Here is a 144,179-nt window from a genome sequence, read left to right as displayed (position 1 = left end):
AAGTTTAGAACTTCAGTATAGGAAGGCAAAGAATGAGGAGTAATGAATAACAGTGGAACTTAATAGATTCTGAATACATGAAAAAATACACAAGATACACTGTTGGATAAATATTACTGAATATAAAATTACATATAGCATGCATCCAATTATGACTAATAGTTTATGTATATATATATACATATATGTATAAAAGGATGAGATGGTTAGATAGTATCAAACTCCAGGAGACAGTGAAGGAAGGGAACCTGGTGTATTTCAGTCCACGGGTTGCAAAGATTCAGACATGACATAGTGACTGAAGAAGAAGTTTACATATATGCATAGAGAATAGACTTGATGGAAATATACTAGGATTTTACTTATGGCTGTCTCTGATTGGGTGGGATTACAAAGTGACTTGTATTTTTAAAGATAAATTTTCTCTATTTTAAAAAATTTTCTGAAATTACTCTATTAATCTTTGAAAGTAAAGCACGTTATTTCATAAAAAGAGGAAATGAGAGGCTAAGTCTAGGAAAAACTGGCATCTGTAAAGAAATACTGGAATACCAGAATCAAGATCCTCCTCTTGCTCACATGATGGCCAAATAAATGGTTTAAAGACAGAAAGAAACCCACAGGAAATATCAACAAGTAGTCCTCCTAGTCAAGATAGTATATACAATTTGTGATAGAGAATGTGAATATATAGTCTATAAATAGATTTGAGAAGGAACTATAGAAAATTTCAAGATGATCAATTAATACTGGGTTATTAATGAAAGCTGAGGCCTAATATCCACTCTGATGAGGATGATGTCAGAGGAGGTAACTATATACTTTATCAAGTGTCTTGGTATCACTGCAAATCATGGAATACAGGAAATGCATGGTCATCAGCTGAAGTACTATGGCATTTCTAACCCAAAAGTATATACATGAAGAAATACGTTAAAAGCTTTTTTTTTTTTTAAGTTAAGGACCCAAGAAAAGTTATTACTAAAATTATCATAGTATAAAAATTATGTTTAGTTCTCAAAAAGACCTATGGTTTCTCTTTGGATATTGTGGCTTTTAACTTTTTGTTGAACTCAATAATACATTTTGGGGAAATAGTCTTTTTTTTTTTTTTGCTTTACAATATTGTATTGGATTTGCCATACATTGACATGAATCCGCCATGGATGTACATGTGTTCCACATCCTGAAACCCCCTCCCACATCCCTCCCCATCCCATCTCTCTGGGACATCCCAGTGCACCAGCCCCAAGTACCCTGTATCATGCATTGAACCTGGACTGGCGATTGGATTCACACGTGATAATTTACATGATTCAATAGCATTCTCCTGTATCATCATACCCTCGCCTTCTTCCACAGTGTCCAAAAGACTGTTTTATACATCATTTCTCTTTTGCTGTCTCACATACAGGGTTACCATTACCATCTTTCTAAATTTTATATATATGCATTAGCTATATTGATGTTTTTCTTTCTGGCTTACTTCATTCTGTATAATAGGCTCCAGTTTTATCCACCTCATTAGAAGTGATTCAAATGTATTCTTTTTAATGGCTGAGTAATACCCCTCGTCCAGGGTAAGGAGCAATGGCTGCACTTTGCTGGAGCAGCCGTGAAGAGATACCCCACGCCCAAGGTAAGAGAAACCCAAGTAAGACGGTAGGTGTTGCAAGAGGGCATCAGAGGGCAGACACACTGAAACCATACTCACAGAAAACTAGTCAATCTAATCACACTAGGACCACAGCCTTGTCAAACTCAATGAAACTAAGCCATGCCCGTGGGGCAACCCAAGATGGTCAGGTCATGGTGGAGAGATCTGACAGAATGTGGTCCACTGGAGAAGGGAATGGCAAACCACTTCAGTATTCTTGCCTTGAGAACCCCATGAACAGTATGAAAAGGCAAAATGATAGGATACTGAAAGAGAAATCCCCAGGTCAGTAGGTGCCCAATATGCTACTGGAGATCAGTGGAGAAATAACTCCAGGAAGAATGAAGGGATGGAGCCAAAGCAAAAAGAATATCCAGCTGTGGATGTGACTGATGATAGAAGGAAGTTCCAATGCTGTAAAGAGCAAAATTGCGTAGGAACCTGGAATGTCAGGCCCATGAATCAAGGCAAATTGGAAGTGGTCAAACAGGACATGGCAAGAGTGAATGTCGACATTCTAGGAATCAGCAAACTGAAATGGACTGGAATGGGTGAATTTAACTCAGATGACCATTATATCTACTACTGCAGGCAGGAATCCCTCAGAAGAAATGGAGTAGCCATTATGGTCAACAAAGGAGTCCAAAATGCAGTACTTGGATGCAATCTCAAAAACGACAGAATGATCTCTGTTCATTTCCAAGGCAAACCATTCAATATCACAGTAATCCAAGTCTATGCCCTAACCAGTAATGCTGAAGAAGCTGAAGTTGAATGGTCCTGTGAAGACCTACAAGACCTTTTAGAACTAACACCCAAAAAAGATGTCCTTTTCATTATAGGGGACTGGAATGCAAAAGTAGGAAGTCAAGAAACACCTGGAGTAACAGGCAAATTTGATCTTGGAATACAGAATGAAGGGCAAAGACTAATAGAGTTTTGCCAAGAAAATGCACTGGCCATAACAAACACCCTCTTCCAACAACACAAGAGAAGACTCTATACATGGACATCACCAGATGGTCAACACCGAAATCAGATTGATTATATTCTTTGCAGCCAAAGATGGAGAAGCTCTATAAAGTCAGCAAAAACAAGACCAGGAGCTGACTGTGGTTCAGATCATGAACTCCTTATTGCCAAATTCAGACTTAAATTGAAGAAAGTAGGGAAAACCACTAGACGATTCAGGTATGACCTAAACAAAATCCCTTATGATTATACAGTGGAAGTGAGAAATAGATTTAAGGGCCTAGATCTGATAGATAGAATGCCTTATGAACCATGGAATGAGGTTCGTGACATTGTACAGGAGACAGGGATCAAGACCATCCCCATGGAAAAGAAATGCAAAAAACCGAAATGGCTGTCTGGGGAGGCCTGACAAATAGCTGTGAAAAGAAGAGAAGCGAAAAGTAAAGGGGAAAAGGAAAGATATAAACATCTGAATGCCGAGTTCCAAAGAATAGCAAGAAGAGATAAGAAAGCCTTCTTCAGCGATCAATGCAAAGAAAAAGAGGAAACAACAGAATGGGAAAGACTAGAGATCTCTTCAAGAAAATCAGAGATACCAAAGGAACACTTCATGCAAAGATGGGCTCGATAAAGGACAGAAATGCTATGGACCTAACAGAAGCAGAAGATATTAAGAAGAGATGGCAAGAATACACAGAAGAACTGTACAAAAAACATCTTCATGACCCAGATAATCACGATGGTGTGATCACTGACCTAGAGCCAGACATCCTGCAATGTGAAGTCAAGTGGGCCTTAGAAAGCATCACTATGAACAAAGCTAGTGGAGGTGATGGAATTCCAGTTGAGCTATTTCAAATCCTGAAAGATGATGCTGTGAAAGTGCTGCACTCAATATGCCAGCAAATTTGGAAAACTCAGCAGTGGCCACAGGACTGGAAAAGGTCAGTTTTCATTCCAATTCCAAAGAAAGGCAATGCCAAAGAATGCTCAAACTACCGCACAATTGCACTCATCTCACATGCTAGTAAAGTAATGCTCAAAATTCTCCAAGCCAGGCTTCAGCAATATATGAACTGTGAACTTCCTGATGTTCAAACTGGTTTTAGAAAAGGCAGAGGAACCAGAGATCAAATTGCTAACATCTGCTGGATCATGGGAAAAGCAAGAGAGTTCCAGAAAAACATCTGTTTCTGCTTTATTGACTATGCCAAAGACTTTGACTTTGTGGATCACAATAAATTGTGGAAAATTCTGAAAGAGATGGGAATACCAGACCACCTGATCTGCCTCTTGAGAAATTTGTATGCAGGTCAGGAAGCAACAGTTAGAACTGGACATGGAACAATAGACTGGTTCCAAATAGGAAAAGGAGTACGTCCAGGCTGTATATTGTCACCCTGTTTATTCAACTTATATGCAGAGTACATCATGAGAAATGCTGGACTGGAAGAAACACAAGCTGGAATCAAGATTGCCGGTAGAAATATCAATAACCTCAGATATGCAGATGACACCACCCTTATGGCAGAAAGTGAAGAAGAACTAAAAAGCCTCTTGATGAAAGTGAAAGAGGAGAGTGAAAAAGGTGGCTTAAAGCTCAACATTCATAAAACTAAGATCATGGCATCTGGTCCCATCACTTCATGGGAAATAGATGGGGAAACAGTGGAAACAGTGTCAGACTTTATTTTTCTGGGCTCCAAAATCACTGCAGATGGTGACTGCAGCCATGAAATTAAAAGACGCTTACTCCTTGGAAGGAAAGTTATGACCAACCTAGATAGCATATTCAAAAGCAGAGACATTACTTTGCCAACAAAGGTTCGTCTAGTCAAGGCTATGGTTTTTCCTGTGGTCATGTATGGATGTAGAGTTGGACTGTGAAGAAGGCTGAGCACCGAAGAATTGATGCTTTTGAACTGTGGTGTTGGAGAAGACTCTTGAGAGTCCCTTGGACTGCAAGGAGATCCAACCAGTCTATTCTGAAGGAGATCAGCACTGGGATTTCTTTGTAAGGAATGATGCTAAAGCTGAAACTCCAGTACTTTGGCCACGTCATGCGAAGATTTGGCTCATTGGAAAAGACTCTGATGCTGGGAGGGATTGGGGGCAGGAGGAGAAGGGGACGACAGAGGATGAGATGGCTGGATGGCATCACTGACTCGATGGATGTGAGTGTCAGTGAACTCTGGGAGTTGGTGATGGACAAGGAGGCCTGGCGTGCTGTGATTCATGGGGTCACAAAGAGTCGGACACGACTGAGCGACTGATCTGATCTGATCTGATCTGAATACTTCATTGTGTATATGTATCACAGCTTTCTTATCCATTCATCTGCTGATGGACATCTAGGTTGCTTCCATGTCCTGGCTATTATAAACAGTGCTGCGATGAACATTGCAGTACATGCGTCTCTTTCAATTCTGGTTTCCTCGGTGTGTATGCCCAGCAGTGGGATTGCTGGGTCATATGGCAGTTGTATTTTCAGTTTTTAAAGGAATCTCCACACTGTTCTCCATAGTGGCTGTACTAGTTTACATTCCCACCAACAGTGTAAGAGGGTTCCCTTTTCTCCACACGCTCTCCAGCATTTATTGTTTGTAGACTTTTGGATCGCAGCCATTCTGACTGGCGTGAAATGGTACCTCACTGTGGTTTTGGTTTGCATTTCTCTGATAATGAGTGATGTTGAGCATGTTTTCATGTGTTTGTTAGCCATCTGTATGTCTTCTTTGGAGAAATGTCTGTTTAAATCTTAGGCCCATTTTTTGATTGGGTCATTTATTTTTCTGGAATTGAGCTGCAGGAGTTGCTTATATATTTTTGAGATTAATTCTTTGTCCGTTGCTTTGTTTGCTATTATTTTCTCCCATTCGGAAGGCTGTCTTTTCACCTTGCTTATAGTTTCCTTTGTTGTGCAGAAGGTTTTAATTTTAATTAGGTCCTATTTGTTTATTTTTGCTTTTATTTCCAATATTCTGGGAGGTGGGTCATAGAAGATCCAGCTGTGATTTATGCCGGAGAGTGTTTTGTCTATGTTCTCTTCTCGGAGTTTTATAGTTTCTGGTCTCATGTTTACATATTTAATCCATTTTGAGTTTATTTTTGTGTATGGTGTTAGAAAGTGTTCTAGTTTCATTCTTTTACAAGTGGTTGACCAGTTTTCCCAGCACCACTTGTTAAAGAGTTTGTCTTTTTTCCCTTGTATGTTCTTGCTTCCTTTGTCAAAGATAAGGTGTCCATAGGTGCGTGGATCTATCTTTGGGCTTTCTATTTTGTTCTATTGATCTATATTTCTGTCTTTGTGCCAGTACCATACTGTCTTGATGACTGTGGCTTTGTAATAGAGCCTGAAGTCAGGCAGGTTGATTCCTCCAGGTCCATTCTTCTTTCTCAAGATTGCTTTGGCTATTCGAGGTTTTTTGTATTTCTATACAAATTGTGAAATTACTTGTTCTAGGTCTGTGAAAGATACCATTGGTAGCTTGACAGGGATTGCATTGCATCTATAGATTGCTTTGGGTAGTATACTCATTTTCACTATATTCATTCTTCTGTTCCATGAACATGGTATAGTTCTCCATCTCTTAGTGTCTTCTTCAATTTCTTTCACCAGTGTTTTATAGTTTTCTATATATATATGTCTTTTGTTTCTTTAGGTAGGTATATTCCTAAGTATTTTATTCTTTTCATTGCAATGGTGAATGGAATTGTTTCCTTAATTTCTCTTTCTATTTTCTCATTATTAGTGTATAGGAATACAAGGGATTTCTGTGTGTTGATTTTATATCCTTCCACTTTACTCTATTCATTGATTAGCTCTAGTAATTTTCTTGTGGAATCTTTAGGATTTTCTATGTAGAGGATCATGTCATCTGCGAACAGTGAGAGTTTTAGTTCTTCTTTTCCAATTTGGATTCCTTTTATTTCTTTTTCTGCTCTGATTGCTGTGGCCAAACCTTCCAAAACTGTGTTGAATAGTCATGATGTAAGTGGGCACCCATGTCTTATTCCTGACTTTAGGGGAAATGCTTTTAATTTTTCACCATTGAGGGTAATGTTTGCTGAGAATTTGTCATATATAGCTTTTATTTATTTTATTTTATTTTTTTTGCCTTTTTTGTTGTGTGTATATATATATATATAAAAGCCAGATATACTTCCACATACAAAGGCAGGTTTTCCCAAGAGGGATTTACAGGAAGTAGTCTGGGGTGCGCCGGGTCACATGAGGCTCTCCACGATGAGGTGCTGGGTCAAACTGAAGGAAGGAATATTTCAAAGTGTCATTTAATTCCATGATAGCAGCCTGGTTCCCACAACGATAACAGTAATTGGGTGCACTGAAAATGGTAACCACGTTCCGATCATGACACCAATTGTATCCCTCCATTACAAGTTGGTGAGCACGAGAAACCAGTGTGAGACCATTAGCATGGTTAAACGTTTCAGAAATATCTTGTCCAAATGTGTAGCCAGCACCACGTGGTGAAATACCCCACCCACCACGATCATCTGGATCTGACCATAAGAGATCACACATGGGGCCCTCATGTGGAACTTCTTGTAAACGATCCAGGGCTCTTATATGATCCAGTGTATCTATGGATGGAGAGACGCCACCATGGAGGCAGAATATCTGTCCATCTACTAAAGCTGTAAGTGGCAGATAATCAAAGAGATCTGTAAAATATTTCCAAACATTGGCATTTCCATACTTTCACAGACATTCGTCATAAAAGCCATAAACTTGGGTAATTTGTCGGCTTTCGTGGTTTCCTCTCAGTATTGTAATGTGCTCTGGATAACGCACCTTTAATGCCACAAGAAGAGTTACCGTTTCCACAGAATAATAACCTCTGTCTACATAGTCGCCCATGAACAGATAGTTTGTGTCTGGCGACTTCCCGCCGATTCTGAAGAGTTCCATAAGGTCATGGAATTGGCCATGCACATTTCCACAGATGGTGACAGGACAACGGACCTCCTGTACATTTGATTCTTTTGTTAAAATTTCCTTAGCCTTTTCACAGAGCGTCCGGACTTGGTTCTCGTTGAGCTGTTTACACTCATTCAGCTGCTCGACCCACTGGTCCAGGTCCTTAGTGAACGCCTTGTCGTCCATGGCGGCCCCGGCCCCTCCGCCGCCACCTCCTCCAGCCCCCCGCGCGCCCCCGCCCCGGGCGCCGCTTTCCTAGCCCCCCCCAACCCCGCCGCCGCCGCCAGCTCCCGGCGGGGGACGGAGGAGCCCGGCACTGTGGACCCCGCGCCCCGCCCAAGCCCCTCGGGCGGCTCCGAGCGCGTGGCCTCCGGGAGACCCCCGCCCGCCCCGGCCCGCCCCGGCCCGCCGGCCCGCGCGCCCGGAGAGTCGGTGAAGGACGCGGGGACGTACAGGGCTTCCGTACAGGGCTTCCGCGCAGCTGCCGCCGGAGGATGGGCACCCGCCGCCTGCCGGCCGCCGGCCGCTCTCGCCTCCCTGGCTCCTTCTCTCTCGCTCTTTCTCGCCCCTCCCTCTGGCTTTCTGTCATCGCCCGGGCCTATAGCTTTTATTATGTTGACCTATGTTCCTTCTATTCTTGCTTTCTGGAGAGTTTTCATCATAAATGGATGTTGAACTTTGTCAAAGGCTTTCTCCGCATCTATTATCATCCAATAAAATTATGGCTTTAATTTTTCAATTTGTTACTGTGGTGTATTACATGAATTGATTTGCAGATATTGTAGAATCCTTGGATCCCTGGGATAAAGCCCACGTGGTGGTGATGTATGATCTTTTTAATGTGTTGTTGGATTCTGACTGCTAGAATTTTGTTAAAGACTTTTGATCTATGTCCATCAGTGATATTGGCCTGTAGTTTTCTTTTTTTTGTGGCACGTTTGTCAGGTTTTGGTATTAGGATGACAGGGGCCTCATAGAATGAGTTTGGAAGTTTACCTTCCTCTGCAATTTTCTGGAAGAGTTTGAGTAGGATAGGTGTTAGCTCTTCTCTATATTTTTGGTAGAATTCAGTTGTGAAGCTGTCTGAATCTGGGCTTTTGTTTGCTGGAAGATTTCTGATTACAGTTTCAGTTTCCATGCTTGTGATGGGTCTGTTAAGATTTTCTATTTCTCCCTGGCTCATTTTTGGAAAGTTATACTCTTCTAATAATTTGTCCATTTCTTTTTTTTTTTTTTGGTGGGTATTCTTTTTTTTTTTTTCTTTAAAAAAAAATTATTTTATTTTTAAACTTTACAAATTGTATTAGTTTTGCCAAATATCGAAATGAATCCGCCACAGGTATATATGTGTTCCCCATCCTGAACCCTCCACCCTCCTCCCTCCCCATACCATCCCTCTGGGTCGTCCCAGTGCACTAGCCCCAAGCATCCAGTATCGTGCATTGAACCTGGACTGGCGACTCGTTTCATACATGATATTATACATGCTTCAATGCCATTCTCCCAAATCTTCCCACCCTCTCCCTCTGCAACAGAATCCATAAGACTGTTCTATACATCAGTGTCTCTTTTGCTGTCTCGTACACAGGGTTATTGTTAGCATCTTTCTAAATTCCATATATATGCGTTAGTATACTGTATTGGTGTTTTTCTTTCTAGCTTACTTCACTCTGTATAATAGGCTCCAGTTTCATCCACCTCATTCGAACTGATTCAAATGTATTCTTTTTAATGGCTGAGTAATACTCCATTGTGTATATGTACAACAGCTTTCTTATCCATTCATCTGCTGATGGACATCTAGGTTGCTTCCATGTCCTGGCTATTATAAACAGTGCTGTGATGAACATTGGGGTACACGTGTCTCTTTCCCTTCTGGTTTCCTCAGTGTGTATGCCCAGCAGTGGGATTGCTGGATCATAAGGCAGTTCTATTTCCAGTTTTTTAAGGAATCTCCACACTGTTCTCCATAGTGGCTGTACTAGTTTGCATTCCCACCAACAGTGTAAGAGGGTTCCCTTTTCTCCACACCCTCTCCAGCATTTATTACTTGTAGACTTTTGGATAGCAGCCATTCTGACTGGTGTGAAATGGTACCTCATAGTGGTTTTGATTTGCATTTCTCTGATAATGAGTGATGTTGAGCATCTTTTCATGTGCTTGTTAGCCATCTGTATGTCTTCTTTGGAGAAATGTCTATTTAGTTCTTTGGCCCATTTTTTGATTGGGTCATTTATTTTTCTGGAGTTGAGCTGTAGGAGTTGCTTGTATATTTTTGAGATTAGTTGTTTGTCAGTTGCTTCATTTGCTATTATTTTCTCCCATTCTGAAGGCTGCCTTTTCACCTTGCTAATAGTTTCCTTTGATGTGCAAGAGCTTTTAAGTTTAATTAGGTCCCATTTGTTTATTTTTGTTTTTATTTCCAATATTCTGGGAGGTGGGTCATAGAGGATCCTGCTGTGATGTATGTCAGAGAGTGTTTTGCCTATGTTCTCCTCTAGGAGTTTTATAGTTTCTGGTCTTACATTTAGATCTTTAATCCATTTTGAGTTTATTTTTGTGTATGGTGTTAGAAAGTGTTCTAGTTTCATTCTTTTACAAGTGGTTGACCAGATTTCCCAGCACCACTTGTTAAAGAGATTTTCTTTAATCCATAGTATATTTATGCCTCCTTTGTCAAAGATAAGGTGTCCATAAGTGCGTGGATTTATCTCTGGGATTTCTATTTTGTTCCATTGATCTATATTTCTGTCTTTGTGCCAGTACCATACTCTCTTGATAACTGTGGCTTTGTAGTAGAGCCTGAAGTCAGTCAGGTTGATTCCTCTAGGTCCATTCTTCTTTCTCAAGATAGCTTTGGCTATTCGAGGTTTTTTGTATTTCCATACAAATTGTGAAATTATTTGTTCTAGCTCTGTGAAGAATACCTTTGGTAGCTTGATAGGGATTGCATTGAATCTATAAATTGCTTTGGGTAGTATACTCATTTTCAATATATTGATTCTTCCAATCCATGAACATGGTATATTTCTCCATCTATTAGTGTCGTCTTTGATTTCTTTCATCAGTGTTTTATAGTTTTCTATGTATAGGTCTTTAGTTTCTCTAGGTAGATATATTCCTAAGTATTTTATTCTTTCCGTTGCAATGGTGAATGGAATTGTTTCCTTAATTTCTCTTTCTGTTTTCTCCTTATTAGTGTATAGGAATGCAAGGGATTTCTGTGTGTTGATTTTATATCCTGCAACTTTACTATAATCATTGATTAGTTCTAGTAATTTTCTGGTGGAGTCTTTTTTCGGTTTTCTATGTAGAGGATCATGTCATCTGCAAACAGTGAGAGTTTTAGTTCTTCTTTTCCAATTTGGATTCCTTTTATTTCTTTTTCTGCTCTGATTGCTGTGGCCAAAACTTCCAAAACTATGTTGAATAGTAGTGTGAAAGTGGGCACCCTTGTCTTGTTCCTGACTTTAGAGGGAATGCTTTCAATTTTTCACCATTGAGGATAATGTTTGCTGTGGGTTTGTCATATATAGCTTTTATTATGTTGAGGTATGTTCCTTCTATTCCTGCTTTCTGGAGAGTTTTTATCATAAATGGATGTTGAATTTTGTCAAAGGCTTTCTCTGCATCTATTGAGATAATCATATGGTTTTTATTTTTCAATTTGTTAATGTGGTGTATTACATTGATTGATTTGCGGATATTGAAGAATCCTTGAATCCCTGGGATAAAGCCCACTTGGTCATGGTGTATGATCTTTTAAATGTGTTTTTGGATTCTGATTGCTAGAATTTTGTTAAGGATTTTTGCATCTATGTTCATCAGTGATATTGACCTGCAGTTTTCTTTTTTTGTGGGATCTTTGTCAGGTTTTGGTATTAGGGTGATGGTGGCCTCATAGAATGAGTTTGGAAATTTACCTTCCTCTGCAATTTTCTGGAAGAGTTTGAGCAGGATAGGTGTTAGCTCTTCTCTAAATTTTTGGTAGAATTCAGCTGTGAAGGCGTCTGGACCTGGGCTTTTGTTTGCTGGAAGATTTTTGATTACAGTTTCAATTTCCATGCTTGTGATAAGTCTGTTAAGATTTTCTATTTCTTCCTGGTCGAGTTTTGGAAAGTTGTACTTTTCTAAGAATTTGTCCATTTCTTCCACGTTGTCCATTTTATTGCCATATAATTGTTGATAGTAGTCTCTTATGATCCTTTGTATTTCTGTGTTGTCTGTTGTGATCTCTCCATTTTGATTTCTAATTTTATTGATTTGATTTTTCTCCCTTTGTTTCTTGATGAGTCTGGCTAATGGTTTGTCAATTTTATTTATCCTTTCAAAGAACCAGCTTTTGGTTTTGTTGATTTTTGCTATGGTTTCTTTTGTTTCTTTTGCATTTATTTCTGCCCTAATTTTTAAGATTTCTTTCCTTCTACTAACCCTGGGGTTCTTCATTTCTTCCTTTTCTAGTTGCTTTTGGTGTAGAGTTAGGTTATTTATTTGACTTTTTTTTGTTTCTTGAGGTATGCCTGTATTGCTATTAACTTTCCCCTTAGGACTGCTTTTACCGTGTCCCACAGGTTTTGGGTTGTTGTGTTTTCATTTTCATTCGTTTCTATGCAAATTTTGATTTCTTTTATTATTTCTTCTGTGATTTGTTGGTTATTCAGCAGCCTGTTGTTCAGCCTCCATATGTTGGAATTTTTAATAGGTTTTCTCCTGTAATTGAGATCTAATCTTACTGCATTGTGGTCAGAAAAGATGCTTGGAATGATTTAAATTTTTTTGAATTTACCAAGGCTAGATTTATGGCCCAGGATGTGATCTATCCTGGAGAAGGTTCCATGTGCACCTGAGACAAAGGTGAATTTCATTGTTTTGGGATGAAATGTCCTATAGATATCAATTAGGTCTAACTGGCCTATTGTATCATTTAAAGTTTGTGTTTCCTTGTTAATTTTCTGTTTAGTTGATCTATCCATAGGTGTGAGTGGGGTATTAAAGTCTCCCACTATTATTGTGTTATTGTTAATTTCCCCTTTCATACTTGTTAGCGTTTGTCTTACATACCGTGGTGCTCCCATGTTGGGTACATATATATTTATAATTGTTATATCTTCTTCTTGGATTGATCCTTTGATCATTATGTAGTGACCTTCTTTGTCTCTTTTCACAGCCTTTGTTTTAAAGTTTATTTTATCTGATATGAGTATTGCTACTCCTGCTTTCTTTTGGTCCCTATTTGCATGGAAAATCTTTTTCCAGCCCTTCACTTTCAGTCAGTATGTGTCCCCTGTTTTGAGGTGGGTCTCTTGTAAAGAACATACGTAGGGGTCTTGTTTTTGTATCCATTCAGCCAGTCTTTGTCTTTTGGTTGGGGCATTCAACCCATTTACGTTTAAGGTAATTACTGATAAGTATGATCCTATTGCCATTTACTTTATTGTTTTGGGCTCGAATTTATACACCATTTTTGTGTTTCCTGTCTAGAGAATATCCTTTAGTATTTGTTGGAGAGCTGGTATGTTGGTGCAGAATTCTCTCAGCTTTTGCTTGTCTGAAAAGCTTTTGATTTCTCCTTAATACTTGAAATACATCCTTGCTGGGTACAATAATCTGGGCTGTAGGTTATTTTCTTTCATCATTTTAAGTATGTCTTGCCATTCCCTCCTGGCTTGAAGAGTTTCTATTGAAAGATCAGCTGTTATCCTTATGGGAATTCCCTTGTGTGTTATTTGTTGTTTTTCCCTTGCTGCTTTTAGTATTTGTTCTTTGTGTTTGATCTTTGTTAATTTGATTAATATGTGTCTTGGGTTGTTTCGCCTTGGGTTTATCCTGTTTGGGACTCTCTGGGTTTCTTGGACTTGGGTGATTATTTCCTTCCCCATTTTAGGGAAGTTTTCACCTATTATCTCCTCAAGTATTTTCTCATGGTCTTTCTTTCTGTCTTCTTCTTCTGGGACCCCTATGATTCGAATGTTGTAGTGTTTAATATTGTCCTGGAGGTCTCTGAAATTGTCTTCATTTCTTTTAATTCGTTTTTTCTTTTTTCCTCTCTGATTCATTTATTTCTGCCATTCTATCTTTTAATTCACTAATCCTATCTTCTGCCTCTGTTATTCTACTATTTGTTGCCTCCAGAGTGTTTTTAATTTCATTTGTTGCATTATTCATTATATATTGACTCCTTTTTATTTCTTCTAGGTCCTTATTAAAGCTTTCTTGCATCTTCTCAATCCTTGTCTCCAGGCTATTTATCTGTGATTCCATTTTGATTTCAAGATTTTGAATCAATTTCACTATAATTATTCAGAATTCTTTATCAGGTAGGTTCCCTATCTCTTCCTCTTTTGTTTGGTTTGGTGGGCATTTATCCTTTTCCTTTATCTGCTGGGTATTCCTCTGTCTCTTCATCTTGTGTAAATTGCTGATTTTGGGGTGTCTTTTCTGTATTCTGACAGTTTGTGGAGTTCTCTTTTTTGTGGTGTTTCCTCACTGTGTGTGGGTTTGTACAGGTGGCTTGTCAAGGTTTCCTGGTTAAGGAAGCTTGTGTTCGTGTTCTGGTGGGTGGAGCTGTATTTCTTCTCTCTGGAGTGCAATGAAATGTCCAGTAATGAGTTATGAGATGTCTATGGTTTTGGGGTGACTTTGGACAGCCTGTATCTTGAAGCTCAGGGCTGTGTTCCTTTGTTGCTGGAGAATTTGCTTGGTATGTCTTGCCCTGGAACTTGTTGGCCCTTGTGTGGTACTTGGTTTCAGTGTCGGTGTGGAGGCATTTGATGAGCTCCTGTCAATTAATGTTCCTTGGAGTCAGGAGTTCCCTGGAGTCAGGGTTTGGATTTAAGCCTCCTGCTTCCAGTTATTGGTCTTATTTTTACAGTAGTTTCAAAACTTCTCCTTCTATACAGCACCACTGATAAAACATCTACATTAAAGATGAAAAGTTTCTCTACTGTGAGGGTCACCCAGAGAGGTTCACAGCGTTATATGGAGAAGAGACGAGGGAGGAGGGAGTTAGAGGTGACCCGAATGAGATGAGGTGGAATCAATAGTGGAGAGAGTGGGCTAGCCAATAATCACTTCCTTATGTGCAGTCCACAACTGAACCGCTCAGAGATGTTCACAGAGTTATACAGAGAAGAGAAGATGGAGGAAGGAGACAGAGGTGGCCAGGAGGATAAAAGTGGGGAAGAAAAGGAGGGAGACAGATCCAGCCAGTAATCAGTTCCCTAAGTGTTCTCCACCGTCTGGAACACACAGAAATTCAGAGAGTTGGGTAGAGTAGAGAGGGGTTAGGGAGGAGACACAGGCGACCTGGTGGAGAAAAAGGAGAGTCCAAAGGGAGAGAGAGCAGTTAAGCCAGTAATCTCGTTCCCTAGTGAAAAATGGGTACTGAAGATTGGGTTCTTAAAGGTACTAAATTGGTAACAAATACATAAAAGCAAAAATTAAAAATCTAGAGTAGAGTTTGGAATTTTAAAAGTACGATGTTGAAGAAAAGAAGAAGGAAAAGAAAGAGAGAAAAAATGAACAAACAAAAACAAACAAGGTTGCAAAAATTATAAAGAAAATATAGATACAAAATAGATAACTAATACCAAAAAGCAAAAGTTAAAACTCTAGAGTAGAGTTTGGAGTTTCAGATATACAATGTTATATAAAAGTAGAAGAGAAAGAAACAGAGAAAAAAAAGTCACAGAAATTATAAAAAAACTATAGGTACAAAATTGATAACAAATACCAAAAAGCTAAAATTAAAAATCTAGAGTAGAGTTTGGAATTTCAAAAATACAATGTTAAAGAAAAGAAGACACGTGTACCCCAATGTTCATCGCAGCACTGTTTATAATAGCCAGGACCTGGAAGCAACCTAGATATCCATCAGCAGATGAATGAATAAGAAAGATATGGTACATATACACAATGGAGTATTACTCAGCCATTAAAAAGAAAACATTTGAATCAGTTCTAATGAGGTGGATGAAACTGGAGCCTATTATACAGAGTGAAGTAAGCCAGAAGGAAAAACACCAATACAGTATAATAACACATATACATGGAATTTAGAAAGATGGTAACAATAACCCTGTGTATGAGACAGCAAAAGAGACACTGATGTATAGAACAGTCTTATGGACTCTATGGGAGAGGGAGAGGTGGGGAGATTTGGGAGAATGGCATTGAAACATGTAAAATATCATGTATGAAATGAGATGCCAGTCCAGGTTCAATGCACAATACTGGATGCTTGGGGCTAGTGCACTGGGACAACCCAGAGGGATGGTATGGGGAGGGAGGAGGGAGGAGGGTTCAGAATGGGGAACACATGTATACCTGTGGCGGATTCATTTTGATATTTGACAAAACTAATACAATTATGTAAAGTTTAAAAAATAAAAAAAAAAGATGAAGAAAAAAAAAGAAAAAAAAAGAAAAGAAGAAAAAACAAACAAAACCAAGGTCAAAAAATTATAAAAAAAATATATATGAAGTTTGCTGAAGAAAAAAAAATAGGGTCTTTTTTTTTTTTTGCAAAGTAATAGGTTATAAAAGTGAAAATTAAAGGAATAAAAGAGAACTTAAAATTTTTTTTAAAAAATTAAAAAATAAAAAAAAAGAAAGAATGATCGTAAAAATAGTAAAAATATATTGAGGACTTTCTCTGGTTTTGTTGTGAGTATTGTGGGGTCAGCTCATTTTTGGCTAGTTCCTTGGTCTGACTTTTATTTCTCAAGATCTATAGGCCTCTTCCTACATAGTTGGTAGTAACCACAGGGTTTTAATCTATTGCCTGTAGCTTCCAAGGCAGTTCCCTCTGTTATAGCTTGTTCTGTTTGCTGGACTCTTCAGTGTCTGGTTTCCGCCCTGACACAAAGGGGACGGTGGAGGACACTTTTTTTTTTTTTTTTCTTTTTAGGCTCACTTGTTCAGTCTTGCTGTGGGGAGGGAAGGAGGGATGCTGCAAACAAGTAACACTGGCGTGTGCTCGCAGTGCTTCAGGCACACTGGGTCTGCCCCCGATCACGGCGCGTGTAGCCTCTCTGCCCACACTGCTCAGGCTCTAGGTTGTTCCGCTGGGAACCATCCGAGGCCGGCCCTGGGCTGCCTGCTCCTCCCAGGTCCAAGCCGCTCAGGTTCAGGCACTCGGGTAGTCCTCAGAGGTGCAGACTCGGTTGGGCCTGCGTTTTGTGCCCTTCCCAGGTCCGAGGAGCTCAGGTGATGAGGTGTTTAGCGAGCGTGATTGCTGCGACTTATCGCCTCCCCGCCGCTCAGTTATCTAGGTGTACAACCGGCGCACCTTCTCAGGGAGATGTTGACCGTCCAGACCCCCCAAGAAGTTTTAGTTAGCAAAGAAGCCTGCTTACAGTTTTATAGATAATGTCTCTCTGGGGCTGCGATTGCCCCCTTCCGGCTCTGGCTGCGTGTCACTGGAGGGGGAAGGTCTGCCGCTGGCTATCTCTGTTCAGTCCTTTGTTCTGTGCACGGGCCTGGCGGTGTCTTAGGTTAGGGCTGGCTTTTCGCGTGGTAGATATCCCACAGTCTGGTTTGTTAGCCCAGATTATTTCGCTCAGATAGCGCTCAGGGTTTTCAGGCCAGGTCCTCACTCTAAGCAATGCAGCCCATGCCGTGCCTCCCTGCCTAGCCCCCGCTTGCGAATGGCGTGTGCAGGCGTCTGCACTGCTTCTCCACTGGGGGAGTTACTGTAGGGCTCGCAATCTGCGAGTTTTAATTGTTTATTTTTTCTCCCTGTTATGTTGCCCTCTGTGTTTCCAAAGCTCGGCACAGATTCAGCAGTGAGAAGGTTTCCTGATGTTTGGAAACTTCTCTCTTTTTAAGACTCCCTTCCTGGGACAGAACTCCGTCCCTCCCTCTTTTGTCTCTTTTTTTGTCTTTTATATTTTGTCCTACCTCCTTTCGAAGACTTGGATTGCTTTTCTGGGTGCCTGATGTCCTATGCCAGCATTCAGAAGTTGTTTTGTGGAATTTACTCAGCTTTTAAATGCTCTTTTGATGAATTTTGGGGGAGAAAGTGTTCTCCCTGTCCTACTCCTCTGCTATCTTCTGGGTGGGTCAGAATTTGTCCATTTCTTCCAAGTTGTCCATTTTATTGGCATATAATTGCTGATAGTAGTCTCCTATGTTCCTTTGTATTTCTGTGTTGTCTGTTGTGATCTCTCCATTTTCAACCCATTTACATTTAAGGTAATTATTGATAAGTATGATCCCATTGCCATTTATTTTATTGTTTTGGGTTCAACTTTATACACTTCTTTTGTGTTTCCTGTCTAGAGAAGATCCTTTAACATTTGTTGGAGAGCTGGTTTGGTGGAGCTGAATTCTCTCAGCTTTTGCTTGTCTGTAAAGCTTTTGATTTCTCCTTCATATATGAATGAGATCCTTGCTGGGTTCAGTAATCTGGGCTGTAGGTTATTTTCTTTCATCACTTTAAGTATGTCCTGCCATCCCCTCCTGGCCTGAAGAGTTTCTATTGAAAGATCAGCTGTTATCCTTATGGGAATCCCCTTGTGTGTTATTTGTTGCTTTTCTCTAGGTGCTTTTAATGTTTGTTCTTTGTGTTTGATCTTTGTTAATTTGATTAATATGTGCCTTGGGGTGTTTAGCCTTGGGTTTATCCTGTTTGGGACTCTCTGGGTTTCTTGGACTTGGGTGATAATTTCCTTCCCCATTTTAGGGAAGTTTTCAACTATTATCTCCTCAAGTATTTTCTCTAGGTCTTTCTTTTTGTCTTCTTCTGGGATTCCTATGATTCGAATGTTGGAGCATTTAACATTGTCCCAGAGGTCTATGAGATTGTCCTCATTTCTTTTAATTCGTTTTCCTTTTTCCTGTCTCCTTCATTTATCTCTACCATCTATCTTCTACCTCACTAATGCTATCTTCTGCCTCTGTTATTCTATTATTTGTTCCCTCCAGAGTGTTTTTTTATCTCATTTATTGCATTATTCATTATATATTGACTCATTTTTATTTCTTCTATGTCCTTGTTAAACCTTTATTGCATCTTCTCGTCCTTGTCTCCAGGCTATTTATCTGTGTTTCCATTTTGTTTTCAAGATTTTGGATCATTTTCACTATCATTATTCAGAATTCTTTATCAGGTAGATTCCCTGTCTCTTCCTCTTTTGTTTGGTTTAGTGGGCATTTATCCTGTTCCTTAACCTGCTAGGTATTCCCCTGTCTCTTCATCTTGTTTATATTGGTGTGTTTGAGGTGGCCCTTCTGTATTCTGGCAGTTTGTGGAGTTCTCTTTATTGTGGAGTTTCCTCGCTGTGGGTGGGGTTGTATGGGTGGCTTGTCAAGGTTTCCTAGTTAGGGAAGCTTGTGTCGGTGTTCTGGTGGGTGCAGCTAGGTTTCTTCTCTCTGGAGTGCAATGAAGTGTCCAGTAATGTGTTATGAGATGTCAGTGGGTTTGGAGTGACTTTGGGCAGCCTGTATTTTGAAGCTCAGGGCTGTGTTCCTGTGTTGCTGGAGAATTTGTGTGGTATGTCTTGCTCTGGAACTTCTTGGCCCTTGGGTGGTACTTGGTTTCAGTGTAGGTATGGAGGTGTTTGATGAGCTCCTGTCCATTAATGTTCCCTGGAGTCAGGAGTTCTCTGGTGTTCTCAGGATTTGGACTTAAGCCTCCTGCTTCTGGTTTTCAGTCTTGTTTTTACAGTAGCCTCAAGACTTCTCCATCTATACAGCACCTTTGATAAAACATCTAGGTTGAAGATGAAAAGTTTCTCCACATTCAGGGACCCCCAGAGAGGTTTATAGAGTTACATGGAGAAGAGAAGAGGGAGGAGGGAGATAGAGGTAACCAGGATGAGATGAGGTGGAATCAAAAGTGGAGAGAGCAAGCTAGCCAGTAATCACTTCCTTATGTGCTCTCCACAGTCTATACTTCTCAGAGATGTTCACGGAGTTATACAGAGAAAAGAAGAGGGAGGAAGGAGACAGAAGTGGCCAGGAAGATAAAGAGGGGAATCAAAAGGAGAGAGACAGATCCAGCCAGTAATCAGTTCCCTAAGTGTTCTCCACTGTCCAGAACACACACAGTTGGGTAAAGAAGAGAAGGGTGAGTGAGGAGACAGAGGCGACCTGGTGGATAAAAAGGAGAGTGCAAAGTGGGAGAGAGCAGTCAAGCCAGTAATCTCACTCCCAAGTAAATGTGAGTACTGAAGATTGGGTTCCTAAAGGTACAAAATTGATAGCAAATACCAAGAAGCAAAGATTAAAAATCTAGAATAGAGGTTGGATTTTCAAAAATACAATATTAAATAAAGTGAGAGAAAAAAAAAACCAAAGTCACAAAAATTATAAATAAATATATATATATATATATATATATATATATAAAATTTGCTTTAAAAAATAGGGTCTCTCTCTCTCTCTTTTTTCAAAATAATAGTAGGTCATAAAAATGAAAATTAAAGGAGCAATAGAGAACTTAAAATTAAAAAAAAATTAAAGAATGATAGTAAAAATAGTAAAAATATATCTATGACTTTCTCTGGTGGTGTTGTGGGCAGTATGAAGTCAGTTCATTTTCGTATAGTTCCTTGGTCTGGCTTATATTTCTCAAGATCTATAGGCCCCTTCCTATGTAGTTGGTACTATCTTCACGGTTTTAATCTTTTGCACCTGTCACTTCCAAGGAGGGTCCTTCTGTTTTACCTTCTGTTTGCTGGTCTCTTCAGTGTCTAATTTCCTCCCTGACACAATGGGGCGGTGGTGGACACTTTTTTAGGCTCACATGTTCAGTCGTGCTGTGGGGAGGGAGGAACACTGGAAACAAATAACACTGACATGTGCTTGCAGTGTCTTGGCCACACTGGGTTTGCCCTGCTCACGGCGTGTGTGCTTTCCCTGTCTACACTGCTTAGGCTCTAGGTTTCTCTGCTGGGAACGGTCTGAGGCCAGCCCTAGGTTGTATGCACTTCCCAGGTCTAAGCTGCACAGGTTCAGGTACTCGGGTAGTCCTCAGAGGTGCAGACTCGGTTGGGCCTGTGTTTTGTGCCCTTCCCAGATCCGAGCAGCTCAGGTGACCAGGTGTTTGGTGAGTGTGGTCTCTGCGACTTATCACCTCCCTCGTTCCTGCCGCTTGATTTTCTGGCTGTTACAACCCACACACCTTCTCAGGCGGATGTTGACCTTCCAGAATCCCAAGAAGTCTTGGTTAGCAACGAAGCCTGCTTGCAGTTTGGTAGATCATACCTTTCTGGGGCCGTGATTGCCCCCTTGAGGCTCTGGCTGGCCTCTCCTGCCTGTCTCTGGAGGGGTATGGACCGGCCTGCAGCCGACTAGCTCTGCTCAGTCCTTTGTTCTGTGAGCTGGCCTGACGGTGTCTTAGGTTAGGGCTTTTCACGTGGTAGTTATCCCACAGTCTGGTTTGCTATCGAAGTTAGTTCCCTCAGATTGCCCTCAGGGCATTCAGGCCCAGTCCTTACTCTAAGCAAAGCAACCCGCACCTCCCTGCCCAGGCCCCGCGTGCTAGTGGCGATGCAGGCTTCTGCGCTGCTACTCCGCTGGGGGAGTTACCATTGGGCTCATAATCTGTAGGTTTTCATTATTATTATTATTTTTTTTTATTTTTCCTCCCTGTTATGTTGCCCTCTGTGGTTCCAAAGCTCGCCACAGAATTGGCAGAGTGTTTCCTGGTGTTTGGAAACTTCTCTCTTTTTAAGATTCCCTTCCTGGGATGGAACTCCATCCCTACCTTTTTTGCCTCCCATTTTATCTTTTATATTGTTTCCTACCTCCTTTCGAAGACAATGGGCTGCTTTTCTGGGTGTCTGTTGTCCTCTGCTGGCATTCAGAAGTTGTTTTGTGGAATTTTCTCAGCGTCCAAATGTTCTTTTGATGAATTTGTGGGAGAGAAAGTGGTCACCCTGTCCTATTCCTCTGCCATCTTAGGACTGCCCCCCCTGCAATTTTAATTTTATAGCACAGTTGCAATTCAATTTTCTTTGTCAATTTAATTGTGCTGGAATAAAACATAAGGAATTTTGCCTAGATCTTAAAGTTGGATTTGGAGATCTAGAATGTCAGGTTCATATTTATGAGCATGGTGATTTATATTAAGAACTATAAGTAATTTTTCAATAAGTACTTCAAAGGTGTTATATATATTAAAAAAAGTCAAGACTGCAAATGTACTTAAAACTCTCCTGCTTAAATCTAGTGCTTAGCAGTGATGAACTGCGTGTAGTCACCTTGGCCTATAAAGATTTCACCATAGGCTTGCTCTGAGATAAACACAAAAACAGGTGGAAAAATAAAATTAAAAAAAAGCCCTGCTTTGCTAACTCTGCCATTCAGATTTTGATTTAGTGTCAAATGAAAAATTTTCAGAAACTTTTCAAAGAAGTCATCTATTTCTGAGCTTGAAAAGCAGTATAAAATAAAACATTTTAATTTTGTTAATGAGAGGTATTTCAAAATATTCTCAGTGTACAGTTAGCTGTATTTTTAATCTAGCATCATCCCTGAATACTTTATGCACTTTTATATGATTAAAAACAATTTATATTACCACTTACAGAGATAACTTTAAACAGAAGTTTCTAAGAGTTTAATTTTCTGTTCTTTGCATTTTTTTTTTTTTTAAGTAACAGAGTACTTTAAAAAATTGTAATGGTCATTTATAAAAATAAACTATGAACATTCCTTGGTATTTCTCTCACCCACTCTTTATGACACAGATACTGCATTAAGAATCAGGTTTCACTTATATTCACTATGCTTTCAACCAAGAAAGATGGCATGTCAAAGGAGCGGCAGCATGGGCAAGAGTGGAGCAGGGTGGGGAGGGGCAAGTGGTAGTGGTGCCATGACCTGAAGGAAGAAAGTGTTGATGTCTCCTTATAAAATCTCCCTGAAAGTTATGAATGAATACTTATGGTCCTTAATTTCTGAATACTTGTCGACATACTGATAAAATCATTGCTTTCCTGAATGAATTTGAAATCAAGACTCCATGAAAACAATTACTTTGTTCTATTTTCAAGGGATTGTTTATATAAGGACAAATTTGGGAAAGAAAAAACTTGCAAGTACCACTGAGAGAGACTGAAAAAACTTGATTCAAAGGGTTTCACAAGGTGCCCATTCAAGTAAGTTTTTAATAAAAATAAAAATATGCAACTATCCTTCAATTAGTTATTAAAAATGAAATATAAATAAAAAATAAACAATTAAACTTTGAAAAAAGTATAGACAAAAAAAACAAGGGCATTACCAGTTAGTTTTCTTTTAAGCTTTAGAAAAGTCAATGATTCACATTAAAAACAGATATCCTCAATGTGAGATGCAAAGATAAAGAAAAAAAAAAAACAACAACAATGATTCCCAAATAAATCAACTTAACCTTAAGCCACAAACACAGATCCTCAGTTAAACAAAACCTCAAACACCCAGCATTGAGCAATGCTCCTTTGTACATACACAAGAAATCTACATTTCTCTCTTCAATATAATAAGACCTGGTTTGCTTACCAGTCAACACATGGAAAAATTAAAAAAAAAAAAAAGACAAGATTAGAATCAACACTGGGCAAAAATGACAAGATTTACTGAAAACTGTCCTCCAACGCTAAGAGATCCAGATTGCAACTAATTGCAAAGAAAACTATAGTGACTGCGAAGTCCAGGAATGTAGAAAGTAGAAAAAAAAGATGACTACAGAAGCAGGTCTCTCTTCAGGTATTTCGTAGTCAGGATAGTGTATTCTGAATAGGAAGAGACCCAACTACAGTAACCCATCAGAAAATAAGAAATAAAAGGGAGGGCTGTAAAAGCAGTCACCAAATACAAAGACAAGCGGTGAAGTGAAGCTATGCGAAGAAAGGGGGAGTGTGCAGGAGAGACCTAAGTGGCCAGAGTGATGGTCGTGCAGCATTGGGGGAAGTGGAAGAAAGGTCTTACCACGCAGCACCCAATGACTGACGAGGGAATGAGGGACTAAGCCTTATATATGGTTCCCAATCTAAATGAGGCTCCAGATGTAAAAGGAGCCCTTGATCTCTCCTCACTCAGCAAACAACTACCCCCTTGCCCGCAACTCCTCCCAGCTGCTCAGCTACTCTTACTTCCAAAAATTTCCCCTTCACCTCTTTGAGCCAGTCCCAACATCAGTGTAACCCTATCCAATAGCATCCTAGCAACAGGCGAACTCAGCTCCAGGCCTGCCGGTCCTGTCCTACTCCTGTAACACCACCGTTCACGTCCCCCCCACCCCCGCTGCAGTTCCAGCCCCATGCTATTTGGTGTTTTCCATCCTGTCACTGCATTTTCCTTGTCCTCTCCCAATGCAGAAGTCCTCCCGGAGGCTGTTCATACCCCGTTGGCAACTGAACACAATAGCCATTAGGGAAATAAGAAAGGCACAAAGTTACGAACTACAGTAGCAGCTGTTCGTTGCCCAAGGACTAGGAGGGGAGAGGCAAGAAAGTAAAAAAAAAAAAAAAAAGACAGAGAGAGAAAAAGATGAGTGGCCACTGTCGACTCATCAGGGTCACTGACAGACAAATCATCTGATCAGCGGGCATGGGTGGAGGTGGCGGTGGCTCCTTAGCTGTTCCTCAGCTGATCAGGGTACTGAAAGAGACCCTATTCTTTCCCATTTTCCTGATCTCTGCACTTTAAGCACTAAAATGTCCCTGAATCCGAACCCCTGGATGTCACTTTTACAATGGACACACAAGTTACCTTGAAAAGAACTGGAGTGTTGGACAGAACTGCTTCCATACCTTAACGTCTGAGGTCAGCAGTGGGCAGAGGTCGAGCTCGACATGGCATGCCTCTGCTTCTGAGTGGTGGGCAGTGTAAACTAAGGCCTTGAGGGTGCAAGGTTGGACTACAAGACCTTTTTGAAAAGCATTGTCAGCCAGGGAGGGTTACTTTGGGGACCGAACATCTTCTGCAGGCCCTTCTGCAGCCCTTTCTAGTCACTTTAGACAAGGAATTAGGAGTTACCATGGAGGGGGTCCCCTTTCTTGTGGATAAGGGTTCTGAGCCTACTGAGAAGCAGCAGGTCCTCCCAGGGCCTTCCCAAATATGTCTGGCACAACTGCCAGTCAATGCAACCCTGTCCTTTGAAAGAGACATCAAAGGACATTAACTAAGTATTTGCCTGTCTAGACCCCAGAATAGATAGCCTCTGCTCTGGAGTTGTTTATCAGGAGAGCTGTTACCTCATTGTATACCAGGCTATTCACTGATTTGAGCAGTATGGGACATGCCAACCTTTTCTTCCGTTTTCTTGAGATTAGTGCTCCCAATTTGCAAACCTATCTCCTTGGCCATGTCATTCTGTTGATTTTTTCTTAAGGGTTTGCAGCAGCTGCGGCCCCAAATTAAAGAGGAAATTACTGAATAATAGGGTTGGACACAAGTGCTCACTAATGAAAGAATTTGTGAGGGGAAAGGGCAGGGACATTTATAAAATACTATTACTCACAATGTGACTAGGTTCCCTCTTTCCCATCAATCCCCCATCCTGCCCAATTAATTGATTTGAGACTCTCTGAAGCCTGACTGAGGCCAGAGTAAACAAATTGTCTAAGAGTTGTAGAGATGTTAATATTTGACAGAAGACAAATATCAGGATAGAGTCTGGGGATTGGTTGGTTTTAGAGGAGAGTTCAATCAATTCAATGAAATCAGTTGCCTATATTGGTGGTTTGCTGCTACTGGCATTACAAAGAGAGGGTGTCTATGGGAGGTGAGATGAACCAAACTCCTGAAAAAATTTGGGAAATTGTAGAGTGTCTGTGGGGTCAGCAAGGTCTGAGGACATCAGGCAAGCCAGGAATTACTCTACAGGATGGAGGTAGGTGCTGTCTGTCCCAAAAAGAATAAGGTGAGACCAGTATAAAGATAAACTGTCAGCAGAGCCAAGGACAAAGTGAACTCACAGATAGAATATTGGGCTGGAATTGTGAGAATTGGGAAGGAGGAGCTAACAAGAAAGTCAAGGGGACACAAAGACAGAATACTGAAAGGAGCCAATCAATATGATCTGAAGGAGGAACAGGAAGGAGAACACTGAAAAATGAAATTAAGAATAGTGACAAAGGAACCAGGGGCATCACATTTAAGGGGGGAAGTGAAGTCCAGTGGGGTGAAGGAACTTGTTATTTAGTGGCAAGATGAGTCTCCTGACTCCAAACCCTGTGTTCACTACCAGCCACATATCAAAGTGTAGGTGAAAGAGGTTTGCACTTTACTTTTCAGGACTGTAGTCTGCCTAATTTATGAGAGGTTCTAGGCTTCAGGGGGCTTCCCTGGTGGCTCAGCAGTAAAGAATGAAGACAATATGGTACTGGCACAAAGACAGAAATATAGATCAATGGAACAAAATAGAAAGCCCAGAGATAAATCCACATACCTATGGACACCTTATCTTTGACAAAGGAGGCATAAATATACTATGGATTAAAGAAAATCTCTTTAACAAGTGGTGCTGGGAAATCTGGTCAACCACTTGTAAAAGAATGAACCTAGAACACTTTCTAACACCATACACAAAAATAAACTCAAAATGGATTAAAGATCTAAACATAAGACCAGAAACTATAAAACTCCTAGAGGAAAACATAGGCAAAACACTCTCCGACATACATCACAGCAGGATCCTCTATAACCCACCTCCCAGAGTAATGGAAATAAAAGCAAAAATAAACACATGGGACCTAATTAAACTTAAAAGTTTCTGCACAACAGAAGAAACTATAAGCAAGGTGAAAAGACAGCCTTCAGAATGGGAGGACATAATAGCAAATGAAGCAACTGACAAAGAATTAATCTCAAAAATATACAAGCAGCTCATGCAGCTCAATCCCCCCCAAAATAAATGACCCAATCAAAAAATGGGCCAAAGAACTAAACAGACATTCCTCCAAAGAAGACATACAGATGGCTAACAAACACATAAAAAGATGCTCAACATCACTCATTTTCAGAGAAATGCAAATCAAAACCTTGATGAGGTACCATCTTACTCTGGTCAGAATGACTACTCTCAAAAAATCTACAAGCAATAAATGCTGGAGAGGGTGTGGAGAAAAGGGAACCCTCTTACACTGTTGGTAGGAATGCAAACTAGTACAGCCATTATGGAGAACAGTGTGGAGATTCCTTAAAAAACGAAATAGAACTGCCATACGACCCAGCAATCCCACTGCTGGGCATACACACTGAGGAAATCAGAACTTAAAGAGACACATGTACCGCAACGTGCATCACAGCACTGTTTACAATAGCTAGGACATAGAAGCAACCTAGATGTCCACCGGCAGACGAATGGATAAGAAACCTGTGGTACATATTCACAATGGAATATTACTCAGCTATGAAAAATAATGCTTTTGAATAAGTTCTAATGAGGTGGATGAAACTGCAACCTATTATACAGAGTGAAGTAAGCCAGAAAGAAAAAATAGAGTATATTATATACTATAGTATAGTATGATAATTAATTATAGTATATTATTATTATAATTAATATAGTATATTAACGCACATATATGGAATTTAGAAAGATGGTAACAATGACCCTATATGTGAGACAGCAAAAGAGACACAGATGTAAAGAACAGACTTTTGGACTCTGTGGGAGAAAGCTAGGGTGGGATGATTTGATAGACAGCATTGAAACATGTATATTACCATATGTGAAATAGATTTCCAGTCCAGGTTTGATGCATGAGACAGGGCACTCAGGGCTGGTGCACTGGGATGACCCAGAGGGATGGGATGGGGAAGGAGGTGGGAGGGGGGTTCAGGATGGGGGACACATGTACACCCATGGCTGATTCATGTGAATGTGTGACAAAAACCACTACAATATTGCAAAGTAATTAGCCTCCAATTAAAATAAACAAATTAATTTACAAAAAAAATTTATCTGCCTACAATGCAGGAGCTCCAGGAGACGTGTATTTGATCCCTGGTTCGGAAAGATCCCCTGGAGGAGAGCATGGCAACCCACTTCAGTATTCTTGCCTGGGAAATCCCATGGACAGAAAAGTCTGGCGTGCTACAGTCAATGGGGTTGCAAAGAGTTGGACATAATTAAAGAGACTTAGCACACACGCACTAGACTTGAGGAGGATTGTCATAGTTGAATGAAGGGAAAAGTTGTTGACTTTTCAAAGGGCAGGACCCAAATCTTACTGAGGTTTATACCTTTTTTTTTACATGATCTCCTGGGGTGGTAGCCTCCAAATGACCCAATAAATAGTAAGACCAAGCTGGGGAGCATGCTTAACTGTAAGCTGGTTTTGTCAGTGAGGGTATATTTATACAGAACCTTAAACAACACTTCTTTGTGGGTACATTTGAATGAGAACTCAGAGGCAGATAACTTATTTTCTAGATAAATGACAACTTAAAGGAATTTACTACCATAAGAATTTAGTTTAGCTTTGGGTAACATAAAAGCTGAGAGAAATTGGAAAAGTGAAATGTGAATATTTATACTGAAAACAGTCTCAATGAAGCTTAGTAGCCAAGTTGGACATGTGTAACTCAATGGCCAAGAACTCTTAAAAGTCAGAAGCATACTCCTAGCAAATCACGACATCATACAAACAGATGCACACACCTTGGTTTGATATGACTTGGGTTGGAATCTTGGAAATGTGAGTCTTATTCAAAACAATTTTATAAACGGTGACACTGTTCATAAGCGTTGTTATAGTTGGGGAGTAAATTCTAAAGGAGCCCCTTCCAAATAGCCTATCAAGTCACAAAGTGAAGACTAAGTAAAAATAATACATGGAAATAAACAAAGTGCATCAAAAACACAAACAAATGTTTATAAAATGAAGTATATTTGACTTACAATGATGTATTAGTTTCAAGTATAAGACATGGTGATTTGATATTTTTATAGCTTAAACACCATATAAATTAAGTATAATATTATTGACTATATTCCCTGTGTTGTACATTATATATCTGTTACAATTATTTTATAATTTTTTAAAAAAATTTAAATTTATTTATTTTAATTGGAGGTTAATTACTTTACAATATTGTATTGGTTTTGCCATTTATAATTTGTAGTTTGTTCCTCTTACTCCCCTTCACCTATTTCACTCATCCCCCTACCTCTCTTTTTTCTGGCAACTAGTAGTTCTCTGTATCTGTGAATCTGTCTCTGTTTTGTTATATTTGTTCATATTTTTTGTTTTATTGATTTCATATATAAATGAAAACGTGCAGTATTTGTCTTTCTCTGTCTGACATGTCAATAAGCATGATGCCATCCAGGTCCATCATATCACAAATAACAAGATTTAAAAAAAAAATTTGTTTAATTAATTTTGGCTGTGCTGGGTCTTTGTTGCTACATGCAGGCTTTCTCTAGTTGCAGTGAGTGGAGGCTACTCTTCATTGTGGTGTGTAGGCTTCTCATTGCAGTGGCTGTAGGTGTGTGGGTTTCAGTACTTGAAGCACACAGGCTCAGTAGTTGCAGCTAAAAGGTTCTGGAGCGTGGGCTCAGTAGTTGTGGCACACGGGCTCAGTTGCTCCACAGCAACTGGAATTTTCCCAGACCAGGGATCGGACCCATGTTCCCTGGGTTTTCAGGCAGATTCTTATCCACTGCACATCCAGGAAAGTCCTCACAAAGGGCAAGATTTCATTCTTTTTTAAGGCTGAGTAATATTCTGCTACATACATATACATATATGTGTATACTCACATATACCACATCTTCTTTATCCATTCATCTGTTCATGGGCACTTGGATTGATTCCATATATTGGATATTGTAAATAATGCTGCTCTGAACATTGGGTGCATATATCTTTTTGAATTAGTGTTTTTAATTTCTCAATTTCTTTGGGCAAAAACCAAGGAGTGGAATTACTGTAACATATATTAACTCTATTTTAATTTTTTGAGGAATCTCCATACACTTTTCCATAGTGACTGGATCAATTTACATTTCTACCAACAGTGCACAAGAGATGTCTTAGCTCTACATTCTCCCCAACATTTATTATTTCCTGTCTTTTTTTAAACTAGTCAATCATTTTATTCTTAACACTAGAAAGATATGAAGAAAATATACCAGATAACTTAAAGTTAAAAATAGATATTAGTGTTCTACATCTTCTTTTTCCATTCATCTGTCAATGGACATTTAGGTTGCTTCCATATCTTGGCTATTTGTTTAAATTAATTTATTTATATTAATTGGAGGCTAATTGCTTTAAAATATTGTAGTGGTTTTTGTATACAATAACATGAATCAGCCATGGGTGTACATGTGTTCTGTATCCTGAACCCCACTCCCACCTCTCTCCCCATCCCATCCCTCAGGGTCATCCCAGTGCACCAGCCCTGAGCATCCTGTCTCATGCATCAAGCCTGGACTGGCGATCTGTTTCACATATGATATAATACATGTTTCAATACTATTCTCTCAAATCATCCCATGCTAGCTTTCTCCCACAGAGTCCAAAAGACTGTTCTATACATCTATGTCTCTTTTGCTGTCTCACATATAGGGTCATCATCACCATCTTTCTAAATTCCATATATATGCGTTAGTATACTGTATTGGTGTTTTCCTTTCTGACTTACTTCACTAGGTATAATAGGCTCCAGTTTCATCCACCTTATTAGAACTGATTCAAATGCATTCCTTTTCATAGCTGAGTGATAGTCCATTGTGTATATGTACCAGGTTTCTTATCCATTTGTCTGCTAATGGACATCTAGGTTGCTTCCATGTCCTGGCCATTGTAAATAGTGCTGCGATGATTATTGGGGTACACGTGTCTCTTTTAGTTCTGGTTTCCTTGGTGTGTATGCCCAACAGTGGAATTGCTGGGTCGTATGGCAGTTCTATTTCCAGTTTTTAAAGGAATCTCCACACTGTTCTCCATAGTGGCTGTACTAGTTTGCATTCCCACCAACAGTATAAGAGGGTTCCCTTTTCTTTACATCCTCTCCAGCATTTATTGCTTGTAGACTTTTGGATTGCAGCTATTCTGACCTGCGTGAAATGGCACCTCATTGTGGTTTTGATTTGCATTTCTCTGATAATGAGTGATGCTGAGCATTTTCTCATGTGTTTGTTAGCCATCTGTATGTCTTTGGAGAAATGTCTATTTAGTTCTTTAGCCCATTTTTAGATTGGATGATTTATTTTTCTGAAATTGAGTTTCATGAGCTGCTTGTAAATTTTTGAGATTAATTGTTTGTCAGTTGCTTCATTTGATATTATGTTCTCCCATTCTGAAGGCTGTCTTTTCACCTTGCTTATAGTTTCTTTCATTGGGCAAAAGCTTTTAAGTTTAATTCAGTCCCATGTGTTTATTTTTGCTTTTATTTCCATTACTCTGAGAGGTGGGTCATAGAGGATCCTGCTGTGATTTATGTCTGAGAGTGTTTTGTCTATGTTCTCCTCTAGGAGTTTTATAGTTTCTGGTCTTACATTTAGATCTTTAATCCATTTTGAGTTTATTTTTGTGTATGGTGTTAGAAAGTGTTCTAGTTTCATTCTTTTACAAGTGGTTGACCAGTTTTCCCAGAACCACTTGTTAAAGAGATTGTCTTTAATCCATTGTATATTCTTGCCTCCTTTGTCAAAGATAAGGTGTCCATAGGTGTGTGGATTTATCTCTGGGCTTTCTATTTTGTTCCATTGATCTATCTTTCTATCTTTGTGCCAGTACCATACTGTCTTGATGACTGTAGCTTTGTAGTAGAGCCTAAAGTCAGGCAGGTTGATTCTTCCAGTTCCATTCTTCTTTCTCAAGATTGCTTTGGCTAGTGGAGGTTTTTTATGTTTCCATACAAATTGTGAAATTATTTTTTCTAGTTCTGTGAAAAATACCATTAGTAGCTTGATAGGGATTGTATTGAATCTATAGATTGCTTTGGGTAGTATACTCATTTTCACTATACTGATTCTTCCGATCCATGAAAATGGTATATTTCTCCATCAATTTGTGTCCTCTTTGATTTCTTTCATTAGCATTTTATAGTTTTCTGTATGTAGGTCTTTTGTTGCTTTAGGTAGATATATTCCTCAGTATTTTATTCTTTTCTTTGCAATGGTGAATGGAATTATTTCCATAATTTCTCTTTGTTTTCTCGTTGTTAGTGTATAAGAATGCAAGGGATTTCTGTGTGTTAATTTTATATCCCAACTTTATTGTATTCATTGATTAGCTCTAGTAATTTTCTGGTAGAGTCTTTAGGGTTTTCTATGTAGAGGATCATGTCGTCTGCGAACAGTGAGAGTTTTACTTCTTCTTTTCCAATCTGGATTCTTTTATTTCTCTTTCTTCTCTGATTACTGTGGCTGAAACTTCCAAAACTATGTTGAATAGTAGTGGTGAGAGTGGGCACCCTAGCCTTGTTCCTGAGTTTAGGGGAAAGGCTTTCAATTTTTCACATTGAGGATAGTGTTTGCTGTGGGTTTATCATATACGGCTTTTATTATGTCAAGGTATGTTCCTTCTATGCCTGTTTTCAGGAGGGTTTTTTTTTTTTAATCATAATTGGATGTTGAAATTTGTCAAAGGCTTTCTCTGCATCTATTGAGATAATCATAGTGTTTTTATCTTTCAATTTGTTAATGTGGTGTATCACATTGATTGATTTGCTGATACTAAAGAATCCTTGCATCCCTGGGATAAAGCCCACTTGTTCATGATGTACGAACTTTTTAATATGCTGTTGGATTCTGTTTGCTAGAATTTTGTTAACAATTTTTGCATCTATGTTCATCAGTGATATTGGCCTGTAGTTTTGTTTTTTTGTGGCATCTTTGTCAGGTTTTCGTATTAGGGTGATGGTGGCCTCATAGAATAAATTTGGAAGTTTGCCTTCCTCTGCAATTTTCTGGAAGAGTTTAAGTAGGATAGGTGTTAGCTCTTCTCTAAATTTTTGGTAGAATTCAGCTGTGAAGCCGTCTGGTCCTGGGCTTTTGTTTGCTGGAAGATTTCTGATTACAGTTTCGATTTCCATGCTTGTGATGGGTCTGTTAAGATTTTCTATTTCTCCCAGGTTCAGTTTTGGAAAGTTATACTTTTCTAAGAATTTGTCCATTTCTTCCAAGCTGTCCATTTTATTGGCATATAATTGTTGATAGTAGTCTCTTATGATCCTTTGTATCTCTGTGTTGTCTGTTGTGATCTCTCCATTTTCATTTGTAATTTGTTGATTTGATTCTTCTCCCTTTGTTTATTGATCAGTCTGGCCAATGGTTTGTCAATTTTATTTATCTTCTCAAAGGACCAGGCTATAGCTTTGTTGATTTTTGTTATGGTCTTTTTTGTTTCTTTTGCATTTATTTCTGCCCTAATTTTTAAGATTTATCTCCTTCAACTAACCCTGGGGTTCTTCAGTTTTTTCCTTTTCTGATTTCTCTAGGTGTAGAGTTAGATTATTTATTTGATTTTTCTCTTGTTTCTTGAGGTGAGCCTGTATTGATATGAACCTTCCCCTTAGCACTGCTTTTGCTGAGTCCCATAGGTTTTGGGTTGTTGTGTTTTCATTTTCATTCATTTCTATGCATATTTTGATTTCTTTTTTGATTTTTCTGTGATTTTTTGGTTATTCAGAAGTGTGTTGTTTAGCCTCCACATGTTGGAATTTTTAATAGTTTTTTTTTTCAGGTAATTGACATCCAATCTTACCTCATTGTAATCAGAAAAGATGCTTGAGATGATTTCAATTTTTTTTGAATTTACGAAGGCTAGATTTATGGCCCAGGATGTGATCTATCCTGGAGAAGGTTCCGTGTGCACTTGAGAAAAAGGTGAAATTCTTGGTTTTGGGGTGAAATGTCCTATAGATATCAATTAGGTGTATTTGGTCCATTGTGTCATTTAAAGTTTGTGTTTCCTTGTTACTTTTCTGTTTAGTTGATCTATCCATAGGTGTGAGTGGGGTGTTAAGTTCTCCCACTATTATGTTATTGTTAATTTCCCCTTTCATACTGGTTAACATTTCCCTTACATACTGTGGTTCTCCTATGTTGGGTTCATATATATTTACAATTGTTAGTTATACCTTCTTGGATTGGTCCTTTGATCATTATGTAGTGTCCTTCTTTGTATCTTTTCACAACATTTATTTCAAAGTCTATTTTATTTGATATGAGTATTGCTACTCTTGCTTTCTTTTAGTCTACATTTGCGTGAATATCTTTTTCTAGCCCTTCATTTTCAATCTGTATGTGTGCTTTACTTTGAGGTGAATCTCTTGTAGACAGCATATTTAGGGGTCTTATTTTTGTATCCGTTCAGCCAGTCTTTGTCTTTTGGTTGGGGCATTCAACCCATTTACATTTAAGGTAATTATTGATCAGTATGATCCCATTGCCATTTATTTTATTGTTTTGGGCTTGACTTTATACACCCTTTTTGTGTTTCCTGTCTAGAGAAAATCCTTTAGCATTTGTTGGAGAGCTGGTTTGGTGGTGCTGAATTCTCTCAGCTTTTGCTTGTCTGTAAATATTTTGATTTCTCTTTTATATTTGAATGAGATCCTTGTTGGGTACAGTAATCTGGGTTGCAGGTTTTTCTCTTTTATCATTCTTAGTATGTCCTGCCATTCCCTTCTGGCCTGAAGAGTTTCTATTGAAAGATCAGCTGTTATCCTTATGGGAATCTCCTCTGTGTTATTTCTTGTTTTTCCCTTGCTGCTTTTAATATTTGTTCTTTGTGTTTGATCTTTGTTAATTTCATTAATGTGTCTTGGCGTGTTTCACCTTGTGTTTATCCTGTTTGGGACTCTCTGGGTTTCTTGGACTTAGGTGCATATTTCCTCCCCCATCTTAGGGAAGTTTTCAACTATTGCCTCCTCAAGTATTTTCTCATGTCGTTTCTTTTTGTCTTCTTCTGGGACTCTTATGATTCAAACGTTGGGGGATTTCACATTGTTCCAGAGGTCTCTAAGGTTGTTCTCATTTCTTTTAATTCTTTTTTTCTTTTTTCCCTCTCTGCTTCATTTGTTTCCACCATTCTATCTTACACTTCACTTATCCTATCTTCTGCCTCAGTTATTCTACTGTTGTTTCCCTGCAGAATGTTTTTGATCTCAGTTATTGCATTATTCGGAGAAGGCAATGGCAACCCACTCCAGTACTCTTGCCTGGAAAATCCCATGGATGGAGGAGCCTCATAGGCTGCAGTCCATGGGGTTGCTAGGAGTCGGACATGACTGAGCGACTTCACTTTCATATTCACTTTCATGCGTTGGAGAAGGAAATGGCAACCCACTCCAGTGTTCTTGCCTGGAGAACCCCAGGGACAGCGGAGCATGGTGGGCTGCTACCTATGGGGTCTCACAGAGTCGGACACGACTGAAGTGACTCAGAAGCAGCAGCATTGCATTATTCATTATTGATTGACTCTTTTTTATTTCTTGTAGGTCCTTGTTAAACGTTTCTTGCATCTTCTCAATTCTTGTCTCCAAACTGTTTATCTGTAACTGCATTTTGTTTTCAAGATTTTGGATCATTTTTACTATCAGTATTCTGAATTGTTTTTCAGGTAGACTCCCTATCTCCTCCTCTTTCGTTTGGTTTGGTGGGCATTTATCATGTTCCTTTACCTGCTGAGTATTTCTCTGTCTTTAATCTTGTTTAGATTGCTGTGTTTGGGGTGGCCTTTCTGTATGCTGGAAATTTGTGGTTCCTCTTTATTTTGGAGGTTCCTCCTTGTGGGTGGGATTGGATGAGTGTCTTGTCAAGGTTTCCTGGTTAGGGAGGCTTGAGTCGGTGTTCTGGTTGGTGGAGCTGGATCTCTTCTCTCTGGAGTGCAATGAAGTGTCCAGTAGTGAGTTTTGAGGCATATGTGGGTTCAGTGTGACTTTGGACAGCCTGTATATTAATGCTTAAGGCTATGTTCCTGTGTTGCACGAGAATTAGTGTGGTATGTCTTGCTCTGGAACTTGTTGACTCTTGGCTGGAGCTGGATTTCAGTGTAGGTATGGAGGCCTTTGGATAAGCTCTTGTCAATTAATGTTCCCTGGAGTTAAGAGCTCTCTGGTCTTCTCAAGGTTTGGATTTTAGCCTCTTGCCTTTGGCTTTCAGTCTTATTCTTACAGTATCCTCAAGACTTCTCCATCCATACAGCACAGATGATAAAAGATCTAGGTTAATGGTGTAAATATTTTCCACAGTGAGGGACACCCAGAGAGGTTTGCAGAGTTACATGGAGAAGAGAAGAGGTAGGAGGGAGATGGAGGAGACCAGGAGGAGAAGAGGGGGAATCAACAGGGAAGAGAGCAATCTAGCCAGTAGTCAATTACCTATTGGCTCTCCACAGCCTGGAACACACAGAGAGTTCACAGAGTTTCACAGAGAACAGAAGAGGGAGGAAGGAGATAGAGGTGACCAGGAGGAGAAGAGGGGAGTCAAAAGGAGAGAGACAGATCTAGCCAATAATCAGTTGCCTAAGTGTTCTCCACAGCCCGGAATACCAAAAGAGATGTACAGAGTTGGGTAGAGGAGAGAAGGGGGATGAAGGAGATATAGGTGATCTCAGGGAGAAAACGGAGAGTTAAAAGGAGTAGGGGGCAATCAAGCCATTAATCACACTCTCAAGTAAAAATGGGTACTGAAGATTGGATTCTTATAGGTACAAAATTGGTAACGAATACCAAAAGGCAAAGATTGAAAATCTGTAGTAGAGGTTAGACTATCAAAAATACAATATTAAAAAAACTAAACAAAATCACAAAAATTATAAGGAATATATATGAAATTTGCTTTAAAATAGGATTTTTTTGCAATTTAGGTTATAAAAATGAAAATTAAAGGGGGTAATAAAGGCCTTAAAAATAAAAAAAAATTAGAGAAATGATAATAGTAAAATATATCTAGGAATTTCTCTGGAGTTGTTGAGGGCAGTGTGGGGTCAGTTCAATTTCAGATAGTTCCATGTTCCAGCTTATAGTTCTTCTCGAGGTCTATAGGCCCCTTCCAATGTAGTCAGTGCTAACTACAGGGTTTATTCTGTTGCACCTGTCCCTTCCAAAGTGGTTCCCTCTGTTTATTTTGGCCTCTTCTGTTTCCAAGTCTCTTCAGTGTCTAGTTTCTGCCCTGACACAAGGGGGCCAAGGTGGTCACTTATTTAGGCTCACTTGTTCAGTTGTGCTGTGGGGAGAGAGATACATTTCAGACAAATATCACTGGTGCTGCTCTCAGTGTCTGGGCCACAGTGGGTTTGTCCCTGCTCATGGTGTGTCTGCTTTCCTGGTCTACGCTGTTTAGGCTCCAGGTTGCTCTGCAGGGGAACTGTCTAAAGTGGGCCCTGGGTTGGGTGCACTTTCCAGATCTAAACCATTCAAGTTCAGGTTCTCGGGTACTCCACAAAGGCACAGACTCGGTTGGGTCTGCGTTTTGTGCCCTTCCCCGGTCTGAGCAACTCAGGTGACCAGGTGCTTGGCAAGCACACTCACCCCAGGTGGGCCGTGCATCTTATCCCCTCCCCAGTCCCAGATGCTTGGTTTCCTGGGCATGCTGTGGGAGCACTGTCTCACGTGTGCCATGTGCCTCTCTGAGGAGCTGATCTCTGGCTGTGACCCTTCTGGTGGATGTCAACCATCTAGGATCCCAGGAAGACTTCATTAGCAACTGGGAGCCTGCTCATAGTTTGGTGGAGGATGCCATCTCTGTTGCTGAGATTTCCCCTCACCTTCCAGCTCTGGCTTTTGCCCGCCTGCCTCACTGCCTCATGCAGGGAGTGGGCCAGTCCACAGCTGGCTTCCTCTCCTCTGGTATTCGCTCAGTCCTTTGTTCTGTGAGTGGGCTGGCAGTGCCTTAGGTTAGAGCTTTTCACGGGAAAGTTCTGTCTCTCTCTCTCTTTTCCCTTTTTTCCCCCCTCTCTCTGGCTATCCCACAGTTTTGGGTTGCTATCTCACGTTAGCTCCCTCAGATTGCCCTCAGGGCATTCAGGCCCAGTCCTTACCCTAAGCAATGCAGTCCGTGCCTCCCTGTTCAGCTCCCACTTGCTGGTGGCAAATGTGAGTGTCTGGGCTACTTCTCTGCTGGGAGTTGCCATTAGGTGTGTAATCTGTGTGTATTATTTATTTATTTTTTCCTCCCAGTTATGTTGCCCTCTGAGATTCCAAAACTCCCCACAGACCCACGGGTGAGAGGGTTTCCTGGTGTTTAGAAACTTCTCCTGTTTCACGACTCCCTCCCCAGGATGGGTCTTTGCCCCTAACTCTTGTCTCTCTTTTTATCTTTTATATTTTGTCCTACCTCCTTTTGAAGACAATGGGTGTCCTCCGCCAGGATTCAGAAGTTGTTCTGTGGAATTTTTTCAGCGTTCAAATGATCTTCCAATGAATTTATGGGGGAGAAAGTGTTCTCCCTGGCATATTCCTCTCCCATCCTAGGACCTCCCTCTTGTCTTGGCTATTGTAAATAGTTCTGCAGTGAATATTGGGGTGCATGTATCTTTTTGAATTATGGTTTTCTCTGGTTATATGCCCAGGAGTGGGATTGCTGGATCATATGGTAGTCCCCTATCTATTTTTTTATTGAAGGATAATTGCTTTACAGAATTTTGTTATTTTTCTGTCAAACCTCAACATGAATCAGCCATAGGTATACATATATTCCCTCCCTTCTGAAACTCCCTCCCATCTCCTCCCACATCCCATCCCTCTAGATTGATACAGAGCTCCTGTTTGAGTTTCCTGAGCCATACAGTAAATTCCTGTTGGCTATTTTACATATGGTAATGTGAGTTTCCATGTTACTCTTTTCATATATATCACCCTCTCCTCCCATCTCCCCATGTCCATAAGTTTATTCTCTATGTCTGCTTCTCCATCGCTGTCCTGTAAATAAATTCTTCAGTACCATTTTTCTAGATTCTGTATATATGCATTAGAATATGATATTTATCTTTCTCTTTCTGACTCGCTTTACTCTGTATAATAGATTCTAGGTTCACCCACCTCATCAGAACTGACTCAAATGCGTTCCTTTTTATGTCTGAGTAACATTCCATTGTGCACATGTATCACAACTTCTTTATCCATTCATCTGTCGATGGACATTTAGGTTGTTTTCACGTTCTCTATCTATTGTAAACAGGGCTGCAATGATCAATGGGATACATGTGTCTCTTTCAATTTTGGTTTTCTCAGGATATATGCCTAGGAGTGGGATTTCTGGGTCATAAGGCAGTTTTATTCCCAGTTATTTTAAGGAACTTCCATACCATCTTCCATAGTGGCTGTATCAATTTACATCCCCACCAATAGTGCAAGTTCAGTTCAGTTCAGTCACTCAGTCATGTCCGACACTTTGCGACCTTGTGAACTGCAGCATGCCAGGCCTCCCTGTCCATCACCAACTCCCGGAGTCCACCCAAACCCATGTCCATTGAGTCGGTGATGCCATCCAACCATCTCATGCTCGGTCGTCCCCTTCTCCTCCCATCCTCAATCTTTCCCAGCATCAGGGTCTTTCCCAATGAGTCAGCTCTTTGCATCAGGTGGCCAAAATATTGGAGTTTCAGCTTCAACATCAGTCCTTTCAATGAACACCCAGGACTGATCTCCTTTAGGATGGACTGGTTGGATCTCCTCGCAGTCCAAGGGACTCTCAAGAGTCTTCTCCAACACCAAAGTTGAAAAGCATCAATTCTTTGGTGCTCAGCTTTCTTCACAGTCCAACTCTCACATCCATACACGACCACTGGAAAAACCATAGCCTTGACTAGACGGACCTTTGTTGGCAAAGTAATGTCTCTGGTTTTGAATATGCTGTCTAGGTTGGTCATAACTTTCCTTCCGAGGAGTAAGCTACTTTTAATTTCATGGATGCCTTCACTATCTTCAGTGATTTTGGAGTCCTCCTAAAATAGAGTCAGCCACTGTTTCCACTGTTACCCATCTATTTACCATGAAGTGATTGGACCGGATGCCATGATCTTAGTTTTATGAATACTGAGCTTAAAGTGAACTTTTTCACTCTCCTCTTTCACTTTCTTCAAAGGCTCTTTAGTTCTTCTTCACTTTCTGCCATAAGGGTGGTGTCATCTGCATATCTGAAGTTATCAGTATTTCTCCCCACAGTCTTGATTCCAGCTTGTGCTTCATGCAGCCCAGCATTTCACATGATGTACTCTGCATAGAAGTTAAATAAGCAGGGTGACAATATGCAGCCTTGATGTACTTCTTTTCCTATTTGGAACCAGTCTGTTGTTCCATGTCCAGTTCTAACTGTTGCTTCCTGACCTTCATATATGTTTCTCACGAGACAGGTCATGTGGTCTGGTATTCCCATCTCTTTCAGAATTTTCCACAGTTTGTTGTGATTCAAACAGTCAAAGAGTTTGGCATAGTCAATAAAGCAGAAATAGACGTTTCTCTGGAACTCTCTTGCTTTTTCCATGATCCAGCAGATGCTGGTAACTTTATCTCTGGTTCCTCTGCCTTTTCTAAAACCAGCTTGAACATCTGGAAGTTCATGGTTCATGTATTGCTGAATCCTGGCTTGGAGAATTTTGAGCATTACTTTACTAGCGTGTGAGATGAGTGTAATTGTGCAGTAGTTTGAGCATTCTTTGGCATTGCCTTTCTTTGGGATTGGGATGAAAACTGACCTTTTCCAGTCCTGTGGCCACTGCTGAGTTTTCCAAATTTGCTGGCATATTGAGTGCAGCACTTTCATGGCGTCATCTTTCAGGATTTGCAATAGCTCAAGTGGCATTCCATCACCTCCACTAGCTTTGTTTGTAGTGATGCTTCCTGAGGCCCACTTGACTTCACATTCCAGGATATCTGGCTCTAGGTGAGTGATCACCCATTGTGATTATCTAGGTAGTGAAGAACTTTCTTGTACAGTTCTTCTGTTTATTCCTTCCACTTCTTAATATCTTCTGCTTCTGTCAGGTCCCTACCATTTCTGTCCTTTATTGAGCCCATCTTTGCATAAAATGTTGCCTTGGTATCTCTAATTTTCTTGAAGAGATTTCTAGTCTTTCCCATTCTATTGTTTTCCTCTATTTCTTTGCATTGATCACTGAGGAAGGCTTTCTTATCTCTTCTTGCTATTCTTTCAAACTTTGCACTCAAATGGGTATAGCTTTCCTTTTCTCCTTTGCTTTTCACTTTCCTTCTTTTTGCAACTATTTGTAAGGCCTCCTCAGACAGCCATTTTGATTTTTTGCATTTCTTTTTTGGAGGTGGTCTTGATTCCTGTCTCTTGTACAATGTCATGATCCTCCGTCCATAGTTCATCAGGCACTCTGTCTATCAGATCTAGTCGCTTAAATCTATTTCTCACTTGCACTGTATAGTCGTAAGGGAATTGATTTAGGTCATACCTGAGTGGTCAAGCTGGTTTTAGAAAAGACAGAGGAACCAGAGATCAAATTGCCAACGTCCGCTGGATCATCGAAAAAGCAAGAGAGTTTCAGAAAAACATCTACTTCTGCTTTATTGACTATGCCAAAGCCTTTGACTGTGTGGATCACAATAAACTGTGGAAAATTCTGAAAGAGATGGGAATACCAGACCACCTGACCAGCCTCTTGAGAAACCTGTATGCAGGTCAGGAAGCAACAGTTAGAACTGGACATGGAACAACAGACTGGTTCCAAATAGGAAAAGAAGTACGTCAAGGCTGCATATTGTCATCCTGCTTATTTAACTTATATGCAGAGTACATCATGAGAAACGCTGGGCTGGAAGAAGCACAAGCTGGAATCAAGATTGCTGGGAGAAATATCAATAACCTCAGATATGCAGATGACACCACCCTTATGGCAGAAAGTGAAGAGGAACTAAAAAGCCTCTTGATGAAAGTGAAAGAGGAGAGTGAAAAAGTTGGCTTAAAGCTCAACATTCAGAAAACTAAGATCATGGCATTTGGTCCCATCACTTCATGGGAAATAGATGGGGAAACAATGGAAACAGTGTCAGACTTTACATTTTTGGGCTCCAAAATCACTGCAGATGGTGACTGCAGCTATGAAATTAAAAAACGCTTACTCCTTGGAAGAAAAGTTATGACCCACCTAGATAGCATATTGAAAAGCAGAGACATTACTTTGTCAACAAAGGTCCATCTAGTCAAGGCTATGGTTTTTCCAGTAGTCATGTATGGATGTGAGAGTTGGACTGTGAAGAAAGCTGAGTGCTGAAGAATTGATGCTTTTGAACTGTGGTGTCGGAGAAGACTGCTGAGAGTCCCTTGGACTGCACGGAGATTCAACCAGTGCATTCTAAAGGAGATAGCCCTGGGTGTTCATTGGAAGGACTGATGCTGAAGCTGAAACTCCAGTACTTTGGCCACCTCATGTGAAGATTGATTCATTGGAAAGGACTCTGATGCTGGGAGGGATTGGGGGAAGGAGGAAAAGGGGACGACAGAGGATGAGATGGCTGGGTGGCATCACCGACTCGATGGACATGAGTCTGAGTGAACTCCGGGAGTTGGTGATGGACAGGGAGGCCTTGCGTGCTGCGATTCATGGGGTCGCAAAGAGTCGGACACGACTGAGCGACTTTACTTTCACTTTATGATTATACAGTGGAAGTGACAAATAGACTCAAGGGATTAGGTCTGATAGAGTGCTTGAAGAGCTATGGATGGAGGTTCTTAACATTGTACAGGAGACGGTGATCAAGATCATCCCCAAGAAAAGAAATGCAAAAAAGCAACGGAGGAGGAGGCCTGAGGAGGCCTTACAAATACCTGAGAAAGGAAGAGAAGGGAAAGGCAAAGGAGAAAAGGAAAGATATACCCATTTGAATGCAGAGTTCCAAAGAATAGCAAGGAAAGATAAGACAGCCTTCCTCAGCGATCAGTGCAAATAGAGGACAGTAAAATGGGAAAGCCTAGAGATCTCTTCAAGAAAACTAGTGATAACAAGGGAATACTTCATGCAAAGATGGGCACAATAAAGGACAGAAATGGTATGGACCTAACAGAAGCAGAAGATATTAAGAGGTGGCAAGAATATACAGAAGAACTGTACAAAAAAGATCTTAATGACCTGGATAACCAGAATAGTGTGATCACTTACCTAGAGCCAGAAATTCTGGAGTGTGTAGTCAAGTGGGCTTTAGGAAACAGCACTACAAAGCTAGTGGAGGTGATGGAATTGCAGCTCAGCTATTTCAAATCCTAAAAGATGATGCTGTGAAAGTGTTGCACTCAATATGCGAGCAAATTTGAAAACTGAGCAGTAACCACAGGACTGGAAAAGGTCAGTTTTCATTCCAATCCCAAAGAAAGGCAATGCCAAAGAATGTTCAAACTACCACACAATTGCACTCATTTCACATGGTAGCAAGGTAATACTCAAAATCTGTCAAGTTAGGCTTCAACATTACGTGAACTTAGAACTTCCAGATGTAAAAACTGGATTTAGACAAGGCAGAGGAATCAGAGATCAGAATGCCAACATCCTTTGGATCATAGAAAAATCAAGAAAATTCCAGAAAAAACATCTACTTCTGCTTCATTGCTTACTCTAAAACATTTGACTCTGTGGGTATCAACAAACTGTGGAGAATTTTTAAAGAGATAGGAATACCATACCACCTTACCTGCCTCCTGTGAAACCTGTATGCAGGTCAAGAAGCAACAGTTAGAACTGGACATGAAACAATGGCCTGGTTCAAAATTGGGAAAGAAATACATCAAGGCTGCTTATTGCAGAGTACATCATGCAAAATGCAAGTATGGGTGAAGCACAAGCTGGGATCAAGATTGTTGGAAGAAATATCAATAACCACAGATATGCAGATGACACAACCGTTATGGTAGAAAGTGAAGAGAAACTAAAGATGAACATAAAAGACTAGAGTGAAAAAGCTGGCTTAAGACTCAGCATTCAAAAAACGAAGATTATGCCATCCAGTCCCATCACTTCAAGGCAAGTAGATGGAGAAAAACTGGAAACACAGACAGACTTTATTTTCTTGGGCTCCAAAATCACTGTGGACCATTATTGCAGTCACGAAATTAAGACACTTGCTCCTTGGAAGAAAAAGTATGGCAAACCTAGACAGTGGATTAAAAAGCAGAGACATTTCTTTACCTACAAAGGTCCATATTGTCAAAGCTATGTTTTTTCCAGTAGTCATATGTGAGAATTGGACCATAAAGATGGCTGAGCCCCAAAGAATTGGTGCTTTGAAACTGTTGTAGAAGACTTTTGAGAGTCCCTTGGACAGCAAAGAGATCAAACCAGTGAATCCTAAAGGAAATCAGTCCTGAATATTCATTGAAAGTACTGATGTTGAAGCTGAAGCTCCAATACTTTGGCTACCTGATACAAAAGACTGACTCATTGGAAAAGACCCTGATGCTGGGAAAGATGAAGGCAGGAGGAGAAGGGGACGACAGAGGACCAGATAACTGGATGGCATGGCCAACTCAATGGACATGAATTTGAGGCAACTCTGTGAAATGGTGAACAACAGGAAACCTAGCATACTTGCAGTCCATGGTGTAACAAGAGTTGGACACGTTTGAGTGGCTGAACAACAACAATAATCCATTGTATATATGAATTACATTTCTTTTTATCCATTCCTCTGTCAATGGACATTTCCTCTGACCATTTTAAAATTGAATTGTTTGTTTTATTTTTTGATATTGAGTTGTATGAGATCTTTATATATTTTGGATATAACCCCTTATCAGACTAATCATTTATGACAATCATTTCTCTTTCAGTTGGTTGCATTTTCATTTTGATGATTTGTTTTTCTGTGCCAAAGCCTTTAGTATGATATGGTCCCATTTGTTTATTTTTGCTTTTATTGCCCTTATCTGAGGATGCAGATCAAAAAAATATTGCTAAGACCAATCCCAAAGAGTGTACTGCTGATATTTTCTTCTAGGGCTTTCATAGTTTCAGGTCTTACATTTAAGTTTAATACACTTTGAGATTTTTTTTTTTTTTTGGTACATGGTGTGAGAAAATGGTCTGGCTTTATTCTTTTACATGAAGGTGTCCAATTCCCCCAACATCACTTATAAAGACACTGTCTTTTCCTCAATGTATATTCTTGTCATTTTTGTTTTAAATTAATTGACCATATGTGCATGGGTTTATTTTGGGGCTCACTCTTCTGGATGTTGAATGGATATTGAATTTTTTCAAATGCTTTTTCTGTATTGATTGTGATGATCTTCTGATTTTTATTCTTTGTTTTGTAAATGTGGTATATCACACTGATTAATTTGCAGATGTTGAACCATCCTTGCATCCCTGGAGTAAATCCTATTTGATCATGATGTATGATCCTTTAAATGTATTGTTGAATTTAGGTTGTTAATATTTTTTGAGCATTTTTGTATATATATTTATCAGGGGTATTGGACTGTAATTTTTTTTTAGTCTTTTTGTGTAGTTTTGGTATCAGGGTAATGCTGCCCTCATGGAATAAGTTTGGAAGTGTTGCCCTTTTCAATGTTTTGAAACAGTTTGAGAAGCATAGGTATTAACTTTTTTTTTTATTTTTTAAAAATTTTAACCACAGTATACTGTTTTTTCCTTTATTTTTAAAAACATTTTTATTTTGTATTGGATATAGCTGATTAACAATGCTGTGACAGTTGCAGGTGAACAGTGAAGGGACTCAGCCATATATAAACAAGTATCCATTCTCCCCCAAACTCCTGTCCCATCCAGGCTGCTACATAACATAGAGCAGAGTTCCATGCACTATACAGTAGGTCCGTGTTGGTATTAATCATTCTTTAAAGTTTGGTAGAATTCCCCTGTGAATCTATCTTTTATTTTTGGGGAGTTTTTGGATTATTGATTCAATTTCATTATTAGTAATCATTTTGTACAGATTTTTTCTTTCTGATTAAGTCCTGGAAGATTGTCTATTTTTAAGAATTTATCCATTTCTTTCAGATTGTTCTCTTTGTTGGCATATAACTGTCCATAGAATTATCTTAGTATTATCTGTATTTCTGTGATAATCAAGTGTAATTTTTCCTCTTTCATTTCCAATTTTATTTGGATCATCTCTCTTATTTCTAAGGAAAAATCTCAAATAAACAACCTAACTTTACAATTAAGGAATTAGGAAGAAAAGGACAACCAAGGCCTAAAGTTAGAAGAAAAAAGAACACACTCACTGTTTTATCTTTTGATGAATCTGGATAAATGTTTATTAATTTTAACTTTTCAAGACCATCTGTTGGTTTCATTGATCTTTTCTATTGTTTGTTTTAGTCTGCATTATATTTATTTCCATTCTGATTTTTATTATTTTTTCTTCTTCTAACTAGTCCTTGCTTGTCCTTTTTTTTCTAATTCCCTTAGTTGTAAAGTTAGGTTGCTTATTTGAGATTTTTCTTTTTCTTCTTTTTAATGTAAGCCTATATTGCTATAAACTTTCTACTTAGAACAGCTTTTGCTTCATCTCATAGATTTTGGATAGTTGTGCTTCTATTTTCATTTGTCTCAAGTATTTTTGATGTACTTTTTCATTTCTTCACTCATCTATTGTTTTTTAGTATCATGTTTTTTACTCTCTATGTGTTTGTATATCATGTGATTTATCCTGGAGACTTTCTATGTTCATTTGAAAAGAATATATTCTACTGTTTTTATATGAAACACTATATGCTGCTGCTCCTGCTAAGTCGTTTCAGTCGTGTCCGACTCTGTGCGACCCCACAGATGGCAGCCCACCAGGCTTCCCCGTCCCTGGAATTCTCCAGGCAAGAACACTGGAGTGGGTTGCCATTTCCTTCTCCGATGCATGAAAGTGAAAAGTGAAAGTGAAGTCGCTCAGTCGTGTCGAAACACTGTATAGATATCTGTTAAGTCCATCTGGTCTAATGTGTCATTTAAGGTCACTTTTCCTTATTAATTTTCTGTCTTAATGATCTCTCCTTTTATGTAAGTGAGATATTAAAGTCTCTAAATATTATGTTTATTGTCAATTTCTTCCTTTATGTCTTTAAATATTTGCTTATATATTTATCAGCTTCCTTGTTAGGTGAATATATGTTTATGAATGTTATATCTTATTCTAGGATTATCTTCTTTATTATTATGTACAGCCCTTCATGGCAAATAGATGGGGAAACAACAGAAACAGTGACAGACTTTATTTTCTTGGGCTCCAAAATCACTGTGGATGGTGATTGCAGCCATGAAATGAAAAGACACTCCAACCTCGAAAGAAAAGCAATGACAACCTATGCAACATATTAAAAAGCAGAGACACTACTTTGCCTACAAAGATTAGTATAGTAAAAGCTATGGTTTTTCCAGTAGTCATGTACGGATGTGAGAGCTGGACAGTAAAAAAAGGCTGAGCGCCGAAGAACTGATGCCTTCAAACTGTGGTGTTGAAGAACACTCTTGAGAGTCCCTTGGACTGCAAGGAGATCCAACCAGTAAATCCTAAAGGAAATCAGTCCTGAATATTCATTGGAAGGACTGATGCTGAAGGTGAAACTCCAATACTTTGGCCAACTGATGTGAAGAACTGACTCATTGAAAAAGACCCTGATAATGGGAAAGATTGAAGGCAGGAGGAGAAGGGGACGATAGAGGTTGAGATGGTTGGATGGCATCACTGACTCAATGGACATGAGTTTGAGCAAACTCAGGGAGATGATGAAGGACAGGGAGGCCTGGAGTGCTGCAGTCCATTGGGGTTGCAAAGAGTCGGACATGACTGAGCAACTGAACTGAACTGAACTAACTTTAGGTTTTGTTTGTTCTTTCTCTAGTTGCTCTATAGGTGTAAGGTCAGGTTGTTTATTTGTGTTTTGTCTTGTTTCCTGAGGTAAGATTATATTGATATGTATGTGCTCAGTCACTTCAGTCATGTCTGACTCTTTGTGACCCTATGGACTGTACCCTGCCAGGCTTCTCTGCCTATGGGATTCTTCAGGCAAGAACACTGCAGACTGAGTTGTCAATCTGCAATTGGGTTGCCATGCCCTCCTCCAGAGCATCTTCCACCCAGGGATCAAACCAGCATCTCTTGTGTCTCCTGCATTGCAGACAGATTCTTTAGCACTGAGCCATCAGGGAAGCTGGCCTATATTACTTAAACTTCCCCTTTAGAACTACTTTTTCTGTGTCCCACTGATTTTGGATTGTCATGCTTTCATTTTCATTTGTCTGTAAGTATTTTTTAACTTCCTCTTTGGCTTCTTCAGTAATACACTGGTTGCTTAGTGGCATGTTGCTTAGCCTCCAAGGGTTTGTTTGTTTGTTTGTTTGTTTGTTTTTTTACAGTCTTTTTTCCTTCTGGTTGATTTCTAATCTCACAGCATTGTGGTGAGAAAAGATGCTTCATATGAGTTTAATTTTCTTAAGTTTACCTAGGGTTGCCTTGAGGCCCAGCATGTGATCAATCCTGGAGGATATTCCACGTGCACTTGAGAAGAATGTGTATTTTGCTGCTTCTGGATAGAATGCTGTATAAATATTGATTAAGGCTATCTGGTCTAATGTGTCATTTAAAGCTTGTGTTTTCTTACTGATATTCTGTCTGCATGATCTATTCACATATGAAGTTGAGGTGTTAAAATCCCCCACTATTACTGTGTTACTGTCAATTTTTTTGTTTACAGCTGTTAGTATTTGTCTTATATATTTTGGTGCTCTTATGTTGGGTGTGTATATATTTATAATTGTTATATCTTCTTCTTGAATTGATCCATTGATCATTATCTAGTTTCCTTCCTTGTCTCTTGTAACAGTCTTTAGTATAAAGTCTGTTTTCTTCAGATATGAGTATTGCTATTCCAGTTTTCTTTTGATTTCTATTTGCATGTTCTTGTTTAGTTGCTCAGTCATGTCCAACTCTTTGCAATCCCATGGACTGCAGTACACCAGGCTTCTCTGTCCTTCACCATCTCCCAGAGTTTGCTCAAACTCACAACCATTGAGTTGGTGATGCCATCCAACTATCTCGTCCTCTGTTGTCTCCTTTGTTTTCTGCCTTCAATCTTTCCCAGTATCAGGATCTTTTCCAATGAGTTGGCTCTTAGTATCTGGTGGCCAAAGAATTGGAGCATCAGTCCTTCCAATGATTATTCAGGACTGATTTCCTTTAGGATTGACTGGTTGGATCTCCTTGCAGTCCAAGGGACTCTCAAGAGTCTTCTCCAACACCACAGTTCAAAAGCATCCATTCTTTGATGCTCAACCTTCTTTACTTCCAGCTCTCACATCCATATGTGACTAATGGAAAAGCCATTGTCTCTGCTTTTTAATATGCTGTCTAGGTTTGTCACCGCTTTTCTTCCAAGGGGCAAGCATCTTTTAATTTGATGGCTGCAGCCACCATCTGCAGTGATTTTGGAGTCCAAGAAAACAAAGTCTGTTACTGTTTCCATATTTTCTCTCTCTGTTTGCCATGAAGTAATGGAACTGAGTGCCATGATTTTCATTTGTTGAATGTTGAGTTTCTTTTTTTAAATTTTATTATTATTATTATTATTTTACTGTACAATATTGTATTGGTTTTGCCATACATCAACATGCATCCGCCATGGGTGTACACGTGTTCCCCATCCTGAACCCCCCTCCCACCTCCCTCCTTATACCATCCCTCTGTGTCATCCCAGTGCACCAGCCCCAAGCTTCCTGTATCCTGCATCAAACCTGGACTGGCGATTCATTTCTTATATGATATTATACATGTTTTAATGCCATTCTCCCAAATCACCCCCCCCCGCCTTCTCCCACAGAGTTCAAAAGACTGTTCTATACATCTGTGTCTCTTTTGCTGTCTCGCATACAGGGTTATCATTACCATCTTTCTAAATTCCATATATATGCGTTAGTATACTGTATTGGTGTTTTTCTTTCTGGCTTACTTCACTTTGTATAATAGGCTCCAGTTTCATCCACCTCATTAGAACTGATTCAAATGTATTCTTTTTAGGCTGAGTAAGAATGTTGAGTTTTAAGCCAGCTTTTTCACTCTCTTCTTTCACCTTCATCAAGAGGCTCTTTAGTTCCTCTTTGCTTTCTGCCATACGAGTGGTGTCATTGGCATTTCTGGGGTTATTGATATTCTGCCTGCAATCTTGATTCCAGCTTGTGCTTCATCCAGCCCAGTATTTTGCATGATGTAATCTGCATATAATTTAAATAAACAGGGTGACAATATACAGCCTTGACGTACTCCTTTCCCAATTTGGAAGCAGTCCATTGTTTCATGCCTGGTTCTAACTGTTGCTTCTTGACCTGCATACAGGTTTCACAGGAGGCAGGTAAGGTGGTCTTGTATTCCAATCTCTTTCAGAATTTTCCATAGTTTGTTATGATTCACACAGTCAAAGACTTTAGCATAGTCAATGAAGCAGAAGCAGATGTTTTTCTGGAATTCTCTTGCTTTTTCTATGGTCCAGCAGGTATTGGCAATTTGATCTGTTTCCTCTGCTTTTTCTAAATCCAGCCTGTACATCTGAAAGTCCAAGGTTCATGTACTATTGAAGCTTAGCTTGAAGGATTTTGAGAATTACCTTGCTAACATGTGAAACGAGTGAAATTGTGTGGTAGTTTGAACATTCTCTACATTGTCCTTCTTTGGGATTGGAGTGAAAACTGACCTTTTCCAGTCCTGTGGCCACTGCTGTGTTTTCCAGATTTCTTGAATATTGATCTATTTGCATGGATTACCTTTTTTCATTCCCCTCACTTTCAGTTTGTATGTGTCCATAGATCTGGAGTTTTAAAAAATCTATTCAGCCAGTCTGTCTTTTGGTTTGAACATTTAATCCATTTACATTTAAGGTAATTATTGATATGTATGTTCTTATTGTCATTTTTTAAATTTGTGTTGAATTTGTTTTTTGGGTCTCTTGTTCTTTTCTCTTGTGATTTGATTACTAACTTTAATGTTGTGTTTGATTTCATTTTTTGTGTCTGTATCTATTGTAGATTTTCGGATTGTAGTTACCATGAAGATTTAATATAACAGTTTATACATAAACAAGATTATTTCAAGTTGCTGGTTTTTCATTTTAAATGCTTTTCCAATATCCTGCATTTGTACTCTCCTTATAATTTCTGTTTTTGATATTATAAATGTGTGCAGATGATTTTCTACCTTTACTGTGTGTTTGTCTTTACTGGTGAGTTTTTCCAATAGAAATTTTCTTGTTTCTAGTTTTGGTCTTTTCTTTCCTGTCTAGAAAAGTTCCTTTAGCATTTGTTACAAAACTAGTCTATTGATGGTAATTCTCTCAGGTCTTTTTTTTTTTTTTGTCAAACTTTTGATTTCTCCAGTGAATCTGAAAGACAGTCTTGCTGGGTAGAATATTCTTGGTTTTCGGTTCTTCTCTTTCATTGCTCTAAATATGTCATGCCACTCTCTTCTGACCTGCAGAGTTTCTGCTGAGAGATCTGATAAACTTATGGGCTTTTGTTTGTTTGTTTTTTGTCTCTTTTCCTTTGCTGTTACATATACTGTTTCTTTGTCTCTATCTTATGTCATTTTGATTACTATGTGTCTTGGCATGTTCCTCCTTGGGTTTATCCTGCCTGGGACTCTCTGCACTTTCTGGACTTGGGTGACTGTCTACTTTCCCATGTTAAGGAAGTCTTCATCTAATTATCTATTCCAACATTTTCTCAGGTACTTTCTCTCTTCTCCTTCTCAGACCCCTAGGATGTTGCTGCAATTGACATTGTCCCTGAAGTCTCTTGTTGTTCAGCCACTGCTGCAGCATGCCAGGTTTGCCTGTACTTCACTGACTCCGAGAGTTTGCCTTTCTGGTGTTAAAGAACTTGAAAGTTGACAAGTCCATCACCACACTTGAAAAAAAAAAAAAAACTGAACAAACTGAAAATCAACAATGCTTCTTAGATCCCTTAGAGAATAGAGGTCACAGGGCAAGCTCCTATGCCCAAAATTTGAGAGACAAATGAACACAGAGAATCACAGATTTTAAGGCTGTTATTTCAAATATTGAAAAAATTATTTGTAGACACAGTCAAGGTGATTATAATAGGTTTCTGCCTCCAAAGTGCCCCTTGTAGCATTGAGGAATAGTTTGATAAGCAAGACTTTGTGGTTATAGTTTTTCCCTTTTCCAGAGTTGGGACTTCCAAAGCTTTAGATCTAGAAACCTCCATAATTGTTCAACTTATTTTGTTCAAAGCTGAGTTCAGGCTGAGAGGAGAGGGTATGGAGATAAGACCCCAGGAAAGCTGGCTCATATTGCCAAAACTCACCAGAAAAGAATTTTTGCTAGAAAGTCAATTGACTACTTTACAGTGTAACTAGAATAGCCAAACAGATGGATATTCTTATTGGCCAGTCAATACCTTTTTATTTGATGAGTAAGCCAGGAAACCATATGGATACCTTAAGGTGGATTGATGAAGAATACAGTTGACTAAAGAGGAGACTGCACAAGCTATCCAGAATCTCCTGTCATACATCTGAAGCCTCCTTTAGTGTTCCTGGGTACATGCTGTCCCAGTATCACCTCCAGGTGCTTTTCTCAAGCATTCCAAGTTGCTTCTTGAGGTTTTCTAATGATATGAATACTCACTTTAAATGTCCCAAATTATTTCACCCCGAGGAAAGCCCATTTTTTTCTGTTGATAAGCTAGTTTCTAATTTTGTTGAATCAAGGAGTTTCAGGCTTCTTCCAGTATTATGACAAAATTTGAATATATATTGTTGATAGGATTCTTCTAAGCCAGAGGAAGAAAGCTTAGATGGTCAAGATCTTAGTTATGTGAGTACTTATTGTGGCATAGTGGGAATAGAGACAAAAATTAAATCCCACAGAGCTATAGGATCTGCTTTGGAATGCTCTTATAATTAGATTTAAATATATTATATTTAATAATTATGCTTTCCTGGGTTTTCTTTGGAAGGAATGATGCTAAAGCTGAAACTTCAGTACTTTGGCCCCCTCATGCGAAGAGTTGACTCATTGGAAAAAGACTCTGATGCTGGGAGGGACTGGGGGCAGGAGGAGAAGGGGATGACAGAGGATGAGATGGCAGGATGGCATCAGTGACTCGATGGATGTGAGTGTGAGTGAACTCCGGGAGTTGGTGATGGACAGGGAGGCCTGGCATACTGTGATTCATAGGGTCGCAAATAGTCGGACAAGTCTGAGCGACTGAACTGAACTGAAATAAAAATGGTATACACGAAAAGTTGTTATGGTGTTATTTTAAGTAATTAATTTTTTCTTATGGATGGATAAAAGAACCAAATCTTATGGTATCCATTATCTAGTAAAAATGAAAACCATGTGGAAGAGTGAAAGGGAATAAACTTTCTTGGTTTTCTTTGTCAGTTGTTTGATTATTTTTTTTTAAAGGAGACTAATAATAGGTAGTGATTTGAATTACTCTTTGCTAAAGGTATGGAAAGAAGAACCTGATTTTTATAAGCAGGTAGACATTATTTTTAAAATTTTAATTTTCATGTGTCTCTGTGTCTTCAAGTGACCATTAATCTTTTAAGTTAGCAAAGTCATAGAAAACCACCACACCAAAATAAAGTAGTTATGAGTGTTTAGGAAGAATGAAAATGGTCATTTTTGTCTACTTAGACTGAAGTGAAAACTTTTATTTTTGGTCACAGAAACTTTTATTTTTCACTTTGAATAATATAACTTTCTTTGCCAAAAAGGTAATTTTCCTATAAGGCTTATTTAGTTGTGCTTAATTTCCAAGATAGTTCTTGTGACATAGAAAATGTTTCCTAAATCAAATGACTAGCTATCAAGAGAAACTGTAAAGCTCAGGTGCTTGAGGATACAAATTTAAATGCCAATTGAGCAGGTGTCCTATAAAAAACTGTTTGATAAAATTTAAGTTATGTTTTTGTAATTTAGAATAGAAATATATTCTTGTGATTTTTGTAGAATTATTACAGAGGGAATTATATAAAGGGATTCTATATAGATCAGAGAAAAATGAAGCAATGAACAAATGAATGAGGAGTTAGAATTTGTCTTGTGTTTTATCTGGGATAACAGAGATCTAGGATAGGTCAAAGAAAATGTTCTGGATTTGGCCTCTCAGAAATATTGTGCTATTTTAGAGTTAAGGAAATACAATCTTACCTAGCTTGTGCACATAAGTAGAATAGAAAAAGTGAGTTTTTTTTTTTCACCTCCAGTGTAATGTTGCTACTGGAAAGGGTCTACAAATTTACATTGCTCTGAGATCTAATCTCAACTTTCAAGCTTCTGAATTTCCCATGGTTGGAATCACTAAAGTGTTAATAGGAGGTAGCTACTGAGAGATATATTTAATTCTCTCAGAAGGTCTTTATTTGTTTATTTAATTATTTTGTGAGTCAGGAATTAATTTTTTAAATTGGAGAATAATTACTTTACAATGTTGTGTGGCTTTCTGCCACACATATGAATCAACCATATATATACATATCTTCCCTCTTTAGCCTTCCTCCCATCCTCCCATCCCACCCCTCTAGGTCATCACAGGGCACCAGGCTAGATTTGAACTCTGATTCTGATGCTTACCAGCTATCTGACATTAGATAAATTACTTAACCTCTTTGTGCCTCTGTTTTTACATTAGTAAAACAAGGATAATAATGGTACCCACCTCACAGGGCAGTTGTAAACATTAAATTAACTGATACAGATAAAGTAATTAAAACAGAGCAAATGCTCATTAAATGTTAGGCACCATGATTTAAAGGGATAATTTTCAAGGAATTGATAATTACACAAAGCAATTATTTCACTTTGGGAGAAAATACTAATATATTTGGAAAAATTAGCAAAAAATTTGAGTGCAAAACAGTGTGGTGCAGGTTATAATACATACAGCACATGTATGAAGAATAAATCCATGGTGAGTTTGTAGGTGATTGAAGCATGGTGTGTTTCTGAGTGGGAGGAAGTTGGACTGTGGTTGGAAATGAGAACACAAGCAAAAACCTGAAAGTAGGAAAAAATAAACAAGATTATTTTATGTGCAATACATTTTAACTATGGCCATATTTTGTTCTAATTCTTTCAGAGTTGAGAATCTCTGTATTGGGTTGGCCAAAAAGTTCATTCGGATTTTGCATATGTGGTTGCAGGAAACCTGAATGAACTTTTTGGCCAACCCAATAGTAAATATGATTCGGTATGTTTAAGTAACAAAACCATCTCTAAATACCTTATATTTAGTGTGATAAATTGTACCACACTGTATGTTTTAAGGTAAAATTTTAACATATGTGTGTCAAAATATGTATGTATACTATGATTACATTTGAGTTTCAAATGTGCCTTGTAAGAAAAGCAGGACACGTATTATTATTCCCACTTTACAAGTGAGGAAGCTGAGAATCAGAGTTTGTATTACTTGCTTCAAGTTTCACTGCTAGTAAGTAATAGAGATCAGATTAGCATCCAGGTCTTCTGGCTTTCAGTGTAATGTTGTTCTACTACAATATACTCATTGAATAACAGAAAGCTTAGTAAATGAGAAATAAGGACTGATTTTATGACACATGTTACATTTGATCTTTGTCAAGTAAGAAAAAAATATAGGGTAAAAGTGCAGGTACTTTTACTTGTACAAACCTCAGGTATGTTAAAAATAAATGGGCATCAGTTATTACTATACCTTTGAGATCCTATGGGCTTCCCACGTGGTGCTAGTGCGAAAGAACCTGCCTGCCAATGCAGGAGACATATGAGATGCAGGTTCAATTCATGGATTGGGAAGATCCCCTGGAGGAGGGCATTGCAATCCACTCCAATATTCTTGCCTGGAGAATCCCATGGACAGATACAGTCCATAGGGTTGTAAAGAGTTGGACATGACTGAAGAGACTTATGCATGCAGAAATCTTTCAGGTTTTTGAAGGGATTGCAACATTAGAAGTGAAATAGAAATTACATACATGTGGCAGATTCAGATAGAACTTGTATCCTAGCTTTTCTTTTTTTCAACATTATCATTTCCTCTGAGATAATGCACTTTTTGAAACACAGAATTAAGGAACAGACTACACTTCAACAAAAACTTGCTCATAAGTATTATATTTCAGCCATAATCAAGCTGTTGCTATTTTAAGAAGAAAGCTTCCACTATAACATAAAAACCACTGTAAGTATATCTTTGGTATTCCTGTCAACATGCTAATAAAAGTAAAAAGCATAAAATATAACAAAGCTTATAACAAACTTCCACTCGTAAATGCATACAACAAAATTTCTTACATATAGTTTATACAATATGCATAAATGTAAGTACTTCTTAAAATTTGCAATATCAACATTCAAATTTTTATTCAGAGACTTATTGCAGTTCATTGTGGTTCCAATAATGTGTGTAGAAAATAGATTCCCTTTCCTCTTTTTTAGATAAATTTTAAATTATTTCTGTTATTATATGGTAGTGCCAGTCATCTGCTTTATTAAGGAAGGATGGCATCTTGTTTAGGGAGAGAGTACCCTAAAAGAATCTCAATGAGCAACAAAAACCCCACTATTCACTTTTGGAAGCCTAAGGCAGAAGCAGAAGAAAACTGGAGACAAACTAGCTTTTGATCAGGTTTACCTTCCTCAGTTTCCAGATTGTACATTGAATGGAGACTTTAGGGTCATTTGGCTGAAGACTAGGCTGTTCTAACATGTGATCATCTTCTTGAGGGAAAGAAATGGCCATACTTTCCTAGCCAATCAGTGCTACAAAGAAAGAGGGTGATAGTACATTTTATGTAGCTCCTGGCTCACTCCAGTTCTCATCTGTTAGCATGCATGCAAAGAAATATGTTAGGATCACTGAGAACTATTCGCTAAATTTGTATCTTAAAAAGCCAGTTCTTACCCTTGGTAAAACTTTTATTTGAGAGGGAAAACTTTAATCTCAGATCTATTTTTTACAGTACCAAGATACAAATTTTGTCCATCTTTAGGTGAAAGCTCAGAAAATCATTTATAATTTAGTTTATAGACTTGAATTGAATTTTAACACTAAAAATATCTTTAGGACTTCTAATAATGTGAATTCATAAATGAGATAAATTTATAGGTACACATTAAGTCAAATAAGTGTAAATTATTAATGGAAGTCCTTATTTTTATTGTGAATGATTTGAGAAAATAGTGATTTGGAAATCATCAAAAATGGGCTTAAACTATTCTTTATATATTTCTTCTCCTTTTTCTGGCAAGGAGGTCTTCTTCTTGGGTACATAAGTCATGCTGGACAACGAATGCTTTCTAAATGTAGACAGCCTTCTCCTAAAGTTCCCCCCTGAAAAGAAATATAGTAGAGGGTCAAAGCAACAATTTGATGCAGCCAGAGACAAGGTTATGACCACTGACTTTTGCATTCTAAGGACAGAATCACAGGGTTTTGTTTCATTGTGTAAAAAATGAAGGTGAATGGTACGTTGAATATGATACGGCATGAAGCTGATCAAAAAGGCAGCTGTCACAACTATGATCATTCCTATCGCTTTTTTACGACTTGACAGATTTTTCTTCATTGATTTTTTTAGTAAGGTCAAAATGATCATCGTGTAACAGACAATTATAATAATGAAAGGAATGATAAATCCAAAAAATAATGACACATAATGCAAGACCAAGACATAATATTTAGCTTGGTTGTCCTGTGGAGGCTCAAAGCACTTGGTATTATTTTTCGCATCTTTGTAAGATTTGGACATTAAAAATGGAGAACTAGTCAAAATCACAAAAATCCAAATACCAACACACACAAACCTGGCTTTTTTCTGTGTAACCAAATTAATATTTTGGACTGGGAAAACAATTGCAATGCACCGGAAGAAGCTCATGGCTGTCATAAAGAAGATGCTACAATAGAGGTTGACATACAAGGCATAGGTGCTGAGGCGACACAAAAAGTCACCAAAGAGCCAAATGCCTTTGTGAACATAATAGACCACACGGAGAGGTAGTGTGCACACACACAGTAGATCAGCTACTGCTAAATTAATCATGTATACTTGGTAGGCTGACTTCTCATGATATGTTTTTATGAGGATATAGAGCACAAAGCCATTGCCAAAGAAGCCCACAATGGAGATCATAGAGTACAAGGTGGAATACACTTGATTTCGGAAATCATCAATAGTGTCATTGCATGCATTACTACTGGAAGAAGATACTGTCAGATTTCCAACTCCATCCATGTTTCTCTAGGAGAGTCTTCTTGGTGCCTGCAATGTATAAAAAAGATCTTGTCAATTTTTGCTCTTCCATAAATTATAGGACGTACTAATGTTTCATTTTATAGTGTTGCTATGTATATATTTTTTGAAAACAGCAGGAAGCAAGAGTGGTGGGTGAATAAAAAGATATTCTTCTGGACTTTGCCCCCAGGAGAAGGGTTTGGGTCTTATGCTGCCAAGTCACTTCAGTCGTGTCTGACTCTGTGCGACCCCATAGATGGCAGCCCACCAGGCTCTCCTGTCCCTGGGATTCTCCAGGCAATAACACTGGAGTGGGTTGCCATTTCCTTCTCCAATGCATGAAAGTGAAAAATGAAAGGGAAGTCGCTCAGTCGTGTCTGACCCTCAGCGACCCCATGGACTGCAGCCTTCCAGGCTCCTCCATCCATGGGATTTTCCAGGCAAGAGTACGGGCACCCAGAAATCTCCTTTCCCCCATTTCCTATCCATGTTTGCCTGATGAACTTCTTAATCTTTAAGACCTAGCTAAAAGAGCTATGCCTTATTTTAAGCCTTATTACTCCAGTGCTCTCCTATAAATCTTCCTTTTAAAAGGGTTTGTTTTTTAGAGAAAAGTTTTAAAGACAGTAGTTTCATAAGTATGAGTATCTATCTTCTATCTATCTATCATCTCTTTCTTTATTAGAAGAGCTCTAGATTCTTTCTGAGAATAAAATCTGGATGAAAATGCTTAGTTTCCCCACAAAGAAGTCTTCCTAAGTAACAGCTTCTGGGTGATGCTTGTACCTAAGGAAAATAATTAAATTTGTTATCAGTGGAACTCACTCCTTGGGGGAGAATCTTAGTCTAGAACATGGTGGACTCTATTTAGAACCACAGAACACCAAGGCTGGGGAAACTTTATAAGCTATCTAGTTATTTTAATGAGGAAAAAAGGTGAAATACATTTCCAAAATCCGCACCTAAGTTAAGGCTCTGAGGAGAACTGCAGCATATACTTCCCTGGTGGCTCAGACGGTAAAGCGTCTGCCTATGATGCAGGAGACCCGGTTTGATTCCTGGGTGGGGAAGATCCCCTGGAGAAGGAAATGGCAACCTACTCCAGTACACTCACCTGGAAAATCCCATGGATGGAGGAGCTTGGTGGGCTACAGTCCATGGGGCTGCAAAGAGTCAGACACGACTGAGCGACTTCCCTTTCCCTTTCTGGGTGAGGAAATTGTTGTACTCGCTCATCCTTGTTCTCTTCTCAGAATCACATTCAAAGTCGTACTGTTCAACAACACATGGTCATTTCTCTTATAGCAAGAGATTGTTGCTTGGTCTGGCCTAGTTCAGCTTTATCAGGGCAATAAATAAGCTCTAATCAGAAAGATATAGGGATGAGATAGTGCAGAAGTAGTGATTTCCTATGTTCCTCCATAGTCTTCTCTTTTATTCTTTAAGGAGATGGGAACAACTCATCAATTTATAATATGGTAGATAATCTTTGGTTGAAATATGATTTGTTGGCCTGTTACACAGCTCTTTCTCTCTGGTAAGAGAAGGGTTAGGGTTTGTAAAGTGGGAAGATTGCTTCAGCATGCAAGAACTGCTGGCAATGAAAGAGACTGAATTAGTCTCTGTGTCAAGGATACGTATACAGGGAGCTATGGTTGTGGTTGTAGGTGGGATATAACTTTCCAGGTTTACTACTGCTAACAATTATACTTGCTGTGAGGGTATGTCATCTATTCATTTGTCCATCTATTTTTTCCTTTCATTAAAAATGTCATTTTTGGGAGTTCCCTGGTTTCCTAGTGGTTAGTATTCCAGGCTTTCACTGAGGTGGCCTGGGTGCAATCCCTGGTTGGAGAACTGAGATCCCACAAGCTTTGCAGTGTGGCCAAAAAAAGTCATTATTTTCCACCAAGCAATGTTGATATACAGTAAAAAAAATTGAAGGTGAATCATTCTGAGGGTATATAAATAAGATCACAGAGAAAAATTAGTTCATTATTCTCAACCTACGCATTATTTCTCAGTTTGCTTTCCACTTAACCTGCCTCTTTCACCATCAATTTTCTGAATTCAGGTGCAATTGTGGAAGAAAGAGAATCTCTGTAAACTTATTCTAGCTAGCCCTGTATTGGGTTTTCTCCAAATCAGGCAGTGTTAGCCTGTGAGGCACTAGATGGTGCTGTTGAGATTTTTGATATCAATTCAGTTCAGTTCAGTCACTCAGTCATGTCCTACTCTTTGTGACCCCATGAATCTCAGCACTCCAGGCCTCCCTGTCCATCACCAACTCCTGGAGTTCACACAGACTCATGTCCATTGAGTCAGTAATGCCATCCAGCCATCTCATCCTCTGTCGTCCCCTTCTCCTCCTGCCCCCAATCCCTCCCAGCATCAGAGTCTTTTCCAATGAGTCAACCCTTCGCATGAGGTGGCCAAAGTACTGGAGTTTCAGCTTTAGCATCATTCCTTCCAAAGAAATCCCAGGGCTGATCTCCTTCAGAATGGACTGGTTGGATCTCCTTGCAGTCCAAGGAACTCTCAAGAGTCTTCTCCAACACCACAGTTCAAAAGCATCAATTCTTCAGCGCTCAGCTTTCTTCACAGTCCAACTCTCACATCCATACATGACACTGGAAAAACCATAGCCTTGACTAGATGGACCTTTGTTGGCAAAGTAATGTCTCTGCTTTTCAACATGCTATCTAGGTTGGTCATAACTTTCCTTCCAAGGAGTAAGCGTCTTTTAATTACATGGCTGCAGTCACCATCTGCAGTGATTTTGGACCCCCCAAAATAAAGTCTGACACTGTTTCCACTGTTTCCCCATCTATTTCCCATGAAGTGATGGGACCAGATGCCATGATCTTTGTTTTCTGAATGTTGAGCTTTAAGCCAACTTTTTCACTCTCCTCTTTCACCTTCATCAAGAGGCTTTTTAGTTCCTCTTCACTTTCTGCCATAAGGGTGGTGTCATCTGCCTTTTAAAAAATAACCACATTTGAAAGGTATCAAATAATTACCATCTGTCCTTTCTACCACCACTAACACTCACTATATTCTACTACAAACTCTTTCCAAAATAATTCTCTATACATTATAGCTTTCAATTATTTCATATTACTTCTCTAAAAATCTTCAGTGGTCTTTCAGTGTCTTCAAATTAAAATCCAGACTTCTTGGCCTGATATTTAAGCCTCTTGGAAGAACCCCTGGAGGAGGGCATGGCAGCCCACGCCAGTATTCTTGCCTGTAGAATCTGATAGAGAGAGGAGCCTGGCGGGCTACAGTCCATATGGTCACAGAGTCAGATACGACTGAAATGACTTAGTGCGCGCGTGTGCGTGCGTGCGTGCACACACACACACAGAGTCTGGTTGCAATTGAACTTTCCTAGCTTCTTTCTACTTCTCCCTTTTTGTTCACCCTATATTTCAATAAACAACTACTTTACTATATCAGGGACATGAGCTATATGTTTTCCCGCCTATCTGTCTTTTTTCATGGTATTTCTTTTTCATGAAATGACCTTTTCTCCATCTATGTGTGTGCAAAAGCTACCCATCTTTCAGCTCTTCTTGACCTTCATGACAAAGCCTTCCTTTAGCCTCCTTCCAAGGTAATTTCTATCTTTCCTCTTCTAGGGAACTTAAAATCTGTCTTTCAGATCAGTAGTGCGTATGTGTTTGTTATCTTCCCTCATAGACTTTCTGATTGATATATAAAGGGCTCACACAGGGCCAAAACATATGTACTTTGCTCATAAATATTAATAAAATGAATGAGTAAATGAGTGACAGAGCAAGTTTATCATTTGAAAGTATTGTTTATCATTCTAAATCACTGAAAGTTATCTTTTCACTCCAATATTACTTAAAACTTTCCCAACCTCAGAGTGAATCTGTTAAGTTGCTTCCTAAAGTACTAAGAAAGGCACTAAATCATAAGGTTAACTATAATATTAAAACACACATATCTTTACAGAGATTAATTATTTGTTTTACTTGTCTGTTAAATATTATCTTTACAGAGATTAATCATTTGTTTTACTTGTCTGTTAAACATTATAAATAATTTTGAAATTCTCAGGTGTTTGAATGAAAAATGCCAAATAAAATGGATAAATTAATAAAAAAAAGAAATAGGTCACTCTAGTACCATTAATAAATTTATTGGTCATTACTAAAAAAGCTTTCCTTGTACTTTTGATATTTAGATTTGACTGCTTATTTATAACTAAGTCAAGCTATTGACTTATATTAGATCAAAAAAAGAAAATTTTAAAACTTTCAAACAAGTAATGAATCCTAGAGGGTTAGAGATAATTTAGTTCAAGCTACTCATTTTGAAGATGATGGTTTTACTTATCTTAAACAACATTTGATTCATTTTTATAGAATTTACTGTGATCTCCTAATAATGATATCCACACTATATGGAAACAGGGATGCTTAAGGATGCATCTCTGCATTTGAGCAGCTCATAGAATGCTGGGGGAGAGGAGTGATAGCTCAGAAGTATGAACAAGTTATAGTACAGTATGGTAAGAACTGTCTTAGCACAAAACGAATGGGCTATTAGTTGATTCATATATACAAACAATAGGGACTTCCCAAGTGCTTAGTGGTAAAGAATCTGCCTGCCAATACCAGAGATGCAGGTTTGATCCCTGAGCTGGGATGATCTCCTGGAGTAAGAAATAGTAACCCACTCCAGTATTCTTGCATGGAAAATCCATGGACAGAGGAGCCTGGTAGGCTACAGTTCATGGGGTTGCAAAGAGTCAGACATGACTGAGCACGTATGCAAACATATACAGGCAATAAACATAAATGAAATTAATATTTAGTGCAGATGATGAAGGAAGTTACTTTGTTAAGATAAGTAGTGAATTGAAAAACAAGATTTATTTAGAAAATAGAGCCATACCTCTTTCTGGCACTGCAGTACCCTTCACGAATGTTCTTGGCTAGTGGTCAGCACTTCTTATGATATAATATCAGATGAAGCCTAAGCTGAAATCATAAGATTGAAAAGGAAGTTAATGACTTTAGAAGCAGTCCAGAGGTTCATGGGAGCTTAGCAGCCTTAACCACAGGTGTGTGATGGGACATCATAGCTTTACTGACAGATTTAGAGCTAGTTATTGGATTCCATGTATCCTCGTTTCCACTCCACTCATTTTTACATCCTTAGGGGAAAATTTAAAATAAAGACCAGGGCTGATTACATATGTCTGCTGCTCTATTAATAGTTTCTGTATCTAGAGATGAACACAGTATTATAAAAATTCTCTTCTATGAAACCATGGTATTTTCCCTATTTTCTCTTCTAAATAGCTCTTTATAAAGTTCCAAGGAGAAATAACTTTGAACTTCATATCCAAGCATCTAGTCTGCTAGGAAGAGGAATTAGGACTTGAAAAATATCAAGTATGTCTGCCTGTGATGGCTTAGGGACAGTTTTCCTGGGAGGAATGATGATTTATAAGACTTTGGGCTGTTTTCCCTAAAAATTCATAATAATAGTTATGGACTTAATCATCAATTTGGCATATATTATATACCTTTGGATATCAACTGTTTTATAGTTTGTATAGTTAACTTTTCATGAGTGTATGTATCTTCAACTAAACTATCAGAAAATCTAAGAAAGTATAGAAAATCTCCAAGAAATGAACAAAGAAGGGCTTTCTTAAAACCGTAGCAGCCTGAATACTTGTTTCCTAAATTTGTGTTGCCCTATGGCAACTTTCATCCCTATATGCAAGGACCCCAGAGGCTGGCCATTTTTCTTTTATTTGTGGCCTGTCAACAAAATAAACATATTTCTCCAATTAATCCTTCAGTTCAGTTCAGTTGCTCAGTCATGTCCGACTCTCTGTGACCCCATGGACTGCAGCATGCCAGGCCTCCCTGTCCATCACCAACTCCCGGAGCCTACTCAAACTCATGTCTATCACGTTGGTGATGCCATCCAACTATCTCATTCTCTGTCATCTCCTTCTCCTCCCACCTTCAATCTTTACCAGCATCAGGGTCTTTTCCAGTGAGTCAGTTCTTCTTATCAGGTGGCTAAACTATTGGCTACAGCATCAGTCCTTCCAATGAATATTCAAGACTGATTTCCTTTAGAATTCACTGGTTGGATCTCCTTACAGTCCAAGGGACTCTCAAGAGTCTTTGCCAACACCACAGTTCAAAAGCATAAATTCTTTGGCTCTCAGCTTTCTTTATAGTCCAACCCTCACATTCATACGTGACTACTGGAAAAACCACAGCTTTGACTAGATGGACCTTAGCAAGTTTAAAATAGGTTGGAACTTTCCAAAGGAACTCTACTGAAAAAAAGGAAAATCAAAATGAAAATAAAGAAAATGCAAAATATGAAACAGTTTAAAAAGTAGGAATCTGAACCCACAGCTATGATATTGATGTTTGAGTCCACCGCATATTCAGATAATCATTTTTCAAATATTCTCCAATTTCTTCTCTCTCGCAGAATTTTCCTTTCATCCCCAGGCAAGGAGTTGACATAAGTAAGCTTCTACTAGCAGTCTGGAGGAAGTAAGCATTGCAGGTGGGAAATTACTCAAACAGAGTTGGCTTTTATATTTTGTTATTCAGGCATTAGAACTTCTTTGGGGATTTAGCTTATCCTGGGGCTCTTTAATCAATAAAGATACTGACTGACTATTTAATAAAAATAACCTTTCTAATCCAGGAATTATATGATTTCAGTCATTTTCTTTAGGTGAAAATTAACTTTGGCTCTGTCACAGTTTTGTGTTTAGACAAAGCTTATATTTCTCCCCAGTGTGGAAAGAGAAAGTTTTTGAATTTCTAAGACCCATCTATGAGAAGTGTACTTTTACTAGGCTAATGTACTAATTGTCCAAGTTTATGGTAGCTGTACAACTACAATTTAGCCTTCTCTCTGTACATGGACAAGTGAGTAAAGGTCACATTGCCTGGGCAACAATGTAATGTTTCCTGAAGTTTGGGATTTTGAAGTGTCTTCCATGGTTCCTTTAGAAATTTCCTTTAGAAATTCTGAGTTTGCATATAGTAGACATTCAATACTCTTACGCTTTGCCCCTCTTTTCTTTTTGTTTACTTGAGAACTCTTGTCTCTGACATCAGCTTCTGCCAAAATTGGATTCTACCATTCTTGTCTGGGTGATTGGGTGAGGGAAAATGAGGCAATAAAGTAAATGTGTGGATATATAACTTTTGGGTTCAATTATTTATTTCAGGAGGTACTCAAATTTTTATTTGGCTCCTCTAGTACATGTATATCTATCTATCTATCTGTCTATCAGTTTATCTATCTATCTTCATTATCATCATCATCTATCTACTCTCCTTGCATCAGCCCTTAGCCTCCATTGATCTGTAACCTGGTCAAGCTTCAGTGAACAAGTAAGTAGGAGTTCCCAAAGATAACCCGAGAATCAGTTCAGTTCAGTTCAGTCGCTCAGTCGTGTCCGATTCTTTGCGACCCCATGAATCGCAGCACTCCAGGCCTCCCTGTCCATCACCAACTCCTGGAGTTCACACAGACTCATGTCCATCGAGTCAGTGATGCCATCCAGCCATCTCATCCTCTGTCATCCCCTTCTCCTCCTGCCCCCAATCCCTCCCAGCATCAGAGTCTTTTCCAGTGAGTCAACTCTTCACATGAGGTGGCCAAAGTACTGGAGTTTCAGCTTTAGCATCATTCCTTCCAAAGAACACCCAGGACTGATCTCCTTCAGAATGGACTGGTTGGATCTCTTTGCAGTCCAAGGGACTGTCAAGAGCCTTCTCCAACACCACAGTTCAAAAGCATCAATTCTTCGGCGCTCAGCTTTCTTCACAGTCCAACTCTCACATCCATATATAACCACTGGAAAAACCTGAGAATATAAGGTCCCGATTCATATACCATACCCTTTATTTTTGCTGCAATAAAACTATTTATGAATGAGGATGACTTATATACTGTTGTGCCTTCTAAGTGTGGCCCAGGTAGAGCTAGTGATCTATAGCATCCTCAGATAGTCCCCAGGCTAGTATCTTCTATTAAATGAAAATAGTAACTGTGCCTCTTTTTTGCTTATATTAAAAAAAAAAAAGCCATTCCTGATCCAATTTAATATTTCTTTCCTTTGAAGTCCTACATTATTTTGTTTGTACTTTCCTTGATAATTTTTACTGATTGTTTCATGTCATACTCATCTCTGTGGTTATTCAATTTAAACTTCACTGTTCTTTCTACTGGGCAGTCCCACTAGCCTTAAAGGGCAAAAACCAAGTATTCTTTATTTTTCATCTTAGAAAAAAAGAGCACATAAGTTAAGAGATTTACAGCTTCAATAAAGAGGAACCAGACATAAGTTGTTTGTGAACTTGATTTAAGACTTCTAGGTGTTCCCTGAGTTTCTCTCAGGTGAACATCTGAGAGAAAGTATCACTTCATTCCTCTTTGAATATATCAGCTGTGCTCAGGATACAGGTTTCTTCAGGCCCTCTAAAGGTAGCACAACAGTTTTAACTTTGATAGTGGTTTCTAAACTAAGTGCTAATTTTGCAATGTAAAGTTACTGGACTTTCTAGGGCTCAAAGGTCTTTTTTTTTTTTTTCCTTGACCTTACCCGCTTTGTTTTCTAACAAATAACAATATATTCTGGCAGTATGGTCACCATTCTTCATAGCCTGCAAGGGAGAAACTGCTTAAGTCTTCTTTGTTGGTCCCTTTTATTTTATTTTTTTAAAAATACAAATGTATTCATTTTAATTGGAGGCTAATTACTTTACAATATTGTATTGGTTTTGCCACACACTAACATGAATCCTCCACTGGTGGACATATGTTCCCCATCCTGAACCCCCCTCCCACCTCCCTCCTCATACCATCCCTCTGGGACATCCCAGTGCACCAGCCCTGAGCATTCTGTATCATACATCAAACCTGGACTGGCGATTCGTTTCACATACGATATTATACATATTTCAGTGCCATTCTCCCAAATCATCCCACCTTCGCCCTCTCTCACAGAGTCCAAAAGACTGTTCTATACATCTGTGTCACTTGCTGTCTCGCATACAAGGTTATCGTTACCATCTTTCTAAATTCCATATATATGCATTAGAATACTGTATTGGCGGAGAAGGCAATGGCACCCAACTCCAGTACTCTTGCCTGGAGAATCCCACGGATGGAGGAGCCTGGTGGGCTGCAGTCCATGGGGTCACGAAGAGTGGGACACGACTGAACGACTTCACTTTCACTTTTCACTTCCATGCATTGGAGAAGGAAATGGCAACCCACTCCAGTGTTCTTGACTGGAGAATCCAAGGGGTGGTGGAGCCTGTTGGGCTGCCATCTATGGGGTTGCACAGAGTCGGACACGACTGAAGCGACTTAGCAGCAGCAGCAGCAGCAGCATACTGTATTGGTGTTTTTCTTTCTGGCTTACTTCACTCTGTATAATAGGCTCCAGTTTCATCCACCTCATTAAAGCTGATTCAAATGTATTCTTTTTAATGGCTGAGTAATACTCTATTGTGTATATGTACTACAGCTTTCTTATCCATTCATCTGCTGATGGACATCTAGGTTGCTTCCATGTCCTGGCTATTATAAACAGTGCTGCGATGAACATTGGGGTACACATGTGTCTTTCAATTCTGATTTCCTCAGTGTGTATGCCCAGCAGTGGGATTGCTGGATCATAAGGCAATTCTATTTCCAGTTTTTTAAGGAATCTCCACACTGTTCTCCATAGTGGCTGTACTAGTTTGCATCCCCACCAACAGTGTAAGAGGGTTCCCTTTTCTCCACCCCCTCTCCAGCATTTATTGCTTGTAGACTTTTGGATCACAGACATTCTGACTGGCGTGAAATGGTACCTCATTGTGGTTTTGATTTGCATTTCTCTGATAATGAGTGATATTGAGCATCTTTTCATGTGCTTGTTAGCCATCTGTATGTCTTCTTTGGAGAAATGTCTATTTAGTTCTTTGGCCCATTTTTTGATTGGGTCATTTATTTTTCTTGAGTTGAGCTGTAGGAGTTGCTTGTATATTTTTGAGATTAGTTGTTTGTCAGTTGCTTCATTTGCTATTATTTTCTCCCATTCTGAAGGCTGTCTTTTCACCTAGCTTAGAGTTTCCTTTGTTGTGCAGAAGCTTTTAAGTTTAATTAGGTCCCATTTGTTTATTTTTGCTTTTATTTCCAATATTCTTGGAGGTGGGTCATAGAGGATCCTGCTGTGATGTATGTCGGAGAGTGTTTTGCCTATGTTCTCCTCTAGGAGTTTTATAGTTTCTGGTCTTACTTTGAGATCTTTAATCCATTTTGAGTTTATTTTTGTGTATGGTGTTAGAAAGTGTTCTTGTTTCATTCTTTTACAAGTGGTTGACCAGTTTTCCCAGCACCACTTGTTAAAGAGATTGTCTTTAATCCATTGTATATTCTTGCCTCCTTTGTCAAAGATAAGGTGTCCATAGGTGCGTGGATTTATCTCTGGGCTTTCTATTTTGTTCCATTGATCTATATTTCTGTCTTTGTGCCAGTACCATACTGTCCTGATGACTGTGGCTTTGTAGTAGAGCCTGATGTCAGCAAGGTTGATTCCTCCAGGTCCATTCTTCTTTCTCAAGATTGCTTTGGCTATTCGAGGTTTTTTGTATTTCCATACAAATTGTGAAATTATTTGTTCTAGCTCTGTGACAAATACTGTTGGTAGCTTGATAGGGATTGCATTGAATCTATAGATTGCTTTGGATAGTATACTCATTTTCACTATATTGATTTTTCTGATCCATGAACATGGTATATTTCTCCATCTATTAGCGTCCTCTTTGATTTCTTTCACCAGTGTTTTATAGTTTTCTATATATAGGTCTTTAGTTTCTTTAGGTAGATATATTCTTAAGTATTTTATTCTTTTCATTGCATTGGTGAATGGAATTGTTTCCTTAATTTCTCTTTCTATTTTCTCATTATTAGTGTATAGGAATGCAAGGGATTTCTCTGTGTTGATTTTATATCCTGCAACTTTACTATATTCATTGATTAGCTCTAGTAATTTTCTTGTGGAGTCTTTAGGGTTTTCTATGTAGAGGATCATGTCATCTGCAAACAGTGAGAGTTTTGCTTCTTCTTTTCCAATCTGTATTCCTTTTATTTCTTTTTACGCTCTGATTGTTGTGGCCCAAACTTCCAAAACTATGTTGAATAGTAGTGGTGAAAGTGGGCACCCTTGTCTTGTTCCTGACTTTAGGGGAAATGCTTTCAATTTTTCACCATTGAAGATAATGTTTGCTGTGGGTTTGTCATATATAGCTTTTATTATCTTGAGGTATGTTCCATCTATTCCTGCTTTCTGGAGATTTTTTTTTTTTAATAAAAAATGGATGTTGAACTTTGTCAAAGGCTTTCTCTGAATCTATTGAGATAATCATATGGCTTTTAGTTTTCAATTTTTTAATGTGGTGTATTACACTGATTGATTTGCAGATATTGAAGAATCCTTGCATCCCTGGCATAAAGCCCACGTGGTCATGATGTATGATCTTTTTAATGTGTTGTTGGATTCTGAATTTTGTTAATGATATTTGCATCTATATTCATCAGTGATATTGGCCTGTAGTTTTCTTTTTTTGTGGCATGTTTGTCAGGTCTTGTTATTAGGGTGATGGTGGCCTCATAGAATGAGTTTGGAAGTTTACCTCCCTTTGCCATTTTCTGGAAGAGTTTGAGTGGGATAGGTTTTAGCTCTTCTCTAAATTTTTGGTAGAATTCAGCTGTGAAGCCATCTGGACCTGGGCTTTTGTTTGCTGGAAGATTTCTGATTTTAGTTTCAATTTCCATGCTTCTGATGGGTCTGTTAAGATTTCTATTTCTTCCTGGTTCAATTTTGGAAAGTTGTACTTTTTGAAGAATTTGTCCATTTCTTCCACGTTGTCCATTTTATTGGCATATAATTGTTGATAGTAGTCTCTTATGATCCTTTGAATTTCTGTGTTGTCTGTTGTGATCTTTCCATTTTCGTTTCCAATTTTATTGATTTGATTCTTCTCCCTTTGTTTACTGATGAGTCTGGCTAATGGTTTGTCAATTTTATTTATCCTCTCAAAGAACCAGATTTTGGCTTTGTTGATTTTTGCTGGTCTCTTTTGTTTCTTTTGCATTTATTTCTGCCCTAATTTTTACGATTTCTTTCCTTCTACTAACCCTGGGGTTCTTCATTTCTTCCTTTTCTAGTTGCTTTAGATGTAGAGTTAGGTTATTTCTTTGACTTTTTTCTCGTTTCTTTAGTATGCCTGTATTGCTATGAACCTTCCCCTTTGCACTGCTTTTACAGTGTCCCATAGGTTTTGGGTTGTTGTGTTTTCATTTTCATTAGTTTCTATGAAAATTTTGATTTCTTTTTTGGTTTCTTCTGTGATTTGTTCGTTATTCAGCAGTGTGTTGTTCAGCCTCCGTATGTTGGAATTTTTGTAGTTTTTCTCCTGTAATTGAGATTTAAGCTTACTGCATTGTGGTCAGAAAAGATGCTTGAAATGATGTCATTTTTTTTGAATTTACTAAGGCTAGATTTATGGCCCAGGATGTGATCTATCCTGGAGAAGTCTCCCACTATTATTGTGTTATTGTTAATTTCCCCTTTTATACATGTTAACATTTGTCTTACATATTGTGGTGCTCCTATGTTGGGTGCATATATATTTATAATTGTTATATCTTCTTCTTGGATTGATCCTTTGATCATTATGTAGTGTCCTTCTTTGTCTCTTTTCACAGCCTTTGTTTTAAAGTCTATTTTATCTGATATGAATATTGCTACTCCTGCTTTCTTTTAGTCTCTATTTGCTTGGAATATCTTTTTCCAACCCTTCACTTTCAGTCTGTATGTGTCCCTTGTTTTGAGGTGGGTCTCTTGTAGACAACATATTTATGGGTCTTGTTTTTTTTATCCATTCAGCCAGTCTTTGTCTTTTGCTTAGGGCATTCAACACATTTACGTTTAAGGTAATTATTGATAAGTATGACCCCATTGCCATTTACTTTATTGTTTTGGATTCGTGTTTATACACCCTTTTTGTGTTTCCTGTCTAGAGAAGATCCTTTAGCATATGTTGGAGAACTGGTTTGGTGGTGCTGAATTCTCTCAGCTTTTGCTAATCTGTAAAGCTTTTGATGTCTCCTTCATATTTGAAGGAGATCCTTGCTGGGTACAGTAATCTGGGCTGTAGGCTATTTTCTTTTGTCACTTTAAGTATGTCCTGCCATTCCCTCCTGGCCTGAAGAGTTTCTACTGAAAGACCAGCTGTTATCTTTACGGGAATCCTCTTGTGTGTTATTTGTTGTTTTTCCCTTGCTGCTTTTAATATTTGTTCTTTGTGTTTGATCTTTGTTAATTTCATTAGTATGTGTCTTGGGGTGTTTCGCCTTGGGTTTATCCTGTTTGGGACTCTCCGGGTTTCTTGGATTTGGGTGATTATTTCCTTCCCCATTTTAGGCAAGTTTTCAACTATTATCTCCTCAAGTATTTTCTCATGGTCTTTCTTTCTGTCTTCTTCTGGGACTCCTATGATTCGAATGTTGGGGCATTTAACATTGTTCCAGAGGTCTCTGAGATTGTCCTCATTTCTTTTAATTCGTTTTTCTTTTTTCCTCTCTGATTCATTTATTTCTTACCATTCTATCTTCTACCTCACTAATCCTATCTTCTGCCTCTGTTATTCTACTGTTGGTTCCCTCCAGAGTGTTTTTGATATCATTTATTTCATTATTCATTATATATTGACTCTTTTTTATTTCATCTAGGTCCTTGTTAGACTTTTCTTCTCAATCCTTGTCTCCAGGCTATTTATCTGTGACTCCATTTTGTTCAAGATTTTGGATAATTTTCACTATCATTGTTCAGAATTCTTTATCAGGTAGATTCCCTGTCTCTTCCTCTTTTGTTTGGTTTGGTGGGCATTTATGCTGTTCTTTTACCTGCTGGGTATTCGTCTGTCTCTTCGTCTTGTTTATATTGGTGTGCTTGGGGTGTCCTTTCTGTATTCTGGCAGTTTGTGGAGTTCTCTTTATTGTGGAGTTTCCTTACTGTGGGTGGGATCCTATGGGTGGCTTGACAAGGTTTCCTGGTTAGGGAAGCTTGTGTCGGTGTTCTGGTGAGTGGGGCTGGATTTCTTCTCTCTGGAGTACAATGAAGTGTCCAGTAATGAGTTGTGAGACGTCAACGGGTTTTGAGTGACTTTGGGCAATCTGCATATTGAAGTTCAGGGCTATGTTCCTGTGTTGCTGGAGAATTTGTGTGGTATGTCTTGCTCTGGAACTTGTTGGCCCTTGGGTGGTGCTTGGTTTCAGTGTAGGTATGGAGGCGATTGATGACCTCCTGTCGATTAATGTTCACTGGAGTCAGGAGTTCTCTGGTGTTCTCAGGATTTGGACTTAAGCCTCCTGCTTCTGGTTTTCAGTCTTATTTTTACCATAGTCTCAAGATTTCTCCATCTATACAGCACCTTTGATAAAACATCTAGGTTAAAGATGAAATTTTCTCCACAGTAAGGGACACCCGGAGAGGTACACAGAGTTACATGGAGAAGAGAAGAGGGAGTAGGGAGATAAAGGTGACCAGGATGAGATGAGTTGGAATCAAAAGAGGAGAGAGCAAGCTAGCCAGTAATCACTTCCCTATGTGCCCTCCACAGTCTGGACTACTCAGAGATGTTCACGCAATTATACAGAGAAGAGAAGAGAAGAGAAGAGGGAGGAAGGAGATAGAGATGGCCAGGAGGATAAAATGGGGGAATCAAAAGGATAGAGTCAGTAATCAGTTCCCTAAGTGTTCTCCACAGTCTGGAACACACAAAGTGATTCATAGAGTTGGGTAGAGAAGAGAAGAGGGAGGGAGGAGATAGAGGCTACCTGGTGGAGAAAAAAAAGAATCCAAAGGGGGAGTGAGCAATCAGGCCAGTGATCTCACTCCCAAGCAAAAATGAGTAATGAAGAATGGGTTCTTAAAAGTACAAAATTGATAACAAATACCAAAAAGCAAAGATTAAAAATCTAGAGTAGAGGTTGGATTTTCAAAAATACAATATTAAACAAACAAACAAAAAAACAACAAAGTCACAAGAATTATAATATATATATATATATATATAAAGTTTGCTTTAAAAAATAGGGTCTTTTTTTTTTTTGCAAAGTCATAGTAGGTTATAAAAATGAAAAGTAAAGGAGTAGTAGAGGACTTAAAAATAAAAAAAATTAAAAAAATTAAAGAATGATAGTAAAAATAGTAAAAATATATCTAGGACTTTCTCTGGTGTTGTTGTGGGCAGTGTGGGGTCGGTTTATTTTTGGATAGTTCCTTGATCTGGCTTATATTTCTCAATATCTATATGCCCCTTCCTATGTAGTCAGTACTAACTACAGGGTTTTAATCTATTGCACCTGTCACTTCCAGGGAGGTTCCCTCTGTTTTAGCTTCTTCTGTTTGCTGGTCTCTTCAGTGTCTAATTTCCGCCCTGACACAAGGGGGCGGTGGTGGACACTTTTTTAGGCTCACTTGTTCAGTCATTCTGTGGGGAGGGAGGGACACTGCAAACGAATAATACTGGCAGGTGCTCGCAGTGTCTCAGCCACACTAAGTTTGCCCCCTGCTCACAGCGTGTGTGCTTTCCCTGTCTATACTGCTTAGGCTCTAGACTGCTCTGCTGGGAACTGAGCCCAGCCCAAGTTGTATGCACTTCCCAGGTCTAAGCCGCTCAATTCAGGTACTCGGGTAGTCCCCAGAGGCACAGACTTGATTGGGCCTGTGTTTTATGCCCTTCCCAGGTCTGAGCAGCTGAGGTGACCAGGTGTTTAGCGAGCGCAATTGCTGCGACTTATCGCCTCCCCTGTCCCTGCTGCTTGGTTTTCTGGGTGTACAACCAGCACACCTTCTCAGGCAGATATTGACTGTCTAGAATCCCAAGAAGTCTTGGTTAGCAATGAAGCCTACTTGCAGTTTCATAGATAATCCCTCTCTGGGGCCGTGATTGCCCCCTTCTGGCTGTGGCTGCCCTTGCCTGCATGTCAACAGGAAGGGGGCTGGGCTGGGCTAACTCTGCTCAGTCCTTTGTTCTGTGAGCAGTCCTGACAGTGTCTTACGTTAGGGCTTTTTGCGTGGTGGCTATCCTACAGTCTGGTTTGGTATCCAAGGTAGTTCCCTCAGATTGCCCTTGGGGCATTCAGGCTTGGTCCTCACTCTAAGCAATGCAGCCCAGGCCTCCCTGCCCAACCCCCGCTTGCTAGTGGCGGATGCATGTGTCTGTGCTGCTTCTCTGCTGGGGGAATTACCGTTGGGCACGTAATCTGTGCATTTTAATTATTTATTTTTCCTCTCGGCTACGTTGCCCTCTGTGGTTCCAAGGCTCGCCACAGACTCAGCAGTGAGAGTGTTTCCTGGTGTTTGGAAACTTCTTTTTAAAAACTCCTTTCCCAGGTTGGAGCCCCATCTCTACCTCTTTTGTCTCTTTTTATCTTTTATATTTTTCCTACCTCCTTTTGAAGACAACGGAGAAAGCAATGGCACCCCACTCCAGTACTCTTGCCTGGAAAATCCCATGGATGGAGGAGCCTGGAAGGCTGCAGTCCATGGGGTCACTGAGGGTCGGACACAACTGAGCAACTTCACTTTCATTTTTCACTTTCATGCATTAGAGAAGGAAATGGCAACCCACTCCAGTGTTATTGTCTGGAGAATCCCAGGGACGGGGGAACCTGGTGGGCTGCCGTCTATGGGGTCGCACAGAGTCGGACATGACTGAAGTGACTTAGCAGTAGCAGTATGAAGATAATGGACTGCTTTTCTGGGTGCCTGATGTCCTCTGCCAGCATTCAGAAGTTGTTTTGTGGAATTTACTCAGCTTTCAAATGTTCTTTTGATTAATTTGTGGGGGAGAAAGTGGTCTCCCCATCCTATTCCTCTGCCATCTTAGGACCTCCTCCTGTTGGTCCCTTTAAAAAAAATCGTCTCATATGTGATGCTCATCCAGCTCGATCATATGGCTTTAGAGTTCCAGGACCAACAATTCATCTGTCCATATCTTAGCTGAGGGCCAGAATCTACTCTTCAGAATTTTTAAGAGGCTTTGATTTCTGTTAAAATGACAAATTTATCAGACCGTGTCATCTAGTTAGATGGTAGGAGTCTGGGAGGGTTTTGCTAAAACTCATGGGGAAAGAGAAAAAGAGAGGAAGGTAATAGAAATCTGAGATCTGATGACACTGAAGTTAAAATTAAATATAGGGAAAACAGCACAAATGTGGGAAGCTGGGGGTGAAGAGAGAAAGGATGTGGCTTTGCAATTTTGCTCCAGTTCCAGCTAACATTTATACAATCTGACACCAAGTCTTGGTCTTTTTCCACTCAATTCCTTTTCTTTCCTACTGCTGCTTCTTCTATCCTGACTCTAATTACCTCAGATGTAGATGACTTAACAATAATCTCCTACCTTTCACATGTACTTTGTATTTCAACCATGCTGAACTGTTTGTAATTCCTGGAGATGTCTTTCATGCGTCCTTAATTTCAGGCTCTTTCTTTTCAACATCATCTTACACACCACTGTCCAACCAGTCATTTTTAAAATTGAAATACAGTTGACTTACAATGTTATGTTAATTTCAGATGTATAGCACAGTGATTGTTTTATATATACATATACATATGTATATATATGGATATAATATATATTTATTTTCAGATTATTTTCCATTTTAGTTATTATAGGTAGAGAATATAATTCCCTGTGCTATACAGTAGGTCCTTATTGTTTATCTATTTGTATATAGTAGTGGGTATCTGTTAATCCCAAACTCATAATTTATTCCTCCCCTCCTTTCCTATTTGATAACCATAGGTTTGTTTTCTACATCTGTGAGTCTATTTCTGTTTTGTAAATAAGTTCATTTGTATCATTTTTTAAAGATCCCACATATAAGTGATAACATATGATATTTGTCTTTCTCTGTCTGACTTTACTTAGTATGATAATCTCTATGTCCATCCATGTTGCTGAAAATGACATTATTTCAAGATTTTTATGACTGAGTAACATTCCATTGTGTTTCTATGTGTGTGTGTACATGCATACCCCAGATTTTCTTTATCCATCATCTGTTGATGGACATTTAGGCTGCTTCTGTGCTTCTTGGTTATTGTAAATAGTGCTGCTATGACATTGGGGTGCATATATGTTTTTCAAATTAGTGTTTTTTCTGGATGTATGCTGAGGATTGGGATGGATTACACACCATACATATGGTAACTCTGGATGTATGCTGAGGATTGGTATGGATTACATACCATACATATGGTAACTCTATTTTTAGTTTTTAAAGGAACCTTCATACTGTTCTCCATAGTGGCTGTATCAATTTAAATTTCCATCAACAGTGTAGGAGTGTTCCCTTTTCTCTACATCCTCTCCAGCATTTATTGTTTGTAGATTTTTTGATGATGGCCATTCTGACTGGTGCAAGGTGATACCTCCTTGTAGTTTTGATTTTAATTTCTGTAATAATGAATGATGTTGAGTACCTTTTCATGTGCCTGTTGGTGATCTGTATTGAACTACTCATTTTAGACCTTGTTGTTTGATTTCTCAAGAGTCTGTAAGTAACTATAATCAAGACCCCACCCTAAATTCCAGGCAGTTCCATCCACAATCTAGCACTAGCCTCCTATCCAGTGAATCTTCTCTTTCACAGAGAAAGGTAATAATGGCAGAGGCCAAAGAAAGAATCTGGAGAAAGAATAAAGCCACCAGTAAGTACTAAGGAGAGCTTAGGGCTCTTAGAAAGAGAGCCTTGAAACAATCTGTGGCATATTTTTGGATATGCAGTTATCTCAAGCTAAGATATTCTGTAGAATTAAAATGACAGCTTAATTATTGAAACAGTGACTCTTGGGAAAATTAGGTTTAAGGACAAGGTTACCTTGATATGCCAGTTTAAAATTCTGATCTTGACAGGCATATCAATTTTGTATATTATAGTGAATCACCAAAATAGGTCAATAACTTGCTTAAGTTTAGCTTATTTTTAGGTTATCCAGTCATCATTTACAAGTATCCGTGGTTTCCACCCAACCTTTTCCTTGTTGGGCCCACCTCCAGCTGTACACCACTTGGATAATCTCTTGAGAAATGAAACATTTATTTTTACTTTGTTATTTGTCCTATCTGAACAAATCACAAACATTTTTATAAGTAATATCTTGGGGGGTAGTCAGGTATACTTAATATTTCTAACAATTCTAATCAAAGGAGATGCTAGGGTCAACTTTGATCAGCCGGGTGAGAAGTTAGAGTTTGTTTACTTTATGGCATTTGGAACTAAAATCATCTTAGGAGATGAACTTAATTCTGGAATTTGTTTCCCAGAAGAGTGTGAGAACATTTTTGAAGATATACAAAGAAGAGCATCTATGTTAATCTAAATTTGGGGACTTCACATTACTGATAGCATTTTGTTGGAGTAAACAAATTGCAAATCATTTTAATTGTGAAGAAGAACTCACTTATTTGGGTTGTTAAGGATCCAAGAAATCAAAATAGTCTGAATTAGGGGATAGATATGCTTTCTATAAGGACTAAGGATATAGGTGGAAATGTATAATGAGTCTATTTTGTTTTCCAAAACATAGGAAGTTAGGACTTGCCAGCAAGATGACAGAGTAGGATGGGAGCTCGCCCTTTCTCATAAAAACACCAAAATGACAACTAACTGCTGAACAACCATTGACAAAAAACTGTTGGTACCTGAAAAAAAAAATAAAAGATTTCCTTTATCCAAGACAAAGAAGAAGCCACAATAAGACAGTAGGAGAGGTGTGATCATGATAAAATAAAATCCCACACCTGTTAGGTGGGTGACTCACAAACTGGAAAATATTGATACCATAGAAGTTCTCCCATAGGAGTGAAAGTCCTGATCTCCATGTCAGGCTTCACAGACTTGGGGCCTATCAATGGGAGGAGGATCCCCCAGAGATTCTGATTTTGAAGGACAGCAGGGTTTGAGTGCAGGAATTCCACAGGACTGGAGAAACAGAAACTCCATTCTTGGAGGGCATCCACAAGGTCTAGCGTGCACCAAGAAAAAAGCAGTGACCTCATAAGAGATTGGGAAAGACCTACCTGCTAGTACTAGAGGGTCTTCTTTGGAGGTAAGGAGTGGATGTGGCTCACTGCAGGGAAAATGACACTGGCAGCAGCAGCTCTGGTGAGCACTCATTGGCATGAGCCCTCCTGGAGGCCTCCATTCTCCCACAAGAACTAGTCCTACCCAATAGCCAGTAGGCTTTAGTGCTGGGATGTTTCAGGCCAAACAACCAACAGAACAGGTACACAGCCCCATCCATCAGCAGACAGGCCACTTAAATAAAGTCTTCCTGAGCACAGCTCTGCTCAACAGAGGGACAAAACCCAGCTGCACTCATCACTGGGCAGAAACCACGTCCTCCCACAGGAAGCCTACACAAGCCTCTTACCAGCTTCATCCAGCAGAGGACAGACAGAAGAAGCAAGAAGAAATATAACCCTGCATCCTGCAGAAAAGAAACTGCTATCACAGAAAGTTAGATGAGATGGCAGAGGAGTATGTCCTAAAGAGAAGATCAAGAATAAACCTCAGAAGAAAAACTAAATGAAGCAAAGATAGGCAATCTACTGGAAAAGAAATTCAGAGTAATGGTAGTGAAGACGATCCAAGTTCTCAAAAAAATAATGGAGGCACAGACTGAGAAGATACAAGACATGTTTAACAAAGACTTGTAAGAACTAAGGGCTTCCCTGGTGGCTCAGACAGCAAAGAATCAACCTGCAAATGTGGGAGATCCAGGTTCAATCTCTGGATCGGGAACATACCCTGGAGAAGGGAATGGCTACCCACTCCAGTATTCTTGCCTGGGTAATTCAATGGACATAGGAGCCTGGCAGGCTACAGTCTATGGGATCACAGAGAGTCAGACACGACTGAGCAACTAACACTTTCACTTTTCCAGAAGTGCTAAAGAACAAACAGACAGAAATGAATAATATAATAACTGAAATGAGAAATATACTAGAAGGAATCAATAGCAGAAGAGCTGAAGCATAAGAATACAGAAGTGAATTGGAAGACAGACTGGTGGAAATCACTGCCATGGAATAGAATAAAGAAAAAAGAAGGAAAAGATATGAGGAAAGAAAGAGAGATCTCTGGTACAATGTCAAATGCACCAACATTTACATTATAGAGGTCCCAGAGGAGAATCGGAGAAGGCAATGGCATCCCACTCCAGTACTTTTGCCTAGAAAATCCCATGGACGGAGGAGCCTGGTAGGCTGCAGTCCATGGGGTCGCTAGAGTCGGACACGACTGAGTGACTTCACTTTCACTTTTCACCTAAATGCATTACAGAAGGAAATGGCAACCCACTCCAGTGTTCTTGCCTGGAGAATCCTGGGGACGGGGGAGCCTGGTGGGCTGCCGTCTCTGGGGTCACACAGAGTCAGACACGACTGATGTGACTTAGCAGCAGCAGCAGAGGAGAATATATATAGAAAAGACCTGAGAAAACAGTGAAAGAGATAATAGTTGAAAACTTCCCTAACATGGGAAAGAAAACAATCACCTAAGTCTAGAAAATGTAGAGAGTCCCAGGCAGGATAAACCCAAGGAGAAACACTATGAGACACATAGTGATTGAATTGATAAAAATTAAAGACAAAGAAACAATATTAGAGAGAACAAGGGGAAAGCAACAAATAACATACAAGGGAAGTGCCATAAGTTTATCAGCTCATTTCTTATCAGGAGGCAGTGCAAAATATATTTAAAATGATGACAGGAAAGAACCTATAACCAGGAATGCTTCATCTAGTAAGGCTCTCCTTCAGATGTAATGGAGAAATAAAAATGTTATGAACAAGCAAAAGCTAATCACTAGACCTGTTTTGCAACAAATGCTAAAGGAATTTCTCTAAGCAACAAAGAAAAGGCCATTATTAGAAACAAGAACATAACAAATTGAAGAGCTCACAGATAAAGGTAAACATATAGTAAGATTAAGAAATCATCCACACACAAGTATGATATCAAAACCAAAAACCATGAGAAGAGGAGAACACAAATGCAGGAAATAAGAATTGCATTGAATTTAAAGAAATTGAATTGAATTGAAATTGAATTGAAATTAAAATACCAGTAACTTAAAATAGTTTTGTTTATATATAGACTGCTATATAAAATTCTCATGGTAATCATAAACCAAAAATCTACAATTGATACACAAACAAAAAAGAAAAAGGAAAGCAAATGCTACACTAACGTTAGTCTTTAGAGGCGGTCCTAAGAGGGTGGAGGAATAGGACAGGGAGACCACTTTCTCTCCCACAAATTCGTCAAGAGAACATTTGAATGCTGAGTAAATTCCACAAAACAACTTCTGAATGCTGGCAGAGGTCATCAGGCACCAAGAAAAGCAGCCCATTGTCTTCGAAAGGAGGTAGGAAAAAATATAAAAGACAAAAAGAGAGACAAAAGAGGTAGGGACGGAGCTCTGTCCTGGGAAGGGATTATTAAAAGAGAGAGACGTTTCCAAACACCAGGAAACACTCTCACTGACCAGTCTGGGCGAGCCTTGGAACCACAGAGGGCAACAAAGCTGGGAGGAAAAATAAATAAATAATTAAACCCCACAGATTACAAGCCCAATGGTAACTCCCCCAGCGGAGAAGCAGCACAGACACCCGCATCCCCCACTAGCAAGTGGGGGTTGAGCAGGGAGGCGCCGGCTGCATTGCTTCGAGTAAGGACTGGGCCTGAATGCCCCGAGGGCAATCTGAGGGAACTAACTTGGGATAGCAAACTAGATTGTGGGATAGCTACCACGTGAAAAGCACTAACTTAAGACACCGCCAGGCCCACTCACAGAACAAAGGACTGACTAGAGCTATGCGAAAAGCCCTAACCTAAGACACTGTCAAGACTGCTCACAGAACAAAGGACTAAGCAGAGCTAGCTGGGTGCAGACAGGCCCACCCCCTACCTCCCCTCCCCCGTGACAGGCAGGTGAGGGCAGCCAGAGCCGGAAGGGGGCAATTGCGGCCCTACAGAGGCATTATCTATCAAATTGCAAGCAGGGTTCATTGCTAACCAAGACTTCTTGGCATTCTGAATGGTCAACATCCGCCTGAGAAGGTGTGCCAGTTGTACACCCAGAGAACCAAGTGGCAGGGACTGGGGAGGCAATAAGTCGCAGCAACTGTGCTCACCAAACACCTGGTCACCTGAGCTGCTTGGACCTGGGAAGGGCATAAAACGCAGGCCCAACTGAGTCTGCATCACTGAGGACTACCCGAGTACCTGAACCCGAGTGGCTTAGACCTGGGAAGTGCATACAACCCAGGGCTGGCCTCAGACAGTTCCTGGCAGAGCAACCTAGAGCCTAAGCAGTGTAGACAGGAAAAGCACACACACCGTGAGTCGGGGGCAAACCCAGTGCGGCCAAGACACTGCAAGCACATGCCAGTGTTATTTGTTTGCAGCGTCCCTCCCTCCCGACAGCACGACTGAACAAGCGAGCCTAAAAAAATTGTCCACCACCTCCCCCCTTTGTGTCAGGGCGGAAATTAGACACTGAAGAGACCAGCAAACAGAAGAAGATAAACCAGACTGAACCTCCGTAGAAGTGACAGGAGCAACAGATAAAAACCCTGCAGTTAGTACCGACTACATAGAAAGGGGTCTATAGATATGAGAAATATAAGCCAGATCAAGGAACTATCCAAAAATGAATTGACCCCACACTGCCCACAACACCAGAGAAAGTCCTAGATACATTTTTACTATCATTCTTTAATTTAAAAAAAAAAAAACATTTTTTTCAATTTTAAGTCTTCTATTACTCCTTTAATTTTCATTTTTAGAACCTACAAAATTTTTTTTTTGCAAAAAAGACCCTATTTTTAAAGCAAACTTCATAAATATATATTTCATAATTTTTGTGACTTTGTTATTTTTTTTTCTTTAATACTGCATTTTTGAAAATCCAACCTCTACTCTGGATATTTAATCTTTGCTTTTTGGTGCAGTTCAGTTCAGTCTCTCAGTAGTGCCCGACTCTTTGTGACCCCATGAATCACAGCACGTCAGGCCTCCCTGTCTTCTTTTTGGTATTTGTTATGAATTTTGTACCTTTAAGAACCCAGTCTTAAGTACCCATTTTAACTTGGAAGCAAGATTACTGGCTTGACTGCTCTCTCCCCCTTTACACTCTCCCTTGTTCTCCATCAGGTCGCCTCTATCTACTTCCTCCCCCTTCTCTTCTCTACCCAACTCTGTGAATCTCCTTATGTGTTCCAGATGGTGGAGAACACTTAGGAAACTGATTACTGGCTGGATCTGTCTCTCTCCTTTTGATTCCCCCCTTTATCCTCCCAGCCACCAATGTCTCCTTCCTTCCTCTTCTCTTCTCTATGTAACTCAGTAAACCTCTCTGAGTGTTCCCGACTGTGGAGAGTACATAGGGAATTGATTACTGGCTAGCTTGCTCTCTCCTCTTTTGATTCCAACTCATCTCATCCTGGTCACCTCTATCTCCCTACTCCCTCTTCTCTTCTCTAACTCTGTGAACCTCTCTGGGTGTTCCTCACTGTGGAGAAACTTTTCATTTTTAACCTAGATGTTTTATCAAAGGTGCTGTATAGATGGAGAAATCTTGAGACTATGGTAAAAATAAGACTGAAAACCAGAAGCAGGAGGCTTAAGTCCAAATCCTGAGAACACCAGAGAACTCCTGACTCCAGGGAACATTAATCGACAGGAGGTCATCAATTGCCTCCATACCTACACTGAAACCAAGCACCACCCAAGGGCCAACAAGTTCCAGAGCAAGACATACCACACAAATTCTCCAGCAACACAGGAACATAGCCCTGAGCTTCAATATGCAGGCTTCCCAAAGTCACTCAAAACACATTGGCATCTCACAACTCATTACTGGACACTTCATTGCACTCCAGAGAGAAGAAATCCAGCTCCACCCACCAGAACACCGACACAAGCTTCCCTAACCAGGAAACCTTGTCAAGCTACACGTAGGACCCCACCCACAGTGAGGAAAGTCCACAATAAAGAGAACTCCACAAACTGCCAGAATACAGAAAGGCCACCCCAAACACACCAATATAAACAAGACGAAGAGACAGAGGAATACCCAGCAGGTAAAGGAACAGGATAAATGCCCACCAAACCAAACAAAAGAGGAAGAGACAGGGAATCTACCTGATAAAGAATTCTGAACAATGATATTGAAAATTATCCAAAATCTTGAAAACAAAATGGAATCAGAGATAAATAGCCTGGAGACAAGGATTGAGAAGAAAGGTTTTAACAAGGACCTAGATGAAATAAAAAAGAGTCAATATATAATGAATAATGAAATAAATGATATCAAAAACACTCTGGAGGGAACCAACAGTAGAATAACAGAGGCAGAAGATAGGATTAGTGAGGTAGAAGATAGAATGGTAGAAATAAATGAATCAGAGAGGAAAAAAGAAAAAATGAATTAAAAGAAATGAGGGCAATCTCAGAGACCTCCAGGACAATGTTAAATGTCCCAACATTCGAATCATAGGAGTCCCAGAAGAAGACAGAAAGAAAGACCATGAGAAAATACTTGAGGAGATAATAGTTGAAAACTTGCCTAAAATGAGGAAGGAAATAATCACCCAAGTCCAAGAAACCCAGAGAGTCCCAAACAGGAAAAGCCCAAGGCGAAACACCCCACGACACATATTAATGAAATTAACAAAGATCAAACACAAAGAACAAATATTAAAAACAGCAAGGGAAAAACAACAAATAACAAACAAGGGGATTCCCATAAGGATAACAGCTGATCTTTCAATAGAAACTCTTCAGGCCAGGAGGGAATGGCAGGACATACTTAAAGTGACAAAAGAAAATAACCTACAGCCCAGATTACTGTACCCAGCAAGGATCTCATTCAAATATGAAGGAGACATCAAAAGCTTTACAGATAAGCAAAAGCTGAGAGAATTAAGCACCACCAAACCAGCTCTCCAACAAATGCTAAAGGATCTTCTCTAGACAGGAAACACAGAAAGGGTGTATAAACTCGAACCCAAAACAATAAAGTAAATTGCAATGGAATCATACTTATCAATAATTACCTTAAATATAAATGTGTTGAATGCCCCAACCAAAAGACAAAGACTGGCTGAATGGACAAAAAACAAGACCCCCTATATATGTTGTCTATAAGAGACCCACCTCAATGCAAGGGACACATACAGACTGAAACTGAAGGGATGGAAAAAGATATTCCATGCAAATAGAGACCAAAAGAAAGCAGGAGTAGCAATACTCATATCAGATAAAATAGACTTTAAAACAAAGGCTGTGAAAAGAGACAAAGAAGGACACTACATAATGATCAAAGGATCAATACAAGAAGAAGATATTTAACAATTATAAACATATATCCACACAAAATAGGAGCACCGCAATATGTAAGACAAATGGTAACATGTTTGAAAGGGGAAACTAACAATAACACAATAATAGTGGGAGACTTTAATACTCCACTCACACATATGGATAGATCAACTAAACAGAAAATTAACAAGGAAACACAAACTTTAAATGATACAATAGACCAGTAAGATGTAATGATATCTATAGGACATTTCATCCCAAAACAATGAATTTCATCTTTTTCTCAAGCACACACGGAGCCATCTCCAGGATATATCACATCCTGGGCCATAAATCTAGCCTTGGTAAATTCAAAAAAATTGAAATCATTCCAAGCATCTTTTCTGACTGCAATGCAGTAAGATTAGATCTTAATTACAGGAGAAAAAAAAAAACACTAAAAATTCCAACATATGGAGGCTGAACAACACGCTGCTGAATAACCAAAAAATGACAGAAGAAATAAAAAAAGAAATCAAAATATGCATAGAAGTGAATGAAAATGAAAACACAACAACCCAAAACCTGTGGGACACTGTAAAAGCAGTGCAAAGGGGAAGGTTCATAGCAATACAGGCATACCTCAAGAAACAAGAAAAAAGTCAAAAAAATAACCTAACTCTACACCTAAAGCAACTAGAAAGGAAGAAATGAAGGACCCCAGGGTTAGTAGAAGGAAAGAACTCTTAAAAATTAGGGCAGAAATAAATGCAAAAGAAACAAAAGAGACCAGCAAAAATCAACAAAGCCAAAAGCTGGTTCTTTGAGAGGATAAAAAAAAATTGACAAACCATTAGCCAGACTCATCAAGAATCAAAGGGAGAAAAATCACATCAATAAAATTGTAAATGAAAGTGGAGAGATCACAACAGACAACACAGAAATTCAAAGGATCATAAGAGACTACTATTAGTAATTATATGTCAACAAAATGGGCAACTGGGAAGAAATGGACAAATTCTTTGAAAAGTACAACTTTCCAAAACGGAAGCAGGAAGAAATAGAAAATCTAAACAGACCCATCACAAGCACGGAAATTGAAACTATAATTAAAAATCTTCAAACAAAAGCCCAGGTCCAGATGGCTTCACAGCTGAATTCTACCAAAAATTTAGAGAAGAGCTAACACCTATCCTACTCAAACTCTTCCAGAAAATGGCAGAGGAAGGTAAACTTCCAAACTCATTCTATGAGGCTACCATCACCCTAATACCAAAACCTGACAAAGATAACACAAAAAAGAAAACTACAGGCCAATATCACTGATGAACATAGATGCAAATATCATTAACAAAATTCTAGCAATCAGAATCTAACAACACGTTAAAAAGATCATACATCATGACCAAGTGGGCTTTATGCCAGGGATGCAAGGATTCTTCAATATCTGCAAATCAATCAGTGTAATACACCACATTAAAAAATTGAAAACTAAAAGCCATATGATTATCTCAATAGATGCAGAGAAAGCCTTTGACAAATTTCAACACCCATTTATGAAAAAAAACCCTCCAGAAAGAAGGAATAGATGGAACATACCTCAAGATAATAAAGGTATATATGACAAACCCACAGCAAACATTATCCTCAATGGTGAAAAATTGAAAGCATTTCCCCTAAAGTCAGGAAAAAGACAAGGGTGTCCACTTTCACCACTGCTATTCAACATAGTTTTGGAAGTTTGGGCCACAGCAATCAGAGCATAAAAAGAAATAAAAGGAATCCAAATTGGAAAAGAAGAAGTAAAACTCTCACTGTTTGCAGATGACATGATCCTCTACATAGAAAACCCTAAAGACTCCACAAGAAAATTACTAGAGCTAATCAATGAATATAGTAAAGTTGCAGGATATAAAATTAACACACAGAAATCCCTTGCATTCCTATACACTAATAATAAGAAAATAGAAAGAGAAATTAAGGAAACAATTCCATTCACCATTGCAATGAAAAGAATAAAATACTTAGGAATATATCTACCTAAAGAAACTAAAGACCTATATATAGAAAACTATAAAACACTGATGAAAGAAATCAAAGAGGACATTAATAGATGGAGAAGTATACTGTGTTCATGGATTGGAAGCATCAATATATTGAAAATGAGTATACTACCCAAAGCAATCTATAGATTCAATGCAACCCTATCAAGCTATCAACGGTACTTTTCAGAGAACTAGAACAAATAATTTCACAATTTGTATGGAAATACAAAAAACTTTGAATAGCCAAAGCAATCTTGAGAAAGGAGAATGGAACTGGAGGAATCAGCCTGCCTGACTTCAGGCTCTACTACAAAGCCACAGTCATCAAGACAGTATGGTACTGGCACAAAGATAGAAATATAGATAAATGGAACAAAATAAAAAGCCCAGAAATAAATCCATGCACCTATTGACACCTTATCTTTGACAAAGGAGGCAAGAATATACAATGGAGAAAGGACAATCTCTTTAACAAGTGGTTCTGGGAAAACTGGTCAACCACTTGTAAAGAATGAAACTAGAACACTTTCTAACACCATATACAAAAATAAACTCAAAATGAATTAAAGATCTAAACTTAAGACAAGAAACTATAAAACTGCTAGAGGAGAACATAAGCAAAACACTCACCGACATAAACCATAGAAGGACCCTTATGACCTACCTCACAGAATATTGGAAATAAAAGCAAATATAAACAAATGGGACCTAATTACAATTAAAAGCTTCTGCACAACAAAGGAAACTATAAGCAAGGTGAAAAGACAGCCTTCAGAATGAGAGAAAATAATAGCAAATGAAGCAACTGACAAAGAATTAATCTCAAAAATATATAAGCAAACCCTGTAGCTCAATTCCAGAAACTAAATGACCCAATCAAAAAATGGGTCAAAGAACTAAGCAGACATTTCTCCAAAGAAGACATACAGATGGCTAACAAACACATGAAAAGATGCTCAACATCACTCATTATCAGAGAAACGCAAATCAAAACCACAGTGAGGTATCGTCTCACGCCAGTCAGAATGGCTGCTATACTAAAGTCTACAAGCAATAAATGCTGGAGAGGGTGCGGAGAAAAGGGAACCCTCTTACACTGTTGGTGGGAATGCAAACTAGTACAGCCACTATGGAGAACAGTGTGGAGATTCCTTAAAAAACTGGAAATAGAACTGCCTTATGACCCAGCAATCCCACTGCTAGGCATACACACCGAGGAAACCAGAATTGAAAGAGACACGTGTACCCCAATGTTCATCGCAGCACTGTTTATAATAGCCAGGACATGGAAGCAACCTAGATGTCCATCAGCAGATGAATGGATAAGAAAGCTGTGGTACATACACACAATGGAGTATTACTCAGCCATTAAAAAGAATACCTTTGAATCTTGACTGGATGAAACTGGAGCCTATTATACAGAATGAAGTAAGCCAGAAAGAAGAACACCAATACAGAATCAGTTTAGTTCAGTTCAGTTGCTCAGTCGTGTCCGACTCTTTGCGACCCCATGAATTGCAGCATGCCAGGCCTCCCTGTCCATCACCAATTCCTGGAGTTCACTTAAATTCATGTCCATCGAGTTGGTGATGCCATCCAGCCATCTCATCCTCTGTTGTCCCCTTCTCCTCCTGCCCCCAATTCCTCCCAGCATCAGAGTCTTTTCCAATGAGTCAACTCTTCACATGAGGTGGCCAAAGTACTGGACTTTCAGTTTTAGCATCATTCCTTCCAAAGAACACCCAGGACTGATCTTTAGAATGGACTGGTTGGATCTCCTTGCAGTCCAAGAGACTCTCAAGAGTCTATTCCATCACCACAGTTCAAAAGCATCAATTCTTTGGCCCTCAGCTTTCTTCACAGCCCAACTCTCACATCCATACACGACCACTGGAAAAACCATAGCCTTGACTAGACAGACCTTTGTTGGCAAAGTAATGTCTCTGCTTTTCAATATGCTATCTAGGTTGGTCATAACTTTTCTTCCAAGGAGTAAGCATCTTTTAATTTCATGGCTGCAATCACCATCTGCAGTGATTTTTGAGCCCCCCCCAAATAAAGTCTGACACTGTTTTCACTGTTTCCCCATCTATTTCCCATGAAGTGGTGGGACCGGATGCCATGATCTTCATTTTCTGAATGTTGACTTTAAGCCAAAGTTTTCACTCTCCTCTTTCACTTTCATCAAGAGGCTTTTTAGTTCCTCTTCACTTTCTGCCATAAGGGTCGTGCCATCTGCATATCTGAGGCTATTGATATTTCTCCTGTCAATCTTGATTCCAGCTTGTGCTTCTTCCAGCCCAGCGTTTCTCATGATGTACTCTGCATAGAAGTTAAATAAGCAGGGTGACAATATACAGCCTTGACGTACTCCTTTTCCTGTTTGGAACCAGTCTGTTGTTCCATGTCCAGTTCTCACTGTTGCTTCCTGACCTGCATACAAATTTCTCAATAGGCAGATCAGGTGGTCTGGTTTTCCCATCTCTTTCAGAATTTTCCACAGTTTATTGTGATCCACACAGTCAAAGGCTTTGGCATAGTCAGTAAAGCAGAAATATATGTTTTTCTGGAACTCTCTTGCTTTTTCGATGATCCAGCAGATGTTGGCAATTTGATCTCTGGTTCCTCTGCCTTTTCTAAAACCAGCTTGAACATCTGGAAGTTCACAGTTCACGTATTGCTGAAACCTGGCTTGGAGAATTTTGAGCATTACTTTACTACCTTGTGAGATGAGTGCAATTGTGTGGTAGTTTGAGCAGTCTTTGGCAGTACCTTTTTTGGGATTGGAATGAAAACTGACCTTTTCCAGTCCTGTGGCCACTGTTGAATTTTCCAAATTTGCCTGCATATTGAGTGCAGCATTTTCACAGCATCATCTTTCAGGATTTGAAATAGCTCAACTGGAATTCCATCACCTCCAGTAGCTTTGTTCATAGTGATGCTTTCTAATACAGTATACTAACACATATATATGGAATTTACAAAGATGGTAATGATCACCCTGTATGCGAGACAGCAAAAAGACATAGATCTATAGAACAGTATTTTGGACTCTGTGTGAGAGGAGGAGGGTGAGATGATTTGGGAGAATGGCATTGAAACATGTATAATATCATATGTGAAATGAATCGCCTGTCCAGGTTCTCTGCATGATACAGGCTGCTCGGGGCTGGTGCACTGGGATGATCCAGAGGGATGGTATGGGGAGGGAAGTGGGAGGGGCGTTCAGAATGGGGAACACGTGTACACCAATGGTGGATTCATGTTGATGTATGGCAAAACCAATACAATATTGTAAAGTAAACAAAACAAAACAAAAAGAAACATGTATATTACCATATGTAAAATAGATGCTCAGTACAAGTTCCATGCATGGAGTAAGCACCCAAAGCCCATACTCTGGGGCAACCCAGAGGGATAGGGTGGGGAGGGAGCAGGGAGGGAGGTTCAAGATGGGGGAACACATGTATCCCTATGGCCGATTCATGTTGATGTATAACAAGACATCACAATATTGTAAAGTAATTATCTTCCAATTAAAATAAATTAATAAAAATGTGGTGACATAAAAAAAGTTAGTCTTTAAATCGCAAGAGAACAAAAGAGGAAGGGAAGAAAAAGGACCTACAAAAAAAAAATCCAAAAAAAAATTTAAGAAAATGGCAATAGGAACATACATATTGAGAATTTCCTTAAATGTAAATAGATTAAATGCTGCAACCAAAAGACATGGACTGAGGTGGGTTCAGGATGGGGAACGCGGGTATACCTGTGGCGGATTCATTTCGATATTTGGCAAAACTAGTACAATATTGTAAAGTTTAAAAATAAAATAAAATTAAAAAAAATAAGACTCATATATATCCTGTCTAATGTAGATCCAATTCAGATCTTGGGGAACATACAGACTGAAAGTGAGGAGATGCAATTAGGTATTTCAATCAAATGGATATCAAAAGAGCACTGCAGTAGCAATACTCATATCAGACAAAATAAACTTTAAAATAAAGACTGTTAAAAGAGAGAAGGAAGGACACTATATAAACATGAAGGGGATTGATCCAAGAGGAAGGTATAACAATTGTAAATATGTATGAACTCAATATAGCATCACCCCAATATATAAGGCAAATATTAACAGCCATGAAAGGAGAAATATACAGTGACTCAATAATACTGGGTAACTGTAATACTCCAATTTTATCAATGGACATATCATCCAGACAGAAGATCAATAAAAAACAGGCCTTAAATGACATATTAGACCAGATAGACTTAACTGATATTTATAGAGCATTCCTTCTGAAAGCAACAGAATACACAGTCTTCCCAAGTGGACTTGGAACATTCTCCAGGATTCACATGCTGGGCCACAAGGTGAGCCTTGGAAAATGCAAGAAAATTGAAATTGTATCAAGGATCTTTTCTGACAATAATGCTATGAGATTAGAAATAAACTACAAGAAAAGAACTGTTAAAAACACTTAGAGGCTAAACAATAGGTTAAAAAACAATGAATAGATCACTGAAGAAATCAAACAGGAGATAAAAAATACAGAAAATGAAAACTAAAACATGGTGTTCCAAAACCTGTGGGATGCAGCAAAAGCACTTCTATGAGGAAAGTTTATAGCAAGCAACCTTCCACAGGAAACAAGGGAAATATCTCATAAACAACTCAATCTTACACCTAAAAAAAAAAAAGAAAGAAGAACAAACAAACTCAAAGTCAATAGAAGGAAAGAAATCATAAAGATAAGAGCAGAAATAAATGAGATAGAAATGAAGTACACGATGAAAGAGATCAGTGAAAGTAAAAGCTGGTTCTTTGAAAAGATAAACAAAATTGGTAAACCATTATCCAGCCTCAAAAAGTAAAAGAGGATAAGGCTCAAATCAATAAAATTAGAAATGAAAAAGGATAAGTTACAACATAAAATGCCACAAAAATACAGTAGATCACAAGAGACTACTACAAGCAACTATATGCCAATAAAATGGACAACCTGGAAGAAAGGGATAAATTCTTAGGAAGCGACAATCTCCAAAGAATGGACAAGGAAGAAATAGACATTATAAATAGATCAATCACAAGGCCTAAAATTGAAAATGTGATTAAAGATCTCCCAACAAATAAACGTCCAGGACCAGATGACTCCACATGTGAATTTTACCTAATTTTTAGAGTTAACACCTATCCTTCTGAAACTCTTTCAAAAAATTGCAGAGAAAAGAATATTCCCAAACTCATTCTATGAGATGACCATCACCCTGATACCAAAACTAGTAAAGATACCACAAAAAAGAGAAAATTTCAGGCCAATATCACTGATGAACATAGAAGCAAACTTCCTCAACAAAATACAAGCAAATCAAATACAAAGATATTTTAAAAGGATCACACACCATGATCAAAAGGAACTTGAGGATTTGTGAATCAATCAGTGTGATACACCACATCAACAAGTTGAAGAATGAAAATAATTTGGTCTTCTGGTTCAAGATGGTGAAGCAGAAGAGCATGTGCTCATCTCCTCCTTTAAGAGCATGAAAACCACAACTAGCTGTTGAACAACCATCGACAAGAGGATGCTAGAACCCACACACACAAAAAAAGATGCTCCACATCCAACCACAGCAAGATGGTAGGAAGAGCACAATCATAATAAAATCAAATCCTATACCTGCTAGGTGGGTGACACATAAAGTGGAGAACAATAATACCAGGAAGTTCTCTCACTGTTGTGAAGGTTCTGAGCCCTACATCAGGCTTCCCAGCCTGGGAATCTGACAAAGGGACTGGGAATTCCCAGGGAATCTGACGTTGAAGGCCAGCAGGATTTACTTACAGGACTTCCACAGGACTGGGGGAAACAAAGACTCCACTCTTTGAGGGCACAAACAAAGTCTTGTGCATGCCAAGACCCAGGGGAAAGGAGCAGTGATCCCACAGGAGACCAAGACAGACCTAACTACTAGTGTTGGAGGGTCACCTGTGGAAGCATGAGTCAGCAGGGGATTGTCACAGGGACAGGGGCACTGGCAGCAGCAGTCCTAGAAGATGCCCCTTAGTTCTCTTGGAGGTTGCCATTAACCCTACCATAGAGTCTGTAGACCCCATGGCTGGGCCATCTCAGGCCAAACAACTAATACAGAGGGAGCACAGTCCCACCTATCAACAGCTAATCGGATTAAAGATTTACTGAACAAGGCCCTGCCTACCAGAGAAAGACCCAGTTTCCCCCACCATCAGTCCCTCTCATCAGGAAGCTTATACAAGCCTCTTAGCCTCATTCACCAGAGGACAGATAGAAGCAAGAAGAACTATAATCCCACAGCCTGGCTAGAACAAAAACCACATTACAGAAAGTTAATTAGGATGAAAAAGCAGAGAGTTATGTCCCGGATGAAGGGACAAGATAAAACCCAGAAACAACTAAAAGAAGTGGAGATAGACAACCTCCCACCTAAAGAATTCAGAATAATGATAGTGAAAATGATCCAGAATCTTGGGAAACAATGGAGAAGATGCAAGAAATGTTTACTAAAGGCCTAGAAGAACTAAAGAAAAAATAGAACAAACAATACACTAGAAGGAATCAGTAGCAGAATAACTGAGGCAGAATAGACAAGTGACCTGGGGGAAAGAATGGTGGAAAACACTGCTTCAGAACAGAATATAGAAAAAAGGATGAAAAAAGATGAATATAGCCCAAGAGTCCTCTGGGACAATATTAAACACACCAATATTTGCATTATAGGGGTCCCCTAAGTAGAAGATTGAGAGAAAGGACTTGAGAAAATACTTGAAGAGATAATAGCTGAAAACTTCCTTGACATGGGAAAAGACATAGTCAACCAAGTCCAGGAAGCACAGAGAGTCTCAGGCAGGTTAAACCCAAGGAGGAACACACCAAGACAAATAATAATCAAACTGAAAAAATTAAAGACAAAGATAAAATATTAAAAGCAACAAGGAAAAAATGAGAAATAAAATACAAGGGAATGCCCATAAGGCTGTCTGCTGATTTTTCAACAGAAACTCTACAAGCCAGAGGTGCCTGCAACCAAGAATACTCTACCCTGCAAGACTCTCATTCAGATTTGATGGAGAAATCAAAGCTTTCCAGACCAGCAAAGGAGAATTTAGCACCATCAGATTAGCTTTACAACAAATGCTAAAGGAACTTCTCTAGGCAGGAAACAAGAGAAGGAAAAGACTTACAGAAAATAAACCCAAAACAATTAGGGAAATGGTAATAGGATCATACATATCAATAATTACCTTAACTGTAAATGGATTAAATGCACCAACCAAAAGACATAGACCAGCTAGGTATATGAAAACATGTGCATGTACACTTCCACTTACCTCATCACTCTATTTAACCACCCAAATTGTATGCAATTATTTTATATTGTTAGGTTAATCATGTTTTCATTATAGCTTGCAATTGTAATTATCTTTTATTTTTTGTCTGGCTATTGATTGTGAAAACTGATAAACATCTTTTACTATTGTGATTATGTAACTAGTATTCATTTTAATACCGTTGTATCATGATTGGTCAACAGAAAATAATAGAATTTTATATCACCAAAGACTGGCGGGCTGCAGTCCATGGGGTTGCAAAGAATTGGACATGACTGAGCAACTGAACAACAACAACAATATCACCAAAACTATCATTTAATAGAAAAACCTGTAATCACTTTAAAAAATCTAGATGCATAATAGAATTATCTTGGAATTTTTTTTAAAAATACAAATGCTTAGGTATTTTTGTTTCTTCAAAGCTCCATATGTTTTTCTAATGAGCAGCCTTGTTTTATTTTATTTTTTAACTTTACAATATTGTATTGGTTTTGCCATATATTAACATGAATCCGCCACAGGTATACACGTGTTCCCCATCCTGAACCCTCCTCCCATCTCCCTCCCCGTACCATCCCTCTGGGTCATCCCTTGTTTTAAAACAACTGGGTTATATGATGATCTTTTACTTTTATCAAGTTTGCTTAATTTTTTCTATTTCATATTCAGCTCTCACATTTTATCTTGTTTATGTTTTCTAATTTCTCCATCTTTTTTTTTTTTTGATGCTCTTTTTCAAGTCTTCATCAAGTGTAGTAGAAAAGCTTTTGTGTGTGTGTGTGTGTGTGTGTGTATATATATATATATAGTGTGTGTATAATATATGTGATCCCTCTTCATAGATCACTGCCTTGTTGTGGTGAAGGGGCTTGCATAACTCAATGAAGCTATGAGCCATGCCATGCAGGGATATCCAAGCTGTGCAGGTCATAGTGGAAAGTTCTGACAATATGTGATCCACTGGAGGAGGGAATGGCAAACCGTTACCCCAGTATATTTGCTGTGAGAACTCCAAAAGCATGGAGTCACTAAGAGTCAGACACAACTTGATGACTGAACAGCAGCAATAATATACATATTTTAGAAACATGAATTTTTGCCTAACTAAAAAATTTATAACATTTTGATTCCATGTATTTGACTTAATATAAACAGAATGCTAGTTTTCTCATGAAACATATACATTGCCATATGTAAAATAGATGACCAATGTGAGTTTGATGCATGAAGCAGGGTACCCAAAGTCAGTGCTCTGGGACAACATAGAGAGATAGGGTGGGGAATGGGGTAGGAGGGGGATTCAGGATGGGGGCAACACATGTATACCTATGGCAGATTTGTATTGATGTATGGCAAAAACCATGACAATGTTGTAAAGTAATCATTCTCTAGTTAAAATAATTAATTTAAAAATAGATAGGCAATAGACAACAAAGGTTTTCTGTATAGCATAGGGAATTATAGTCGATATCTTGCAATAACCTATGATGGAAAATAATCTGAAAGATAATATATGTGTATATGTATAAGTGAATCACCTTGTAGTGCACCTGAAATATTGTAAGCCAACTATACTTTGGGGATCCCCTCATAGCTCAGTTTCTTCAATAAAATATATAAATAAAAACATGACCTTTTCAACAGATGTAAGAAAATAATTTTTGGCAAAATTCAACAATGATGTATGATAAAACTCTTCAGCAAGTGGGCATAGAGGGAACATACTTCAACATAAAACAGCAAGCGTCATTCTCAATGGTGAAAAAATTAAAGCATTTCCTCTACGATCAGGAACAAGATATGGATGTCCACTCTTGCCACTTTTATCTACATAGTTTTGGAAGTCCTAGGCATGACAATGATTGAAGAAAAAGAAAAAAAGGAATCCAAATTGGAAAAGAAGTGAAACTCTCACTGTTTGCAGGTTACATGATATTATACATAGAAAATACTAAAGAGGCCACCAGTAAATTACTAGAGCTAATCAGTGAATTTGGTAAAGTTCTGGATACAAAATTAATACACAGAAATCCCTTGAATTCCTATATACTAACAACAAAATATCAGAAAGAGAAATTAAGGAAACTCTCCCATTTACCATTGCAACAAAAAGAATAAAATACCTAGTAATCAACCTACTTAAGGAACCAAAATACCTATACTAGAAAACTATAAGGTACTGATGAAAGAAATAAAAGACAACTTTACAAAAAGATGGATAGATATACCATGTTCTTAGAATGGAAGAGTCAATATGGTGAAAATTGCTATAGTACCCAAAGCAATCTACAGATTCAATGCACTCTCTGTCAAATTACCAATCGCACTTTACAGAGAACTAGAACAAAATCTTAAAATTTGTCTGAAGACACAAAAGACCCTCAATAGGAAAGGGGTCTTGAGAAAGAGAAATGGCACTGGAGGAGTCAGGCTCCCTGAATTCAGACATACTGAGTGGTTACAGAGACAATTTAAAAATCACCTTATATGGAGTAGAAGGACTTGGTGATGGATGAAGCCAAATGACTCTGCCCTCCCTGATGGACCCATCACCCCTGTATTTCACTTTGAGATTAATTTTGGTTTTATTCTATGTCATATTTTACTTATAGTAAGTTCTCTGTTTTATCAATAAAGATTTTTTCATTATGCAAAAACACATCTTTTTTAAAAAAGGAGAAAAACTCAGCTTAATTTTCTACTGAGACAAGGTCAATGTGGATACAATGGGGAAAACATAAAGGCTTTTGAGCCAGTATAGATCTGAGTTTGAATCATAGTTTCTCCACTTACTGTTTGAACTTTGGAAATTTACTTAACCTCAGTAATACTCAGTTTTCTCATCTGTAAAGTGAAGATAGTAAAGGAGGGGAGAGATCCAAAGAATAAAACAAGTCAAAAGGGCAATTTTAAGAAATAATATGGTCATTTATTAAAAATATTTCCAAAAGACCAAAGAGAATGAAGTTCATAAAATAGCAATTGCATTTGGTACTTAGGAAGCCTTGCAGACCTTGGAGAAAATATTTTCAATACAGTGTTGAGTTTAGAACCAAAATAAAGGTTTTAATCAGACTTCTTGATCTCCACTTTGGTAGTCATCATCAATAAAAAGAGAAAAAGAATGAATAAAAGTATATTATTTTTCTATTGGTTTAACAAATTATCACAAACTTGAAACAGCACCAACTTATTTCCTCATTGTTTCTGTGGATCAGGAGCTCAGATACAAGTTAGCTGGGTCCTCTGCTTAGGGTATCATAGGGCTGCAATCAAGTTTTCAGCCAGAATTGAGATCTCATTTGAGGCTAAGCGTTCTCTTCCAAGATCACTGGTTATTGGCAGAATTCATTCCTTGCTATTGAGGTCCTGTTTTCTCACTGTCTTTCTTATTGGCCAGGAACCACTCTCAGTTCTTGAAGGGCATTCTTAGGCTCTTGAACCACTTCTCTCACAACATGGATGTTTGTTTTCTTCCAGGCCATCGGAAAAGAAATCTCTTTAAATCTTCTGACTTCTTTCTCGAACTTACCAACTTTTCACTTGATATAGGGCTCACCTAATTAAGTAGTCCAACCCAGGATAATCTCCAGTTTGGTTAACTGAAAACCAATGGATTGTACTCTAATACAGGAATAAAATATCCTATTCACAGGTCCTACATATATTAAAGAGGAGGAGATTATATCAAGTTTGTACACCAATGGGTAAGAATCCTGAGATCTATCTTTGAATTCTGCTTACCAAAGAAAAAATGTCTAGGGGAGATTTTCTAGGGAGAAAAATGTGGTTCAAAGCTACGCTAGGTAAATCTGAAAAGAGTGACAGCAATTGGAAGTATAGATTTGTATACAGAAACATGATGAAGATTGGTTAAAGTTCTTCAGAAGGATGTTCATTTCATGTAAAACATATCTTTTTTTCTGGTAAGGTGGGAGTGAATCACTGTAGTCTGCATATAAGTGCTCCAACAGAATGGCATTGTCAGAAATCTTTGCTATGAGTCCAGATGAGGTCTCCTGGATAAATTATAGCAAAATCTGGGAATTCAGATGAAAGTTTTGAGATGAAGTAAGGATTTTATAGTGTTGAAAGAAGCTGTTAAAGGCACATAATGCCGTTAAAGAAAGCATCATTATTTTGTGCAGATGTTTTCAACTAGTGGGTTGGGGTAAAATTGTTAATAACTCTGAAAAATCAAATGAGTTGGGAAATGTAACTAAGGTTAACACTCTGTAAGTTTGAGTAGTTTGTTAAATACCAGTTAGGAAATGTACTGTATTGTTGCAAGTAAAGCTAGAAAGAAAGAAAATAAGGAAGGAAGGGGAGGGAAGAAAGAAATAGAAAAAAGAAAAGAAAGCAAGATAAAAAAAGAGAATGAACTAGGCATAAGTGTGGAAAGCAAGCTTCAACTTGTTCATTAATCAGCAGTGAAGAGGTAATTCTGGGTGACCACCACCTTGATCATGCCTTCTATCTCCTTAGAATCTCCTGGTTGCTTACAGGAGAAAGCATAAATTTTATCCCACTAAATTGTACTAAATTACTTCTCAGAGTTCTTTCTCTTACTATAAATCTGCTAGCTTAATGTCAAATTTACTTCTTTAAGGTATATTCAATTATTTGAAAAATTCTACCAGTGCACACTTTGGCACTCTACAGCAAGAAATGGCAGAACAAAGAATAACCTAGTAGTGTCCTGGTGGTCAGGCTTTCATGAAGATTAAAGACTAGACATGATCACAGAGCAAGTTCTATGAGAAGGGATGAAGGCTATGTTCCCATATAACTGTTAGCTGAATCAGGTCACTGTGAACAAGGAGGTATGTGTCAGATAAATAAAAAGGAAGTATGTATCAGAATACTGAAAACAATTCTTATACAAAGCTATTCCTGAAGGAAACTTCCAGAAGTGGCTATACAGTCTCTCTTTGTTGAATGACCTATTTTGATGGAATATTAGATACAGAAGAGCACTTAGAAAACATCTAATCCATCCCACTTCATGACCCAGAAAGATAAAATGATTATTGAAAGTAACTCACAAAATTAGTGGCAGAACCACTGGCTCACAGTCCAAGGCTATTTTCATTACACCACACTATTAAGTTTCAAATTCCACAAGGCCTGTTACTAAACAATGACATAAGATAAACTTGTGTATTGGTATGAAAGTGAGAGTGCTAATCGCTAAGTCGTGTCTGACTCTTCATGACCCCATGGACTGGGGTCCACCAAGCTCCTCTGTCCGTGGAATTCTTGAGGCAAGAACACTGGGGTCAGTAGCCATTCCCTTCCCCAGGGGATCTTCCTGACCCAGGGATTGAACCCGGCTCTCCTGCATTCCAGGCAGATTCTTTACCATCTGAGCCACCAGGGAAGCCCCGTATACTGGTATAAATCATGACAATTTAACAAACTGTTGTGGAGAGGACTGCACAAAAGCCCAGGACTGATCCATTACTTTGCTCTCTCTTTGGTTATAATATGGGAGAACTGTTTACTGAATGCTAGAAATTACAACTTTCCTTTTAATTTTCTTATTTTCTTCTGTTTAGTTGGTCTTTATCACTTATAACAAATTATTCATCTTAAAGCACAGTTATAATCATTTCACATCCGTTTCAGAGTTCTCTGATGACTTATTAAGCTTGAAGCACCATTCAAGACTACAATAATATTCTATCTTAACTTTATAGAGTCATTTTATATGGTTTACTATATACATAATAGAACTGTGGTCTTATGAATAGCTCCATCCTTTACTTAGTCTTTTGCTCAGGCCATTTTGCCATCTGAAACGTTCTTTTCCTTCATTGTTATTTGATATAATTCTGACCACTTTTAAGACCATCTCTTACATCACTCCCTCTATAAAAAATTTCCTAATCTTCGGTACTACTGTGATATGTTTATTATATTAAAAGGGATGTATTAGCCTGGAAAATCCCATGGACGGAGGAGCCTGGTAGGCTGCAGTCCATGGGGTCGCTAAGAGTCAGACACGACTGAGCGACATCACTTTCACTTTTCACTTTCATGCATTGGAGAGGAAATGGCAACCCACTCCAGTGTTCTTGCCTGGAGAATCCCAGGGACGGGGGAGCCTGGTGGGCTGCCGTCTATGGAGTCACACAGAGTCGAACACGACTGAAGCGACTTAGCAACAGCAACAGCAATTAGCTACTTACTATGTGTCAATCCTTTGGAAAATAAGAAACAGACCCTGCCTGCCCATGAAGGCTTACACTCTACTAGAATAAGGCATAGATATGTTAAAAAATTCATTTACTGCACAATTACAGTTGCTGCAATAGAAGTATATAAAGAACACAAAGAATGGTTTGCATATGTTAGTAAAAGCTTTACAAAAGATAGAGGGGTATGATAGGTGGAGAAGAGCATTCTAGGCAAGGGTAGAAGGTAGAATGGGCTTCCCTGGTAGCTTAGCTGGTAAAGGTCTGCCTGCAATTCAGGAGACTCTGGTTCGATTCCTGGGTCAGGAAGATCCTCCAGTGAAGGGAAAGGCTACCCATTCCAGTATTCTTGGGCTTCCCTGGTGGCTCAGATGGTAAAGAATTCACCTGCAGTGAGGGAGACCTGGGTTTGATCCATAGGTTCGATCCATAGGGAAGATCCCTTGGAGGAGGGTATGGCAACCCAGACCAGTATTCTTATCTGGAGAATCCCCATGGACAGAGGACGCTGGAGGGCTACAGTCCATGGGGTCACAAAAAGTTGGACATAATTGAGTGACTAAGCACAGTAGAGCACAGAAGGTAGAATGAGCAAAGATTTGGAGATGTGAAATAGCATGGCATGTTTAGGGAATAGCTAGCAGTATGACAGGGATGAAATATAAGATGAAGGTTGTATATGTGTGCAGATGTGCCTATTTAGGTGTATGTATCTGTGTATGTTTGCACTATTGAGTTTAAACATAAGAAAATAGGTTGGCAAAAAATGCAGAAACTAGATCACAGTGGTCTAGTATACTGTTTTAGAGAATTAAAGTTTATCCTTTAGGGAATGGAAAACTACTAGAATGTGCAGGGGAAGAAAAAAATACTAACAGGTAATGGAAAGTGGAGGGAATCTCAGGTGGCTCGGTGGTAAAGAATCCATCTGCCAAGCAGGAGATGTGGGTTCAATCCCTGGGTTGGAAGATCCCCTGGATGTGGACCCACTCCAGTGCTCTTGCCTGGAGAATTCCATGGACAGAGGAGCCTGGTGGGCTACAGTATATGGGGTTACAAAGAGTTGAACACAGCCTAGCAACTAAAATAGCAACAGCAAGGGAAAGTGGAAGTGGAGAAACAAAGATAGAGATTGCTTATCCCTGAGAGGCTTAACTTTCTTGGTGAAATAAGAAACAATGTTGTCTGTTGAGAAAAAGAGGACTAAACTTGGGTTCAGGTCTTTTGAAAATTGGTGAAGGTTTGAATGGTGACTCTGGGGATTGGGAGGGAAATATGATCAAGAAGAAATTGAAGGCCCAGTTGAGGTTGGAGAGTATGAATTTTTAGTGGACCCAGCTGCAAAATTGTGCCATTTGTTTTAGGAGTGTTGAAAAACCTGTGTGTAAGAGAAAAAAAATGCAAATGCTTAAATTGATATAAGGTTGGGATCATAGAGCAAGTGCTGTGGAAGGACAATGGGATAAGAAAGTTGAAAATGCTACAAAAAGAGTAGTAAAAAGTGAAACAATGAAGAAGTTTAACAGATTAGGAAAAAAGGGAGGAACCAAGGGGTGCAAAGATTTAACTGAGATTTAAGGACTGGTATAGGGCTTCCTTGGTGGCTCAGTGGTAAAGAATCTGCCTGCCAATGCAGGAGATGTGGGTTTGAGATGCAGGTTTGACCTCTGGGTGGGGAAGATCCCTTACAGTAGGAAATAGCAACCCACTCCAGTATTCTTGCCTGGAAAATTCCATGGACAGAGGAACATGGTGGGCTACAGTCCATGGGATCACAAAGAATCAGACTTAGTGACTAAACAACAACAAGGAGAACTGGTATAGGAACAATGAGATATCCAGTTTCAATGGACTGATGACTTGCTCAACAGCACATAGCTAGGGACAGGGCTGGGACTAGAACCCAGGTATTGCAACCACCAGCCTAGTTCTGCTACCTCAGTGCTGCCCCAATAGCCACTCTTTATTTCTTTTTTTTTATTATTATTTTTTTTCCTCTGGAAATTCTTTTTTTTTATTATTTTATTTTATTTTTGTCTCACTTCATCAGTGACAGAGTTTTCAGATAGCCAATTGTGGCAATCGGTGTAGCCAAGATCTGTGAAACACAAATTTTGGTGCTTTGTTCTGTGCTTCTCTCTTTCCCTTGGAGAATCTACCAATTTACATGGCTCAAAAAGATCACTTATGTATTAATAGATGATTCAAATTTCTGTCTCAGCCACAAACCTGAACTTTAGTCTCTCATTTTCGTCTACCTATTATGTTATTCTTCTTGGACTTCATATGTTTACCTCAGTTTTGACATGTTTAAAGACAAATATCATCTTCCTTCCCAAGTCAAATTCTCCAACTAACTTTTCTGTTTTTGTCCCATTGACCTAATAGTCTTTCAGTCACTCAAGCACAGAATCTGGTAGTCATATTTGACCCCAACCAACCCTGACTTCTCCCCTCATATGTAAACTCTGAGTTTTGTTAATTCTTATTCTGCAGTATCCCCTGACCCTCTTTCTTCCACCAATGTAGTTCAGAATCCTGATAGCATCATGTCTGGGCTACTTGAAGATACCTGAACTATGCGTCTTTTACCCTTTACATAGTCAAAGAGGTGAACTTGGCAAATTTCTACTTATAGTTCAAGAGTAAAATAAGCGGTCATTCTCTACAAATACTCCTTTTCTCATGGCTTTATTATTCCATTTATTACAGTGATTTAATTACTCTTTTTGCTTACATGTCTGTCATACCCACCTAGACAGTAAGCCCATTAATGGCCATGAGTCTGTTTTATCCATTTTTTCTCTCTTCCTCTCCTAGTTGAGCAACTTTCGAAGAGTAACTGTGTGGTACAGGAGATTTTGAGTAATTTGACTCTCCAGGGTGAGTGTCCTGGGGGGAGCATGTTTTTAGTGTGGAAACATAGGTGCTATTGTGCAGGAATCTAGATAATGGTGTAAAGTGGAAGTGAAATGTATACTCTTTTAGAATGATAGAGTCTTTTAAAAAGAAATTTGAAAAATCAGAGTGTAGGGTATCACGACTCACCCACCCTCCCTCTCCCCAACCCACATCCATGTCCACGTGTATGAATTAGTAGAGAAGAAAGGAAAAGTGGTAGCACAGTTGTATCCACACATTTGGGAAGAGATAGAAGGCAGAGCTTAAAAAAAAAAAAAAAAAAAAAAAAACACAGCTAAAGTGGTGTGATGGGGCTGTAGGAGAGTTCAAAGTGGCTGAGGACAGAGATTGTTGAGAATCCAAAGATCCAAAGCTGTGTCTGACCATAAGTTCTGGGTAACACATAATTCAGTCAACAAGAGAGACTGAAAGATTAAATCAGCATTTGGACGTAGTTTTATGATTCTATTTAGTCGACTGCCTCCCCAAGACTTTCTTTACCTTTCTAGCAAAAGCATGCACCAGATTGTCTGAATATGTTGGAGGACTGCCAGCAGGGGTGGGGTGATGAGGCGAAAGCAGAAGGGGAAGTGGGGAGACTCAGGGCTCGGCTTCTAAGACAGATACTTCCTCGACTTCTGCTGAGTAGTGAAAACATGCAGGAAACTTAGTTTGCATGAAGGTACAGCTCAATGGTCCATGCTTTTATTTGGCCAGCTCCCCAATACCGTCTTTCCTATTCTCCATGTATCCTATTATTGACAAATGAAAAACTTTAGTTGTGCTATTCATCATTTTAAAGCTGAGCTCAGGAAGGTGAAGGACAATGCTTCCCCTTCAACTTTATTGAGGTATATTTGACAAATAAAATTACATATTTAAAGTGTACAATGTGATGATCTGATATATGTTTACATTGTGAAGGGATTCCCCCCAACAAGTTAATTATCAGGACAATGTTTTATTCACCTTTTGATATAGAAGGTGTTTGTTGAATAAATACATGAATGAATAATAGGATCAATAAATAAGAGTGTTTTGTAAACTGTAAAACACTATATGAATGTAAATTTTGATGATTTTCTTTCCTACTCACATCAGACTTAGCTCAGGTTTCACTTCCTGACACCTACTTTGACTGTTGCATCCTACACTCAAAGTTTCTCCTTTTTGAACTTGTATTATGTTTATTGTCTGTACCAATAGCATGACAACCAGTATTCTATTGCTTTGTATTGTATCTTTTAGTGTGTAGGAAACTTGTCTCCCTAGGTAGATTGTGAACTCCCCTAGAGCAGGAGAAAGTCCAGCCTTTTTTTCCCCTAAGCTCTGTGAACCCAAAGCCTAACCTGCTACAACATTTTGCACATAGAAAAATGTTTATTAAATGATTGGTTATTGATTAACTGGAGCAAAGCTACACATCCCCCATGGAGTTTTAATCTATAAATGACCAGGATTGTACTAATGATCCCAGTGGCTTTCCTCCATGAGAGTAAAAGATCTTGAGGAGGAAAGTAGAAAGACCCCCTCCCCCATCATTACTGTCACTTTATTATTACAATAAGTAGTATTTTCCTTGGCATTTCCAGGGATATGCTTAGTAGCATTCTCACTAGTATTAAAAATTACAGGAGGAATTGATACTACATTGCTGACAGTTCTATGACCTCTCTTCTCCAGTAAATTCATTCTTAAGAAGAGATCATCACGTTCATCAAATCAGGTCACTCTATTGTCAAACAGTTGGGTTCCAAATACAGGACACTGTCAAGTCCAAATGGAAGTCAGACTATGACATTTAAAGTTAATGTCACTATGTGTCCTCTGCATAGTGAAGTCACTCAGTTGTGTCCAACTCTTTGCAACCCCATGGACTGTAGCCTACCAGGCTCCTCTGTCCATGGAATTTTCCAGGCAAGAGTACTGGAGTGGGTCATCATTTCCTTCTCCAGGGGATCTTCCCAACCCAGGGATCGAACCCAGGTCTCCTGCATTGCAGGCAGATGCTTTACCAACTGAGCCACCAGGGAGGCATAGTACCATGATACAAATATTTTATCTTGTATGACCAGAATGAAGCAATGCATAAGAGCAGACCTCAGGGGAAATATGAGTCACAAAATGGCAATAGAAATCTTGAGGAGTGCATGAGTGTGTGTGAGAGAGGACAGTGGGAGGATATTTCTACTCTTAGTCTAGATGGTCAAAATATGTTACAGACAGCTTACATACTTTTGAACTTTTTGTAAAGCACTAACTAGAGGGCTGACCTTTCAGGGATACCTGTATGAGTCCCTATCTAATTACTAGCAATCTGAAATCCTCCTAAGTTCTGAGGTCATTCCTCAGACCTGGCTCCAAGGCCTGCCTCTAACTTCTTGGTATTTTAGATGCCTGGATTTTGGAAGCAAGATAATTGTTCTTTAAGAGATTGTTTTTTATGGAAGGACTTTGTCACAAACAAGAATTCAATTTCATAAACCAAATGTTTACCCGAACTGGGTAAACCGATTCAGAATGAAAAGAAGCTTTTAATATTTTGTAAGGCCTGAACTTCTTAGAAACTTTGGAATAAGTAAACAAGATGTGTCAGAGGTGTTTGAGTATTGTTACTGCTAACTTAATTCCACTTACCATGTAGAACCCATGACAACACAGACAGCCCTATGTAAAAATAAAGGCTATTAATCTGAAATAGATATGTCAGTCATCTCAAAATGTCATTCCAAACTGGATTTTCCGTTCCTTTTTAGAGTAAAGAGATTGATGAAAAGTAAATCAAAGCCTGATGTGCCAGAGAACTCTAAGTCTAGATCTCAGTCCCCTTTCCTCTTTCATTAGTGACACTTAAGTAGGAGCTCAAATGTCTGTGATATGATTCCACAAACACTCTAAATAAGATAATGGCATTTTATTCTTCAAAAAGAAAACCAACTCTGTATTTAAGTGCTAAAGGGTTTATGTTTACTCTTCTATTTTGCCTTGTTTCCCCTATTTCTTCCAAGGCCCCTCCTTAACCTATATTTTCCAAACATGTAAAGATTTTTCTTTCTCTTTTCTCTCAAATGTGTGCATGTGTGTGCTAAGTCGCTTCAGTCATGTCTGACTCTGTGCGACACCATGGACTGCAGCCTGCTGAACTCCTCTGTCTATGGGATACTCCAGGCAAGAATATTGGGATGGGTAGCTGTTCCCCCCTCCAGGGGATTTTCCCTATCCAGGGATCAAATCTGCATCTCTTACATCTAACCTGCATTGACAGGTGGGTTCTTTACCACCTAGGAAGCTCCTGTCTCATATGTACTACCCCCTAAATAAAGAAGAAAAGCTTGGAAGGCACAAAGAAAAGAGGGATCATGATGGGATGAAGTGGGATGGGCTGGAAAGAAGAAGTAGGATAGAAGAGTTTTGTGGTTTACAACTTATGTTTAAACGGTGGTCTTCCCTACCAGCCCATGAAGAATTCTCAGTCAAAGGCAAAAGTAATTGTCAGTTGACAGTGTTTTAGCACCAGTATTGTAACATGAATTAATTGACCTAAGATGTCTGGATTTATCTAATCAGGTTAATTGGCTTCCTTTGTTGCTTTTTCTATAAGAATGAAGACGTGCCACTACCAGCTATGAGTCTACCATACTTATTGACAGTTGTATTTCTTCAATACAAATAAACAAATTAACAATCTGATTCAAGAATCTCTTTTATAGGATTGATTAATAGGAATCTAACTTCCAGGAATTTTCTCACACCTGATTGAACAGGGGAAGCTGTTTCTTACTGGCTCTCAAATCATACCATGCTTGGTAACCATGTAGCCTGAAACATAAATATCATTGGTATGAGGGATAAAAATGACTTTAGGTCTTTGTATTTTAGGGAGAGATACATGCACTATACCTACTTATATTTTCTGGAACATCATTTGTATTATAACTAAATCTGTGTTTGGACAAATGGCTTGATAACAGAGTAGTAGAATATTGTGTTACATTCAGAAATCAGTGTGAAAAATTATTTTGATTCTCAGCATTTGATCCTAGGAATCAATGGACTTAATGGAAGTAATATGTAGAGAAAAGGTAAATAGCATTTTCACAGAAATATTTCTTAAATATTACTCTTAAATATTTTAATCCTTTCAACAGAAAATTAATAAGGAAACATTGGCCTTAAATGACACTTCAGATGACTTGGACTTAACTGATATTTATAGAGCATTCCATCCAAAAGCAGCAGACTACACACTCCTTTCAAGTGCCCACAAAACATTATCTAGGATTGCCTACATGCTGGGCCACAAAACTAGCCTTGATAAATTTAATAAAATTGAAATCATATCAAGCATCTTCTCTGATCACAACGCTATGAGTTTAGAAATGAACTACAAGAAAAAGAAACCCATAAAAACACAAACATGTGGTGGCTAAACACTAAACTACTAAACAACCAATGGATCACTGAAGAAATCAAAGAGGAAGTTAAACAAAACAAAACAAAACAAAACAAAAAAACAAACAAAAAAAACCTACTGACAAATGAACATGAAAGCACAAGTCCAAAACATATGGGGTGCAGCAAAAGCAGTTCTAAGAGGGAAGTTTATAACACTACAATCTTTCCTCAAGTAACAAAAAAAGAAAAACTCAAATAAACAACCTAACCTTATACCTAAAAGAACTAGAGAAAAAAGAACAAAACCCAAAGTTAACAGGAGAGAAGTCATAAAGATCCAGCAGAAACAAATGAAATAGAGGCAAAGCAAAAAACTGCAAAGATCAATGAAAATAAAGGCTGGTTCTTTGAAAAGATAAACAAAATACGTAAACCTTTAGCCAGACTCATCAAGAGAAAAAGGGAGAGGACCCAAATCAATAAAATCAGAAATGAAAAAGAAGTTGCAACTGACACTACAGAAATACCAAGATCACAGTACCAATACTATGAGCAAATGTAGACCAAAAAAAAAGGACAACCTGGAAGAAGTGGACAAATGCTTAGAAAGGTACAAGACTGAACCAAGAAGAAATAGAAAATATTAACAGATAAATCATAAGCACTGAAATTGAAAGTGTGATTGAAAACCTCCCAACAAATGAAAGTCCAGGACCTGACAGTGTCACAGGCAAATTTTATGATACATTTAGAGAAGAGTTAACATCTATTCTGTTGAATCTGTTCCAAAAATTGCAGAGGAAAAAAAACTTCTTAACTCATTTTATGAGGCCACCATCACCCTGATACCAAAACCAGACAAAGATATGACAAATGAAGAAAATTACAGTCCAATATCACTGATGAACATAGAGAGGCAAAAATCCTCAACAAAATACTTAGCAATCCATATACAACAATACATTAAAAAGATCATACACAATGATCAAGTGGGATTCATCCTAGGGATGGAAGGATTTTTCAGTATCCAAACATCAATCAATGTGATACACCACATCAACAAACTGAAGAATAAAAATCATATGATGATTTTTATGCAGATTTTTATGCAGATGCAGAAAAATCTTTTGACAAAATTCAGCACCTATTTATGATTAAAAAAAAAAAAAAAACTCTCCAGAAAGTGGGCAAAGAGCGAAAACACCTCAAAATAATAAAGGCCATATAAGATAAACTTGCAGCTAGCATCATACTCAATGGTGAAAATCTGAAAACATTCCCTCTAAGATCAGGAACAAGACAAGGATGTCCACTCTTGCCACTTTTGTTTAACATAGTTTTGAAAGTCATAGGTTATAGCAATCAGAGAAGAAAAAAAAGTAAAGGGAATCCATATTGGAAAAGAAGAAATAAAACCGTCACTGTTTGCAGATGACATGATACTTTAGGTGAAAGATCCTAAAGATGCTACCAGAAAATTACTAGAACTCATCAATGAACTTGGTTAAGCTGCAGGTTACAAAATTAATACACAGAAATCTATTGCATCTCTATGCACTAACAATGAAAGATCAGAAAGAGAAATTCAAGAAACAATTCCATTTACCATCACATCAAAACCAATAAGATATCTAGGAATAAACATAACTAAAGATACAAAAGACCTGTACTCTTAAAACTATAAGATGCTAATGAAAGAAATTGAAGAAGACATAAACCAGTGGGAAGATATACCATGTTTGTGGATTAGAAGAATCAATACTATCAAAATGACTACACTACCCAAGGCAATCTACAGATTCAATGCAATCCCTATCAAAATACCAATGGAATTTATCACAGAACTAGAACAAAAAATCTAAAATTGCATGGAGACACAAAAGATCACGAATAGTCGAAGCAATTTTGAGAAAGAAAAACAGAGCTGGAGAAATCAGGCTCCTTGACTTCAGACTACACTATATACGTTGGTGAAAAAGTAATTGCAGTTTTTGTATTGTTGAAGTTTGCTGTTTGATATTGGAATACATTCTTAAATAAATGTGGCTACGTTATACATCATTTTTAATGTGCACTTCTCAATTTACGGTTTTTTTTTTTTTTTTTTTGCTAATGACATTACCTTCTGCTTATTTTATCTTTATTTTAGACTATGGAAATGAAGTTAGAAAAAAATAAAATTTGAGTGATTCTCTTATTCCAGTTCAAAATGGGTTGTAAGCAGTGGAAACAACTTGGAACATCAACAATGCATTTGGCCCAGGAACTGCTAATGAACATATAGTTCAGTGGTTGTTAAAGAAGCTTTGGAAAGGAGATGAGATCCTTGAAGATGAGGAGCTTAGTGGCCGGCCATTAGAAGTTGAAAATGACCAACTTAAAGCAGTCACTGAAGCTGATCCTCTTACAACTATACCCTATGTTGCTGAAGAACTCAACATTGACCATTCTATGGTTACTCAGCATTTGAAGCAAATTGGAAAGGTGAAAAAGCTCAGTAAGTGGATGCCTCATGAACTGACTGAAAATAAAAAAATCTTCGTTATTAAGTTTCATCTTCTCTTATGCAACAAGGAGCCATTTCTTGATCAGATTGTGACATGTGATGAAAAGTGGATTTTATACAACTGGTGACAACCAGCTCAGTGGTTGGATCGAGAAGAAGCTCCAAAGCACTTCCCAAAGCCAAATGAAAAGTAGTGAAAGTGTTAGTTTTTAGGCTCCTCTGTCCATGGAATTCCCCAGCGAAGAATACTGGAGTAGGTAGCCATTTCCTTCTCCAGGGGTCTTCCCAACCCAGGGATAGAATCCAGGTATCCTGCATTGCAGGCAGATTCTGTATCATCTGAGCCACCAGGGAAGCCCCTTCCAAAGTCAAACTTGCACCAAAAAAGGTCATGGTCACTGTTTGGTGGTATGCTGCCAGTCTGACCCACTACAGCTTTCTGAATCCCAGAAAAACCATTACACCTGAGAAGTATGCTCAGCAAATTGATGAGATACAGCAAAAACTGCAGTGTCTTCAGTTGGCATTGGTTAACAGAAAGGGCCCAATTCTCCTCCATGACAATGCTCAACCACACTTTGCACAACCAACACTTCAAAAGTTGAATGAATTGGGCTACAAAGTTTTGCCTCATCGACCATATTCATCTGACCTCTTGCCAAACCACTACCACTTCTTCAACCATTTTGACAACTTTTTTCATGGAGTACACCTTCAGAACTAGCAGGAGACAGAAAATGCTTTCCAAGAGTTTGTCAAATCCTGAAGCACAGATTTTTATACTACAGGGATAAACAAACACTTCTTGTTGTCAAAAATGTGTTGATTGTAATTGATTAATAAAGATGTGTTTGAGCCTAGTTATAATGATTTAAAATTCCCTATCCAAAATCACAATTACTTCTGCATCAGAACAGTATGGTACTGATGCAAAAATAGAAATATAGATCAATGAATCAGGACAGAAAACCCATGAATAAGCCCACACACTTATGGCCAATTAATCTATGACAGAGAAGGCAAGACTATAAAATGTTGGAAAGATAGTCTCTTTAACAAATGCTGCTGGGAAAACCGGACTGCTATATATATAGTGGTCCATGCAGAGCTATCTGTGTTACTGGGGAGATTATGATAGATACGCTCCATGGCATCAAATCCACAAGGTTTAATACATATCTTAAGGATCAGTGCTGTTCCTTTAATCTCTTATTATTAATAAGTAGTACTGAAAAAGAAAATTTATAATTTTCAGCACTATGGGAGAATTTTGCTTTTATCCTAGACAAATAGTTCCTAAAAAATCAAAAGCTTGACTAAGGATAGGAGAGAAAAGATAGTAGAAAATGAAACTGATGATTCTGGGCTAGGAAGAAACATAAATGCTGAATTCGCACTGGACTCAACCTGCAAACTTTCTTTAACCTATCATTCTATTAAATACCTCTGCATGGACTGCTATTCTGATCTATTTCATTATTTTTATGTTCTTATTAAAATAGCTCAAATCTCTTATAATTCAGTTAAACAATCTTCAATTAAGCTCAATATAACATGTACCACAAAGTAAAGTTAGATGTAGTCCCTGCCTTTTGGGGAATTACCATGTTGGTGGGGAGATATATGGAATTTAGAAAGACGGCACCAACAATCCTACATGCAGGGCAGCGAAGGAGACACAGATGTAAAGAAGAGACTTTTGGACTCAGTGGCAGAAGGTGAGGGTGGGATGGTTTGAGAGAAGAGCACTGAAACATGTACATTGCCACATGTAAAATAGATGACCAGTGCAAATTCAGTGCATGAAGCAGGGCACTCAAAGCCGGTGCTCTGGGACAACCCAGAGGGCTGAATGAGGGAGGAGGTGGGAGGGGGGTTCAGGATGTGGGGGTCACATGTATACCTATGGCTGATTCATGTTGATGTATGGCAAATTCACCTAAATGCTGACTTCGCACTGGACTCAACCTGCAAACTTTCTTTAACCTACCATTCTATTGCTTCCCTCGTGGCTCAGCTGGTAAAGAATCTGCCTGGGTTTCTTTACCAATGTGGGAGACCTGGGTTTGATCCCTGGGTTGGAAAGATCCCCTGGAGAAGGGAAAGGCTATCCATTCTAGTATTCTGGCCTAGAGAACTCCATGGACTCTATAGTCCATGGGGTCGCAAAGAGTTGGATACAACTCACTTCTTTTCACTTCACCATTCTATTTGGGTTCATGGGCTGATTTATTTCATTTGCAGGAAGGGATTCGCTAGTATAATCATTTAAATATCATGGGGACCTGGGGAACAGTTTTTATTAAAGGGATAGATATAAATATAGTACCTCAGGTTGTTTACTTACAGTGTAAACACAGACTGCTTTTAGTTCTGATTGAACAATTAATAATAAAACAGCAACAGAAAGTTTTCTGAATAATTTAAATAGATACCATAAACTTGATCTTGTTGTAGTAGAGATTATAAATTTAAAATTATCTGGAAACAAATTTCACCAACATATTTGAAATGCAATGTAATCTCAACTCTAAGTTTAGTTACATTTTTTTTTAATAATAGCCTTAAAAATCCTTTTTCTAGATTTCAAAATAATCAGAGGATTGGAAGGCAGAACCACTGAATTCAGGTTATTTTTTTGTTTTTGTTTTTTAGCTATAGATGGAATCCACCAACCCATTTGTTTACTTTTGAAAACAACTCTTTGCTTCTAAGTAGAAGGATGCTCCTGGCCAAAGATTTTGATTAAAATATATGAAGCGGTAGGCCTGTTTAAACCTGGTATGAGTCAGATATGTCCAAGCTACTAAATCATCTAATTTCCTTATATTCATTTATAATTGTGAGAGCTTTCTATTTTCAGTTTCTAGTCAGAACTTGTCAATTCTAGTTGTGTGGCAAGTTTCCAGAAAATTTCTTAACCCCTTTGAATTTATTTTTTTTGCAAAACAGAAATAAGAACACTTACCTGTTTAAACTGCAGAATATTGATAGATTCAAGTAGGATAATGAATATGAAACTACCTTGTGAAGATACCAAATCAGTCTTCACTAGTGGGTTTACCTTCAGCCATCACTGTATATTTTATTTGTATGTTATTATTTATTTGTATGCTATTACAATTTAGAGAAACTCCACTGAGCCCTTAATAAAGAATTTAAAAATATCCCTTACTTTTTTCACTTGATTGCAAAGGTGCTGGAGGCTTGGGGAGTGTCCCCTCGGCATTTTGCCATGTTGAACCCCTAACAGAAGCACTGAGCAATACTTGTTGACTGACCGATTAGATTATTTAATCTCTGTCTAATAAATAAAGCAGAAAGAATCATACCAGCAGCCCAATTTAAAGCAGACAAGGCAAATTATTTATCCTCAAACTCCTGGGAATTTGCTAAAATCTACCATCAGCAGAATGCCTGGTTCTAGCACTGAAAAAAACACTGAATCTGCTTACCTGTTAACTTCAAGGTTGACAATTTAGGGTCTTTTGCATTCACTCTCAGAAGTAAGTTCCAGGTCTTCAGTAAATCCAATCTATCAGTCCCTTGGAAAGCTAATCATTGCTGGTCAGCTGTACAGTAAATTTGAATACCCTGGAGGTCCTGAAAGTAAACACCATTCACACTATGCCTGCTCTTTTAGGCAAACTTCTTTGAAAAGATGAGTTGTTGCTATTTTCAAGAGGAGAGGAGGGCAGGGGAAATATGCTAGCCAATGTATACAAATTCTTCTTCCTCTTTCAGATCAGTCCTCAAGCTGTTTAAAGCACGCCTCAATTTGGCTACCCTGGTTCAAAGTGGGGGAAGGGGAAGGCAGAAGGAGAGAAGAACAGAAACTGGACTTACAGGTTGTTGTGTGTATAAATGAACTTTTATCCCTAGCTCCAGTAACGGAATCCTCAGGAAATCACACAACTGTTTTGAGATTGGAAGCAGGAAGGAGTATACTCTGTCCAGTTTAGTTCTCTCTGATTTTTATGATTTGGGGGAGTGGTTAGACTATTTGTAGGTGGAGAAATATATACCAGTATATGCTAATATAACTGTCAACATGTGAAACCTGATCTTAGGCAAGATAAATTTTACATCTCTCTCTCACTGACAGTTATGGCTCTATCTGCATTCTAAGACTCCTCCTTTCTGGTGACTTATGCCCTGAAAAATAAATGTCTTAGGTTGAATTTGGTTTCTCAAAATCCCCACAGCAATACATTATCTCCGTTGAATTAAAAATGATTTTTTTTCTTTCTCTCACACTAAGAGTGGTCTGGAATGACTGGGTTTTCTGTCTGTGGGCCTGTTATGGGAATTTAGAAAGAATTTGTCTTTGGCTAGGAATTTGTCTTTGGCTAGGCTCTGGGATATTGGAGCTTTGGGATGCTCTGTCTGTTCTGGATAAAGGGATATAACAGTCTGTTATGTGTTGACTGGAACTTGGGGCAGCACCTTGATGTTATAAACCAAATGGATAATAATACCCAAATGTGAATTGGTTACTGCAATTATACTGAGTTATATATTAAGATATTTCATCTTGGGATGGCATAAATATGTTCATATTAACACTTTTAAAACATAGCCCTATAACTAATAATGAATTTGTGTACTCAGTAAATCAGGAAACTAGCAACAGCCCTCTGGCATGCTACCTGCTGCAGAAACAAAGGCTTGAACTTTGCATCTGTAGGTAACAGAATTATCTCATAGCCAACCTGGGGTCAGGGCTCTAAGGTTTCTTAAATATTCATCTCCTTTCATAGTATTCTTGGTTGTGCTATTAGTTGGGGGGGGAAAAGTCATTCAACCAAATTAAAGAAGGAGATAACATTTGGATTCAAGATCATACTCTAATCCTTTCCTGGAAAGTTTTACTAACTGAAGTGATATTAGAAATAGAATTTCTTCAACTGAATTTGGATCCTCAGAGATCTAGGGGAAAGTTTGTAGGAGAGACAGAGGATAAATTACCACTTTGCCTCTGATCTGGACTGTTACAGCCATTTTCAACTATGGTGGAAGCGTAGTACATACTCAGGAAAGGAAGGAAAAAGAAAGAGGCAAAATCTTTCAAGAGGACATCACAATAACTGTGGCAGAGACAGGATGTCCTGTGGTGCCTCTGTGTACTCCCCCAGTTGTCTGTCCTTAGCTGTTTCTCTGCCTCTGGGATGGAAAAAAGCAGTGCTCCACTCATCCCCAATTGTGTTTTTGCCTTCTTTAGCTATATCAATTTATGCCATGTTTGTTATAACTGACAGCAGATTCCTAATCTCCTTTCCTCATCTCTCTATCCTTTCTTTTCAATTCTGTCTTCATTACCTACTTGTCCTTACATTTTCTATTATTTTAGGAAATGATGAAGTATCACACTGTTATCTCTTTGCTGTCATCTCTCTATTCTTTCTCATTTTCCCCAGACTCTTTCAGTTCTTAATTTTTTATTGAGGTGGAGAGGACCAAGAAGGGAATGGTGAGGAAGAAGGTGAATAATGTGTAGTTGGATGGGGACTCTGTCTTAATGGAGTAAAACTTGGGTAGAAGGTTATAAGATTTTCAGTAAGACAGCATTCATATATTAACTTTGTGCTGCAGGATTCATAGCTTACTCATAGAGCTGAAAAGGCCTTGAAAAATCATTTTGTTTAGACTTTTTAAAAAATTGAGTTCCTGAGGGTATGACACATCTGGTTAATCATTGTGTTCCTAGATGTTAGCTGATTGCCTTGTTTGGTTTGTTAAATAAATCTAGTTCAACTCTCTTATATTATAGATAAGGTAACTGAGGCCATAAGAGAAAGAGATTTTCTAAAGATGTTTATTTTACCACAAAAATCAAGAAACATCACTTATTTTCTTTCAGAACTGAAACTGTTCCACAATTAATACTCACAACACTTTGAAAAGGTAGATAAAGAGTGTTACTATACTTACAGCCCAGTTCTATACAGACATACATTCACTCAAAGAACCTTGGATACCATGATTCATGCTTTAGTTCCAGCTTAAAGAAAATCAGAGACAATGAAAAGCATCAATCTAGTTGTGGAAATATGACTCTCATCACTCTCCCTATTTCTGCCCCAGGGCTTACCTCATGATATAAATCAATTTTGAGTTGTCATTTCTGGTGAGGCCATGACACAATAAATGAAAAATTTGAATAAGTTTGAATAAACCCTGTAGGACAGAATGGTATAGACCACTTAAGGAGAGCTGGTACAGATTATTTAAGCCCCAAATCCCTACATTATTCTGTGCTGCCCAATGCCATAGTCACTAGTACTATGTGCTTATTTAAACTTAAATGTAAATACATTAAATTATATTAAATTAAATAGAAAATTCTGTCCTTCAATTACACTAGTCACATTTCAGATGCTCGATAGCCAACATATAGACAGTGGCTACTGCTTTGAACTGCACAGATTTAGAATAGATTTTAAAATTAATACTTAGTTTGGAGTAAAGCATATCATCAGTACAAGGTCATATAATTAAGTGCCAAAGTTGGGAAAGAAGCCAAGTTTCTGGATTCCTAATTAAGAGTAAGTAGATTTATTTCCACTTCCTTTGTATTTATTTATATCTCAGTGTGGGTCTATGGGCATAGTTGAGGCACACTAGTGTGTGTAATTTCATGTATGGGCTTTCAAGTTTGAGGAGGATGCCATCTGGTTAGCATGGATGAGAAAGTTCATTTGCATGGATTTGTAGAGTTCCTGCCTTTCTCCCTGACAGGACCAAAAAAGAGAATATATAGAAAGGTGCTATGAAAAGGAAAAAAAAAAAAAAAAGTTATACAAATGGAAGTTGTAGTAATGATGATAAACTCCAACTTTATTTTTTCCTACTTAGTATGTGCCCCTGAGTCCAGCTGTAGATGGGTGTGAGTAGGAAAATGGGCTGTATTGGTGAGTCATTTTGGCAACTGATGTGAGAGACAGTCTGCTGTGTGCATGTGATCAGGGAACCTGGTATATAGCCTGCAAACCTAGGAACTGGGGCTGGTTGGATTTGCCCCTACCTCAGACTTTACTTCTAAAGAAGATCAGTAATGGGAGAATTAGACAAAAACTTTCAGTGAGAACTAGACCTTCTGTTAATTGAAGGGATTGTGCAACTACTGAAAAGTGTGTCAAGTTTAGTTTTTTCTAAGAAAATGAAAGAAAACTTTCTGAGTAATCATTGTACTGTAAATTCCTGGTGAAAGTGTTGCTGTATCTAGAGACTAGTGCTGTTGTTGTTCAGTTGCCCAGTGGTGTCCGATTCTTTGTGATCCCATGAACTGTAGCAAGCCAGGCCTCCCTGTCTCTCATCATCTCCTGAAGTTTGCTCAATTTCATGTCCATTGCTTTGGTGATGCCATCAAACCATGTCATTCTCTGATGCCCTCTTCTCCTTCTGCCCTCAATCTTTCCCAGCATCAGGGACTTTTCTAATGAGTCAGCTGTTCACATCAGGTGACCAAAATACCTGAGTTTCAACTTCAGCATCAGTGTAGAGACTAGTGTACTAAGAATTATTTTAGGAGTGTCTAAGAAGTCCACAAGGAGAAGGCAATGGCACCCCACTCCAGTACTCTTGCCTGGAAAATCACATGGATGGAGGAGTCTGGTAGCCTGCAGTCCATGGGGTCGCTAAGAGTTGGACGCGACTGAGCGACTTCACTTTCACTTTTCACTTTCATGCATTGGAGAAGGAAGTGGCAACCCACTCCAGTGTTCTTGCCTGGAGAATCCCAGGGACAGAGGAGCCTGGTGGGCTGCCGTCTATGGGGTCGCACAGAGTCGGACACGACTGAAGCGACTTAGCAGCAGCAGCAGCAGCAGCAGCAGCAAGAAGTCCGAAGATCCTCAAAGCTCCTGCTACTCCAAACTTGCTAGCCTAGCCGGAAATACCTTTAAGTATAGTTGAGTGAATATCGTCTATTAGATTTCTCTAAATTAAGAAGTCGCTCAAGAACTGACTTTTATAGGAGAGGTCACCCATTATAAATGGGGAGTCTAAGTGTTCTTATTAGAAAAGTGATGATAATATCAGCTCTGCTTATTTCACAGCATTTATTTCACAGAAAAGGAGAGCCATGAAAGGGCAAAGGTTTATTTTTATATTTGGAGCTGCTGCTGCTGCTAAATCGCTTCATCTCTCAGGAGTATTTGTATGTGTTTTACTGTGTGTATGGGTTAATAAAGTACTATTTGTAAAACTGCCTTAGCCCCTGAAGGGAAAACATTAGTTTAACTTGAAAATGGAATTCCATGGCCTGGGTTTATTGGGGCTTCATCACTTTTGGTGTGACCTGAGAGGGAGCAAGTCACTTGAATTTTCTGAGCTTCAGTTTTTCCCATTTGTAATTAATAATGGTAAAGGGTTAATAACCACCACTCTGTCACTTTACTGGGAATCAGAGTGAGGTAACACATGTGAAAGTGCTTGTGAACTGTAAATAGCTATATAAACAACCTCTTAGTTATTTCCTAGTATTGGGGGAAGTTCCCCAGGGATGTGCTCAGAAGCTATGTTTGGCATGTTTCCTTTATCTCACCAGGGACCAAACAACTGTCTAAGCCAAGAAGGGAAATTGACTTAAATATTTGATTTTGGGGCCTAGCTCTTAACTAGCTTCGCCTCTCTTACCAAGATAACTTCCCTTTCAAAAAATACAAGCAAGACTAGACTTGAACAAACATTTTGAAGCAAATAAAGCACGTTTTCAATTACTTTCTTTTTTCATTTTTCCTTTCAGTACCCCTCCCCCCCGCCCCCGAGGGAGTAGAAGGTAGTGGAAGAAACTACATTCTGAGAGGTTGTAGCACTAGGGTTTAATAATATAAACTCTGGAGGTGGACAGATCTGGGATGAATTTTGGTTCCACCATTTACTAATTGTGATCTTAGGCAAGTTATCCAAACTCTTGTATCCTTAGATTCCTGGTCTGTAATATGGGGCCAATAATTACACTACCTTATGCAGTTATTATGGGACTTAAGTGCATAGTGTCTGGCACAAATTATGCTTCTAATACATATAGATTTATTTTTATTAACATTATGGTTTTACTCACTCAGAGTTATTTAAAGTTACCAGCCAGGAATGTAACACTGTTTCAAAGAATGATTTCTGGTTTGGAGCATTAAAAACTTTCCCATATCTTAGCTTTGCTGGTTTTGTGGTTTGTATAAGTGAATTCTCAGGCAATATGGGGCACAAATCAGAATATAAAATAGAATCTTGGTTTTTTAAAAAAAATAACATTTTCACAGACTTTCCAATTTGCATTTTAGATGACTTTTCTTTTTACTTTTGCTTTCATATGATCAGAAGTTCTTTACTTGACATTGATTTGTCTCCTATTAACTATGTTCTTTCCTGTTCTATCCAAAGGCCTCTCACCACTGGATAGTTGGTGCTTAGATTAGCTTGCTGAGGTTTTGACCTTGGCTAAAAAAATAACAAAATAGAAGATTTTTTCCTGTGTCACAGGGCTAAGTTGAATCCTTAAAGTGTAATATATATGACTATGGAACAAAGTGCTTAGTTTAATTTCATGATTTTTAATTTGGAACATACTTTTATGGATCGACCTCGATTTTACTTGTCAGTTTATAGATTGCCCTTGGCATTTTAGAGTTGCATTTATTTCTCACACATAGAGAAAATTAGTGGACAAAGTTGTGGGAAAGGGACATATGTGAGGTTACTGGTTGGTTGAACACTTTCTGTATAGCAGGAAAATACACTTTTAGGATGAAGAGTAAAGGTTTATCTGGTGTTCAGGCACTCAAACCAATAGCTTTTGTCACATCTCTTAAGATAGAGCCAGAGCTACCGTTTTTCAGTTTCTCACTGTTGATAAAATGAAGTCTGTTAAAGCACTTTGAAAATTGGAATGCATTATAAAATTCTGAGATTATTTTTTGTTATTAACTTAGTGTTGCTTGTGAAATGCATTTGTTAGGTAATGTTGAACTTTCTTTTTTGCATTAAAATATTATTGGTACCCTCACTCCACTGAAATAGTTCTAATGTCCACTTGATTTCTAAATAAGATATATTCTTGAATCTCATGACTATTCCATCTCCAGGCTGTCTTGAGTCCAATATCATTTAAACAAATGAACAAACAAGCAATTATCAGAAGCACTCAAAATGGTAAGTGTAATGGTCTGTCTTTTGTTCCTGAGATAAAGAGGCCTCCTCATTTCACTAATTTTGGGTTTACAACTGTCAGTCCTTCTCTTCCTTCCTGTTTTAAGGAGGAAGTGCTGATAGTATTATATATAAATAAGCACCCCATGTTGCACAACTGTTGCCTCCTTTAAGGCTTTAAGAGTGTCAGAAAGTCATGTTGTACTTAGTATATACTTAAGAGAACCAGTCATATGAACATTTTAAACACAGAAGAAAAGAAGCTAGAAATCTTGAAATCTCTCTTACACGCTGTGTATGTGTCTTCTTGGGGGCATGGCTTATTTACCATGTGAAACACATGAAATTAACTCAAAACTTCTCAGTCTTGCTGGATCAGCCCTGAGAAAAATTAGGGAATAAATAAATTAGGGAATAAATTAGGACTCAGCCCTTCCTGGAGCTCTCTTTTCTCTTTTTTATCTCTTGTGTGGTCCAGATATCTTCTTATGCTGACTGAGTTCCAACTGCTTGAAGGAAAGTAGATCTGTGAAATCTCTAACATTTCAGTGTAAATAAATTTAAGTTGTTCTTTTTTCTGAAATGATTTCATTTTATTTTAGTTATATAAAAGTGTAAAATATCACTAAGCAGAAATAAAATCAATTAAAAAATCATACATGATCCCATCATGTTAAAGTAACCCACTCTTAATATTTATATGTATAGCCTTTTTTGCTTTTTATTTATCTATCTATCTATATATATATATATAAATATATTCATCAAAATGGGATTACACTATACATGTTGCTGCTGCTAAGTTGCATCAGTCATGTCCGACTCTGTGCGACCCCATAGAAGGCAGCCTACCAGGCTCCGCCGTCCCTGGGAGTCTCCAGGCAAGAACACTGGAGTGGGTTGCCATTTCCTTCTCCAGTGCATGAAAGTGAAAAGTGAAAGTGAAGTTGCTCAGTCATGTCCAACTCAGCGACCCCATGGACTGCAGCCTCCCAGGCTCCTCTGTCTATGGGATTTTCCAGGCAAGAGTACTGGAGTGGGTTGCCATTGCCTTCTCCAGAAAAACACCTACTCCTGCTTTATTGATTACACCAAAGCCTTTGACTGTGTAGATCACAATAAACTGTGGAAAATTCTTCAGGAGATGGGAATACCAGACCATCTTACCTGCCTCCTGAGAAATCTGTATGCAGGTCAAGAAGCAACAGCTAGAACCAGACATGGAACAACAGACTGGTTCCAAATTAGCTGGGACTCAAACCCAGCCAAAAGCTTGCTTGGGACTCAAACCCAGCCAAAACTCTGCTTGGGACTTGCACCCACATGGCTGGGACTCAAACCTAGTTAAAACCCTTTTTACCTGATTTCAGGACCTAATGAAGTTAGGTTCTAGATGTCTCATCACAGAAGGAATTCAGTGAGAGACAAAGTGATAGCTAAGAAATGGATTTATTCAGATTCAGAGAGAAGCACACTCCACAGACAGAGTATGGGCCATCACAGAGGGCGAGTGCAGCCTTACACTATACATATTGCTTATCAACTTGTGATTTTTACTTAGCATTATATTATGAATTTATTTCTATAATATTAAACATATTCTCTCTCTTCACAGGCAATCTGCTTATAGATCATTTACAAAGCAGTTTCTTTGTTGTTATTTAAACAAAGTCAGCCCTCAACACAGGGTTTGTAAAAAAAGATGAGGTAGAAACACACACTCATAAAAGAAATAAAAAAAAAAAAAAAACCAACTTAAAAAACGGTGCATGTAATTGGCTGAGGAGCCAATGGGGGTAAAGCTACTATTTGTGGAATTATAGTTAAATGCTTCTGAGTCAGAATCCTACTCAGGAGGAATGACGTGTCAGTGCTACAGAGCTTAGATTGGCATCAGATAGCCTATCCTCTTACCCCTTATGTCACTCAACATGTTCCCACTGTGTACCAAGACAGGGTCTGGCACCCAGACCTGTCACAGATGGTGATGTCCTGGAAAGAAAGCCTATTCACTTGCCAGTCATGCAACACAAGTTGGTGGGGAACCTGGTGCTAAATTTTTTAAATTAAAATATTATGCTATGATAACTGGATATTCACATGCAGTTCTAAGAAATAACAGAGAGACGTTGTGCACTTTTGGACCCATTTCCCCCAATGGTAGCTTCTTAAAAAAAATCTATAGCACAATATCACAATCAGGAGGCTGACACTGATATAATCAAATACAGAACATTTCTATCACAACAAAGATTCATGTCACCCTTTTATAGGATTGGCTTTTTAGCACTCAGCATAGTTCTCTGGAACTTCATCCTAAGTTTTTGTGTGTATCAATAGGTTGATCATATTTTATTGCTGTGTAGTATTCCATGGTATGCATATGCCACAGTTTGTTTAATTGCATGCTTATTGGGGGACATTTTGGTTGTGTCCAGTTATTTGTTCTTATGAACAAAACTTCTATGAACACTTCTGGACAGGCTTCTGTGTGTACAAAATTTTTTACTTCTGGTGAAAATGCCTAAGAGTCCAATTGTTTGACTGAATGGCAGTTGCATGTTTAGCTTAGTAAGAAAGTGACAAATTGCTTTCCAGAGTGGCTGAACAATTTTACTTTCCAAAACCAATGCATGAATGATGTTTCTTACAACCTCACAGGATTGGTGTCACTTAAAAAAATCCATTCTAATAGTGCATAGAGATATTTCATTATTTAAATCTGTATTTCTCTAAGAACTAATAAATTGAATATCTTAAAAGTATTTATTTACCATTTGTACATATTCTTCAGTGAAGTGTCTGTTCATGCCTTTTCTAATTTTCATGCTCATTTTCTAATTATTAAAAAAAATTTTTTTTTTGCTTTTGGAGACTCATTTACATATTCTTTACACTATTCCATTGTCAGATATGTCTTTTGAAAGAATTTTGTCTGAATCTATAGCTTGCATTTTCAACCTCTTAATAGGTTTTTTTTTTTTCTTTTTTGTAAAGCAAAAGTTCTTAATTTAATGAGGTCAAATTTGTCAGTTTTTCTCTTTATGGATCATGCTATTGATGTCAAAACTCTTTGCTTTTCCCAAGATTCTGAAGATAATTTCCTATTAATTTTTCTGAAAGTTTTACAGTTTTTTAAAAAATTATTTATTTTTAATTGAAGGATAATTGCTTCATAGTATTGTATTGGTTTCAGCCAAGCAGCAACACGAATCAGCCATAGGTATGTTTTACATTTAAGTCTGTAATCCATTGAAAGTTAAGTTTTGTGCAAAGTGTGAGACTTTGGTGGAGATTAATTTTTTAATCTATTGATATCCAATTGTTCTAGCACCATTTGTTGAAGAGGTTTCCTCCACTGAATTGCTTTTGCATCTTTGTCAAATATAGTTGGGAATATTTATATTAGTCTATTTCTAGGTTATTTATTCTGTTCCATTAATTTATGTTTCTATTTCTATGCCAATTCTGTAGTCATTATTTCTAAAGAAATTCTTTTTTTTAATAAAAAATTCAAAACAACTTTATTGAAATATAGTGGATTTACAATTTAGTGTTAGTTTCTGGTGTACAGCAGAGTGATACAATTGTACATACACACACACATATTCTTCTCCATTATGATTTATTACAAAATATTGAGTATAGTTCCCTGTGCTATACAGTAGGTTCTTGTTGGTTCTGTAGGTTCAGTAGGTTCTGTATCAGTTAATCCTAAATTCCCAATTTATTCCTCCCTCTTTTTTCTCCTTTGGTAACCATAAGTTTGTTTTCTTTTCTTTTTTTAAAATTTATTTATTTGTTTTACAAGAAAAAAGTCAAATAAATAATCTAACTCTACACCTAAAGCAACTAGAAAAGGAAGAAATGAAGAACCCCAGGGTTAGTAGAAGGAAAAAGATCTTAAAATTTGAAGAACTTCTTTGATAATCTGCAGTTTGTTGGTCACCCATGTGGGTAGTATGAGATTTGATTATATTGTGAGTGTGCCCCTTCTACCATATCATTGTGGTTTCTTATTTATATCATTGGATGTAGAATAAATGTTTTTTGGTATGTTGAAATTGTTTCTATTGATGTTTGTTCAGCAGTTAGTTGTGATTTGGGTGCGATATTGACAGGAGACGAACTCAAGGTCCTTCTAATCTGCCATCTTGTCCCAGCCACCCTCTATAGTAATTCTTAACATTGAATAGAGTAATTACTCCATTTCTATTCTTCTTTTTACATACTGTCTTAACTATTCCAGGTCCCATGCCTCTCCATATAAATAATAGAATAAGACTTCAGTTCAGTTCAGTCATTCAGTTGTGTCTGACTCTTTATGACCCCATGGACTGCAGCATGCCAGGCTTCCCAGTCAAACACCAACTCTTGGAGCTTGCTCAAACTCATGTCCATCGAGTTGGTGATGCAATCCAACCATCTTATCCTCTGTTGACCCCTTCTCCTCCCACCTTCAATCTTTTCAAGCATCAGGATCTTTTCCACTGAGTCAGGTCTTTGCATCAGGTGGCCAAAGTACTGGAGTTTCAGCTTCAACATCAGTCCTTCGAATGAATATTCAGAACTTATTTCCTTTAGGATTGACTGGTTGGATCTCCTTGCAGTCCAAGCGACTCTCAAGAGTCTTCTCCAACACCACAGTTCAAAAGCATCAGCATTCTCTATGGTCAAACTCTCACATCCATACATGACTCCTGGAAAAACCATAGGTTTGACTAGACAGACCTTTGTCCACAATGTCTCTGCTTTTGAATATGCTGTCTAGGTTGGTCATGACTTTTCTTTCAAGGAGCAAGGGTCTTTTAATTTCATGGCTGCAGTCACCATCTGCAGTGATTTTGGAACCCACAAAAATAAAGTCCACCACTATTTCCATTGTTTCCCCATCTATTTGTCATGAGGTGGTGGGACTGGATGCCATGATCCTTGTTTTTTTTTTTTTTTTAATTTATTTTTTTTAATTTTATTTTATTTTTAAACTTTACATAATTGTATTAGTTTTGCCAAATATCAAAATGAATCTGCCACAGGTATACATGTGTTCCCCATCCTGAACCCTCCTCCCTCCTCCCTCCCCATACCATCCCTCTGGGTCGTCCCAGTGCTCTAGCCCCAAGCACCCAGTATTGTGCATCGAACCTGGACTTGCATCTCGTTTCATACATGATATTTTACATGTTTCAATGCCATTCTCCCAAATCTTCCCACCCTCTCGCTCTCCCACAGAATCCATAAGACTGTTTTATACATCAGTGTCTCTTTTGCTGTCTCGTACACAGGGTTATTGTTACCATCTTTCTAAATTCCATATATATGGGTTAATATACTGTAATGGTGTTTTTCCTTCTGGCTTACTTCACTCTGTATAATAGGCTCCAGTTTCATCCACCTCATTAGAACTGATTCAAATGTATTCTTTTTAATGGCTGAGTAATACTCCATTGTGTATATGTACCACAGCTTTCTTATCCATTCATCTGATGATGGACATCTAGGTTGCTTCCATGTCCTGGCTATTGTAAACAGTGCTGCGATGAACATTGGGGTACACGTGTGTCTTTCCCTTCTGGTTTCCTCAGTGTGTATGCCCAGCAGTGGGATTGCTGGATCATAAGGCAGTTCTATTTCCAGTTTTTTAAGGAATCTCCACACTGTTCTCCATAGTGGCTGTACTAGTTTGCATTCCCACCAACAGTGTAAGAGGGTTCCCTTTTCTCCACACCCTCTGCAGCATTTATTACTTGTAGACTTTTGGATCGCAGCCATTCTGACTGGTGTGAAATGGTACCTCATAGTGATTTTGATTTGCATTTCTCTGATAATGAGTGATGTTGAGCATCTTTTCATGTGTTTGTTAGCCATCTGTATGTCTTCTTTGGAGAAATGTCTATTTAGTTCTTTGGCCCATTTTTTGATTGGGTCATTTATTTTTCTGGAGTTGAGCTGTAGGAGTTGCTTGTATATTTTTGAGATTAGTTGTTTGTCAGTTGCTTCATTTGCTATTATTTTCTCCCATTCTGAAGGCTGTCTTTTCACCTTGCTAATAGTTTCCTTTGATGTGCAGAAGCTTTTAAGGTTAATTAGGTCCCATTTGTTTATTTTTGCTTTTATTTCCAATATTCTGGGAGTGATTCTTGTTTTTTGAATGTTGAGTTTTAAGCCAGCTTTTTCACTCTCTTCTTTCACTTTCATTAAGAGGCTCTTTAGCTCCTCTTAGCTTTCTGTCATAAGGGTGGTGTCATCTGCATATCTGAGGTTATTGATATTTTCCCCAGCAATCTTGATGCCAGCTTGTGCTTCATCCAGCTCGGCATTTCTCATGATGTACTCTGCATATAAGTTAAATAAGCAGGGTGACAATATACAGGATTGATGTACTCCTGTCCCAATTTTGAACCAGTCCAATATTCCTGTCTGGTTTTAACTATTGCTTCTTGATATGCATATAGATTTCTCAGGAGGCAGGTAAGGTATTCTGGTATTCCCATCACTTGAAGAATTTCCCACAGTTTGTTGTGATCCACACAATCAAAGGTTTTAGCATAGTCAATGAAGCAGAAGTAGATGTTTTTCTGTAATTCTCTTTCTTTTTCTATGATCCACACGATGCTGGAAATTTGATCTGTTTCCTCTGCCTTTTCTAAATGCAGCCTGTACACCTGGAGGTTCTTGGTTCACATACTGTTGAAGCCTGGCTTAGAGAATTTTGAGCATTACTTTGTGAGCATGTGAAATGAGTGCAATTGTGCAATAGTTTGAACATTCTTTGGCATTTCTCTTCTTTGACACTGGAATGAAAACTGATCTTTCCCAGTCCTGTGGCCACTGCTGAGTTTTCCAAATTTGCTTGCATATTGAGTGCAGCACTTTCACAACATCATCTTTCAGGATTTGAAAGAGCTCAGCTGCAATACCATCACTTCCACTAGCTTTGTTTGTAGCTATGCTTCCTCAGGACCACTTGACTTCACACTCCAGAATGTCTGGCTCTAGGTGAATGATCACACCATCATGATTATCTGGGTCGTTAAGATCTTTTTTGTATAGTTCTTCTGTGTATTCTTGCCACCTCTTCTTAATATCTTCTGCTTCTGTTAGGTTCATCCCATTTCTGTCATTTATTGTGCCTATTTTTGCATGAAATGTTCCCTTGGTATCTCTAATTTTCTTGAAGAGATCTCTAGTCTTTCCTATTCTACTGTTTTTATCTATCTCTTCGCATTGTTCACTTAGGAAGCCTTTCTTATATTTCCTTGCTATTCTTTGGGACTCTGCATTCATACAGGGATTTCTTTCCTTTTCTCCTTTGCCTTATGCTTCTCTTCTTTTCTCAGCTATTTGTAAGGCCTCCTTAGGCAGCCATTTTGGCTTTTTGCATTTCTTCTTCTTGGGATCATTTTGATCACCACTTCCTGTACAATGTCACCTCTGCCCATAATTTTTCAGGCACTCTGCCTCTCAGAGCTAATCTGTTAATATTGGGGTACATGCATCTTTTTTCAATTTTGGTTTCCCTAGGGTGTATGCCTAAGAGTGGGATTGCTAGGTCATATGGTGGTTTTATTCCCATTTTTTAAAAAGAAATACTATTTTCCATAGTAAGTGTATAAATTTACATTCTCACCAGTAATGCAAGAGGGTTCCCCTTTTCTCCACATCCTCTCCATCATTTATTGTTTGTAGACATTTTTTTTCTTTTTTTAAAAATATTTTATTGGTTTTGCCATACATCAACATGAATCCACCACAGGTACACACGTGTTCCCCATCCTGAACCCTCCTCCCTCTCCCCTCCCCGCACCATCCCTGTTTGTAGACATTTTAATGATGGACATTCTGACTGTTGTGAGGTGGTATCACACTGTAGTTTTGATTTGCATTTCTCTAATAATGAACGATGTTGAGAGTTTTTTCATGTGTTTCCTAGCCACCTGTAGGTATCAAAAGTGCTTCTTGATGAAGGTGAAAGACAGGAGTGAAAAAGCTGGCTTAAAATTCAACATTCATAAAATGAAGCTTATGTCATCTGGTGCCATCACTTCATGGCAAATAGATGGGGATAAAGTGGATATGGTGACAGACTTTATTTTCTTTGGCTCCCAAATCACTACAGATGGTGACCACAACCATGAAATTAAAAGATACTTGCTCCATGGAAGAAAGGCTATCACAAACCAGGACAGCATATTAAAATGCAGAGATATCACTTTGCCGACAAAGGCCCATATAGCCAAAGCTGTGTTTTTTCCAGTAGTCATGTATGGATATGATAGTTAGACCATAAAGAAAGACGAGCACCAAAGAATTGATGTTTTCAAGCTGTCTTGCTGGGGGTGACTCTTGAGAGTCCCTTGGACAGCAAGGACATCAAACCAGTCAATCGTAAAGGAAATCAACCCTGAATATTCATTGGAAGGACTGACGCTGAAGCCAAAGCTCCAATACTTTGGCCACCTAATGCAAACGGTTGAGTCTTTGGAAAATACCTTGATGCTGGGAACGACTGAGAGCATGGGAAGAATGGGGAGAATGGGGAAACAGAGGATGAAATGATTAGATGGCATCACTGACTCAATGGACATGAGTTTGAGCAAACTCTGGGAGACAGTGAAGGACAGGGAAGCCTGAGCTGCTGCAGTCCATGGGGTCGCAAAGAGTCAGACATGATTGAGTGACTGAAAAAGAACAACAACAAATGTCCAGTAGTGGAGTTGGCTGCCTTAAGATTACTGAATTGAATTTCCCATTACAGGTTTCAGCGACAAATCTGTCAGGCATGAAGTAGGATTCTTCCACTTCCCAGGTGGTGCTGCTAATGGTAAAGAACCCATCCGCCAATGCAGGAGATGTAAGAGATATGGGTTCGATCCCTGGGTCAGGAAGATCCTGGAGGAGGGCACGGCAATCCATTCAAGTATTCTTGCCTGGAGAATCCCATGGACAGAGGTGCCTTGGAGGGCTATGGGGTTGCAAAGAGTCATACATGACTGAAGCTACTTAACACACACCATTGGAATATTTAATATTCTACCAGTGTTATTATTGTATAACCCAACTGTTGAATATTCTGAGAAAAGCCACACTCTAATGCATACTAGATGTACAGTAAAAGGATAACATTATTAGATCACTAGAAATGAAAAAAAAAACTTATTTCTTTAACAATCATGAACGTAGGCTCAAGAGGGTGATCTGAGTACCAGCACTTTCACATATTATACATCTCCTGAGCTAGCAGTCCCATGAAAAGGCTGAAGACAACCCTGCTACTTTCCTAGAAAAATGATGAGGAAGTTTTAGCACTTGTAAGTGTTGCTGACTGATGAGATAAGTGTAGAGAAAAGTATTTATTTTTGAGAGTCTGAAGTCATTTTTGTTTTTTTATACCAGTGGAATCCAATTACACTCATCTCAGCTACATACTGTGTCTCTCCCATTTCTCTTCTAATCTTCTCAATGTTTACTGTTTACCCATTTATGATTTTTGATGATTGCTACACTATCTGGTTTGAGAACAGTTGATTTTAACTCTGGGGAGGTTGACTCCTAAGATAGTATCCTTTCATCAGGCCAGTGGTTCTTTGCCTATTTCAGTCTGTGGGATTGTTCTGGTGGGCTTATATTCAATAATTAGCTCATCTGGGAAGAGCTCACCTCCTTAATGGTTCTCAATGCCTCCTCTCCATTTTGGTTGTCATATCTGTGTTCATTTACAATTTATATCCACACGTCTACCCTTCCAACTAAAATGTAGTAAAATCACATGACATGGCAAAGAAATCTTTGCATTATTCATTACAACATTTATTACATGGGTTTTAAACTACTAATATTTTTGTCTTTCTTCCTAAGTAGTTGTGAATTTCAGGGCAAGAGCTATGGCTTCATTTTTGTATCCTCATTGCCGCATTCAGTGTTTGGTAGAGAGTGGGTTCTCAATGTGTAGCTTAAGTGAACAAAGCTACCAAAATATTTAATATATAGTGAGTATAGAATGCTCTAGACAATATAGTTTAATACTTAATCAAAGGTCATTTGCCCAGCATAATATGCCTGAAAAAAGGCCTATAAGAAGGATAAAGAATGGCTCAATTTTGTTTTAAAAACCAGGTTAGATGCAGAAGAAAGTTTCTTTTGGTCACATTATAACAGTGAGTTTGTCCAAAATTTTATGTAACTATGAGTTGTTTTCCTGAATCATTCACAACGGTTAGGAATTTTATAACTATTTATGATTATGAAATACATGTACTTAAGTAAATGTGTAAAATTTAAACTTCTAAATAACTTTTAGATCTTTGAGAACAAAAATGTTTATGAACATAGTCTGGAGATAAATTAGGAGTCTAAACAGACTTAAAAGAAAGCTGGAGACAAAAAAGGCAACAAAGGATAAAATAGATACTATAAGGCATAAAAAGTTATTCTATGACATTTTTAATGACTTTAAAGTAACATTGTTTTTTTGTTACATAAAAAATAACATAGAAAAATTTACATGTACCAACAAGTGAAAAGAAGAACACAAAAATCACTTGTAGAATTATCACACAAAAATAATTGTGATTAACAATTTGGTATATAGCTTTCTAGTTTTGTTTTACTTAATAATAAAAATTATTATAAAAATAATGGTATAATCAATATAATTAAAAGCTGCGTTAATTGTGGCTTAAGGAGAAATCAATTTTATTCATTCTCACTATTCATTAAACTCTCTTTGTGGAATAGCTTTTGCTCCTTGATGAAATCTTGAATGGATGTGATATACTCTTACATGTGTATTGTTGTTGTTCAGTCCCTAAATGTTAAATTTAATATAATAACCACTCAGCTCTAAACTCTCACAAAATTTAAAGCTTCTCCCTGTCTCCAGTATGGATCTATTCCAAATGGTACTTGGAAAGGCACAGCCAGCTTCTTTATTTTTCTGCACTACTGTTTTCTGTACTACTATTCCTTCTTCTATAATCTCTAAGCTGCATCTACCTTCTTCAGGGTTGAAGTTTGTGGTGGAATGTGTGTATGAAATAGAGGGAAGAGATAAAGAGAAGAGGGCCTTACTTGACTGATACAGTTGTAGATATTATGTTATGCTTGTGTTGGAGCAGATTTCAAATGTTGAATATTCTTGAGAAGTTATTCATCACTGCCTGTCTCATCTACTGTTCTCTTGATACATGCAGTTCTTCCTTTGTTTGACCACTTATAATGTTGCTTTTAGTCCTATGGTTACTAGCAGTTCTTTTCTCTACTCAGGTAACCTTGCTATTCTAAGTAGACCTTTCTTTGATTAAAGAAAACTCAAGTCCAAATCCATTCCCTGATATCAGTTCTGGTCTTCAGGAAACAAGCATGAACCTTTATCTGCTAAATTCTACAAGTTTAAGCCATTCTGCAAAGCATTTCTGCTATCTAAGGGATGAAACTCAAGTCCCCACAAATTCCTATCTTTACGTTTCCTAGGCAAGGGACAGAAGCCTATCTTTACCACCACCCCCCACCTCATTCAATGGGATACATATACAATTTCCAAATTATTCCACTGAAGCTTCCCTAACATAGTTTGAAATAAGGGGAAACAAACTCCCCACTTCTCTTTGGGTTTAGGGGGAATATGCAAGGTACATTGAAAACTTTCTCTAGCTAGATTTTTACTGGAGAATGATGTCACCAAGATAGAAACATAGATTGTTCCCAGCTTTACTTCCCTTCACAAGAAAAACAATTAACAGCTATTTATTGATAAGACACTACTGAGAAAATCCTATAATATGGGGGTGAGGGTGAATCATTCTTCTGTATCACAGAGACCAAGACAGAATACATTAGAGGAGTAGGAGGAACAGCTACACATTGACAGCCTTGTCCTCCCCAAGATCAGCACAGCACCATACCAGTCTGCTTTGAGTCCATAGCTCCTCCAGTGGAAAGAGAGTCCAGGGTGGACAAAGAGCTCTCCCAGAACTGTGTGTAGCTTCTTGGGAGTCCCCACTCCAGTTTTGCCAAATGGAGATTGTGGGAAAATCTACAAGGTTTGCCCACTGGAAATATGATTATGATGAAAGGGAGAGGAGCTTGCAACAACCAGCACTGGGATCCTAGCATTACTGAATTCCTGCTTTCAGCTCCCAAGTAAGAGTCCAAACCAGTGGCTTTGTTTATCTGCATAGCCATGGCAGTGGCACAGTCTGGTCAGGAAAGTTGGTAAGGCATAGTTCTGCTTGATTTGAGTCCTGAAATGAAGAGCCTTGCTAGTCCTGTAGATTGGTCCACCTCCCCACTCATCCAGCAGGACAGCTGAACCATAGCCCTGCCGATTGCTGAGTGTAGCTCCAAGCCCCACCCAACCAGAAAGCCTGCCTGGGACATCTGGAAGCTGCAACATGCTCAGGATGGAGAATATAGCAGATAGAGCAAACTGTCCACAGAGCAAAGCCAGTGACTCTGTTCAGTCAAGGAACTTAGGGTATAGATAGGCTTGAGTCAGGATCACAAACAGTATTGTGGCAGGCGGGGAGGAGGGAGCCAGTTCTGCCCAGGCAGTGCAAAAATTTATAGCCCACCCACTGCTGAGTGTAGCTCCTGGGGCTGCACTCTGGAACTTCTGGCATCTTGCTAGGAGCTAGCCCACCTGCTCTACTTGGGCAGGGCAAATAATTCATAACCTCACCTACTGCTGAGTATAGTACCCAGCCACAATCACCTAAGAAACCTGATCAGAAAATACAGACAACTATGGAACCAAACTACAGCTTCACTTGGGCAGAGAACCAAGCCAACAGTCCTATCTAACTGTTCTAAGCCAATGGCCTCTCCCTAACTTCAGAGCTCAGGCAGTGGTCTCATCCCAAAGCAGACCCTGATAGCAAGCCCCTCCTACCCAAGGATGTTACAAGCAGATGCATACAGGAGCCCAAATTGAGATGACTGGTGAAGAGCTGTTTCTGCCAAAGCAAACCTGGAAAGTCTGGAAAAGAATAACACTTACTCATATGTGCAGATACCAATATAAGGAATCAAAGATCATAAAACATCAGGTTAACATGGCACCACCAAAGGAAACAGTTCCAAAAACTGACCCTAAAGACATGCAGATCTTTGAACTATCAGACAAAGTAATCAAAATAGTCCCCTTAAACATGTTTAGTGAACTACAAGAACACACAGATAGACACATAAAATTAAGAAAACAATGCAAGAACAAACCAAGAACTTTAACAAAGAAATAGAAGTTAAAAAATCCTAGAGCTAAAAAACAGAATGACTTAGCTAAGTAATTCAACAGAAAGCTTCAACAGTAGACTCAATTATGCAGAACAATCAGTGACCTAGAACACAGGACATTTGAAATCATCCAGTCAGAGGAACAAAATGAAAAAAAAAAAAAAAGAATGAAGACAGCCTAGAGAAAAAAAGACAACCTATAGAACCTATGGAACACAATCAAAAGAAATACCTTTTTTATGGATAGTCTAGAAGGAGGACAGAAAGAGAAAGGGATAGAAAGTATATTTAAACCAGTAATGTATGAAAATTTCCCAAACCTGGGGAAAGAAGAGGAGATCCAGATCCTTGAGGCCCAAAGGACTCCAAATAAGTTGAACTTGAATTGGACTACACAACTTCATATTATAATTTATTAAAAAAATCAAAGAAAAAGAGAATTTTGAAAGCAGTAAGAGAAAAGAGAGACGTTACATTCAGTGGAACTCCCAAAAGACTAGAGATGTATTTCTTAATAAAAACTTTTCAGGAGAGAGTGGGATAAAATATTCAAAGCGTTTAAAGAAAAAAATCCCTGTCAACTAAGAATTCTATACATGGCAAAACTATTCTTCAGAAATGAAGCAGGGATAAAAACTGTCTTAAACAAACATAAGCTTAGGGTGTTCATGCCATTAGATCTGTCTTATAACAAGAAATATAGGGAGTTTTTTGAGTTGAAATAAAAGGATACTAATGAACAGCAAAAAAAAAGTTGCATAAAACTCACTGGTAATGAAAATATATAATCAAAGTTAGATTCTATAATATAGTAATGGTGATGTGTAATTTACTAACAATTCTATTTTAAAAATCAAAGAACAAATTTATTAAACACAACCATAGCCACAATTATTTGTTATTGGTTACACAGTAAAAGAAATGTGCAAACTGTAACATCAATAACCTAAAAAGTGAGGGGAAGAAGAAGTAAAAGTAAGATTTAGGTATGCTATCAAAGTTCAGTTGGTATCAGTTTAAAATAAAATATCAAAATTTTAGGAGGCAGTCTTAAGATGGCAGAGGAATAGGTTGGGGAGACCACTTTCTCCCCCACAAATTCATCAAAAGGACATTTAAATGCTGAGTAAATCCCACAAAACAACTTCTGAATACCATCAGAGGACATCAGACACCCAGAAAAGCAGCCCATTGTCTTCAAAAGGAGGTAGGAAAAAGTATAAAAGACAAAAAGAGAAACAAAAGAGGTAGGGACGGAGCTCCATCCTGGGAAGGGAGTCTTAAAGAGAACTTTCCAAACACCAGGAAACACTCTCACTGCCGAGTCTGTGGCAAGCCTTGGAACCACAGAGGGCAACATAACCAGGAAGAAAAATAAATAAATAATTAAGCACCACAGATTATGTGCCCAATGGTAACTCCCCCAGTGGAGAAGCAGTGCAGATGCCTGCATCTGCCACTAGCAAGCAGGGGTTGGGCAGGGAGGCGAGGGCTGCATTGCTTAGAGTAAGGACCGGGGCTGAAGGCCCCAAGGGCAATCTGAGGGAACTAATTTGGGCTAGCAAACCAGACTGTGGGATAGCTACCATGCGAAAAACCCTAACCTAAGACACCGCCAGGCCTGCTCACAGAACAGAGGACTGAACAGAGCTTGTTGGCTGCAGACCATGCCCCTCCTGTGACAGGCAGACAGAGCCGGAAGGGGGCAATCGTGGCCTCAGAGAGGCATTATCTACCAAACTGCAAGCAGGCTTCGTTGCTAAGACTTCTTGGGATTCTGGACTGTCAACATCCGCCTGAGAAGGTGCACCAGTTGTACACCCAGAAAACCGAGCGGCAGGGATGGGGGAGGCAATAAGTCACAGCAACCTCCCTCACCAAACATCTGATCACCTACCTGAGCTGCTCGGACCTGGGAAGGGCATAAAACACAGGCCCAACAGAATCTGTGCCTCTGAGGACTACCTGAGTACCTGAACCTGAGCAGCTTAGACCTGGGAAGTGCATACAACACAGGGCTGGCCTCAGACAGTTCCCGGTAGAGCAACCTGGAGCCTAAGCAGTGTGGACAGGGAAAGCGCACACGCCATGAGCAGGGGCAAAGCCAGTGTGGCTGAGACACTGTGAGCACACGCCAGTGTTATTTGTTTGCAGCGTCCCTCCCTCCCCACAGCACAACTGAACAAGTGAGCCTAAAAGAGTGTCCACCACCGCCCCCTTGTGTCAGGGCAGAAATTAGACACTGAAGAGACCAGCAAACAGAAGAAGCTAAAACAGAGGGAACCGCCTTGGAAGTGACAGGTGCAATAGATTAAAACCCTGTAGTTAGTACTGACTACATAGGAAGGAGCATATAGATATTGAGAAATATAAGCCGGATCAAGGAAGTATCTGAAAATGAACTGACCCGACACTGCCCACAACAACACCAGAGAAAGTCCTAGATATATTTTTACTATCATTCTTTAATTTTTAAAAATTTTTAAAAATTTTAAGTCTTCTATTACTCCTTTAATTTTCATTTTTATAACCTATGATTACTTTGCAAAAAAAAGAGACCCTATTTTTTAAAGCAAACTTCATATATATATATATATATATATAATAATTTTTATGACTTTTTTTTCTTTAATACTGTATTTTTGAAAATCCAACCTCCAGATTTTTAATCTTTGCTTTTTGCTATTTGTTATAAATTTTGTAACTTTAAGAACCCAATCTACAGTATCCATTTTTACTTGGGAGCGAGATTACTGGCTCGAGTGCTCTCTCCCCCTTTGGACTCTCTTTTTTCTCCACCAGGTCACCTCTATCTCCTCCCTTCCCCTTCTCTTCTCTACCCAACTTTGTGACTCTCTTTGTGTGTTCTGGATGGTGGAGAACACTTAGGGAACTGATTACTGGCAGGATCTGTCTCTCTCCTTTTGATACCCCCTTTATTCTACTGGCCACCTCTGTCTCCTTCCTCCCTCTTCTCTTCTCTGTGTAACTCCGTAAACATCTCTGAGTGGTCCACACTGTGGAGTGCACATAAGGAAGTGATTACTGGCTAGCTTGCTCTCTCCTCTTTTGATTCCACCTCATCTCATTTGGATCATCTCTATCTCCCTCCTCCCTCTTCTCTCCTGCATGTAACTCTATGAACCTCTCTGGGTGTCCCTCACTGTGGAGAAACTTTTCATCTTCAACCTAGATGTTTTATCAATGGTGGTGTATAGATGGAGAAGTCTTGAGGTTATCATAAAAATAAGACTGAAAACCAGAAGCAGGAGGCTTAAGTCCAAATCCTGAGAACACCAGAGAACTCCTGACTCCAGGGAACATTAATCAACAGGAGCTCATCAAACGCCTCCATACCTACACTGAAACCAAGCATTACCCAAGGGCCAACAAGTTCCAGAGCAAGACATATCACACAAATTCTCCAGGAACACAGCCCTGAGCTTCAAAATACAGGCTGCCCAAAGTCACTCCAAACCCATTGACATCTCATAACTCATTACTGGACACTTCATTGCACTCCAGAGAGAAGAAATCCAGCTCCACCCACCAGAACACCTACACAAGCTTCCCTTACCAGGAAACCTTGACAAGCCACCAATCCAATCCCACCCACATTGAGGAAACTCCACAATAAAGAGAACTCCACAAACTGCCAGAATACAGAAAGGCCACCCCAAACACACCAATATAAACAAGATGAAGAGACTGAGGAATAACTAGCAGGTAAAGGAACAGGATAATTGCCCACTAAACCAAACAAAAGAGGAAAAGATAGGAAATCTACCTGGTAAAGAATTCCAACTAACGATAGTGAAAATGCTACAAAATCTTGAAAACAAAATGGAACCACAGATAAATAGCCTGGAGACAAGGATGAGAAGATACAATAAAGGTTTAGCAAGGACCTAGAAGAAATAAAAAAGAGTCAATATATAACGAATAATGTAATAAATGAGATCAAAAACACTCTGGAGTGACCAAATAGTAGAATAACAGAGGCAGAAGATAGGATTAGTGAGGTAGAAGATAGAATGGTAGAAATAAATGAATAGAGAGGAAAAAGAAAAAACGAATTAAAAGAAATGAAGACAATCTCAGAGACCTCCAGGACAATGTTAAAAGCCCCAACATTTGAATCATTGGAGTCCCAGAAGAAGAAGACAAAAAGAAAGACCACGAGAAAATACTTGAGGAGATAATAGTTGAAAATTTCCCTGAAATGGGGAAGGAAATAATCACTTAAGTCCAAGAAACCCAGAGAATCCCAAACAGGATAAATCCAAGACAAAACACCCCAAGACACATATTAATCAAATTAACGAAGACCAAACACAAAGAACAAATATTAAAATCAGCAAGGGAAAAACAACAAATAACATACAAGGGGATTCCCATAAGGATAACAGCTGATCTTTCAATAGAAACTCTTCAGGCCAGGAGGGAATGGCAGGGCATTCTTAAAATGATGGAAGAATATAACTTACAGCCCATGTTACTGTACCACAAGGATCTCATTCAAATATGAAGGAGAATGGGAGAAGGAGAGGGTGGGATGATTTGGGAGAATGGCATTGAAACATGTATAATATCATATAAGAAACGAATCACCAGTCCAGGTTCGAGGCAGGATACAGGATGCTTGGGGCTGGTGCACTGGGATGACCCAGAGGGATGGTACAAGTAGGGAGGTGGGAGGGGGTTCAGGATGAGGAACACGTGTACACCCATGGCAGATTCCTATTGATGTATGGCAAAACCAATAAAATATTGTAAGTTAATTAGCCTCCAATTAAAATAAGTAAATTTAAATTAAAAAAAAAAAAAGCTTTACAGATGAGAAAAAGCTAAGAGAATTCAGCACCACCAAACCAGCTCGCCAACAAATGCTAAAGGATCTTCTCTAGACAGGAAACACAAAAAGGGTGTATAAACTTGAACCCAGAACAATAAAGTAAATGGCAACGGGATCATACTTATCAATAATTACCTTAAATGTAAATTTGTTGAATACCCCAACCAAAAGACAAAGACTGGCTGAATGGATACAAAAACAAGACCCCTATACATGTTGTCTACAAGAGACTGACCTCAAAACAAGGGACATATGCAGTCTGAAAATGAAGGGCTGGCGAAAGATATTCCACCCAAATAGAGACCAAAAGAAAGCAGGAGTAGCAATACTCATATCAGAGAAAATAAGTTTTAAAACAAAGGCTGTGAAAAGAGACAAAGAAGGACACTACATAATGATCAAATGATCAATCCAAGAAGAAGATAAAACAATTATAAATATATATGCACCCAACATAGGAGCACTGCAATATGGAAGACAAATGCTAACAAGAATGAAAAGGGAAATTAACATTAACACAATAATAGTGGGAGCCTTTAATACCCCACTCACACCTATGGATAGATCAACTAAACAGAAAATTAACAAGGAAACACACACTTTAAATGATACAATAGACCAGTTAGACCTAATTGTTATCTATAGGACATTTCACCCTCAAACAATGAATTTCACTTTTTTCTCAACTGCACATGGAACCTTATCCAGGATAGATCACATCCTGGGCCAAAAATCTAGCCTTGGTAAATTCAAAAAAATTGAAATCATTCCAAGCATCTTTTCTGACCACAATGAAGTAGGATTAGATCTCAATTATGGGAGAAAAACTATTAAAAATTCCAACATATGGAGGCTGAACAACACGCTGCTGAATAACCAACAAACCACAGAAGAAATCAAAAAAGAAATCAAAATATGCATAGAAAGGAATGAAAGTGAACACACAACAACCCAAAACCTGTGGGACACTGTAAAAGCAGTGCTAAGGGGAAGGTTCATAGCAATACAGGCATATCTTAAGAAACAAGAAAAAAGTCAAATAAATAACCTAACTCTACACCTAAAGCAACTAGAAAAGGAAGAAATGAAGAATCCCAGGGTTAGTAGAAGGGAAGAAATCATAAAAATTAGGGCAGAAATAAATGCAAAAGAAACAAAAGAGACCATATCAAAAATCAACAAAGCCAAAAGCTGGTTCTTTTGAGAGGATAAAAAAAATTGACAAACCATTAGCCAGACTCATCAAGAATCAAAGGGAGAAAAATCAAATCAATAAAATTAGAATTGAAAATGGAGAGATCACAACAGACAATACAGAAATACAAAGGATCTTAAGAGATTACTATCAGCAATTATATGCCAATAAAATGGACAACGGGGAAGAAATGGACAAATTCTTAGAAAAGCACAACTTTCCAAAACTGAACCAGGAAGAAATAGAAAATCTTAACAGACCCATCACAAGCAAGGAAATCGAAACTGTAATCAGAAATCTTCCAGCAAATAAACGCCCAGGTCCAGACGGCTTCACAGCTGAATTCAACCAAAAATTTAGAGAAGAGCTAACACCTATCCTACTCAAACTCTTCCAGGAAATTGCAGAGGAAGGTAAACTTCCAAACTCATTCTATGAGGCCACCATCACCCTAATACCAAAACCCGACAAAGATGCCACAAAAAAGAAAACTACAGGCCAATATCATTGATGAACATAGATAAAAAAATTGTTATGAAAATTCTAGCCATCAGAATCCAACAGCACATTAAAAAGATCATACACCGTGACCAAGTGGGCTTTATCCCAGGGATGCAAGGATTCTTCAATATCTGCAAATCAATCAATGTAATACACCACATTAACAAATTGAAAAATCAAAGGGATATGATCATCTCAGTAGATGAGGAGAAAGCCTTTGATAAAATTCAACATCCATTTATGATAAAAACCCTCTAGAAAGCAGGAATAGAAGGAAAATACCTCAACATAATAAAAGCTATATATGACAAACCCATAGCAAACATTATCCTCAATGTGAAAAATTGAAAGCATTTCCCCTAAAGTCAGGAACAGGACAAGGCTGCCCACTTTCACCACTACTATTCAACATAGTTTTGGCCACAGCAATCAGAGCAGAAAAGGAAATAAAAGGAATCCAGATTGGAAAAGAAGAAATAAATCTCTCACTATTTGCAGATGACATGATCCTCTACATAGAAAACCCTAAAGACTCCACAAGAAAATTACTAGAGCTAATCAATGATTATAGTAAAGTGGCAGGCTATAAAATCAACACACAGAAATCCCTTGCATTCCCATACACTAATAATGAGAAAATAGAAAGAGAAATTAAGGAAGAGTTCCATTCACCATTGCAATGGAAAGAATAAAATACTTAGGAATATATATACCTAAAGAAACTAAAGACCTATATATAGAAAACTATAAAACACTGGTGAAAGAAATTAAAAAGGACACTAATAGATGGAGAAATATACCATGTTTATGGATTGGAAGAATCAATATAGTGAAAATGAGTATACTACCCAAAGCAATTTATAGATTCAATGCAACCCCTATCAAGCTACCAACGATATTCTTCACAGAGTTAGAACAAATAATTTCACAATTTGTATGGAAATACAAAAAACCTCGAATAGCCAAAGCAATCTTGAGAAAGAAAAATGGAACTGGAGGAATCAACCTTCCTGACTTCAGGCTCTACTACAAAGCCACAGTCATCAAGACAGTATGGTACTGGCACAAAGACAGAAATATAGATCAATGGAACAAAATAGAAAGCCCAGAGATAAATCCACACACCTATGGACACCTTATCTTTGACAAAGGAGGCAAGAATATACAATGGATTAAAGACAATCTCTTTAACGAGTGGTGCTGGGAAAACTGGTCAACCACTTGTAAAAGAATGAAACAAGAACACTTTCTAACACCATACACAAAAATAAACTCAAAATGGATTAAAGATCTCAACATAAGACCAGAAACTATAAAACTCCTAGAGGAGAACATAGGCAAAACACTCTCCGACATACATCACAGCAGGATCCTCTATGACCCATCTCCCAAAAAGAATACATTAGAATCAGTTCTAATGAGGTGAATGAAACTCGAGAGTATTATACAGAGTGAAGTAAACCAGAAAGAAAAACAGCAATACAGTATACTAATGCATATATATGAAATTTAGAATGATGGTAATGATAACCCTGTATACGAGACAGCAAAAGAGACATAAATGTATAGAACAGTCTTTTGGACTCTGTGGGACAGGGCGAGGGTGGGATGATTTGGTAGAATGGCATTGAAACATGTATAGTATCATATCTGAAACAAATTGCCAGTCTAGGTTTGATGCATGATACAGACTGCTCAGGGCTGGTGCACTAGGATGACCCAGAGGGATGGTATGGGGAGGGAGGTGGGAGGGAGGTTCCGGATGGGAAACACATGTACACCCGTGGAGGATTCATGTTGATGTATGGCAAAACCAATACAATATTGTAAAGTAATTAGCCTCCAATTAAAATAAATTTATATTAAAAAATAAAATAAGTATCATAATTTTAGATATTTTATGTAAACCTCATATTAATCACAGTGGAAAATGCTGTAGCAAGTACACAAAAGGAAACAATGAAAAAGTCAAAGCTTGCTAATACAAAAAGATATCAAAACCACTAAAAAATGCAAGATAAGAAACAAGGAAATATAGATCTACAAATCTCCGAGAAAACAATAAACAAGTGACAATAATTAGTCCTTTCCTACCAATAATTCAAACATAAATAGACTAAATTCTCCAATCAAAAGATATAGAATGGCTGAATGTAGAAAAAACAAAACAAAACAAAAACAGTATGCTGCCTCTGAGAGACTCACCTTAGTCTTAAAGGCACAGTCTGAGAATAAGGGATGGAAAAATATGTTTCAACCAAATAATAAACATGGAAACAAACAAAAGGGCAGGGGTAAACTTCACTTATATCAGAGAAAATATATTAAACTTGTAGATTAAAATAGATTAAACTAAAAATGGTTAAAAGAGACAAATAATGTATCATTGTACAATGTAAGGTTGTCTATACATCCAGAAAATAACACAATTTAAAATAATTATACACCCAATATTAGAACACGTAATTATGTAAAGCAAACATAAACAGAGCTAAATTGAGAAATAAACAGCAATGCAATAATAGTTGAGGACTTTAGTACCCCATTGTCAATTATAGATAGGTCATCCGGACAGAGAATGAGTAGGGAGACATTGGATTTGAACAACACTAGAGGAGGCTGGTGGGCTACAGTCCATAGAGTCACAGAGAGTCAGACATGACTGAAGCCACATAGCACGCACACACATAGATCAAATAGTTCTAATTAGACATATACATTTTATCTGACAACAATTGAATGCACATTTTTTCTCAAGCACACATGGAACATTTTCTGGGATAGATCATATGTTGGACCATAAACCAAGACTTAGCAAATCCAAGAAGTTGAAATCATATCCAGTATCTTCTCTGACTACAATAGTATAAAAGTAGAAATCAATAACAGGAGGAAAATTGGAAAACTCATGAATGCATGGAAATCAACACTCTCTTCAGCAACAAATTTATGAGAGGAGAAATTAAGGGGGAATAAAAAAAGTATTTTGGGTCAAATGAAAATGGAAACACAGATGAGAGAAGAAATTAAAGGGAAAATAAAAAAGTATCTTGAGTCAAATGAAAATGGAAACACAACATATCAAGATTTAGGGATGCAGAAAAAGCAGTTCCAAGAGGTAAGTTCATAACAATAACACCGACATTATGAAACAGAAAATATTTCAAATAAACAACCTAACCCAGTGCCTCAAATAACTAGAAAAAGAATAAAAATTGATTCCAAAGTTTTCAGAAAGAAGGAATAATAAATATTAGAGCAAAAACAAATAAAATAGCAAGAAAACAAAACAGTGTTGTTTTCTTGAAAAGATAAAGAAAACTGACATTTCATAGCTTAGTCAGTAAAGAATTTGCCTGCAGTGCAGGAGACCCGAGTTTGATTCCTGGGTTGGGAAGATCCCCTGGAGAAGGAAATGGCAACCCACTCCAGTATTCTTGCCTGGAAAATCCCATGGACAGAGGAGCCTGGTGGACTGCAGTCCATGGGGTCACCAAGAGCGGGCACGACTGAGCAACTAACACTTCAAACTAAGCAAGGAAAAAAGAGAGGGCTGAAATGAACAAAATTAGAAATGTAAGAGGAGATATTACAACTGGTACCACAGAAATAGAATCATAAAAAACTACTTTGTTGTGCTCAGTCATGTTAGATTCTGTGTGACCCCATGGACTATAGCACGCCAGGCTCCTCTGTCCATGGAATTTTTCCATTTAGGAATATTGGAGTGGGTTGTCATTTCCTACTCCAGGGAATCTTCCTGACCCAGAGATTGAACCCACGTGTCTAGAATCTCCTGTATTGGACAGGTGGATTCTTTACCTCTAGCACCACATGGGAAGCTAAAAAAAAGAAAAAAAAAAAAAGAGAGAGAGAGAGAGAGAGAAGCTACTAAGAATCATATGCCAACAAACTGGACAACCTAGAAGAATTGGAAAAATTCATAGAAACATACAATCTACCAGGAATGAATCAAGGAAGAAGTAGGAAATATGAACAGACCAATTATTAGCAAGAAAATTGAATAAGTAATAAATACAATCTCAATGAAGAAAAGCTCAGGACTAGAGAGCTTCATTGGTGAATTTTATAAAATATTTAAGGAAGGATTAATGGAGAGATATCCCATGTTCATGAATTGGAAGATTTAATATTGTTAGCATTTCCTTACTACCCAAAGATATCTATGAATTCAATCAAATCCCTATCAAGATTATAATGACATCTTTTTCAAAAGTAAAAAAAAACAGCCCTAAAATTTATATGAAGCAACAAAAGATCTGCAGAAAGCAATCTGCAGAAAGAGCAAAGCAGGAGGCACCACACTTCTAAAAAGGTATTGTAATCTGAACAGTACAGTCTTGGAATAAAAATTGACACAATGGAATAGACTCAAAAGCCTCAAATTAAACCTATGCATATACAGTCAACTAATATTTGATAGTTCAGTTCAGTTCAGTCACTCAGATCAGATCAGATCAGTCGCTCAGTCGTGTCTGACTCTGCGACCCCATGAATTGCAGCACGCCAGGCCTCCCTGTCCATCACCAACTCCTGGAGTTCACTCAGACTCACGTCCATCGAGTCAGTGATGCCATCCAGCCATCTTATTCTCTGTCGTCCCCTTCTCCTCTTGCCCCCAATCCCTCCCAGCATCAGAGTCTTTTCCAATGAG

At 38.5% G+C, this 144,179-nt stretch overlaps 3 protein-coding genes and 1 non-coding gene across 5 annotated transcripts; all 4 read right to left on the bottom strand.

Annotated features, from left to right (window-relative positions):
- Positions 1–6,830: 6,830 nt before the first annotated feature.
- On the bottom strand, positions 6,831–7,178 carry LOC132344305 (serine/threonine-protein phosphatase 2A catalytic subunit beta isoform-like). The gene has a single exon (XM_059883719.1). It carries the CDS (start codon positions 7,176–7,178, stop codon positions 6,831–6,833), a length of 348 nt encoding a protein of 115 aa, XP_059739702.1.
- A 177-nt stretch (positions 7,179–7,355) lies between these two features.
- LOC781736 (serine/threonine-protein phosphatase 2A catalytic subunit beta isoform-like) lies at positions 7,356–7,760 on the bottom strand. The gene has a single exon (XM_059883720.1). The coding sequence runs from the start codon at positions 7,758–7,760 to the stop codon at positions 7,356–7,358; it is 405 nt and encodes a 134-aa protein (XP_059739703.1).
- Positions 7,761–55,540: 47,780 nt separating this feature from the next.
- On the bottom strand, positions 55,541–113,189 carry CYSLTR1 (cysteinyl leukotriene receptor 1). Of its 2 annotated transcripts, none has more exons than XM_059883562.1 (3): positions 64,098–68,101; positions 62,607–62,692; positions 55,541–57,707 (listed from the first exon to the last, which is right to left on the bottom strand). In XM_059883562.1, exon 3 carries the CDS (start codon positions 57,678–57,680, stop codon positions 56,658–56,660), a length of 1,023 nt encoding a protein of 340 aa, XP_059739545.1. In that variant the 5' UTR covers positions 57,681–57,707; positions 62,607–62,692; positions 64,098–68,101; the 3' UTR covers positions 55,541–56,657.
- On the bottom strand, positions 104,632–104,703 carry TRNAC-GCA (transfer RNA cysteine (anticodon GCA)). The gene has a single exon. It is a non-coding gene; the product is annotated as a tRNA-Cys (tRNA).
- Positions 113,190–144,179: the final 30,990 nt, after the last annotated feature.

The sequence above is a fragment of the Bos taurus genome, chromosome X, assembly GCF_002263795.3.
Source record: "Bos taurus isolate L1 Dominette 01449 registration number 42190680 breed Hereford chromosome X, ARS-UCD2.0, whole genome shotgun sequence".
Lineage (NCBI taxonomy): Eukaryota > Metazoa > Chordata > Mammalia > Artiodactyla > Bovidae > Bos > Bos taurus.
The sequence above is the reverse complement of the archived record's forward strand: the minus strand, read 5'-3'. Positions and strand labels throughout refer to the sequence as shown.

Coding starts and splice junctions, on each gene's coding strand:
- LOC781736 (XM_059883720.1), bottom strand. CDS start 7,760: ATGGACGACAAGGCGTTCACTAAGGACCTGGACCAGTGGGTCGAGCAG.
- LOC132344305 (XM_059883719.1), bottom strand. CDS start 7,178: ATGTGTGATCTCTTATGGTCAGATCCAGATGATCGTGGTGGGTGGGGT.
- CYSLTR1 (XM_059883562.1), bottom strand. CDS start 57,680: ATGGATGGAGTTGGAAATCTGACAGTATCTTCTTCCAGTAGTAATGCA.